Source organism: Haliotis cracherodii, unplaced genomic scaffold (genome assembly GCF_022045235.1).
Source record: "Haliotis cracherodii isolate W230 unplaced genomic scaffold, xgHalCrac1.p SCAF_6, whole genome shotgun sequence".
In the NCBI taxonomy this organism is placed as follows: Eukaryota; Metazoa; Mollusca; class Gastropoda; order Lepetellida; family Haliotidae; genus Haliotis; species Haliotis cracherodii.
The window spans coordinates 40,121,602-40,246,882 of NW_027266319.1; the positions used below are offsets into that span (position 1 = coordinate 40,121,602).

Genomic DNA, 125,281 nt, shown 5'->3' on the forward strand with positions numbered 1-125,281 from the left:
TCAAGGGCTTCTGGCCATGCAGTGAGTCCCTTTGTTCAAGGGCTTCTGTGCCACATGCTATCCAGTGAGTCACTTTGTTCAAGGGCTTCTGGCCATGCATGCAGTGAGTCCCTTTGTTCAAAGGCTTCTGGCCATGCATGCAGTGAGTCCCTGTGTTCAAGGACTTCTGGCCATGCAGTGAGTCACTGTGTTCAAGGGCTTCTGGCCATGCAGTGAGTCCCTGTGTTCAAGAGCTTCTGGCCATGCAGTGAGTCCCTGTGTTCAAGGGCTTCTGGCCACGCAGTGAGTCCCTGTGTTCAAGGGCTTCTGACCATGCAGTGAGTCACTGTGTTCAAGGCACCCGGCCATGCAGTGAGACACTGTGTTCAAGGGCTTCTGGTCATGCAGTGAGTCACTGTGTTCAAGGCACTCGGCCATGCAGTGAGTCACTGTGTTCAAGGGCTTCTGGCCATCCAGTGAGTCCTGTGTTCAAGGGCTTCTGACCATGCAGTGAGTCACTGTGTTCAAGGGCTTCTGGCCATCCAGTGAGTCCCTGTGTTCAAGGGCTTCTGACCATGCAGTGAGTCACTGTGTTCAAGGGCTTCTGGCCATCCAGTGAGTCCCTGTGTTCAAGGGCTTCTGGCCATCCAGTGAGTCACTTTGTTCAAGGGCTTCTGGCCATGCAGTGTGAGTCACTGTGTTCAAGGGCTTCTGGCCATGCAGTGAGTCCCTTTGTTCAAGGGCTTCTGTGCCACATGCTATCCAGTGAGTCACTATGTTCAAGGGCTTCTGGCCATGCATGCAGTGAGTCCCTTTGTTCAAAGGCTTCTGGCCATGCATGCAGTGAGTCCCTGTGTTCAAGGACTTCTGGCCATGCAGTGAGTCACTGTGTTCAAGGGCTTCTGGCCATGCAGTGAGTCCCTGTGTTCAAGAGCTTCTGGCCATTCAGTGAGTCACTGTGTTCAAGGGCTTCTGGCCACGCAGTGAGTCCCTGTGTTCAAGGGCTTCTGACCATGCAGTGAGTCACTGTGTTCAAGGCACCCGGCCATGCAGTGAGACACTGTGTTCAAGGGCTTCTGGTCATGCAGTGAGTCACTGTGTTCAAGGCACTCGGCCATGCAGTGAGTCACTGTGTTCAAGGGCTTCTGACCATCCAGTGAGTCCCTGTGTTCAAGGGCTTCTGACCATGCAGTGAGTCACTGTGTTCAAGGGCTTCTGGCCATCCAGTGAGTCCCTGTGTTCAAGGGCTTCTGACCATGCAGTGAGTCACTGTGTTCAAGGCACCCGGCCATGCAGTGAGACACTGTGTTCAAGGGCTTCTGGTCATGCAGTGAGTCACTGTGTTCAAGGCACTCGGCCATGCAGTGAGTCACTGTGTTCAAGGGCTTCTGGCCATCCAGTGAGTCCCTGTGTTCAAGGCACCCGGCCATGCAGTGAGGGCTTCTGGCCATGCAGTGAGTCACTGTGTTCAAGGCACCCGGCCATCCAGTGAGTCCCTGTGTTCAAGGGCTTCTGGCCATGCAGTGAGTCACTGTGTTCAAGACACCCGGCCATGCGTTGACTCACTGTGTTCAAGGGCTTCTGGCCATGCAGTGAGTCACTGTGTTCAAGGGCTTCTGGCCATCCAGTGAGTCCCTGTGTTCAAGGGTTTCTGGCCATGCAGTGAGTCACTGTGTTCAAGGCACCCTGCCATGCAGTGAGTTACTGTGTTCAAGGGCTTCTGGCCATGCAGTGAGTCCCTTTGTTCAAGCTAGGGCTTCTGGCCATGCAGTGAGTCCCTTTGTTCAAAAGCTTCTGGCCATGCAGTGAGTCCCTTTGTTCAAGGGCTTCTGGCCATGCAGTGAGTCCCTTTGTTCAAGAGCTTCTGGCCACGCAGTGAATCCCTTTGTTCAAGGGCTTCTGGCCATGCAGTGAGTCACTGTGTTCAAGACACCCGGCCATGCATTGACTCACTGTGTTCAAGGGCTTCTGGCCATGCAGTGAGTCACTGTGTTCAAGGGCTTCTGGCCATCCAGTGAGTCCCTGTGTTCAAGGGTTTCTGGCCATGCAGTGAGTCACTGTGTTCAAGGCACCCTGCCATGCAGTGAGTCCCTGTGTTCAAGGGCTTCTAGGCATCCAGTGAGTCCCTGTGTTCAAGGCACCCGGCCATGCAGTGAGTCACTGTGTTCAAGGGCTTCTGGCCATGCAGTGTGAGTCCCTGTGTTCAAGGCACCCGGCCATGCAGTGAGTCACTGTGTTCAAGGGCTTCTGGCCATGCAGTGAGTCCCTTTGTTCAAGCTAGGGCTTCTGGCCATGCAGTGAGTCCCTTTGTTCAAGAGCTTCTGGCCATGCAGTGAGTCCCTTTGTTCAAGGGCTTCTCGCCATGCAGTGAGTCCCTGTGTTCAAGGGCTTCTGGCCATGCAGTGAGTCCCTGTGTTCAAGGCACCCGGCCATGCAGTGAGTCCCTTTGTTCAAGAGCTTCTGGCCATGCAGGAGTCCCTTTGTTCAAGGGCTTCTGGCCACGCAGTGAGTCCCTTTGTTCAAGGGCTTCTGGCCATGCAGTGAGTCCCTGTGTTCAAGGGCTTCTAGGCATCCAGTGAGTCCCTGTGTTCAAGGCACCCGGCCATGCAGTGAGTCACTGTGTTCAAGGGCTTCTGGCCATGCAGTGTGAGTCCCTGTGTTCAAGGCACCCGGCCATGCAGTGAGTCACTGTGTTCAAGGGCTTCTGGCCATGCAGTGAGTCCCTTTGTTCAAGCTAGGGCTTCTGGCCATGCAGTGAGTCCCTTTGTTCAAGAGCTTCTGGCCATGCAGTGAGTCCCTTTGTTCAAGGGCTTCTGGCCATGCAGTGAGTCCCTGTGTTCAAGGGCTTCTGGCCATGCAGTGAGTCCCTGTGTTCAAGGCACCCGGCCATGCAGTGAGTCCCTTTGTTCAAGAGCTTCTGGCCATGCAGTGAGTCCCTTTGTTCAAGGGCTTCTGGCCACGCAGTGAGTCCCTTTGTTCAAGGGCTTCTGGCCATGCAGTGAGTCCCTGTGTTCAAGGGCTCCTGGGGCCCATAGAATGAGCCCCTTTGGTCAAAGCTCACGTGCCCACGCAGAGAATCCATGTCTTTAAGGGACCTTGCAGCTCTACCCCTCCAAATCCAGAGAAATGTTTGTGGACTCCACGCTGTTCGGTAAACAGGCTTTGAATCTAGGTCACCTTCGTCCCTTGAAATCACTGGCAGTTTGAATATTGATAAAGGTATGATAAAAAATGTTTTTGAACTGGTGTCACGAGTGTACAACAGACACCCAAACTCCTGAGGACTTGTCGCAACACTCACATGTTCCATCTATCATAACAGCTACATAACCTCATTAATTATGTATACAAGAGTACAAATAGTAAACTGTGATAAATATACAAATATACACATGCCATGGTTATGCAAATGATGAATCATATGACATAGATGAATATTGTGTGGGTAAGGTTGATATATTCACTCACTCTGTTGATTACCATACAGGCATAGCCAGGGTATTTCTGGTGCCTTGAAGTGTTCATGTTCCACTGGACCTGAAAGTGCCAGTCTTCAACCAAATATTCCAAATCCAACCACTCTCATTGAATGTGCAAGTCAAGAATTGCTCTGACAATTTCTTTTTTTTTATCTGTGTGTCTGGAATATTGTGACAAAGACATTAAGCTTACATTTCTAAAATTATTATAGATCACATTATACACAAAATGTCAAAATTAAGGCTGCTCTCATTGACATCTTGCTAAAACTATGCGCACATAGAATTCCACACAGAGACATTTTTTTCCCTACTGTAAGTGTTAGTTTTTGTTTTCGGAACGAAAAGACAGACACTTTTGGAGATTTGTTCCATTGAATCTAATTTTAGCTGATACATGTGCTGGAACTTTTGCCCTAAAGCCATAAATGTTGGCTCAGTTGAAGCTTTAAGAAGGTCATTTTGGATTGAGCAACATATTTTCTTTCTCATTAGCATTTCAAGTAGATGCCATTTGATGAGCAGTGGATTGGATGTGCAACATTGTGTTTCACAAGGCCCAGGAACAACTTTAAGATAGAAATACCCTGATAATTCTGTGTCCATGTTTTATTATACACGAAACACAGAGATATACCCCTAAGGCTTCTGATAGTGTACAACTAGACTGTGTGATGGTTTGTTCACATCACCTGGGCCAAATCAAACAACGCACTGTATTGGCTAGAACTGATTGCTAAGTGTGATCTATTCACCCAGATCCAGATAATTCTATCCTAATCACAGACTTGCTTATTTTACATATCAACCATTGTGCCAACAGTTTCTGTAATGCTCCATAAGTGAGTTATGCATGGATGAGTTATCAAGTATATTCCTTTTAACGAAGAGAATATATGGATGTCAACTTGATGTCAGAGAGCATATATATGTACATGTAATTACTTAGCTATGATAACTTAAGTGTTGGCTTCCACTGTCTACTGCTAATCACCTATTGGCGCCAATCATCTGTTGGCTTCCTTTGTTAGCTTGTACCCTTAGTTAGTTTCCACCATTTGTTATCTTATTAATGTTGTTGTCCTTACATGTACATATATATATGCTCTCTGCCTCATGGCATTCATTTACCTGATGAAGGAGTAAGCATATACTCCGAAATGTTGTGTTCCTCATGATAAAGAAGTTGTCGTCCATATATTCTCTTCCTTATGTGAATCACTTCTAATTGCCTTTCAAAGACCTTATATTCCTTTTGTACTGGAGCCAAATTCAACTGATATATCATATATCTATATATTGCATTAAAATAAATAATGCTGATATTGCAATAATTATCATAATTATTATATACACCTTAGACAACCAACCGTTCAATTGTAATGACAAATGAGGGAGTTCAAATGGAAGCAGCTTTTAAAAAAAAAAGGTTTCAAAAGGAAAATGAGGTCTTGGCTGATAGCTAATAGATCAACAATTTCAAACACACATTTTGTGCTGAAAAGCTGCAAGGTCTCTATGTACAGCAGTCTTTGGTAACTAATTCATGTGTATCTGGATTCAGTCCTTGTGAACTAACTACATGCATCAGCAGTTCCTAAACAATGATAACATATCTTAACATGCTTTACAATAATACTTAGCATATGCTTTTGTCATTATGCAAGGGAATCTTCATAATCTGAGAACTACTGTTAACCTCCACTGTGGTATAACATGACCTCCACTGTGGTATGACCTTGCTGCAGTGACCTCCATTGTGGTATGACCTTGCTGCAGTGACCTCCACTGTGTTATGACCTTGCTGCAGTGACTTCCATTGTGGTATGACCTTGCTGCAGTGGCCTCTATGGTGGTATGACCTTGCTGCAGTGGCTTCCATTTTGGTATGACCTTGCTGCAGTGACCTCCACTGTGGTATGACCTTGCTGCAGTGACCTCCATTGTGGAATGACCTTGCTGCAGTGACTTCCATTGTGGTATGACCTTGCTGCAGTGACTTCCACTGTGGTATGACCTTGCTGCAGTGACCTCACAGTGGTATGACCTTGCTTCAGTGGCCTGTCTGGGGTGTTTTAGCTGCCACTATTTCATGTCTTTGAGTCCTTGGTGTGTGGTGTTCTTTGTATTGTGGCCTTCCTGTAGTATATATTCCTGCACTGACCACAATGGAGACCGAGCCTCCTCTGTGATATGTCCAGTCTGCACAGGTATCTGCTGTGATATGACCTTGTGGGTAGAAAGAGCACCAGTTGATTGATGTAGGATGTCAACAAACACACGCTCCTGATATGTTTGCCATAGACTTCAGTGACTAAACTTGCAGATCTCATCATACACACACCCTGCAAAACAGTAAAATACCATGGAACAAAACTGAAGATGAAAACATGAAAAAAAGTGAAACTTGTTGGTAGCAATGAATGATGAAGAGCAAATGCAGCAGCGAGCTGATGCTACATCACACCAGACATGACGAAAGTGGTTTTAGTCAGGAGATCATGGAAATTAAATTATGTAAACATCCCTATGATAACCTGGACGCCCTAGTACAAAACAACCTTAGCGCTATGACTGTCATAAGTCTATGTTAAGGTATGGGAGTTACGATCACCTTAGCGCTAAGATCGCTTTGCACAACAGCAGGTTTTTAGCTGTTATAATTAATCACACTGATATAAAGGCATTTGGAAAAGAGAAACTTCACTTACTTCGCCATCCTTCACAATCGTGCTTCAGATCTTCAAATGAACTGTCAAAGGGCGGGGAGAGAGGTTCATCCTCGGGGTCATAAAACTGACGGAGGTAGGGGTGTGCCAGTGCCTGCTCTATGGATATACGGGAATCTGGATCAAGGTCAAGGGTCTTTTCCAGAAGGTCAACAGCTGAAAAATGATATTAAAACATGACAACCTGTAGATGGAGTTTACATAATTTCAGGTGGTGTTGTCAACACAATAACTGTGAGCTACATTGCATGAACGGAAAAAGTTTCAATGTATTTACCATGAGGATCAGCATTGTGGAAATATTCGGAAAAATTCTTCCTTTTTGACTTTGGTTGTGACCGTATGAATCTTCGTGCCTGGAGGAAGATAAACAGAGATAATGATATATGGAAGTCATACAAGGTGACTAAATGGATCGAGTGGTCGGGTTCACTGACTTAGTTGATAGCATGTCATTGTACCCCGATGGCATGGGGCATGGCTCATAATATCAATCACTGGATTGTCTGTCCCAGACTTGATTATTTACAGACTGCCGTCATGCAGCTGGAATATAGCTGAGTGCAGCATTCACGAAACACAAACAAAACAAAAAATTACATGGAATTCCCTGAAATGTTTTTTGTCCAAGGTTGGGTCAGTACCTACCTATATGTGACAGATAATGAAAGATAAGGAAGAGAATCCTGGCAACAAAAACCAAATAAAAGGTTTTTCATTTATTAGTGATAACATGGTTGTCTTGTTTTCATGGATTTTCCGGGCAGTGTTGATTTACAGTTTCTTGATCTCTTCGATATAGCTTATGACACAATTTAACATTGAAAGATGCTTAACACCCCCCTAATTTTCAATAAAAACATTGAGATTTAAGGAAAGTGAATCATCCATGCAACAAGACAAAGAATTGGCCTGACTTTGTGGTGCAATGCCACACTGTCACAGTCTCTTCCCCAGTTCTAGTCTCCATCACCCATCTTAACCAACACTTGTAGTGAGCTCTCACAACACGCAGGGCACATTGGGGACTACAAGTCTCCGATACTTACATCCCCGCTGACCATCTTCGCAATAAACTCTTCACTAGGTGTCCCGGTCAGCTGCAGTATCCTGTTCAACTGGTCAATATCTGAGACAGAAGTCACGGAGACAAACAAGGTTCCACAATACAATCTGTGCTGCAATCAGTGTCTGACACTGAATTATTCTTCTCTTGTGTCCCAGTCTAAATATGAATAGCTCATTCATAGTGTGCATGTCTGCTTGTGACCTTGTGAATGGTACATTCATAGTGTGCCTGTCTGCTTGTGACCTTGTGAATAGTTCATTCATAGAATGCCTGTCTGCTTGTGACCTGGTGAATAGTACATTCATAGTGTGCCTGTCTGCTTGTGACCTTGTGAATAGTACATTCATAGTGTGCCTGTCTGCTTGTGACCTTGTGAATAGTGCATTCTGCTTGCTTGTGACTATATCATTAGCACATGTATTATTGTACCTGTCCCCTTCATCCCTGATTAATGCATTCCTACTGTGGCTGTCTACTTGTGACCTCTTTTCCGGTCTATTAGTGTGGCTGTAAGACTTTCAACTTTGAGAACTAAATAACATTGCCTGGTCACGACAACATCCTACACGGAGGCAAGGATACGGTCTGAGCCCTTAAACAGGGGTCTCCTGGTGATCATCTCGGCCAGGATGCAGCCAACGGACCAGATGTCCACTGTCAACAGAAGAAACAAAGCCATTGTAGTGGTTGTTGGGATATAAATAATACCATTTATCATATACCTATCAATGACATGACGCATTTTGCATGGGCCATAGAGCCAACATGGAGACAGTCATGTCACACACAGGGGGTGTAATAACCACTCCCGTATCACACCCCCTACTGGGCTGATATGAATGTGATATGTATTTTGAATGAGCGAGCGGTAAGAAATTAGAGTTACATTTCCCCGTCTGCTCAGCTAGCTTTCCCATGACAATGACTTCCAAACAAGGGGAAAATATTTTGCAATCACTTGCAAATAGATACATATTACAGTTTTATGTTGTGGTTTATATAGGGCTGATATGGGGGTCTCGGGTTGACATGGGGGTCTCAGGCTGATATGGGGGTCTCTGGGGTCTTGGGCTGATATGAGGGTCTCAGGCTGATATGGGGGTCTCAGGCTAATATGGGGGTCTCGGGTTGACATGGGGGGTCTCAGCCTGATATGGGGGTCTCTGGGGTCTTGGGTTGATATGGGGGTCTCGAGCTGATATGGGGGTCTCAGGCTAATATGGGGGTCTCAGGCTGATATGGAGGTCTCAGGCTGATATGGGGGTCTCAGGCTGATATAGGGGTCTCAGGCTAATATGGGGGTCTCAGGCTGATATGGGGTTCTCAGGCTGATATAGGGGTCTCAGGCTCATATGGGGGTCTCAGGCTGATATGGGGGTCTCGAGCTGATATGGGGGTCTCAGGATAATATAGGGGTCTCAGGATGATATGGGGCTCTCGGGGGGCTGATATGGGGCTCTCGGGGGGCTGACATGGGGTATGATATGAACACTGCATATAATAACCTCTAAATAATGGCAGAAATATCTCTTATACAATGGTTATAAACTTCAGTAAGAGGTTAGTGTGTCATCTTACATTATTCATACAGCGAGGTTAGATATAGTTTCTTTGTTTGTGGATTAACACCCCACTTAGCATTAATTCAGCCATATGATGGTTGCCTGTAAATAATCATGTCTGGCCTAGACATTCCAGTGATCGAGATCATGAGCAACAATCCTCATCTTTGGGGTACGATGACACATAATCAACAAAGTCACCGGGGCTGGCCACCTGATCGGTTTGGTCGCCAGTTACAACCTGTAGAGGTTGCTGAACGCCTATTCAAACCTTGATTCCACACAGGGTGATTTTAGATATGGGGATTTTAGGATCAGCATACACCAAAACTAAAATATACTTCAAAATTTATGCCAAATACAATTTTGGGCAGGTAGAATTAAAAGTGTTTGGCACAGATTGTAAAACAATATCATGTTTTAGTTTTGGGTTTTGGCACAATGTCTGTCTGCCTGTATGGCGATATGTACAATATATATGTCTATGTGTTAAATACCTTTCTGATTGTAGTGCATCCAGTTGAGCATGATCTCTGGGGCTCGGTACCAACGGCAAACAACATAACCCGTCATCTCCTCTGCGCTAGACCGAGCTAACCCAAAATCTAAAATCTATAGACCACAAAAATACACCATCATGACCATAGACTTTATATTTGGAAAAATGATTTTACGAAAATATGTTTTCATATAAATGAAAGGGAATTATCACCCACAACAAATGAAAGTAACGAGGTAGCAATTCTTGTGACATCTCATTTAAATATCTCACTAGTATAGTTCAGGGTATGCACTAAAAAAAATTGAAAGTTTGTACATAAACAATGACAACAGACCTCTCATGGCTAAGTCTCACCTTAATGTCCGAGTTTTGATTTACGCCTATGTTGTTGGGTTTCAGATCCTGAAACAGAATGATAGTATTACAACAACTCGCTACTATATCAAGATGTAACCCTATGTTTGAACAAGGGAGTACCTTGTGAGGGGATCCAACTGCTCATTGGGCCTGTTACTTTCTAGTGAAATGATGTCACTAATCATGCTGATACAAAAGGCGGTATTTTAAAAAACGCATCATACCCAGCTGAGGTGATATTATTGTACAACCAGTGAGTAACAAGCATGTGGCTACCAGAATGTCAAATATTGACTTTGTCTTCCCGAAACACGTGATAGTGACAGTGTTCCCATTTACCGGTAATTACCAGTTTTTACAGGTAAAATTAGGCTTGGACCGGTAATTCATGTAACTGACGGTCCCTGTGGACCGGCAAATAAAGAACCTTATCAATCTTTGTTGTTAAACAAAACATCGGGGATATTCATATGAGTATATTTTTTTAACGAAGTCAACTTGTCTGTTACCATGAAGATTTTTAGTGCAAGGAAATAACATTTCACTTTGCTTCAATGTTAAATATATATTTGTAGTGACTTTATCTCGAAATATTTTTTTTAAAAAGAGGGAAAATATATTCTATTCAGAATTCCCATGGATTTACACTGACTGAAACAGAAAATTCCTTCCTAGAATTGGTATTACTATGTGTGATTCACAGTAAAATGACTTTGTACTTCCTATTAGAGGCTTAGAAGACAATATTTAATAGTTAAGTGATAAATCGCAAAGAACAATTAAGAATGAAGCGTGGCTTATTTCACAATAAAACATTGTTCTATCATGACGTCATTTCTGGAGATTCGAACATGCACTCGCAACTTCATGACGTCGTAAATTGATCAATGTTATTATTGAGAGGGAAGTATCTAGTGAGTTTTTCCCCATAGATTTAGCTTGGCAACACAGATAAACACAAAAGCAGAAAGATCGCACCCAAAAGTGGGAGAGATATGACAATCGGTATTGGGAGAAAAGTTACAGACATTCAACATGAAAATTGTGAGTATATGCAGGAAAAGACCAAATTAAACCAACCTGTTTATAAAATGGACTTGTCCGATATTACCAAGGTCGGATTCTATTCATGGAGTTATCATTATTTAAATACAGGTAAATATTTTTAAAGCATGTACATTTTAGCAACATACCTAAAGAGGCTGTACATAATATTGTTTATTCTCCCTGCAGTGTTTTATTGTACAATAAACACCTCCCACTCGATGTATATTTCTTAAATTAGCAAACTGTCCACTTACTCTGTGAATGATGCCAGCCGAGTGAATGTACTGCAAAAATAAGAAAAAGCCCACAATGTTACAAAGAAAGCCAAGGAACTGATGATAGCAACAGAATACATGGAATAGTTGGGAATCAGAAACCTTTTCATCAATTTATTAATTATCATCAATTTTCCAGTGTATTATTAATATATCTCCATTATATAACAATATATACCTTTTTTTCGAGCTAAAACATCATTTATGACAGTCTTTTGATTCCAGTAAATGTATCAAGGGATCGCCACTATGAGGATGCAATTAGATCAATCCTGGATTCATATTGAGTAGACTTATTTTGATAGTGCATTGATTTCAAGTTGAGGAGCGAGATTTGGTGATAAGAGAGATGACGATTGTGATGTCATTTCCCAAACAAAGCTATGGTGATGAATGGGTGCTGGGTGTTTATCATAATACAGTAGTGCCTCGTTTATACGGACACTTCACAATTCGTCCGTATATAAGTGAATTTCTGTATAACTGAAACCAGCTTCTTATTGGAAGAGTTACTTCCCTTCAATTATGCAACTCATGACAGATGACAGAGCAAACAGATACATCCACTCAATCTTTATTCATACACGTTTCAAAAAGTCTGTCATGGAACTTTACCACATTTTAAGGTTTGAATTTTAAACAATAATTCCAAATTTTCCAGATCGCCTGTGTTCTCGTACTAGGTAATCAAGGTCTCTATACAAGCACAAGCCTCCTTGTGAGTTGACAGGCCATACTTACACAACTTTGACCTCTGACCTCCACAGACACCATATTTATCGAAGGTGATTACATGTACAATAAACAAGCTCGTCTCAAATATAACTCAGTGTCACTTGGTTAATGACTTCTTACGAATCAAAGGATTACCATCAGCAGAAGGATAACCACCAGCGGAAGTGTATTGTCCGGATATGGGAGACAATTTTGTGTGCATTTCAGTGTTTTGTGTATGAAAATGACCATCTGGTTCAGGAAACTGAATTTCCGGATATACGGGTAAATTTATATAGTAATTATTTCGTTTTGAATGAAAATCGTCCAGGAACCGAGGTTTCCGTATATCTGAAGTCCGTATAAGCGGGGCATGACTGTAGAAGGGGGATATGGGTTTTCAAGGATGTCCATGAATATAGGGGAGGTAAATATGACAACACCATGGTGATATGAAGCAGTTAAGCCCCCTTTTCTGTCAGTTCCTTTGACACCTGATGCACATCAGGTTGATGTTCACAGTGAATTAGGTATGATAAGGGCCCTTTTTGGACATGTTTAAAAACATGTTTAAAAAAGTTAGGAAAGTTACAAAATGTGTTTATATGAAGAAGAATTACTGTAAGTGAGTAGGTGAGAATACCATTTTGTACAGTATTTCATTGAGATGACATCATGTCTATTTGTTGTGGGAGAAAAGCCCAACGTGACACAGGTCGTAGACATTTCCCGCTTCTGTGAAACCCACAACATGGGTACTTAACCAACAGAACATGGATCATAATCAGGGTGAATCTAACATACTCATCTATGATCGGCAGATCCCGGCATGACTAAGGGACATAACTCTGCAGAGCACCATACAGAGATGTGTTGAGAGTAACTCACCTTGAGTCCCCTGAGAATCTGGTACAGCATGAACTGTATGTGGTCATTAGACAGAGCCTGCAGCTTGAGGATCTCATGCAAGTCTGTGTCCATATAAGGCAACACCAGGTATCTACAGGCATAAACAATGGTTCAGGGTAACAGCTACCAGTGCATTAAACATGAATAATAATTCATCATGTAGGATTTGTTTATTTCTTTTTTTGCAATACAATATTCAGTAATATTCCAGCTATATGACAGCTGCCTGTTGACATCATGAGTCTGGACCCACCATTCCAGTGATTGATATTATGAGCAACAATCCTACACATCAATGACACACAGTTGAATAAGTTACTTAACCTGACCGACTGATCCAATAATTCAGGAGCATGTTGTATAATGGATTCAGGAAATGTAGAATAAGGGTTTTAATTCACACAGAGCACATGGCATACATGCAGGCAGACATATTGGAACTCCCCCCTTTCTTACTCCCTAAGTTATCTCCCATAGACCACTACATTGAGTGTACATAAAGACATAACAGAGCACCTTGCACGGAGAGGACATTTGTATTTGTCTCTGTGACACCCTGTGAGGAAGATTTAGCAACCCATGCTTGTCAAAAGATGGGACTAACGGGATTGGGTGGTCAGACTTGCTGACTTGGTTGATGCATGTCATTATATACTATTGTGAAGATTGACCCGCATGATATCAATTATTGGATTGTCTGGTCACAACTTGACCATTTACAGACTGCCGCCATATAGCTCCCACAATATTGCTTAGTGCGTCGTTAAACATGAAACAAACAAACAAACAAACAAACAAACATATCTCTATGACAGTTCCTGTTTGGTTGTAATAACATGACTTTAGTTTTTGCTTGTCAATTTCCAAAGGGAGATATTAAAAGTTGAGTCTTCGTTTTAGTAAACATGGCTCATCTAAATGAATAAATTGTTTCTTGTGGCATTCAGAATATTACAGCCAAATAAACAAAGCTAAATCTTGTTCATAAATGCCTGTTGCATTTGTTATACTTACACATCACCGAACCTGTCGTACGTCTGGTCTGGAGTGAACAAATCCTGCAGACATATTATCTGAAACAGGGAGTCAACACCTTCAGCAGTTGAGAACAACAGGCGTCCGGAGACGACATCCAGACACGTCCATGCACAGGGATGGTTTCAGATAACTTCTGGCAATTCACCCAATTTACATTTGATTTCATAACAATTACATGAATGTCTATGTCCCCACAGATAAGTCAATGGTCTCTTTCAATAATATTTTAACTTAAAAATCCAAGTTGAAAGATAAATTTCATGGTTTATGCTGACAGCCTGAAAAGTTTATATACGACAGACATATTTTTCCAGAATTTAATTGCCCATAATTAAGGGTGCATATAACACACATGTGCGTATTATACGCGAATAAATAAGTGTTGTGTACATTGATCAATCGGAAGGGGTACTAATTGGGATTGTTCACTAGCCAATATATTAGCAAATGTTGCCATGGGCGCTTATTAGACCGGGGTGCTTATTACGTCGAATAGAATATTGATTGTTCTGCTGGGGTAAGGTGGGGGTGGATGCGAATCGTTAAAAAACAAGCATGAAATACTCACATACCAGTTCACCACTAGACCTATCTATGTGCCAAGTATGACGAAGAAATATGGTACGGTTTTCAAGATCTGCTCCGGAAACGAGGACTACCACCATTTTCAGTCTAAATCAAAGTCGTTGCCATGGAAACTTGAAAAATAACTTTTTTTTTATCCCAAACTATTAAAAAGGCACCAGTTCACCACTAGATCTATCTATGTGCCAAGTTTGGTGAAGAAATATGGTACGGTTTTCAAGATCTAATCCGGAAACAAGGACTACCGCCATTTTCAGTCTAAATCAAAGTTGTTGCCATGGAAACGCAAAAAATAATTTTTTTTAAAATCCCAAACTATTAAAAAGGCACCAGTTCACCACTAGATCTATCTATGTGCCAAGTTTGGTGAAGAAATATGGTACGGTTTTCAAGATCTGCTCCGGAAACGAGGACTACCGCCATTTTCAGTCTAAATCAAAGTCGTTGCCATGGAAACTCGAAAAATAACTTTTTTTTAAATCCCAAACTATTAAAAAGGCACCAGTTCACCACTAGATCTATCTATGTGCCAAGTTTGGTAAAGAAATATGGTACGGTTTTCAAGATCTAATCCGGAAACGAGGACTACCGCCATTTTCAGTCTAAATCAAAGTCGTTGCCATGGAAACTCGAAAAATAACTTTTTTTTAAATCCCAAACTATTAAAAAGGCACCAGTTCACCACTAGATCTATCTATGTGCCAAGTTTGGTGAAGAAATATGGTACGGTTTTCAAGATCTAATCCGGAAACAAGGACTACCACCATTTTCAGTCTAAATCAAAGTCGTTGCCATGGAAACTCGAAAAATAACTTTTTTTTTATCCCAAACTATTAAAAAGGCACCAGTTCACCACTAGATCTATCTATGTGCCAAGTTTGGTAAAGAAATATGGTACGGTTTTCAAGATCTGCTCCGGAAACGAGGACTACCGCCATTTTCAGTCTAAATCAAAGTCGTTGCCATGGAAACTCGAAAAATAACTTTTTTTTTATCCCAAACTATTAAAAAGGCACCAGTTCACCACTAGATCTATCTATGTGCCAAGTTTGGTAAAGAAATATGGTACGGTTTTCAAGATCTGCTCCGGAAACGAGGACTACCGCCATTTTCAGTCTAAATCAAAGTCGTTGCCATGGAAACTCGAAAAATAACTTTTTTTAAAATCCCAAACTATCAAAAGGCACCAGTTCACCACTAGATCTATCTATGTGCCAAGTTTGGTGGAGAAATATGGTCCGGTTATCAAGATCTGCTCCGGAAACGAAATGTGACGGAAGGACGGACGGACGGCACCCATTCCTATATCCCCCTTCCACTTCGTTGCCGGGGATAATAATGAATTTGTTTCAAAATATACAGAAAAAACAAGTTCACAAAATAATTATTGAGTGACAAGACAAAACCAGGTTGCACCCTGGTCCCATATATTTATCAAAGTTGAAATATGTGCACATAATCCTGAATTACCTATTGTTTGACAGAAAGCATGACAGATTACATATAACACAGGGAGTATTAACATAGTGTCATAAATAAAGCTTAGAGGTAATGAGTGTGTCTAAAGATTAATGTTATGTGGGCATGTAAGTTTTAAACTCAAATTTGAAACATTTTCATATACACTTGGTACATGTAGACATAACTATTAGCTTGCATTTTTCAATAATAGGTTGCACTGGCGATGTTTCATACAGCTAAATCAAGCCCTAGCTCGACATGCTGTATATTTAAATAAATCTGTTGTGCTCATTTAAAACATTGTTTGGCACCTATTTTCAGACAAAAAGAATGTCTTCAACATGTTAAAGGAGTAACTGAAAACATATTCTCCAACTAAAATCCCAAGGCCCCCAAGAATATTCACTGTCCCTTAACTCTTATCTGTCAATCTGGTGTGGACACTCTGTTCTTGATTTACAGTTTCTTGGTCCATGTACAAATATACATTGGACCACATTAAAGTTGTCAGGGCCGATAACCAAAGAAAAACCTAGAAATAAGAGTCTAAACAAACAACAAACAACAGAAGAGCATATTTTCAATCAAACAGCATACATATCTGAATAAATTTGACAAAACTAACATGTTTAGAGGCCAAAAGAAATAGGAGAAAATGCTGCAGGCCTAACTGATCATTAGATGAAAGGAAGTCTTATTGTTACTCTTACGTTTTCATGATGAAAGTGCCTCAGCATCCGTATTTCCCTGTAAGCACGTTTAGCATGAGTCTCTGTTTGGAATGGCCGTGCTAGCTTCTTGATGGCCACCTGTTTGTTGGTTGTTGTATCAGTAGCAGAGCTGAAATAATCAACAAACAGAAGTTTAACACTAAAACACTTACAGAAAGTATCCTTAAAATCTTGGGCATGTAAGCTACGCTGTCAACGACTGAGAGAGGTGTTTTGCACTGCTGAAGGAGCCAAGGTTTGATATTTGTAAATTTGCAGGATTCAAATACTCAGTAATACCTGCTTATCTCAAACCAGCCATGTTTATCCACACTGCACAAAGGGAAAGTTATCGTAATTTACTGTTTCACTGAAAATTCAGCTAAATAATCTTTTATCTGATAAGTATTAGTCAATGCAATAAACCATGGATGGGATATTCGTGTTGCCATGACGAGTGCTGCATTTTAAAATTAGGTGATGGTACTAATAATTAAAAGGAAAAGTATTCATACCCAGTGAAGAGTCCAGAATATGTCTGGGCTCTAAATACCCTTTTAGACATTTTTAACAAAAAGATTGCTGCACATCAGACATTTAATAAAATGTTGTGTTTTTATTGAACTTCCTGATACACAGTGAAAACACAGACATCCCGTCCCATCTTCCCGAAGCAAGAGAGTTAACTGACTATAAAAGTTTCCACCCTTGCTGAACTAGGCTGGTATTATGGAGTTACATTTTGGCTGGGCGAACAAGTCTATGCATAGTCCAATCAAAATCGGGCACAAAAAATCGAAATCCGGTTCGTAAACTGTGGTGCTGAATTCGGTCAATTGCAGAATTTGCAAAGCATGTGCACCTCCAACTCATTGTCAACAGATATTTACCAAACCTTTTCATGATTTTAATCAAGGTGCTCACATGATTTGATGCACTCCGCGATGTGAGACTCGTTTTACCAAGTCAATAAGCTTGACCAACCAATCCTGTTTGTCGCCTCTTACAACAAGCATGGGTTGCTGAAGATCAATTCTAATGTTTCTAAAAAAGGTCACTTGGTACATAAGAATGAAGTTTATTCAAAGATTTGTGAGCTAAAGAAATAAAGAAATATATACTTATAAAGTCAAGATTGTTTTGATAACTGGCCTCATATTGACAGTGGCTTAAAAAATAAAAGACCCTCATTTGGTGATTTTGGACAATGTTTTTTTTTAGGTCTCTGACAATTTGTTGTACGTAGACGAGTGTTTTAACTACACAATGATGCAGGCCAGATCTTCACGGGTCCAAGGGCAAGTATTCCTCCAACACTGAAAAGCTCCTCTACAGAAGCAAAACCTCCTTGACAGCTTACACAAACTCTGGGAAGGAGATAGCTCAGCGACAATTAATGGTGGGACAATTAGGGCAACAGCGCTGTACCCAGACAGATTCATATACCTGAATGTGGTGAAGGGAGACAAGCCATACCACATACCTGGAATATTATGCAAATACACGGCAATGTCCATATTGTTGATGGAGTGTTCTGTGGGGTTCAGCAATGTTCAACACTACTTTCAAAAGTATTTCAATTCTATCACCTATTATACGTACTACTTGGCATCAATCAATAGCAAAAAACTAAGTTCCATCTCATTAAAATCTGATCTTAGTTCTTGCTACCATCACACACAGTGTACAGCATTATAAAGATCTACCCATGAAGATCCAGGCTAGAATATGTCTTCAGCAACCCATGCTTGTTGTAAGAGGGTCGGGTGGTCAGGCTCGATGACTTGGATGATGCATGTCATGGTATCCCAATTTCATAGATCGATGCTCATGATGTCAGTCACTGGATTGTCTGGTCCAGATTTGATTATTTACAGACCATATATAGCTGGAATATTGCTGAGTGTGGCATTAAACAAGAAACAAAGAAAGAATTATCTGGATGAATCTTGCATTCGAACCCACAATCACAGGATTCTGCAGTCCTGAAAAGCAAACTGAATTGGTCCGTACCAATGCCAGGGCCTTAAACAACAGGACCACCCATGTCCTTGTTATACTTGAAGGTGGTCAACACTGAGAGTACATAAGAAAACAAGGAACTTGTCCTGTTATCCTTGTTTGTTAAATGGGAATTTCTGGAATAACTTTGAACTGGTGAATCCTTTAATTTTGTTTTCCTTTCCTAAAGACAACAGCTGTCAACACATGGAGTGATTCAGTGTCATGAGAGGTTGTATTTCCTGAACATCCAGTTCCTGTGTAACCTCCTGTTGAGGACTCCAACATCAGTCATAGGGGAGAGTTCAATATAAGTTAAACATACAGTTGAACCTCGTTGTATCCAACTTGTTACCCACGAGTGGGACACAACAATTTTTTTCGAAAATCAAACATCATGTTATAAAATGTTATTGCCAGGTTCAGACACAGCAATAGATTTCAAGGCGTACATAAATTTCAGTGCCGAGGCTTCTGGTTGTGAAGGGGATGGCAACTCAGGTGTATCATTGATCTTACTGTCCCCATCTGGAGTAGCATCCTTGTTTAAGTCATATCTTAAATAATAATAATTGACTAACATAACCTTAATCCCTTAAATTCATTTGTCAATAATCACGTGTCATCGGCAGTCATGTGAGAACAATTAAGTAACTTACTGCTAATGTGTATACAGTAATCAGCTTGCACCATTGATGTTAAGTGTGCTTGTTAAGCTTGATTGGGTATATTGGCAGAGTAAAAGAATTTGATGTCATTGCGTCAAGTTCAGTGAGGTCAGTCAGTTGTGTGTGAAGTCAGTTGAAAGTTTGGTGACTGTCAGTGTGTGGACGTTATTTATTTTGAACTGTACAAGTCAACAGGGGAATTTTAGCCTTAATTTGAATACTTGGTACTCCCACATGAATTCGAGACAACAGGGAATTTGACACATCCAAGTTTAACGCATCAAGGTGCTACTGTAGTTCTATAGTTTCTATAGTTAGACTTATTTAAAACTTGTTCCCGTAGGCATGGTCAGGTGCATTTTACCATGTCTTAAGCAAGTGATAGTTGGTTCTATATCTTAGTGTAAGATATTTTTATGCCAAATCCTTGTCAGTAGGTAAGGAAAAAAATATATAATTTTTTTTACACATTTTTGTCGGGGTATTTTTGTTGATATGAGCAGTGTAAGTAAAGCTTGTCTTGTCAATTACACTTAGTGTATACACAAATTTGTTTGTGGTTACTACATACGTTTGCATTCACAGGAATATAAAATGGTACTTTTCAGATATAATGATGGAAACGAATAACGTAACAATGAAATATATAGGGAAATAAGCTTTAATGTCAGTACATTTGAAATAGCACGCATACAAATTCAACACATGTCAGAATCAAATGTTGAGATGTGTTTGTGCGTATTGTTTACAACCCGTATTTGGTAGACAAGGCTGGGAACCCTTGATAGCATATAATTTTATGTGTGTCTAAAACTAAATGTTCCCTGATGATACTCATTTTCATCAGTATATGTTTTTTGCTACTTTACATATATCTAGGGTCAGTTAAATCTGTAAGCCAAGTCTTGCCTAACTTCTTTGAGAGGCATTTAGAAGTTGCATTGGAGTACTCAGTAAGGATAAGATTTATGGATGAACTACAGTTAGGAGCGACGTTTCAGTGTAGGTTCTGACACTGTTATCAAGCAAGTGATGTACAGAGTATGGTTGACGAGAACTGAACATCACTTGTTTGATAACGGTGTTAGAACCTACACCGAAACGTTGCTCCTAATTGTAATAAAGAAGTTGTTCATCCATGTCTCTTACCCTTACTTAGCACCTAAACTTCTAAATGCCTCCCAAAGAAGAAACAAGCAGGAGGCAGTGTTTATACAGTGGAGCAGGTATCAGATGTAGTTACGCTGGAGCGGAGGAGCCTGTTATGTGCACAAAAAGGGTCTTAAATATCAGGCTTGGTTTCCATGTCACCTAAAATCTCTACTATCTCTAGTTGCAAACTTGATATTGAATAACCTGTTATCTGTGTCTATAGCCTTGATGTGTCGGGGGACACAGGTGCACAGTGATCCGACTGAATGGGTGGAGTTACGTCCCTTAGCTGGCAGGGACTGACTCAGTGGTCTAGTGGATAGAGCGTCTGACCGCAGAGTGATATTCTTGGATTCAATCCCCAGCCACATCACACCAAAACACACTAATCGATGGTACTTGTTACCCTGCCTGGCACTCAGCATAAGGGGCTAAAACAAGGACTGGTGGGCTCAGAGTCAGTATACTGTGTCTAAATGGGGTAGTTATGTTACACTGACGCATGGTATCTCAGTCGGCTAGCACTTTAAAATCGGCATAAGTCCAGACTAATACAAGCAGCCACACACACACATGCATATATACATGCACATGCTATATACATGATATAAGCGCAATAATCATGATAATGTTGAACGCAACATTAATGTTAAACCACACCTCACCTTCGCTAGCAGGATCTGATCATCATGGGTTTGCAATTGTGATAGTCCATTGATACATTATTAATTATTGAGTGATTTCCCTGTACCATTACAATGAATGATAGAGTTTCCTAGATTATCATTGGGGAAATTATTTTTCTTATCATATATCAGTCAATGATATGAGGCATTTTGCAGGTGCGATAGAGCCAACATTGAGACGATCATATCTCAGGGTTGTAATAACCTGACCCGTATTACAACCCTGCTGTGCTGATATAGGTTATCAATGCAGTTTGAAAGGGCGATATCAGTGGTGGTAAAAATTGGAGTTACATCCCTTATTGCGTTGTCTGCTCATCTGCTTGGCTAGCTTTCCCATGACAATGTCTTCCAAAGGTATTGCATTAACTTGCAAATACAAATAGATACATTTAACAGTTTGACGCTATGGCATATTATAGAAAGGTTATTATGAGGGCTGGTAAAAAATTCTGAGCCTGACTAACTTTCAACTACCGGCTTTAACAAAGTGATCTAGTCAATGTAGTACATTGTTTGAGTAGTTCATTGCAAGTATATTTGGTCCGTTGAGCCCATATGTATTTTAGTGACAGCCAGCTGACCGTGATAGGGGCCCAAATGGACACAGAAATGGAAAAGAACAAGTATCAAGCAGTCATCAATTTTTTACTTAAGAGAAAAGTACTCCGCGAGAAATTTATGACCACATATCACAAGTGACAAGTGTATGGGGATAAGTGCCCTAACTATTCCACTGTTAAACATTGGGCAGCTATGTTTAAGGCTGGGAGAACAAGCCCTGATGGTGACCCTGGGTCTGGACATCCCTCAAGGAGATAGAAAAACTTATACCGCCAAACAGACGTATTACCATTGCTGAACTTGAGGAAGAGACAGGTCTAAGCCATGGATCCTTTGAAACTATTATTCATGAACATTTACAGATGAATAAGATATCTGCTCGTTGGGTGCCACAGATTCTAAATTCTGATCTTAAGGATAAAAGAACTGACATTGCCAGAGAAAATTTAGAGCTATTTAAGGAGGAATACGTCAAATTCAAAAAGAGAATAGTAATGGGTGATGAAACATGGGTCTATCACTATGATCCGGGTCAAAACGTCAATCCATTGAATGGCACTATTCCACTTCTCTGGCACCAAAGACATTCAAGGCCAGTGAAGAAAGTTATGGTCACTGTATTCTGGGATGCAAAGTGTGTGATCCTTGTTGATTACTTAGAAAGTCAAAAGACGATTACCAGTGACTACTATGCTAATTTGCTTCATGAGACATTCTATCAGAGAAAAGCAGCGAGGAATGCTGACTGCAGGAGTTCTACTCCTTCATGATAATGCCTCTTCTCACACCTCTCAACTTGCAAATGTGCTGCTATGTGAGAATGTGGGTTCCAAGAGCTTCCTCACCCTCCATACTCGCCAAACCTGGCACCAAGTGATTTCCACCTGTTTCCTAAACTGAAAGAACACCTTTATCGAACGGGCTATGACGGCAAAGCTGCCATGATGTCTTGGAATTGAAAAGCTTCACTATCTATATGAGAAGCATATTAAAAAGTAGGAATATTATGTTGACCAAAAAATTAAAAACACTTTCACAAGTGTTTGTTTTGTTTGTTAGGCTTAGAACAAAATCATCTTGTAATATACTGAATCACAACATTCTGAACAAAAACTTGATACTTATTATGATAGTTTTTATATGGCAGTTTTCATATAACACCTGTATCAACCCTCAACCCCATATCAGCCCAAGCGCTGAAGGTGTCCAGTTGATATGGATTATGATATGAAAACTGCCATGTAATTACTTCTAAGTATCAAGTTTTGTTCAGAATGTTGTGATTCAGTATGTTACAAGATGTCACAAGCCATGCTTAGAACAGAAAACAAATGTGCGCTACAGGATGAAATGGGTGACAGCACCTTCAGCTTTAGGAGCTAGTTGTATGTTGAGCCATGTTTGCAATGAAAAGCTGCAAGATCTCTCATCAAAGGGTCTTTATTTGAGTTATTGTTGATAATGACATCACATATTCATCCCCAAAAAGTCCGCCCATCATGCTGAATAAAGTGTTTTCATTGGTGGGAGAGTCATTGCAAGGGGAGGGGTGAACAGAAATTTTCAAATAAAAAGGGAGTGATGATAACTTTTGTGCATGAACTTTGAATAATAATCATCGCGCCACCGAGTTCATCATCGTGGAACATCAAATAGCATGCATTGTTCATTGCAATACCAGTGATGCTGTCCCCACATTTTATGTAACATTTTTCAATTTCCCCTTAAAAAGAATACATGTAACATATTTTCATGACACTCCCTTCCCTATAACAAATGACCAGTCCTAAACCCTAGATAATGTTCAAAAAAATAATTTTAAATAATGTAAAACTAGAACCATGGTATTTTTTCAAACCCCCACCACCCCCATATGGTTGTGAAACCAATAGTTTATAGCCAAACTTGATCATTTAGTCTGCAACATTACTGTTGACCGTTGCTAAAAACAACTTTTCAATCAATCACCAGCCAAACAATTGCTCACCAACTGGTGACATCATGATGACCAAAGGACCTGTGAGGAGGCTGCTTATAAAGGCATAATTCACACACTGTTTATATTGTTAGGTCATGGGAAATTAATTATTAGATTTTCATCCCTTCCTTGCTTTACAAATACCCTTCTTCCCATTATTATATTTTCCTGAAGTAACTGCTGATGAAGGACATAGCTGTGTGTGTTCCCTTCCACCTTCCACGGGATGACATACACGCTGTACATAGTCCTCCCAAACACATCCATCCACAGTCAATGTACACAGATGCCTTCAACAGTTTTCTTTATAGGCAAAATAAAAATGTCTTCAGGCTCACATTTAAATTAATTATTTTCATGAAAATCTAATAATCACTTTTTCCTGAAAGGAATTGGTGTGTGTGTGTGTGGTGTAGTGTGTGTGTTGGGGTGTGTGGGGGTGGGGGTGGGTGTGTGTGTAGTGTGTAGTGTTTAAGACTATTTCATAACAAAGCCAAAGTTGTCTTCAAACAACTTTTGTGTCTTTTCTAAGTTTACTTCAACTGTCAGTGAAATAATATGAATAACAATATGAAACATATATATTACTATTACTAAAGACCGTCCCATTGCATAGATACAGATCTACCATGTCTCATTTGAAAAGTTTTCATCTTATTTTGTACCGTCCTTGAATCTCATGGTCAAGGTCTGGTCATCTGTAAACAATACACAGTGAAAATACACTTACCAAACTTGCCCATAGGCCCCTGTACCTATCGGGTTGAGCTTCTTGTATTTGTTGGGGACTTCCCAGAGGGTATTTACAAGTTCCGTGTGGTAATACCCGGGTTTTGGAGGGGAACGATCTTTCGACATTATTCTTATCGAGATCACTGCTCGAGGATTATAAAATCTTCTTCCGAACTTTGATCAGTACGATTAATCCTCTAGGATTCTTTCTTTCAACATCGAACGTATTTCCGGGTCTGGTCCATGAGTCACTCGACCTTTCCGCGATGGCACTCTTATTCACCTAAGCGTAGCGAAGTAACAGTCATTTTGACCTCGTTTCGCACAAGGCACTGACTTACGAGATGAGTGAGACTGCAAATATTCCCTTTCCCTGGATAGTGGGCGTGGCAAGAGTGTCCCCGCTTGCACGCGCCTCTTCCTGCAAAATGCTCCACTGCATACGAAAACCGCAAGTTACTCCATCAAGAGGCAGGATTACCCAACTGATTAAACAAATCTCCACTGTTAGATGGCTTGGTAATCCCAACCCCGCATGCGTAGGCAATCGACTCCGCTGATGACGTAAACACGATGGTCGGGGTCACGTGCTGTTTGTTTTCAACGGGAAATCCCCTTTCATGACGGAAATAGGTAACCAATCAGAGAGCGGTGAGAAGTGAAACGGTCGATGACGAGTCCTTACGTAATCACGAAGTTGTCATGTTGCGAATGGATCCTTCTTACGAAACAAACAGCGTTATCTCTACGTGTATGGTTATTTCCTTGACAACTATTGTCCGTACAAGTAGATTACTGTCGTTCACGGGAAGTTTCCAGATATTATATGTTGTTTCAAGCTTTGCCGCACCAGTAATAAGGCTGTCCGCGTGTGTAGATCCTTTAAAATCTATTATTAAATTACCTGGTAGTCATGTGGAGATCGTGTTTGACAGTCTCAAATATTATTGCTATTTAATCATTATTAATACACCGACGTGCAAAAAAAAAGTATTCACCTAAAATTACAATGCTGAAACACTGCAGTCTTTGGTCCAAAACACAACCATGATACCCGTATCAAATACTAGTACACCACTATCGAATAATCCTGTCTTGTTTGTTTCATTTGGTTGCTTTGGGAGATGCACGTGAAGCAGTGACAAAAATCGCTTAACACCCTGTTTCAGGTATCCCTAAAAATGCCAGAGCAGAAATGGTATAAAATGAAAAGGGCCGTTGCCAAATCATCACAGGTAGTGAAACAACATGAACGATATGCCACGTTAAAACCGCAGAGAGCAAGAGAGCCACATGAGTGAGGCAATAATGGGCGCCAACCACTGATTGCAAGAGAACTTCACCTCTTTTGATTGATCGGTTGATTGACTCTTGATTAGCACCGTACCTCAGCTATATGCGACCGCGTTCTGAAAATAACTGAGTCTGGACCAGACAATCTTGTGATCGACAGCATGAACATTGATCTACGCAATCCGGTTTCCTTTAATAATAAATGACAGCTGCGTTGACCAAAGGAAACAAAGACTGACACACAATGATATTATTCATATTAGGGATCAATCACCCGTTCGAGGCATCGCATCACCTCCATCTGAAAGATTACAAGTGTGTTATGTTAACGGGGCATACCTCATATGAAATCAAATAATACATCTTCCAATACATCTTCATTGAAGACATCTCCTTGATTTTAAGGTCGTGATTCACATTTTGCACGTGCATGTTAATTTGTATGTTTGCGTGTTTGTTTGGGGCATACAGGTGTTTTTTTTCTAATGTGAACAGCAAATAATGACTTTTTAGCTATCAGGTGTTCATAAAACACTTTTTTTTAAACCGTAAATAACGATTATGCAATGTCACGGCTTGCTGAAAATCAACGCCTTGAGTATGCTGCAAACAACAATGGCGCAAAACGAAGTTGCCAGACATTTTAATGTTCATGTTCATCGAAACACAATGGATATGTTATCTACAGCAGGGCAATGATACACCTAATTTTACTTCCAGGTCACCGCCAGCCACGCCTAGCTTGGTGTAGACGGCATCTGAGGTCCTGAAGACAGAGGACAAGGTACTGTTCACATGTTTCATCTGGACAGCTCCGATGGTCGTGCAAGGGTCTACAGGCGTGGACCCAGGAGAACGTTTTAGCGTGGCTTGCGAGACTCAACGTCGTCCGTTTTGGGGGTGGAAGAGTTATGATATGGGGTTGCATCACAGTTGATGGGAGAACACAACTCATCATTGTTAATAGTAATTTGAATGGCGTGTTGTACGTGTTGTAACAGACGTTTTGAGGCAGCATTACATAGAACATATCCCGGATGAGATAGAGAAACGCCTACGACAGGACCAGAGCCAACCGGTAACGCTAGCTCAGTTACCAATCCTTGGTTGGCTGTAGCATAACCAGAAAATTGCTGTGACATGAAACGAACATTCACTTATTCCTCTATTGAAACACTTATGTTTTGGAGGTTGAGGTTGGACTACGTGTTTGCTGGACAGGCATTGTATTCTGTAAAGCTGGGTGTGAAGTGATCTGCTTCTTTTTTGACAGCTGGTTGGGGCAAGTTCTTTTCAGCATGGAGATACTCCTTGTTGTAGGGGGCACGGGTAGGCCAGACGTCTAAGACGCCCCAATTCGGTGTGCAGAGTTGCGTCCCATGGGCACGCCAGAAACCTGCGGTTGTTGGTTCGAATCCCGATTCTCCCTGATTATGTTTCTAGGTTTGTCAGCACTCACTCACTTACTCACTCACTTACTCACTCACTCACTCCTTGTGTTGTCCCCTGGTGGCCAGACGTACTGGTACCTGGAGTTCTGGCCCTTCAGGTGAAGGTGTATGTGCTCGATTCTATCTCTCGGAAGAGGTGCAATGAGGTGTAAGGTGCATGGGTCTTTACATTACACTGAGAAAATATGCCAACAGACTACGATGGTGGCTTATGTGAATTTATTAATAACTTTAATCTTTAACATGTTAAATTATGCATAAATTATCAAATAAATCGAATAGGATCCATACCCACGATAACATTGTCCAGATTATCAGTTTTCGTTGTAAGCTGACCTAAGCAAAGTGCCCCATATGAATTATTGTGGCTAATGGCACACTAGCTCAGAATTATCTCATCAATAAATTTAGTGTTACTCCTACACTTTAACATAGGATTACATTAGTTGTACTACAAAGGTCGCCTTTTCCAAGTGGTCCCTGAATAGAGCCATATTCTTTGCTGTAAGATTAGAATGTAAGAAGAGTGTGGGTCGGATGACCACAGTGTCTGTTATGTATGAATAGTATATTTCAGATGGGAGACCACTAACGACCCCACGATACACCTGTGGCCAGAGTGGTTGTGAGTCCTTGTACTCCATCTGCACAAAGTCATGCTTGTTCCATCAGTATATATTAGTCTACTAGCCCACAAACATGGTGGTAATGTATGATAATCTACAGGACAAACTTAGGGACCCTTTATTTTTTTGAGTTGGTAGAATCATTAACTGTTGATGCAGTTCAATTCAATTCAATTCAACTTCTTTATCAACTCAAACCACCAGCCGGTGGTATAGGAGCAACATAATAACTTACATATGTACAAAAATACATACATATATACAAAAATTAATGTGATCAAATGGCAACAGTGTTTTACTTTAGTACAGAGAGTATTATTTTTACAAATTTAGATAGTTTTTTAAGATTGTAAGTTCTCATATTTGACATCAAATGCTTAAAGGAAATGTTTGACCAGTTTAGATATCTATTATCAATTCAAGTTTTTCTTTGCTGGTCAAAATATCCACATCTAAAGAGGTAATGAAACTCGTCGGCTATGGCTGGGGAGGTGCCAAGCTTATGTGCGACATTCGCGTGGGATGCCCTCCCAGCGGCCAGTCTCAATCGGCTAATCGTTATTTAGGGTTCAGAATTTTATAATAGGAGTAAAGATTTCTGGTGAAAAGAGAAGATATTCTTCAAATTTGAAATTAGTTTTGTAAATTCTATAGTTGCAAGCTTTGGAGCTTGTAGTTAAATCGATATTCTCGAGTTCACGTGTCCAACAGAACACTATGACTACAGCGGTGTTTACAAATGTGATGCAAGCTTAAAAGGGCCATGGTTGGCGGTTAGGGTGAAGTAACTCTGGCTACGTTGATGGATAGATGTAATCTTTGTACGCGAATAGCTTCCTTTAGTTTCTCGATGTTTTGTACTTGGTGTTTAGTGGTGCGAATATTGAATGTGCTTGATGAATTTTTTATCTGTGTTTTGGATGTTTCAGATTGTTTATGAGCTTTACCCCCGTACGGGAGGTACATGGTGCTGTCTCAATGTTCTGGATCTAGGATAGTCGAGTTGATGGTTCTGATGACATGTTTGATTGTTTGTCTGTTGTATGTTGTCACGATGCGTCGGAGATGGCCTTATTCCCCTTTAGTGATCCTGGTGTTAGACAGTTGTTTATGGTTCTCCTACTTAGGTGACTGTTATGGTGGTTATCACTAAAAGTTGGTTGGTTTGTTGTTTTACGCCGCACTTAGCAATATTCCATCTATATGACAGCGGTCTGTTAATAATCGGGTATGGACCGATTACTACGAAATAACATGTTGAGTGGAAATTCATAATTTTAATTACCTCACCCTAGAAAGTCCTCATGATTATCACCGATTGTTAAATGAATGTTATATTTATATATTTTTTGTTGTATCTCCCAATCTGTAAATTCTCACCCACTGTATTTATCTGAACTTGTATATGGGCCGATGGCCTTTGATACAATAAACATCTTTGACTTTGACTTGACTTTGACCAGACAATCCAGTGATGGACATCATGAGCATCGGTCCGTGCAATTGGGAAACGATGACATGCATCAACCAAGTCACCGAGCCTTATGACTAAAGGTAGACATTCACATTTATCATCCAAAACTGGCTCCCAGGGGAGATATCGCTTGGATGAGATCAAGCAATATCTACATTATAGATATCGCCGCAAAGAAATTGCATCAAAATGCTTTGTAGACCAGTGTGACGTCTGACTGAAGACACTGCTAATTACTGTCTACAAACTGAGAAAGTTGGAAGGATGATGTTGGATGATAAATAAAATCTCACCCTCGTGTCTTTTGATATCAAATACCTTGTTGATAAAAGTGGCAAAAATCCTCGGCAAGCCTCGGAATTTGTCCACTTTTATCAACTCGTGTTGATATATTTGATATCAAAGGACACTCGGGTGAAATTCTCTATATAGTAATTAGTCATCACCATTGTAACTAATGGTTATCAGGCACAGTACTTGTCGCCTTCATCCCCTGCAACTATCGGCTGTCCTGTTTGTTATTTTAGCGCAACTATCTAACAGTCACATAGAGGCGCACAACTGGGCTAATTTTAACTGTAAGCACAACTAAATTTACTGGGTCTTGCTCCCCAGAAATTTAAAAACAAATTGATGCTCTTAAACGATATTTTCTGCATTTTAGGACCGTTTATGTTATTTTATTTGTATAAAATACTGGCAATGTATTTATTATAATGTTTTATTAGTAATATATATCAGTGTGTCCATAGGTTATTAATAATATACTGTGAGGATACCTAGTATGCCGACTGTTACTTGACCTTATTCTCTTTAACAAGTGATTCACCCTTCTGATACAATCCCGAAACATTCAGATGAGGCCTAGTGGCTCTATTCCTCTTACTGTGCTAATGTCGATGATCTGATATCGTTCAACAACCATCAAATAGTCAATTCCCTTCCACTGATTACCTATCCGAACTAGAAACAAAGGAGACCAGCGAGGCCTCACCATCTCTTTCATATTTAGATCTGTGCATACAGATTCAGAGTGACAAAACACTCTCCACAAGACTATGACATCTTCCCGAGGCAAGGGAGCTAACTGACTGTAAAAGTCCAGTTTCCATTCTTTCCACACTAGGATGCAATTATGGAGTTACGCTGTGGCTGGATTAACGAGACAATGCATAGTCCAATCAAAATCGCGTAACGAACTAGATATCCTGTTCGTAAACAACATGGAATTCAACGTGCAGATTTCGGTCGCCTGCAGGATTTACCGCCAGCTGGTTGTGTACCGCCAAATGGGCGTCGATAGATGTTTTGCAAATTCTTTCATATCTTTAAGCAAGGTGGGCTAAGGCCAGTTTTATTACAACACAGATCTTGACTATCGAGCAGATCGTCTTGACTGGGCGCCGCCGTTTTGTTTGAAGCAACTGCAAGTGACGTGAGTGATCTGAGTGGTCACTATGAGGAACATAGAAGGGACATAACTCGTAATAGCCTCTGGATCGAGCCTGGAAATTCCAGCCTAGTTCGGCAACGGTGGAAACTGGACTTTGATAGTCAGTTAATGCCCTTGCCTCGGGAATATGACTGTATGAGTGATGACTTCCACATTTCCAATGGTTAACTTTCCCAATAAATATCGAGCATATTGTGTTTACATTTCACAACATTTGAGATACAATCGAGAATACTCTTTCTGCCAGGATTCCAAAGAGCGTCGTACGACACTTGCTCAGAAGTTGTCTGATCAAGGTTACAACACCCAAGGCCTCAATAAAGCTTTCAAAACATTGTGGAGGACATTTCCATATTTGACGCATCACTGACAAAAATATACCATATGTTCCCGTGTTTTTTCAGGTAAACAATTGACTTACCTTTGCATGTGTTCGTGACGGGTACCACCGGAAGGGCAGCATACGCTCACCTTTCGCGAACACCTGGTATCATCATTATTTCATAGTGCTTCATAAACACATGCTCATGAAAAAGTCGGAATCATAACTGGAATACTGTTAAACCCAACTCACTCACTCATTACAGCCCTAGGAAATGTTGAGCATTTCAGGGGTACCATATCATGTGTGTGTCGTTTACAGCCGTAGGAAATGTTGTTGAACATCTCAGGGGCACCATACCATTCGTGTGTCGTTTACAGTCCTAGGAAATGTTGTTGAACACCTCAGGGGTACCATATCATGTGTGTGTCCTTTACAGCCCCGGGCACACATTCATAGTCTTGTCCTAGGAAAGAACCTTCTCGGCATAATCTTCATGAAGCTGTTGTTTCATTGAATGCTTAGGTGGTTTGAAAGAGGTTGTGTTGTTCACAATATTCTCGAAGTCTTTGTCCAGATTTTCAAGTGCCTTCTTGATGAAAACGTCAAGTGGTAGATTAATAGTCAAGGTGTTGTCCGTCCTATGCTATGCCCGGGTAAGCGTGATAGACCGTTGCCTTGAGTTTGAGGCGCTGCCAGGCGAAGAACGAAGGGAAACAGGCCATCGCCTCACTGGCGCCTAGTAATCTTGTCCGCCACTACTTCAGAAGAGACCGTGGAATTGCCCGATATGATGGTGTAGGCGTCGCTGTCGGAGACGGGGTAGCCTTTGCCGAGGCTTTAGGCCTGGGATGGCCAATGAACCAAGCTGATTAGCCTGTTGTTTCTTCTGAGCAATCCGAAGAGAGGCAATAAAAACCCGTGCGTCGCAAGTGTCGCAGCTAAGTGGGAGGAGACAATGGGGTTGACAGCCTGGAGACGGGGTCCTTCGCCTATTACTTGCCTTTGCAGAATAACAGCACTTGGCGGCAAAATCAAATGAACTCAGACAGTTTGATTCGGACACAAAAATGCCTGATACATCCGTCGAAAACAGAAGGTAATATTCCATATCCACGTCCTGAGAAGAGAAGAGAATAATGACATTAAGGATGGGTGGGGGTTGGGGGTAGTGGTAGGTGTGTCTTCCGACACCGGATTTCACTGAGGTCACAGAGGTTATACTGGGCAAGACGAGCTACTGAAGACGCTTGTTAGATCGTCATTCGTTTCCAGTTAGGACTTCTCTAGTATTTAAAGAGCAATGTGCAATATCTATTAAAGCATAAGTATGTAAATACTCTGATGATATAATTAATTGTGTGATTACCACAAAAAAAGGTGAGCTACTGGGCCCTTTGGCACATTTCTATTATATTCCACCGCATAGTAGACGGTATTAACTAGGACTGTCCGTGCGTTCAAAATGTCGTTTCTTGGGCAGATTATGAAAAAAACCGTACACTATTTCATCACTAAACTTGGCACATAGATAGGTCTAATGGTGAACTGGTGCCTTTTGATAGTTTGGGATTTTGAAACAAGTATATTTCGAGTTTCTATGGCAACAACTTTGACTGGAAACGGGGTACTTATGCAATCAGTACAACTAGTTGACTTATTCACGACAAGTATTTACCATTGCAGGGTATATGATTACTTAGGCCTCTTGTCTGAACCATGCTATATTATGATGATTTCGCGCTATTGTTGTTGTGGTTGGTTCTGAGCCAGTATATTATTCACTGGCCATTCAGAATGTGTAAAACTGACGCTACAGGTCATTATGTAACCTCAATTATGCAAAATAGTGAAATTAAATATCAACTATAACAATGATAACATAAAGTTGGAGTCATAACTCTCGGCGTCCAAAATATTTGACAATCGCAATGTGTTTTCAGAGGTCTCTGGATGGTTTCACTAGGGTCGCTACAAGGTTTCAGATCGGTCGCAAAACCCATTCGGTCGCAACCATTCTTTGAAGATGCACAAAAAACTGGCTGCGACCGATTTGGTCGCTCGGAGGTTTCATTGGTCTCCTAGAGGTCCCCAAGTGGTGTAATTTTAATCGCAGATTGGTTTCGCAGATTGGTGCGGCGATCGGTTTTGTCCACATGAGGGTCTTGACTCTTTGCAATCAAATGATGACCTATCGGTGACTGATTAGTGATGAGGCGGTGATCGACCGGCGCTTCATCGGTGACAACTGGCAAATAAATGATGAGATTCAAGAAAGTACCTTTTTTATATGCATTATGTTTTGATCGGTGATCGATTGACAACTATAGTCACCGACCAGTCCCCGTTCAGTTGCAACAAGTCACCAAAGATTCGCTGACTAGTCACCGATCGGTCTCAACAGGTGCAAACATTTCGCCGTATCTGCTGTGAACAGTTGCCGATCAATCACTAACAAGTTGCAAAACCTATCGCTGATTGATCGGCGATCATACCCTAATTCCAAATAAGCACCGGTCTCAGCAATCGCCAGTCGGTCGCAAAGGAAATCAGTCGCCAAGAGGTTGCATTCGCGGTCGTATTGTCAGTGTGACTGTAGCTTAACCAAATAGAATTGTATCGTGAGTAACAAAGTAAAAAATGTGTCGAACGTTCAAAATCTGTAATTAAAATTAAGAAATACAAATATAGGAAAGAGAAGATATCAAAAACAACTTCTTGAAGACCCTGACATGATATATAATTTAATAATATCCCCCATTTGGTTATTAATTCTTGAGCTGCATGGACATATCATGATCTGATACAGATGAAAAGGAATCAAATTCACCAGTAACCAAACCGAGATATAATAAAATGTCTCATGCATGGGGAGGGACACTAATAATGAGTAAATATAAATCCCTGTTAAGAGATTAAAATATGTTATGTGTACTTGACATCACTTTAAAACCCGAACAAAGGTTGGCTTTTGTTATTAAGTAGTAGCTGGACAATAATTATGTGTATGATTTCGATGTGTATAAAATAAAAATGTCAATTGATTAATTTGGGCCAAGTGGGCAAGGGGGCGCAACTCCAGGAATGTTTGCCACTGAGGTGATATGATAACAAAACTTATGTTGTGAGTTTGTTTTGTTTGTTTGTTGTTTAACGACGCACTTAGCAATATTCCAGTTATATGACGGCGGTCTGTAAATAATCAATTCTGGACCAGACAATGCAGTGATAGACATCATGAGTATCGAGCCACACAATTGTGATCGATGACATGTATCAACCAAGTCAGCGAGACTGACCACACGATCCCGTTAGTCGCCTCTTACGCTAGTTGCCAAGCATGGGTTGCTGAAGACCTATTCTATCCGGGATCTTCACGGGTCTACGTTGTGAGAAATCCAGATATGGACAATTGAAAATGTTGGTTATTTTGCTTTGCTGAATGTGAGAGATCAAGATTATGTTAGATAGCTGCAACCCCGGGTTATAATTGGTCTTCAGCAACCCAGGCTTGTGAGAAAGAGGCAACTCGCGCGGTCAGACTCGCTTGATGATTGTGATCGCGCTACACTCTTACCCCGGTCAAAGGATCAGTGTGCACTCGCAGCTCCCTGGGAAGTATACAACCCAAGCTTCCTGTGAGGCATGTAAGATCATATAATGATCTATGGAAGTAATTCATTGTTAGCTCTGAAGTATTGTTTGTTTAGACCCATGAAGACCCGGGATAGAATAGGTCTTCAGCAACCCATGCTTGTGAATGAAAGAGTGTTTTTTCAGTGTAAGGAAAGTATTGAAGATGAATGTCATGTATTACTTGATTGCCCTGTGTACGATGATTTGCGTGAAAGTTTATACGAAAAGGTGAGTTTTAGCTATCCCAACTTTCTAGAGCTATGCAATACGGATAAACTTATTGTACTTTTTAAATATTATGTATATTTTACAGCCAAAACCTGCCTTTTAATTCTCCAACGAAGAAAAAATATTTTATATGGCTAGTTACGGGTAGTATATTTTCATACCACTTTTCACCAATATATTTATGCTGTACATACTGTGATACATTTTAAAATAAGTCTCTCGTAACACTTAACGGGTGGCTCACTTTTATGTCCTTTTATATGTATTTATGTAATTATTTCTGTGAGGTGAGACTCAAAAAAACAATCTGTCTGTCTGCCTGTCTGCTTGTCGTAAAAGGCGACTACCGGTATGTGTGTCTTAAGAGGCGATTAACGGGATCGCCCGGGTGTCCGCTTCACTGACTTGGTTGATGCATGTCATCGTATCCCAATTGCGTGGATCGATGTTCATGATATCAATTCACTGGCGCAGACTCAATTACTTACAGACCGCCGTCATATAGGCTAGCTGAAATATTAAAAGGTACCATTCATGGCTGCATGGTTGATTCAGTGGTACACATATACAGTACAGTATAATGAAAGTCACATACAGTGGAATCTGTCACACAGACTAATCCGGACCAATGTTAATATCTGACTTAATTAAGGTCCTGAATTAACCACGTTAATTTATCATCCAGAAAACAATATCTGACAAAGTTGCACTTCCTCCACAATAGTAAATCCAACAATCCATTGTAGGATTACATCGCACACCCGTTAATCCAGATAGTAACAGCAATCGTCCGTTAAGGCCGGGTTTTCAGATTGCCGGAGTTCCACCTTATTTCAAATTACAATTACTAACAAAATATGCTGATAATGTGTGTCACACTGATTAAAAACAAACATACAAACCTCGATCCTTTATTTTTAAGAAATGTCCACCACCCCTACCGCTCTTAATTCCTGGAGCCGACCTTCCTTTTGTATAGTGTAACAATGTTACACCTATTATTTCGACACTGTTTTAAACATTACTGTTGCAAGAACATATTTATTGACCTTATGTTAACACTGTCGCCTGTCTAAGGAAAGAAAACGCCACCTTCCTACACTGAACCAATAAAGAGTAGACATCTACGTACGTGAATATTATATTTGTGGTAGATTTCTGTCAACTTAGATCTACTGTATAATTTCGAATTTGGCGCTTCTGTTATTCGACTGCATTACGCCCCTTGTAACCAGCCTCACTTCCGTCTGTTTGTCGGAATCCGGAAGCAAGTGCCCGTTGATTCACCTCTGCACGCGCAGGTAGAGTCAAGTTTAGGTCGCTAAGACGCCTGGATTTAATATTTCCAGCTGAAATCGACAATTGCCATCATCGCACGTGCTACTTTGTATGGCCTAAATGTCTGAACCGACCAAGGAGGGGTTTTCTCAGATCGAGCTGAATAAGACGGTATGGGAGGTGCCGACCCGATATCAAATGCTGTCTCCGGTTGGGATGGGAGCGTATGGGCAAGTGTGGTAAGTGCCACCCCTTGTGACCTCTTGACCCCTATCTTAGCCCCTGTCTTCTACGATCTCTTTTCCTGGCAAAGATTTTGCACATAATATTGTTCTAGTGTATATTGACATTTTGCACATCTTTGAATGAAAAATCTAGGTCAAACACTTCGCCATAACTTAGTCCATGAGCGAGCGCCTTCTCCTCCAGGTTTAGATCCGCGAAACGGGGTGTGACTTGTGCGCAGCAAATTTTGACAAAAGATGTTTCGTAATTATATACGTAGTTATTGTTAGAATAAAACCAATATTGAAATAGCTTGTGCATTAACTTTCAACATGTATGGTGACCTGTTATAATTGTAATCAAGGTCGTTATCTTGTTTATTTACACTAGCGAAATCAGCTGTTAATTTAGACTTGCATGAGATCATACATTTTAGATAAGCTACGGCTGTAACCATTGCTACGCTTTGAATAAAGCTAGGCTGTACAGCCAGCTGGGAATGTCTGATTAAATTAACAACGGCCCGGGTGTGCGTGCAATATAAACTAGCCATACCCTGTCTGCTTTTTTTGCCCTGTTCATGTCAACAAGGGTGTAACATTTGGCTTGTGGTGTATAATATTGTGACAGAGCATCTCACCACAGTTAATCAGGGGGCACAATGCCAGTACATATTGTGATAATGTACCTGGATACACAAAGTAATTATGGTTGCTAAAATATGTTCCTATAAACTTCTGTGTATTTACTTTGAGGATGTCCTTGTCTGGTTGTCATGCTGTTGGGGCCTGTGGTGCTCTCAAAACATTCCTGCAATGTGTGGAGCTCCCTGAAATGCCGCCCAAGGCTGAAATGTTTTCCACATAATCTATAATTGTTTGTGTACATATTGTGTGAAAGTTGATCGTGAGCTTGTTACCAGTCAATTGTTGTTCATCAGTCATCACATAAGTAGATGCTAGAACTGTTCTTATCACAAGGTGATAAATGAAAACATGATTGAACTGGAATACAGTAATACTATTCCATGAATTTGATGAAAAAGATCTATGACATCATCCTTAGTAAACCCTTTTCATGTTTATGCTTTTGTTGATAAGTAGCTGTGTTTCCTCAAGATTATTGCAACTTATTACAGGGAAAAAGTGAGCCTCTTGTCTGAATCTGTCCCATGGTAAAGATATTTATGCATGTAAGAAGAGGTATATTTGAATTTGTAGTTTTTATTCTTATCAGCTTGTTCAGTCAGTGTGACCTCTTCAAACTGTGGCTTATCGTGTCAAACTACAAGTTACAATTCAAGTGCATATTTAATGTGTAAACATAGCTCACATGGAAAGTTTTTCATTTAATAATGATGGTTACATGAGAAAAGTACCTCAAAATAATGTACAAGCTCATGGGTGATCTTATCAAACCATCTGAAATTGAACAGGCAGAAAATAATCTAGCTGACATATTTGTGAATTATAGTTATATTGTTAAAACCTTGTCATGAACAGTAACATCACAAAAAATCATTGTCAACGACATATGAAATTTGATTGGTTATCTTGTTATCTTTTCTAAGCGATTATACTAGACACAAATGCACCATTGACAAGTGGCATTTCAATTAAGCCCTCAGCCCTTCCTACCGTAACTCAAACAGTTTAGAATGCATGTGAATGAAAGCAGTGATCTCTGTGTTTGTCTCCGGACTTGTTCAAACATATGCAGTCAGTCAAGTCACACACTACACTGTGTTCCCTCCCACTGTGTCGAGAGTGGAATGTAGGTAAAGCAAGGTGATCATTATGCTTATTGTAACGTGCAGCGTGTTGATGATGCATTCATTGTATCTTGTGCTGCATGGTTGTGCGCTTCAGTGGCCTGTATAATCTCTTACTATTCAGATCGTCTCCATAGTCTGGTGGTAGAGCGTCCGCCCGTAGAGCGGAAGGTCCAGGGTTCGATCCCCAGTGGCGTCATACCAAAAGACGTAAAGAGTTGGTACTTGTTGTTACCCTGTCTGGCCCTCTGCATTATGGGGTTAAAACAAAGACTGGTCGTCAGTCAGAATCAATATACTGTGTCTGAATGGGATATTGTTAAACTGCGGCGTGATATCTCAGGGGACTTGCACAATGAAATCAGTATTAGTCACACACACACACACACACACACACACACACACACACACACACACACACACACACATATGTATGCTGTCGCTATGTAAGTGCAGTAATCTTGGATGCGATGTTAAACCCCGTTTCACTTCTTCACTTCACCTCACTTCTTACAATACAATTTCCCTCATCACCTTGATGAACGTAAGGCAGTGAACATGGTGAATTAATGAAGTGTGAATGTGCCCCACTGAATGCCCTTTATTTAAGCATGACAAGTTGGTGTCACTGGTGTCACTTGACATGCTTGTGGTGCATTGGATTGTCCATCTTCCCGAGGCAAGAGAGTTAACTGACTTTAAAAGTCCAGTTTCCATCCTTGTCGAACTAGGCTGGAATTCCTGAGCTCGATCGTAGCGCCACCAGTTGCTATTACGAGTTATGTCCTTTCTATGCCTCTCCTATTGACCAATCAGATTCAACCTATCATATCACTTGCATTTGCTTCAAACAAAACGGTGGCGCCCAGTCAAGACGATCTGATTGATAATCAAGATCTATGTTGTGATAAAACGAGTCTTACATCGCGAAGTGCATCAAATCACGTGAGCGCCTTGATTAAAGCATGAAAAGATTTAGAAAATATCTGTTGACAACGAGTTAGTGGTGCACATGCTTTGCAAATCCTTAAGTCGACCGAAATCTGCATGACACTTTACGAAACGGATTTCGATTTTGGTGCGCGATTTTTATTGGACTATGCATAGACTCGTTAATCCATCCAAAATGTAACTCCATAATACCAGCCTAGTTCTGCAAGGGTGGAAACTGGACTTTTATAGTCAGTTAACTCTCTTGCCTTGGGAAGATGTAAATTGTCAGAAAGTTGTCTGTGACATTTGCTACTACTAACTTGTTTGTTTGCGTGTTGTTTAACACTCTACTCAGCAATATTCCGGCTTAATGATGGCAGTCTGCAAGTAACCAATTCTGGACCAAACAACCCAGTAATTGATATCATGAGAATTGATCTACGATACGATGACAAGCATCAATGAAACCACCCTATCTTGTTAGTTTCCTCTTAAGACAAACATAGTTATCTCTTGCAGCAAAGGGGCACGGGTGGCCCAGTCATCTAAGGTGCTGCGATTCGCTGTGCAGAGTTGCATCCCTTGGACATGCCAGAAACCTATGATTATGTTTCTAGGTTTGTCAGCACCATACACATGCTCGTGGGTTTCACTGAAGTGGTAAACATCTGATACCTGCATCACTTTGGGCTTTCCTCCCTAATTAAGCTGACACACCATAATGTAACTGGAATACTGTTAAATACGGCGTTAAACCCAACTCACTCATTCATACAGCAAGCATGGGTTGCTCAAGTCTGGGTCTTTCCCAGATCATCAGGTGTTGATTCTACTAAGCTTGTAAAAATTCATTTTGTCAAGCTTGTCTGCTAATTATTCTTGATAAAAATTTGATCAGCTAACAATAGCCAATATATTACCATATATACATACATGGCAGAGATTTATCTTGTTTTCCAAACTAAGTGCCTTTGGCATGCAAATTGGGAAATTTTTATTCAAAATTGGGATTTTATAAAGGGTCTTATTCTTTTGAATTTCAAGGGTATTTTTACATTGCATTCCATGCAATCAGTAGTATACCAGTCAACTGTCCAAAGCCACATCACTGATTGTGACTTTATTAAAATGAACTGGAAAGCTAAATCCCAATGTGTGATTTGTAACTGACATTTGCTGCAGACTTTGAGCCGAATATAAGCGTCCGAGCAGGTCTAGATTCATCCCTGCAAGGTATAGATGCTCCCACAGACCAACATTCAGCCCCAGGTCTACAGCCAAACATCCCCCAATTAACATGATTACGGTTACAGATGTTAAACATGTTATGAAGAATACTGTTCTCCGAGCTCTTTCTCTGTGTTTCGCTGATAACATGACCCATGGAGATCTGGGTAGAGAATAGGTTTTCAGCAGTCCACGTTTGCCGTAAGAGGCGACTATGCTTGTCGTAAGAGGCGACTAACGGGGTCGATTGGTCAGGCTGAAATTCTCTCTGAAATTCAGCATGTTCATAGGTAATCTAGAATTACAGTCAATGTTTTCATGATAATGGAGAGTTACAGATAAACTGCGGTTTTATCTAATATATGAAAAAACAATTACGATTACCCATTTAACGTGATTAATTCTTAGCTGCCTGTGTTCAAATGTGCATTAAACAATTTAAAAAACCAATAGTATATCCTTTCCAACTTGTCTACCTGTAAGTTTGTACAGATCTTTCTGTACTGATCAGAAGCTGGCATACATGAACTCCACTGCAGAGAGTAATACATAAGAATAGTCCTATGTCTCACCTATAGTTGGACATGCTACCTGCTGTGAGCATGTCCTATGTCTCACCTATAGTTGGACATGCTACCTGCTGTGAGCATGTCCTATGTCTCACCTATAGTTGGACATGCTACCTGCTGTGAGCATGTCCTACGTCTCACCTATAGTTGGACATGCTACCTGCTGAGAGCTTGGTTTATTCGACATGTTACACACTTGGCATGTATGGGGAGGCACACAAACAGATAAAGAGATTAGCATGGTTAGAAGTAACCCAATACAGCATTTTAACTGAATTTTGTTTGTTTTTTGGAAATGCAGACTTATTGGTGTAAAAAGAACCAGTAAACTGGTCAGGGTATAAGTATATATATTATATACCCAAAGAAACCTGTCAAATCCCAATGTGAGTCAATACTAAAAATACTGCAGATAATGATCTGCAGCCCTGGTACAAAGTTCTTTGTGTGAGAGAGAGGGCTCTATAGAGGGCTCTATACATTGAGCTCTGTATTTTTTACATGCTTCAAGGGATGACACAGTCTGTTGTTTCAATATGGAAACAAAAAACCTATTGGGTTTTGCACTATTTAAAAAAAATTTAAGTCAAGTTTGATTGGTTTAATGTTATTCATGAGTTATTGTGCCTCTTAAATATCATATTGTCTCTGAAAATATGATTTTTCCATGTTTGTTGTTGTGATCACACAATAATGGTATATTGTGTAAATACTGAGAGAAAAGGGGAAATGATGCAGTCTCTTTCATGGCAGTACATGTGTTACGTATTTATTGTTTTTAAGAAGTTCTGCACAATAATATTAACTCTCAAAACATTCAATTGTTCCTGACTTATAGAAATACTACTTACTTATTGTTAACCTGGGTAAGCAATCAAAAGCTGTAACTAGTTATTGTGTTATTCGTGACAGTCAACAACTGTCAACTAGTTGTGTTATTCGTGACAGTCAACAACTGTCAATATTTCCTTTTGATTCATAATATGATGATACAGTGATGACATGGGTAGTGTGGAATCCTCTGTTTCAAATTCCTGAATCCGCCTCTTGTGATTTCTAGATTTGTATTTCCTGTTTACCTCTTCATCAACCCAAGAGAAGTCAGACCAAGAGCTGTTATCAAATTCTCATCTACTTAAACTTGCCTTTGCTCTCTACCAGTCTTACTTAAGCACTGTAACCATGAATGTCAGCATCAGTCCTCGTGTGTAATTTTGGTATGAAGAGGGGCCTTAGCCGCCTATTATCATGATTATTCTTAAGTTCAATCATGTTAAGGGTTGGGCAGGTAGCCTAGTGGTGAAAGTGTTCGATCGTCACGCCAAAGACCCACATTTGATTGTTGACATAGGTACAATGTGTGAAGCCCATTTCTGGTGTACCCAATCGTGATATTGCTGGAATATTTCTAAAAGCAGCATAAAAATACATACTCACTCAAACATGTTACAAATGAAATTGACATGGGTAACATGACTAAGGTGTTGTCCTTAGATTTAAATATTTTAGCTTGTGATTAAAGAGTGATTGGTGTGTAGTCCAGTATATAGTGGGGTAGTGAAACCAATGAGTAATACCTAGGTAGGATAATAACTTTGTTCATGTTCTACTCATGCATTAATTTTCATTTGAAACCAAATGTGACAGTGTGAGGTTTTAATTACTGAGGCCTATTCAAACTTATCATGTGGAATCAAAACCATGTTTTTTTAGCCTAGAGGACTCCAGGTTAATCTCTCCTCCTAGGTGTCTACTTCTTAGGATTGTTTGGATTCTGGAGTTGAGCCAGCCACTGGTATCTGATGATCTATCGTATCCCATGCTTGTCACAAGAGCTGACTAGAGTGCACATCTCTGCCTTCTTCCCACCCACCCCCTTTTTTCTCAGGTGCCTTCGTCCTTCCATCTTGTTTTTTTGTTCACTCTCCTGATTTGCGTAATGTGCACCCCGATTTAAAAAGATTACCTTCACCTCTGTAATGCTTTCAGTCACTGGTTTGTCTGGTCCAGATTTGATTATGTGAAATGAATACTAACTGACTTGCTATAGCTTGAATATTGCTGACTTCAGCGTTCACTCACTCTTTATGATCAACGTAAGGTGGTCCTAGTGTCCCGCGGCATGTCTAGCAGTTCTTCCCACCATAACACCTCACCTCCCACTTTACAGTACAGATGTTGTGCTTGTTTTGCAGTTCTTCCCATGACACCATCATTATACCTCCCACTTTACAGTACAGATGTTGTGCTTGTCTTGCAGTTCTTCCCACAACGCCACCATTATACCTCCCACTTTACAGTACAGATGTTGTGCTTGTCTTGCAGTTCTTCCTATGACACCACCATAACACCTCCCACTTTACAGTACAGATGTTGTGCTTGTCTTGCAGTTCTTCCCATAACACCACCATTATACCTCCCACTTTACAGTACAGATGTTGTGCTTGTCTTGCAGTTCTTCCTATGACACCACCATTATACCTCCCACTTTACAGTACAGATGTTGTGCTTGTCTTGCAGTTCTTCCTATGACACCACCATTATACCTCCCACTTTACAGTACAGATGTTGTGCTTGTCTTGCAGTTCTTCCCGTGACACCACCATTATACCTCCCACTTTACAGTACAGATGTTGTGCTTGTCTTGCAGTTCTTCCCATGACACCACCATTATACCTCCCACTTTACAGTACAGATGTTGTGCTTGTCTTGCAGTTCTTCCCATGACACCACCATTACACCTCCCACTTTACAGTACAGATGTTGTGCTTGTCTTGCAGTTCTTCCCACAATGCCACCATTATACCTCCCACTTTACAGTACAGATGTTGTGCTTGTCTTGCAGTTCTTCCCATGACACCACCATTATACCTCCCACTTTACAGTACAGATGTTGTGCTTGTCTTGCAGTTCTTCCCATGACACCACCATTATACCTCCCACTTTACAGTACAGATGTTGTGCTTGTCTTGCAGTTCTTCCTATGACACCACCATTATACCTCCCACTTTACAGTACAGATGTTGTGCTTGTCTTGCAGTTCTTCCCGTGACACCACCATTATACCTCCCACTTTACAGTACAGATGTTGTGCTTGTCTTGCAGTTCTTCCCATGACACCACCATTATACCTCCCACTTTACAGTACAGATGTTGTGCTTGTCTTGCAGTTCTTCCCATGACACCACCATTATACCTCCCACTTTACAGTACAGATGTTGTGCTTGTCTTGCAGTTCTTCCCATGACACCACCATTATACCTCCCACTTTACAGTACAGATGTTGTGCTTGTCTTGCAGTTCTTCCCATGACACCATCATTATACCTCCCACTTTACAGTACAGATGTTGTGCTTGTCTTGCAGTTCTTCCCACAACGCCACCATTATACCTCCCACTTTACAGTACAGATGTTGTGGTTGTCTTGCAGTTCTTCCCATGACACCACCATTATACCTCCCACTTTACAGTACAGATGTTGTGCTTGTCTTGCAGTTCTTCCCGTGACACCACCATTATACCTCCCACTTTACAGTACAGATGTTGTGCTTGTCTTACAGTTCTTCCTATGACACCACCATTATACCTCCCACTTTACAGTACAGATGTTGTGCTTGCCTTGCAGTTCTTCCCATGACAGTCAGGTGGGAACGAAGGTGGCCATCAAGAAGCTTGCCCGTCCTTTCCAGACAGCCATCCATGCTAAGAGAACGTACCGAGAGATTCGCATGTTGAAACACATGCACCATGAAAATGTAGGTGGAATTGAAGTTATCAGTGTTTGAACATGTTGAATGTTTGTCTTCTGTGACAATACTTGTGCTTGTTCCCCCTGTTGCCTGAGACCACTGCTCACAATGGTGGTGTGTTCAGATCATGGAAGAATATTTCGACATTTTTTCAAGAGCTATCTCTAAGCCCAATTGTCCATCACAGAATGATGACATAAATAACATAACTTTGGCTATTACTGCCAGCTGTCCTAAGTGTGTTGATTAGATGCAGGTGTGGGTGGGCATAGTGAAATCAGAGAATACTGCATTGGGGTGCAAGGCGACGATATTACTTTGTCTACCACGAATGTGCCTGATAGTAATAAATGAATCAGAAATCCAAGCGAGTGCATAAAACAAAACTAAGCTGGAGGGCTGTAAGTAACAAAGCATAGTAAATTGTGAAAGAACAGCCACAACCCGGAGGCTAAACATGCTAAACACAACATGCTAAACGAAAACATTACGACTGATCATACTGCTATATCACTGTTTGGGGAGTGGGAATTAATCTATTGCTTCCCTAAGTAAACCATTGCATGCTTTAGCAGCTTGTAAACAAGGAAGCTGATAACCTGGTAATGTTAACACGACTTGGAACAAAAATAAGCCTAGCACCTTACACAGTTTGACACCCTTAATAACAAGACCATTTCTCTCCCTGACGTTACTGGCGGCCTGTTGGTTGTCCCATCAGGTGAAGGCCACACACCTTCTAAGCGTGCTATGGGAGCGTGTGTGAGACCTTTCAAGGAACTACAAAGTTATTTTATCAGGTGTTAATTGGAAAACATACTTCCTTCTTTATATCCAATGCATTGAGAGTTTATTTATAATCATGGAAATCACATGTCTGCAGATTGAGCATGATCCTGATGAGGAACACATGTGTATGGAAGGAAGTAGAAAATGACCTCATCTTTCTTTCATAATTTCAATTCTATATTCCTATGCATGAATGCCTTGGACAAAGATTATTTCTGTCAGTTTATTTCACTCTGACAGTTACGTATTCAATGCAATAAGCGCCAAGGGCGCTCTCAAAATTAGAAATAGGGGGGACTCTCATTAGAATTAAATTTTGGTGGAAAAAAAAAGAGTTGAAAGATGAGTTCGTATTATACAAGAATAAAGTCTTGTGTACATTGATCAATTGGAAGGGGTGCTAATTGGGATTGTTCATTAGACAATATATTAGCAAATATCGCCATGGGCGCTTATTGATAAGAGTGCTTATGACGTCGAATACAGTATTTAGATTTAGCAAATGTTGATCATGTTAGTATGTGACTCAACATTTGGGAGGGATACTGGGCTATATCCTACTGTTACGTAACTAGAGGACAGTAACTGGTGTACCTGAATCATGTACTTACGTTTATTAACTCTAAATGAAGCTGAACATGCTCCACTAGCATGGCAATATTGGATACAATTTGTATGACACCATCTGCCAGCAGCCAATCACACACATTCGGTCCTACACTCAGAATATCTCTATCAAACGTTGAGTAGTATAGTAAAAGTAGAACTATGTTTGACAGCTTGTTTAACAGCATGTCAAAACACGCCACGTGTGCACATCATATGTAAATTCAGTTGTGTTTGCGTCAGTATGTTATGGAGTATTATGAATCTTGTTTTGACATGCTCAGACTTTGCTACCATGAATGTAGCCTTAACCATGGTAATGGGCAAGTAAACTGAAAAAGATTTTTTTTTATTCTGTTGTGAATATCAATTTTCCTAGATACATTTATTTAATTTCCGAAAAAAGAAAAGGTTATGACATTCTATGAAAGTATTTAAATGTTCCAAGTGATTTTCATAACTCCGAAACAAACCTATCTGGGGGCGTGATATAAAGCTATGGGTGCTGCAGTGATAGCACATGTTTTCCTTAGTTAATATGTGGACATTTTTATCTTGTGATTCTTAGCAGCTATAAATATACTGTACACTGTTTCTGTGTTGTTTCTGTGTTGTTTCTGTGTTGTTTCTGTTAATCCTTAAAATACAGATCGTTGAAGTTGTGCATTTTGTGAACTTGTTTTAACCCCAGCTATGGGAATTACCCCAGTCGCAGATTTTTGTTCAAACATTTGTGATTAGTATGCCCCAAACTATTAATAATCTACAAAATTGCTATGTAGAGTTTAGTTGCCCTTCGAATAGTGGAAACAAATATGGAGCAAAATATTTCTAGTGTGATGAAATAATTCACATTGATGTTCATCAATCTCAACTAAACCATGTAAACATGCTGAAGTAGCTGCAGTAATCAGAACAATACACTCCTTCCATGTCTTTCTCTGTCATTATCATGCTGATGCTCCATTCATAACCCATCTTCCACTAACCAGTCAGGTATTTTACAAGATCAATCTTTTTCTTTTCTTTCAGATAATTGGTTTGTTAGATCTATTTACACCTCAGACGTCATTTGAACGCTTCCAGGATGTGTAAGTACTTGAGTCTTTCATGAATATTCTGGGGCGGTGTGGTAGACTAGTGGCTTGTCACACCGAAGACCCGGGTTCGATTCCCCACATGGGTACAATGTGTGAAGCCCATTTTCCAGTGTTCCCCGCCGTGATATTGCTGGAATATTGCTAAAAGTGGCGTAAAAACACTCTCTCGCTCTCCAATGAATATTCTTCGCAAACAGTGCTTGAGTTTAACCATGCTGTGTCACTGTGTATGTGTGACCAGCATGTTTAACATTATGCAAAGTTATGTAGAGTTGTCTTGATTGACTTGACCCCGAAAGCAAACTTTTTCTTTTAAAGAAGCGACTGCCTCCGTGGTCTAGTGAAGAGCAGAGGGTCGGGGGTTCAATCCCCAGCCATGTTAACATGAGACGTTAAGAGACGTTAACAGATGGTACTTGTTGTTACCTTGCCTGGCCCGGTAGTAGGGGCTAAAACAAAAACTGGTCGGCTTGGAGTCAGTATGCTGAGTGGTGTATTCATGTTAAACTGAGGCATGGTATCCCAGATGGCTAGCACTATAAAATCGGCGTATGTCCGGACTAGTTCAAGCAGCCACCCACACACTTGCATGCATGTCGCTATAATAATCTTGGGTGATGTTAAGCCCTATTTCACCTCACCTTTCAAGGAAGGCTTCAAGGCTTTCAAACATTAAGAGGCAGTTGCACACTTATGTGGATATTTCACCATGTCTACACATACATCACTTTGGGCTTTCCTCCCACATCAAGCTGACATGCTGTGATATTACTAGAATACTGTTAAAGCGGCATTAAACCCAACTCACTCACTCACTCCGATTGCGACATGAACTTTCATTTTGATTGGGTGGCCCAAGTTCACTCAGGATTCACCATACGTGACCTGTGGAAGATTTGTCAGATCTTGATGGAGATTGGTGTTGGAGTAGAAGATCTGATAATCATATTGCTTAAAAGCCATGGTAACACAACTGACTCTCCTATTAATGTTGTATCTTTCAGATATTTGGTAACCCCATTGATGGGTGCCGATCTGAACAATATCCTGAAAACACAGAAGCTGAGTGACGACCATGTACAATTTCTAGTCTATCAGATACTCAGAGGGCTCAAAGTAAGTGTTGGCCAGATATGTCCTTTCTGCAAACAAACATGTATGACGAGTTTATTGTCCAAAGCATAATTCTTACTCGTAGTTCTGAATTTGCAATCTTTTGCTGGTGGCTGTTGGGTAGGCTAGTGGTTGAAGTGTTCTCTAGTCACTCTGAAGACCCAGGTTTGATTCCCACATAGCCACTTACACCAGTAATACCAGAAGATAATTTGTTTCAATTGATTAAGTCTTCTGAAGTTGAGGGGCACTGTTGTCCCAGTAGTCTAAGGCGCTGCAATTCAGTGTTCACAGTTGCATCCTTTGAGTATGCAACAAACTGATGATTGCGGGTTCAAATCCCAGTTTCGCCCAAAATATGTTTCTAGGTTTCTCAGCTCCAGTGTGTTTCACCAAAGTGAGAACTGCATCAGTTTAGGCTTTCATCACACATTAAGCTGATATGCCGTGATATAACTGGAATACTGGTAAGCGGTGTTAAACCCAACTCACTCACTCCGAAGTTGAACTTACCTTAAGAATTTACTTGAAACTTTGTTGAATAATGTAGACACATTTAAGATGCTTATTGTGTTGATTCCCTGTTTTTATGTGCCGGATGTCTTTGTGTGATGTCAGGAACTATATGTCTCTGTTATTTTCTTTCAGTACATTCATTCAGCAGGCATAATACATAGGGTGAGTTGTCTTCCTGCTGCTGGTCAGTAAATCTGTATAGTGGTCAAGCACTGAAGACTCAGTCTGATTCCCTGCATGGGGTTAACTGGTGGCATAGGTGGTCCAGTCATTGAAGCGCAGAGTTGCTTCCCTTGGCATGCCAGAAACATGTGATCATGGGTGTAAACCCTTGTTTCTTGGTTTGTAAGCACCATACCGGTAATTGTGGGTTTAACCAAAGTGGTTAATATGTGAAACTGACATCAGGTTGGACTTGCTGTGATACTGAAATACTGTTGAGAACTTTCTTAAACCCAACTCACTGACACTTGGGTAGAAGTTGTATCCACAGTCCAGGCCTCCGTACTCTGTCAACGATAATGTTTAAGTGTATAATGAACTGTTACTCCCTGAGCCGAGCTCCTCGTTTGTCAACAATCTGCCTATCAAAACATCTCTATCAAAAATACGTATAACAAACGACAGATATAACAAACTAAAATTAGTGGTCCCTAACCATAGTTTACTGTACTTTCTGTGATGACAGATGTACCATCAACCATAGTTGACTTGTGTTGTTTCTTGCAGGATTTAAAGCCAAGTAATATTGCTGTAAACGAGGACTGTGAACTGAAGGTAGGTCACCCTGGTCACATTGCTAGGGATACAGTGCAGGAGTGGTTGTCATGGAGATCCATTCTTGTTGTCATGGTTATAAAATATGGTTGTCACAAATTCATTTGCTTGCTCCCAAAAGTTCATATGGAGATGCAACATATGACTGGAAAAAAATGTGATATGTGAATCAATCTTATTGGAAACTATGAAATAAAGATATCAGATATTTGTGACATATGTGCCACTTTTGTTTGACTGTCGGATGCCACTTTTTCATATATCAGGGGGTGTCGGGTAGCCTAGTGGTTAAAGCATTCGCTCATCACGCCAAAGACCCAGGTTCCATTCCCAACATGGGTACAATGTTTGAAGCCCATTTGTGGTGTCCCCTGCCATGATATTGCTGGAATATTGCTAAAAGCAGTGTAATATCATACACATTCACTTCAAATATCAGTAGCAACACAAAACATTGTAGGACAATGTCTTTATTCTTTAGCCATGTTAGCAGCACATAGTGTTGTAGTTTGTGCACAGGTTCTGGTAATTCAAATATGACCTAATTCTTTCACTTTTTGACACATTTGATGTTTTGTGGTACATGTTGTCCATGTTGAGTTTTCTTTACCTTGTGTGTGACATGAGCGTACATATATTCACCAGATTCTGGACTTCGGCCTGGCCCGCCACACAGAGGATGAGATGACGGGGTACGTGGCGACACGGTGGTACCGGGCGCCCGAGATCATGCTCAACTGGATGAGATATACACAAACAGGTGTGTATTCAGAATAAACAATGTGTTTGTTGTGTTCTTGTTTTATGGTCTCAACTGGCAGAGATTTAATTATCTTGGGTGCCAATGACAAACTGGAGAGAACATTAGTGTGAAGATTTAATTCAGTGAAATTATGTTAAACCAAATACTGAACCTTCTTCTCCTTATTACCCGCCACCCCAATGAAGTTGGCGGGGGATATAGAGATGGGTTCCGTCCGTCCGTCCGTGTGTGCATGCGTGTGTGTGTCCCGAAATCGTTTCCGGAGCGTAACTCAGAAACCATTAACAATACTCTACGAAACTTTGCATGTCTATCAGACTCATGCTGAATGGTGCCTTTTGCTATTTAGGAATTTTATAAATTTTTATTTTTTGTTTCCATGGCAACAATGTCTATATATAAAGCACATACTGAACAGAACTGGTGCTATTTGATATTACGAATTTTTAGAAATGTTTATTTTAGAATTTCCATTGCAACTATTTTGACCGGGGCTAAGAGAAATGTTGGGTTACTTACCTGGTTTGCGACCATAACATGTTAAAATGGGCGGGGGATATAGATGACTTTGTCTGCTATACGCTTGTATGTCTTGGTATCAATGGTTGTCAGAGACAGAGATATAGAGAAATTTCTTTCATCAGGCACAGGCATGGTGCCGCCAAATATTGACCTTTGAGGGAACAAAGATAATCCGTAGCTGATCAATATGACTGTTGGTGATGGAAACTTATGGTTGATGTTTGTGTTTTCAGTTGACATCTGGTCAGTGGGTTGTATTATGGCGGAGATGCTGACCAGCCGGCCCCTGTTCCCCGGAACAGATCGTATCCTTACACTTAGTCACAGTGCTGTGCAACTACAGGTGTACATGCCTCTTTGGAAAACTGTGGTCAACACTGGGAATAAAGTCCCAGGGGTCCCTGTCATGGCCCCCATGTTAAAACCTGAAGATTATAGGGGGCCTTAGCTAAGTATGCTTCAAGGACTTCAAGGACTTAACTTTATACCATGAAAATGAATCTCGGTCAGTAGAAATGGTGACATTGACTGCTGATATGAATAGTAATGGGGTGACCATCAGGGAAAACAACTTAGCCGATGCTGATACTGTCTGGTTGGACTTGATTACTTGCAAGCCATCATAAGCATTTTACTCTCTCCCACACTCCAGTAGTAAGCATAAGATTTTTCCTTAACCCAATGCAGACATCGATCAACTGAACAAAATCCTGTCGCTGGTCGGCACGCCTGGGCACGAGCTGCTAGACAGTATAGAGAGCAAAGATGTGAGTTGTCTTGACATCTTGTTTTGTTGCAGACCATCTCTGGTACACATGGGAAGTCCTGGTTGCACAGGATGTCACTCCTATCTTAGTACTCAGGAAAACATTATATTTATGAATGGTTATTATCGTCTTCTGTTTCGATTAAATGTCTCGATGAAACTCATTCGTTCATGGCCCCAATTTTGAATTGAGATCTAAGCTTAACTGTTGTTCAGAGATTCTTTTAATTGTCTTTTTGGTTTTCAAGAGAGAAATTTGCTCTGTACTATGTTGGTGATAAGACATAGGGAGATGGTGACATCACATCCGAAATGGAGCTTTTGTGGTGAATGGGTCCGGGGTATTAATCGTCCTGAATGTGATGGAGGATGGTATTGTGTTGGCATCATGGCACTGTATGTGATAAACATCTACATGTCTGATGCCATATCACACATACCCTCAAATCACTCAAACAGTGCAATTCTCTGGTGTGGAGTGTCTGATATGCCTGTAGTAGTTCCGTGCTAGTAGTTTAATCAAGGCTTGCCTTGGACAGCAGTTTGTTTTAATTTGTTCACTGGTTAATCCTTTCTCTTTCTGTTTCCAATCCAGGCCAGGAATTACATTGCATCATTACCAAAGTGGAACAAGAAAGACTTCAAGGAACTGTTCATAGGCGCCAACCAGGACGGTGAGTACTGCCCAGGATACATCATATTCCTCTATGTTTCCATACAAACACCGCTCCATGGTCTAGAGGTAGAGGGGGGGGAAGGTTGGATCCCCGGCCACGTGATACCAAAAGACATTAAAAGTTGTTACCAGTTGACACTAAACGGCTAAAACAGGGACTGGTCAGCTGAGAGTCAGTATACTGTGTTAAACTGCGGCATGGTATCTTAGTGGGCTAGCACTATAAAATCAGCATTAATCTGGACTAGTACAAGCTGTCACAGGCTATATAAGTGCAATAATCTTGGATGCAATGTTAAACCCCATTTCACCTCACCTCACCATGCAGACACCAGGGCCCACTTGCACAAAGCGATCTAAGCGCTAAGATGATCGTAACTGCCATATTTTAACATAGGCGTACAATAGTCGTTGTGCTTACAATAGTCGTTGTGTCATTGTAAGGCTTAGGACATTGCTTATTATGTAATATTGCTGACTGAGTGAACATCAAGAACAAAGAGTGAGAAGGAATTGAGGTGTATCAAAGAGAAGAACAGTGTATGTATGAAACAGTTTGTCTCAGAGCTTTTTGAATTATATTTCAACAGTGAGTGAGTGGTACATTTTTAACAGGATTACAAGGAATTATTTTTGAGCACACACAGTTTGTTCTTGTGAAGTCAGTATTTTAAGTTTGTGTTGGACACTGGAGTGAAACTGTTTTCTTATATTACTGACCCGTGAAGATCTGGGATAGAAAAGGTCTTCAGCAACCCAGGCTTGCCGTAAAAGGCAACTATGCTTGTCGTAAGAAGCGAATAACAGGATCGGATGGTCAGGCTCGCTGACTTGGTTGATGCATGTCATTGTATCCCAAATGTGTAGATCGATGCTCATGATGTCAATCACTGAATATATAACTGGAATATTGCTGAAAGTGTGGTGTTAAACAACAAAAAATAAAAACACTTATGTTACTTCTAACTGGATGTTCAAGGAACATTCTACCATGACATTTTATGATTCAGCATCCAGCAGTATAAGATGTCAGACTGATTTTTCATAACAGTGAAAGAAAATATTTATTCAGAAGCACTTCTTCGCAAACCAACCTGTTTCCCAATTTCAAATGCTGATCCTACTTCATTAATGCTGCTGAATAACATGCTGTGGTTACTATATTATTTAAATGTTTCACATTCAAAATCACACATTTACACGTTCAGTTTCAAATGAAATTTACAGGTATCAAATATGCGTTTGAATCCTCTACTTTGAAAACACATTTGGTTTATCCGCTAATTGGTCCCCTCCCATGTATTCCTTACAGCTATCAAGTTGCTGGAGATGATGTTAAACCTGGATGCCAAAAACCGCCTGACTGCGGAGGAGGCACTGGCACACAAGTATCTAGCTCAGTACGCTGACCCGACTGATGAGCCCACATCGGAACCTTTTGACTGGGGCTTTGAGGACAGTGAATACACTATACCAGAGTGGAAAAGTAAGTCCGTTTCAAGTTCACATGTATAGCTGTGACCCACCTGCAGCACCCCACTGGAAGACGCAGACTCCTGAAGTTCACTAGCTGCTACTTTATGTTGGGTTCGGTGTGTAGATTGGTAGCCTCGGAACATTCAGGTGAACTATGGAATCTCACAGCTCAACAGGAAGCCTAGTGGTTAAAGCGTTCGCTCGTCACGCCGAAGACCCGGGTTCGAATCCCGACATGGGTACAATGTTTGAAGCCCATTTCTGGTGTCCCCTGCCGTGATATTGCTGGAATATTGCTAAAAGCGGCGTAAAACAAAACTCACTCACTCACAGCTCAACAAAGTTGCAATGTTGAAATACTCATGGTAGTTTTGATAGTATCATAATTTATCATTATGGACAAAACAATGTGATATTTCTGAAAAACAAAGGAGCGGTGGGGCAGCCTAGTGGTTTAGGCGTTCGCCAGTCACTCCAAAGGCCCAGGTTCAATTTCCCACATGGGTACAATGTGTGAAGCCCATTTCTGGTGTCCCCTGCTGTGATAATGCTGGAACGTTGGTAAAAGCAGCGTAAAACCAGATCCACTCACTCACTCCAAAACAGTATCACTTGATATAATCCTTGGCTGAGGTCGCCATGCATGTGCCTGAGTTTCACCCATGGTAAATGTCGCATTACATTCACCGTCTTTGTGTTTCAGATTTAGTATATCAGGAGGTAGAAGTTGGGCATTTAAAGACAGTGGACTGGTGAGTGATTCAAGCTGAAGTTAACATAAGGCACTAGTGACTAAACCACACGTGAGCCAGTAGAACCTCATCACAGGGTGCACTGAACCCAATGACCAACCTAGGGCATTGAAGGCCATAGCCTGGTGCACAACCTGAGAAAGTGAACCTCAATACCTGAGGCATTGAACCCCATACCCTGAGGCATTCAACCCCATACCCTGAGGCATTCAACCCCATACCCTGAGGCATTGAACCCCATAACCTGAGGCATTCAACCCCATACCCTGAGGCATTCAACCCCATAACCTGAGAAAGTGAACCCCAATACCTGAGGCATTGAACCCCATAACCTGAGACATTGAACCCAATAACCTGAGGCATTGAACCCCATAGCCTGAGACATTGAACCCCATAACCTAAGGCATTGAACCCCATAACCGGAGGCATTGAACCCCATAGCCTGAGACATTGAACCCCATAACCTGAGACATCGAACCCCATAGCCTGAGGCATTGAACCCCATAGCCTGAGACATTGAACCCCATAACCTGAGGCATTGAACCCCATAGCCTGAGACACTGAACCCCAATTCCTGAGGCATTGAACCCCATAACCTGAGGCATTGAACCCCATAACCTGAGGCATTCAACCCCATAGCCTGAGGCATTCAACCCCATAGCCTGAGACATGTCAGTGCTTTGTAGGAGGGTCATGTGTTGTCAGTGCTGTGTAGGAGGGCCATGTGTTGTCAGTGCTGTGTAGGTAGGCCATATGTTGTCAGTGCTATGTAGGAGGGCCATGTGTTGTCAGTGCTGTTTAGGAGGGCCATATGTTATCAGTGCTGTGTAGGAGGGCTGTATGTTGTCAGTGCTGTGTAGGAGGGCCATGTGTTGTCAGTGCTGTGTAGGAGGGCCATATGTTGTCAGTGCTGTGTAGGAGGGCTGTATGTTGTCAGTGCTGTGTAGGAGGGCCATGTGTTGTCAGTGCTGTGTAGGAGGGCCATGTGTTGTCAGTGCTGTGTAGGAGGGCCATGTGTTGCCAGTGCTGTGTAGGAGGGCCATATGTTGTCAGTGCTGTGTAGGAGGGCTGTATGTTGTCAGTGCTGTGTAGGAGGGCCATGTGTTGTCAGTGCTGTGTAGGAGGGCCATATGTTGTCAGTGCTGTGTAGGAGGGCCATATGTTGTCAGTGCTGTGTAGGAGGGCCTTGTGTTGTCAGTGCTGTTTAGGAGGGCCATGTGTTGCCAGTGCTGTGTAGGAGGGCCATATGTTGTCAGTGCTGTGTAGGGGGGCCATATGTTGTCAGTGCTGTGTAGGAGGGCCATGTGTTGCCAGTGCTGTGTAGGAGGGCCATATGTTGTCAGTGCTGTGTAGGGGGGCCATGTGTTGTCAGTGCTGTGTAGGAGGGCCATGTGTTGTCAGTGCTGTGTAGGGGGGCCATGTGTTGTCAGTGCTGTTTAGGAGGGCCATGTGTTGCCAGTGCTGTGTAGGAGGGCCATATGTTGTCAGTGCTGTGTAGGGGGGCCATGTGTTGTCAGTGCTGTGTAGGAGGGCCATATGTTGAACTGATGTGGTTGCATGTAGGAGTTACATTTCACTTTGCGGAATTAATAGATTCTACTAGCTTTCTTATTGTCAGTATAAAATCACTAGATGTTTACATTTTATTCAGGCCTGTCCATGTAACTTCTTGTTGTGTCATGGAGGACTCAGTTATGTATTCTCCCATCTTAGATCAAACAAACAAGTTCTTGTAGTTGTATTCTTTACTTGTTGTTTAACACCAAACTCAGCAATATTCCAGCTATGTGACGGCTTTCTGTAAATAATTAAGTATGGACCAGACAATCCAGTGATTGACATCATGAGCATTGATCCACGCAATTGAGATACGATGACATGCATCAACCAAATCAGCGAGCCTGACCACACGATCCCGTTAATCGCTCTTTTATGACAAGCATAGTCGCCTTTTATGACAAGCATGGGTTACTGAAGACCTATTCTAACCTTGTAGTTGTAATCTGTGGGCTGGTACTATAGAACTTCTGAGTAAGACAATGAAACTTGATGCCGTTTGTCTGTCCAGCAACCCTCTCTATATGTTAAGTCTTTTAAAGAGGAGTGTTTGGTCGTGAAGAAAGCACACTATTTCATTGTTTAGTTAGATTCATGTGGTCCACCCCATTGGAAATTAGAGTTTCTCTCATGTCTGTTTCAGAGTCAGTCAGTGAGACTTGCCAGCAGTGGAGGAAGAGCTTCCTCCTGAGAAATCATCCCCAGTCATTACTCTTCATGTCCATCTTCATCTCTGCATGTGCTCGGACTTCATCACCTTCCTCATCACATGGCCTGCCACTAGACAGTAGACACCCCACAGTGTGACACAAGTCACAAGACAAGGGACACCTGTAGACACAGTGTGACACAAGTCACGATTGTATTGTTTGGAGGTCAGCTGCAGTTGGACAGTATTCAAGTTGAAATGGAACATGGAGGCTGGTTTAGTTTGTAGCAGGGTATTATCAACGTGGTAGTTTCTTTTTCAGATTTGTATGTAAACATGACCTACACTCTTACATCAATCATAACTGTGATACTTATCAGAGATTTTATCAAACGTTTTATTGTAAAGGGAATTATGACGCATCATGATGACATTTTGTATTTGTCCCAGGTTAACAACTTGTTTCAGACTGTCTGTTAGAAACGAAAACAACAACAATAATTTGATGTACAATTAATAGTTTTGTTGCCACTGATTTTGGGGTGTGGGATTGGAAGGTCATGGGGTTGAAAAACGCACACACACACCTTTTGGAATTACTCCTGGACCCAAGTGACATGAAGAAAAGAAAGAGGAACTTTGTGTTATTAATATACACATGCGCACACGCACAGATCTTCAAACTTCAAAATGTGAAACCCCGTCCTTTTGAAAAGGTTGTTGTTCCACCTCTGAATGTGTCAAGATGGTTCCTCATTCTCATTAAAGAGATATTATTTGGGATGTGCCTTATCTGACATGTGTGACCTTGCAGTCAATGCAACTGAAGATGTACTTAAAAGATTGGATTTACTGCCTGTCTTGATGTGCAATGTGATAGACGTGTGGTATGAGCTCAGTACTCTAAGGTTGTAGTGACACAACATCTGTACGTGTTGTTCCTTAGTGACACAACATCTTTAGTTGTTGAATCTTAGTGACACAACATCTGTACATGTTGTTCCTTAGTGACACAACATCTGTACTTGTTGTTTCTTAGTGACACAATATTTGTACATGTTGTTACTTAATGACACAACATTTGTACCTGTTGTTTCTTAGTGACACAATATTTGTACATGTTGTTACTTAGTGACACAACATTTGTACATGTTGTTACTTAGTGATACATGTTGTTGCTTAGTGATACATGTTGTTGCTTAGTGACACATCTGTACATGTTGTTCCTTAGTGACACAACATTTGTACATGTTGTTACTTAGTGACACAATATTTGTACATGTTGTTACTTAGTGACACAATATTTGTGATTCAATTTCATGATCATGGTTAGATATTTTGAAAGAGAATTCACTGAAGGTTACATAGCCAGTACTTGACTAAAGGGAAGGACTTACTGAAATTGTATGGATATTGTACATTTGGCACAACTTTGATGGAAATCAGATTTCCATATTGTGTTCTGCCTTGTATTCATTTTAGAAACTTAAAATCTTGTTGAATACAACTGGCAAGATGGTGGCATTCCCCAAGTAAATGTTATGTATATCCAAATGTTTTATACATGGCTGGAATATTGTTATGTCATTGGCATGTGCATAGACAGTTCCTTGAAGTGGAGTCGAGAGTACAGAGATTGAGAGTATTGTCATGAATGAACTGTGAAAACAGTGTTGTCAGAGCAAGGGGGAACATTGACTCGGAGTAAGATGTATGTAAGGTTATCTTGTCTGAGTGGCAGGTTAGCCCAGTGGAGAAGGTGTTTTCTACATCACTAGGTACAGGTTCAGTTCCAGATATGGTTCATTATATGTGGTTCATGGTGCCACCTTGCCCCATCCAACATTTACAAAGGTAGGGCTGTCATTGCCCTGTCTAAGCCTCACATAGAAGGAATTGCAATATTATGGAATCTTTTGATCTAGACATTACATGATGTGGTCGAGATATATCCACTGAAAGTTAAGTCAGTTGAACAAATTGTTTCACTGTGATGAGTCTGTAAAACAGGCAGGCGTCTGTGACCTGTGAAAATGGAAAAACTGGAGGAATGTATGTGCAGTGATCAAGTACTTGCAGATAGCATATTTTGAGGTGGATCAGTGCCACTTGTCACGTCCAGGTCCATTAGGGGCAGTCAGGTAGCCTAGTGATTAAAACGTCTGCTCGTCACGCCGAAGACCCGGGTTTGATTCCCGACATGGGTACAATGTGTGAAGCTCATTTCTGGTGTCCCCCGCCGTGATATTGCTGGAATATTGCTAAAAGCGGCGTAAAACCATACTCACTCACTCACTCCAGGTCCAGTAAATGACAGCCCTAGTTGTTGTATAAAAGCTGCATTCAACTGGTCAGTCTCCATATCCATATGTATATGTAACTCAATTTGTTGCTGCCTCATCTTTCTATTGTAGCTGAGTTCTGTAATGGTCTTGAATATTAAGGTTAAAAAAATACTGATTTAATATTGATGTTTAGCTAGTGATGATGTGTTTAGCAACTGGGTATAGTTGCCAGGCTGAATGCTGTACAGAGTCCTGCTGTCACAACCAATGCTCAAGGCATCAAGTATTATTGGTCGCTAGAGTGAAGCTCATCTTATTTCCAATCTGATTGTGTAGTTTGAAGGAAAGAAGATTATACCGCAACATATTAATTACTTGTCCTTCATGCACTAATCGAGAAAGGGTCTGTCCCCAAGTGAGTCAAACCCATTACATGTATATACAGTGAAACCATGTCAATTTGGCGGTACTGAACCATGTGAAACAAGTACCAATTAACAAGTTTCTGGATAAACAAATTACGAAAATGGAGTAATATTCCTATGGGTGTTCACATCTCACCAGGTCAAGACTAAAAGATTTCACTTCACGTAGGGTTCAGACGAATGAGGTTTCACTGTATGCATGGTCAAGACTAACAATGTTTCAGCATATGAAGGGTCCAGATTAATGAAGTTTCACAGTTTGCAGGGTCCAGACTAATGAGGTTTCACTGTATGCAGGATCCTGACTTGCAAGGTTTCACCATACGTGTATCATACAGGTCTGATGTAGTCAACAGCAGTGGTTAACTACAACACTTAGTTTAGAAATGAGGAGTTTTCACCCAGCCCATGTCAATTAATATGTATATTTGAAAGTATATTTTCAATGAAACCCAGATGTACATAATAAATTTTCTGCTTTTGTCCCAAAGTAAATGTGAATGGTGTTTTATGTCTTTTTAATGGACTGGTTCCTTGCAAAATGTCTGAAGATCAATTGCACAAAATGGATTATATTTCGCTCAATATTTAATTTTACACTATTGTTTGAAAAGAATAAAATATGAATCTTGAAATAGATGTAGGTTTTCCTATATAAGATAGAATGTATTAAGTTTTGCTTGAGATATTGTTTTACAATCTGAATACGTATGTTGTGTTATGTCAGGGATAGTTTGAGGAATGCAATATTTAAAACTGGCAGCTTTTGGGTGACAATTGCAGAAATTGACATTGCTGAAAGTGGTTGGTTGCTCTTGCACCATCTTGGCCAGGTTTGATACCTGTGTACAAACATCATGAAGCTGATTCTAATTACAAGTGATCTCATGAAATAAGAATAATGACACAAAGTATCTTGGGGGATGAAATGGCATCTTCTAGTTAGATTGCCTTTTGTCCCCAACCAGTGAGACTAAGGGGAGATAATCAGGGACACTATTTTCATTTTAATGATGGCTCATGTTTAAACATGGGGTACTGAGGAGCGAGCATACAGGAATGTACTCACCAGGCTGTTTTGTTAATTTATCATTTGAAATTTAAGAACCATATGTTTCTTCCTGCCAAGTGTGTTAACAAATAATAAGAAATAAGCCTACTGGTAACATAGCAACAAAATCTATTAAAATAAATACAAAGATTCAGAGAAAAGAAATAAGTAAAAGAACCAAACAAATTAATTCAATATGAATAAATGATTAGTTGTTCTGAGAAACTCTTTGACCAGTATAATTTTTTCTCCTCATTTCTTTGCTCAGTTTAAATCTACTGATAATACATTGAGAAAATATATAAATTCTTTCTGTTTTAAGAACACCAACTGTTTTGAGTTGAAGGAAAAGTGTATCTGTAAACCAAGAAACAAATAAAGGCTGTGAGAGAAAATGAAGGCGCCGGCAAACATGCAGTGGTAGGTTACTTCATTATTTATATAGCATACTGAAACATATTTGTCATCACCAAATTCCTTTCAGTGATCATAATATGGGGTATATTCATGGCGTCACCAAGCATAGATTATGTGTTCATCTTAGTAATTGTACATATGTGTAGACACTTTAATCAAGACATCACCAAATTGCTTCGTTTGTACATAGATGCCAGCACCTTTTGTTGTCAGTCTCATTAAAATTAGATATTTTTCTCCGATTTGATGCCTCTCTTGGTGTTAAGAACTATATAACTCTCCATAGGTCACGTCCACTAAACCCTAAAGTGAACATGCATGGGCTTCAGATGTCAGATGTCAACTGGCTAAAACAGTTTGGTTTCAAAGTACAACTTGTGGCATTGGAAGTTCATTACAATCAGATTTATTAACGTTTGTTAAAGTACAAATTAAATTTTAGCTGAAAGAAAGGTTGTTGCTTTAAACAGTGGAAGCAGTGAGGTTAGATAAATGCAACATACGCCAGCAAATATTTTTATTATATATAATATTTTTTTAGGTACAGTCAATTAGTGCAGCCAATGCTTGTCATAAAAGACGACTAACGAGGTAGGGCAGTCAGGCCAGCTGTTTTGGTTGATGTTTGTCATCGTATCCCAGGTGCATAGATCAATGCTCATAATGTCAATCACTGGTTTGTCCCATCATATAGCTGGAATACTCAGTACAGCATTAGACAACAAACGAGAAGTCAGTAACAAGTTGCTGTAGCAAGTAGACTCATGGAGGGTTTGTCAGATTTGGATGGAGAGGTGTTGATTCGCTTGAGAGTAAAGGATCTGATTTTAAAGAGATTCGTTTTGTCATCCTTCACTCGTGAACTTGATAAACCTACATGAATGAAAATCCCTATGGAATTTGTTTGTATCAATTACATTTGCACTTTCTTTCAGACCTAGATTAGCCTTCATATTAGACACATTATCAGATAAAGCCACACAAAGACGTACATAGATGTATATATGTCCGCGAGCCACATCATCGATGTCCATGTCTCTCATTTGAAACACAAGCCCTAAATACACAAAAATTGTCATTTCAAATTTTATTTTTAATTAAATTAGTTTGAACTTTTGGCATTTGTGCTTTTACCATTCACAATTCACCACTTAATGTGTAAGTTTGACAGATAGAAATATTTGTGTTATTTTATATTTACCACTGAATTGTATTTTGCTATTATTTGCTTTTTATTTGTCATGTCTTTTGGCTACCTATCTATCAGCCTTATGTGTAATAATTATGTGAGACAGTGACAGTGAATATGGGTTTGTAGAACTGAGGTGATTTTGTTAGAGAACAAAAAGAATATATAATATTTTCCTGGCATAGATCTATCTTGAGCTTGATAGGAAAAAGAACTAGATCAAAACAAAATCATCTCAGTTCTAGCCCCTGTGAGATGGAGTTTTAAAATGCTGTTGTAGTTTGTCAGCATACTGAGAATGGTTAGGCTTGGACTGAAAGAATGCAATACTTATAGGATTAGGAAGTCAATATTTGTGTAAATATTTATCAAATTAGCAGTGACGATATTGATTTGCATTTTCCTCACAGATCGTATGTGTTTATTTATAGTCCATCATTATAAACTGATGTCTTTTTGTTAAGTGTATGTTTGTTACTGTGTGTATATTTGCACAAACCTTTTCCGTAGATGTGCAAGTCCGTGGTCTCAGTCAGTAGACAGGAGTTGATACAGGAAGTGGTTTTGTTTCTTCAGTTTCTCTCTGTTTAGCAACCTTGATACAAGACATCTGAACTATGCAATTACAATCAGGTATCCCACTGCTTGACATTAGGTTCCTACCTTCTGTGTTGTAGTGCATGTGTATTTCATGTTCCGGTCGGGTCCCATGGCATGTCAACATTCAAAGGAAGCAGACTGACCTGATCACAACTTTGCTTGCATCAAATACAGCCATTCTTTTAAATATTTGTTGAATCATGTAGCCACCGATCTTGTTTTATAAAAATTAATAAATCAAAATCCTTTTTCTGTTGACACTCCATGCACATGGGATTCCCCAAGTATTTGTTTAAATAACCAAGAACAAGATAAGCAGGCACAAATCAGCGTCAAACAGTAGTAGCTTATTCTGTGCATAATAAATGCAGATTTTGGCCCTCATCCTTGATAAAAGCATTTTTTTCTCAGGCTTATTGAATTCAGAATTCAATGATCTTCCTACTTCTGACTTATTATTTGATAATGTAATGTAATGGCCTACAACTGTTATTTCAAAACAAATCGGCTGCTGCTGTAGCTGGTGTTGCTACTCTAGGAACCATTGCTACTATTCAGTTGCCATCAGAAGAATACATGTACAGTGTTAATGTCTGTGTGTTTTGTTCGTTCATTTTCTTAAGCACATCAGTGTCAGCGATATGACCACAAATGCTAGTATTTGAAGAATCAGTGTATTGAATTTGTGTGTATGTGTGTATTTGCAGACAAAACAAACTCTTTTTGACAATGCATAATGTCTTGTTCTTTTCACAAGTTGTTATTCAAAAGTTAAGGGTAAATTACTTGATTTTCTTTAAAATCATTTCCGTTTCAATATTCATCAGGGATATTTCTAACAAAAGACAAATCATTAATATGTCATGATTTCTACATTATTCTAATTTATCTTTAAGCTGTATGCCATTAAGATTCCTCACAAAGTTTTGACAATATTTTGAAACAAGAAGACAAAACAAATGTGAACAATCATCATTCACTTAAACCATAGGGATTATCAAATATGATGTAGTGGTTGGTTTCAAACACCGCCTATCGTTATCAATATGAAATGTGATTTTAAGGAAGGACATATATTTACGTGCTCTGTAGAATTTGTGTCAAGCAATTTGTATGAGAATTGAAACACAAGCATTTAATTATATTCCCATATCAAAACATTCACACATTTGAAATGAACTTAAATATGCCTAGTAAAATTCTCATTGTATCTATGGCTTATCTTTTGTTAAGGAGTTTCAAATATATTTTTAAAACATGGTTACTTCAACAATTTGCTACTTAAAATGGAGAGGTAAGTGAGTATTTTCATGTATATCTTGTATTGTACAGATGACTCCAATAAATATGTTCTAGAACTTTTCTTCTTCTGTGTTGTTTCATTATGTACTCTCAATCCTCAGTTAAAATTGAGTAGTGAGTGAGTTGGGTTTAACTCCGCTTATAACAGTATTCCTGTTATATCAGGGTGTGTCAGCTTAATGTGGGAGGAAAGCCCGAAGTGATGTAGGTCTCAGACCTTTGCCACTTCCATGAAACCCAGAGCAAGAGTATGGTGATAAGGTGGTCAGGTTCACTGACTTTTTTTGTTTGTTTTGTTTGTTTAATGCCGCTCTCAGCAATATTCCAGCTCTATGACGGCGGTCTGTAAATAATCGAGTCTGGAACAGACAATCCAGTGATTGACAACATGAGCATCGATCCACGCAATTGGGATCGAAGACATGCATCAAGCAAGTCAGCGAGCCTGACCACCCGATCCCGTTAGTCGCCTTTTATGGCAAGGATGGGTTGTGCTGAAGACCTATTTTACCCCAGATCTTCACGGCCGGCTCGCTGACTTGGTTGATGCATGTCATGGTATCCCAATTGCGAAATAGATGCTCAAGATGTCAATCACAAGAATGTCTGGTTCAGACTCGATTTTTTACAGGAAGCCTTCATATACCCGGAACAAACAAATCAGGATAACTGAGTGATACTCTAACTGTGGGGAAAAAGTGAAACAATTTTGAAAAGTTATCTCATTACCATGATTACTGATGGTTCAACGTCACAGACGTTTTGGGTCAACATCGCCATATGTCTGAAATAATGCCTAGAACACGTTGCATTCTATATAAACAAAATGAATTCTCAACATGTGAACGAACTTCGAAATAAAAAGTGCCTATTACAGATGTTGTTAACCTTTCTGTGTAAATTTCGGTCCCACTTGCCCCACCCCTCCAAATGAGATGTTATCTTATCAGTGGTGAAGAAATGTAACATGGAAAAGTGACACTGCACGTGCAGCACGAGGAAAGTTCGTGAAGGTCATGACCGCACGTTCATACATCTGCTGTGGCATTATCTATACTGACGTCTGCAGGTGTGGTGTCTGGTCTCGGGGCCGGGTCTGAAAGTGGGTGAAAACACTGTCTGATCTTTGGTTTACTACAATTTCAAATGCCATCGCCCCCTGAACGAAATAGGTTTATTATGTGCATTGCTATCCCGTTAACATGCATGTATGCATGTATGTATGTGTGTATGTTCTGAAAAATATACTCTTTATAATAACGATGCTAGATCAGCATTGTATACCAAATCGTTTGGTTTCCAGTAAGAGATTATAAATATATGCGAAACAATATACAAGAAGAGAGAGAGATAGATAGATAGATAGAGCGAGAGAGATAGATAGATAGACAGATAGATATAGAGGATGGGCATGTGATTGTGGCAGTATTCCAGTCATAAAATGACAGGACAGACAAAGAATATATCCACCTTGGGAATCGGACTCCGTCCTTTAGTTGGAGAGCGAAAGTTTTATCATCCAGACTAACGATTGCACGGGGACATATAAAAACAAGACTTGTACATAGTGTTATATCGTACCTTATACATGAATGTCGTATTCTGATTGCTGGGGCCTATTCTATACTGAACCAAAAAAAGTCGGGGATCATGAATATTTGTGGGGATATGTGGTCGGAGCACCCAATTCATAAAATATCCCCCAAAATATTGATAATCCCTAACGTATTTTGTTCACGTTCATCATGTAGCTAACATCAACTCATGTCCCCATCGAAACCGGTAGACTGCATATTTTGGAGCATATTAAATTGAGACTACAATCCACGGTCTGTTTTTATTAAGTTTGTGTCAAATTATGAGAAGTGCGATGTACAAAGTTGCCTCCCTTATAGGCGTGGGTTCAAACTGGGTTAAAGAACTGAGACCTGCCTTATTTCGGGTTTTCCTTCAATTTGGCAAGTTCAAAGCGGAGTAAACCAAACTGGTGCCTTTCCGGAGCACAACTCAGGCACTTGACAGATATATCAAACAGATCCTGAAGTGGTGCCTTTCCGGAGCACAACTCAAGCACTTGACAGATATATCAAACAGATCCTGAAGTGGTGCCTTTCCGGAGCACAACTCAAGCACTTGACAGATATATCAAACAGATCCTGAAGTGGTGCCTTTCCGGAGCACAACTTGAAAACTGTGAAAGTCTTTTCATCCAAACCTGGTACATGTATTAACAAAGGGCTGAAGTGGTGCCTTTTGCTATTTAGGATTTTTTTCACAATTTGATTTCCCCTGTTTCCTTGGAAACAAGTTTGACAAAGCTGAAACGGAGGTAGGTATTGTTTCCGGAGCAGAACTAAAACAATTTTCAACATTTTTCATCCTAACTTGGGACATGTATTAATGAAGGGCTGAAGTAGTGTCTTTGCTAATTAGGAATTAAAAAAAACGTTTTCCTGTTTCCATGGCAACACGCTTGACTTTGTTCATAGTGGTATGTCTGTCCGGACCATATTATCTCTAAAACTAACAGGAACTCTTCCTTGAAACTGTGCACACACAACGACAAGGGTGCCGTTGTACAAAGCGATCTTGGCGCTAAGGTGATCGTAACGCCCATACTTTAACACAGACTTATGACAAACGTGCTTAGGTTGTTTTGTACAACGGCACCCAGGTTGTCAATTTGTGCCTTTTGCTATTTAGGGATCTTTAGAATTTATATTTTTTCTGTTTCCGTGGCAACAAGTTTGATTTTTACTCTGTTCATAGTGGTGTGTACTTGACACATAAATACAAAGTTCCGAATCCTAATTCCATGGTATTGATTTTTGATAGCCAAATAAACTACTCATGTATAAAGACACACATTTGATGGACAATCTCTCATAAAGTCGGATTTAAAGTAACATCTTCTGGTGACTCTTGTTTGGTATTGATACAATCCATAGAATGCGTTCAATAGCATAGCATTTGCAAAGTACGGATATGCTACTGACACGCAAAGGATCTTAATCGGGATTCATATGGGATTCAAGTGGCAAGTGGATCCTGGCACAGCTAAGGGGGGACAGTCTGCACAGAAAATTGTAGTAGCTTAGACGAAAGGACCACCTGTTTGTTTCATCACTTGGCTGACCTTTGGTTATTTTGTCTACCATAAAATGAAAAGGACCTTGTAACTTACATTAGGGTAATTATGAATATGAAAGTACAAGCGGTTTGGCTTAGAACCAGTAAAATGTCATACTCCGGTTCTGTCGCGGAAAGTAGGTTGTCTTAAGTGGGCGATGGGATTAAACCTGGTACATGTATTAACAAAGGGCTGAAGTGGTGCCTTTTGCTATTTAGGAATTTTTCACAATTTGATTTTCCCTTGGAAACAAGTTTGACAAAGCTGAAACGGATGTAGGTATTGTTTCCGGAGCAGAACTAAAACAATTGTCAACATTTTTCATCCTAACTTGGGACATGTATTAATGAAGGGCTGAAGTAGTGCCTTTTGCTATTTAGGAATTATAAAAAGAAGAGTTTTTTCCTGTTTCCATGGAAACACGTTTGACTGTTCATCGTGGTATGTTTGTCTTAGGTTGTCTTATTATAAGTGGGTGGTGGGATTAAGGAGGGATTTGTTAGCGAAAGAAGGGGGGTCACCAAAATATATATTACAAGTGTGTGTGTATTGGTGTGTGTGTGTGTGTGTGTGTGTGTGTGTGTAAATATACAAGCATTACCAGTCCTTCAGAATATTATAGAGATTAATATAACCTGTACTAGTTCTAATATTAAGAAAAGCCATTTATAATATCTAGATTTAAAGGGGTGTCAATAATTATAGTCAAACAGCGTGGAGGAAAGTTTAGTTATCTTTGAATTTGGCGGGTTGTTCATGGTAAAACTGCTATTATATGACTAAGCCATCGCGCCTTCGACAATCAAAACAGGTGCGTGGGAGTCGGTAAAATCCGCCTTTGCTCGTTCATCTCCGTGACCTTATACGGACGAACCCGAAGACTGTGCTTTTGTCCGAACGTGCATTCAACATGGCGTCCGATACGGAGCCGATATATTGTTTATGTCGCCAACCTTACGATGAAACGCTTTTCATGATCGAATGTGACGTATGCAAGGACTGGTTTCACGGAAGGTACGTTAAAATTTATTCCAGGCAAATAACATTACATGAAAATGATACACATCTATGCTAATCGGTGCCGAAGATTGTCGGGAAATCTAGGCCACAATGTCAACACTGCTGTCGTCCGTACTTTGGGAAGCCAACATGTTTCGCCTCAAAAACTACACAAATATATCCTTTCTTATTAATATTCAGTTCTCCCGAGATTGTAGTTAAGTCCTACATGTGTTTGCCGTGTCAGTTTTATCTCATCAATCCTTTGTGAGAAAAAGTTTGTGGAAGTTGCATCGCATGGATTCCACATGATGTAAACACGACCGGGTCGGCCTCATTTTGTCTGACACCGCGAGTCCCGCCCCCACAGGTCAGTCAGCATTGTGGTCAGAGCCGGACAGCGGTCAACGGCGGGCTTAATTCATACCGTTACATAATTCTCGCTTCACATGTGTCCTTGGACCGAAGGCTGGTTTTCTTGTGTAATGTCTGCTGTCGGTTGCTAAACTCGTCCAAAATATCTAGATACCAAGGTCTTGGAACTCTCTTGTGAAAGTGTGTAACAATAGAACTGATTTACAGGATTAATAATGTTGTGTCTGAGTTAACAATACTTTAAATGAACCAAAAATAAGACTCATAGTTATAAACTAAGAATTACCTTTAATTTTACACTTTGTAGTGGGAATTATGGCGAAATATGGATTTATGTCATTATTATAATGTGACGATGATCATGATGATAAAAAAATCTCTCGTACGTTTTAAATATAATCACTGTTATATTTATTAATAATATTGATCACAAGGGTGGTTTGTTGTCATGGTAATTAATTACTTTGTCTTTTTCACAGCTCAAATTTCAGTAACAATTCATAAATTTAATGTTTAATTTAAGTTCTCATGTTTAGATCTATATAGTTATAATTAGTGTGATGGGTCCAGGTAACTTGCATGTCACTTATGACAGGACCAATAAACATGATAAAGAGACAGAATCTTTCCCTTTTTATTTTACAATTATCAGCAACCCATGCAATAGACGACAAAATGTATTGGTGGTCAGTCTAGATGACTTGGTTGATTGTGTGTCATTGTACCCGACAGCATGGATTATTGCTTACAGCATCAATCACTGGATTGTCTGTCAGGTCCCGATAGTGACCATTTGCATGTCTGTACCAGATTCGTTGTTTGCAATTACTGAAATACATGGTGTTATTCTAAGGATTTTATCACAATACCAAAAATTACAATTAACTCTAAATATATCAACTCCCTCACTTTCTCAGATTAATTTACAGGCTGCAATCATTTACCTGTGTGGAGTGAAATGAAAATTGAAATCTCTAAAAGGGGTTACCGTATTCGACGCAATAAGCGCCCAGGGCACTCTCAAAATTAGAAATAGGAGGCTCTTATTACAATATTATTTTGGTGGAAAAACAGAGTTGAAAGATAAATTTTGTGGTTTATGCTGACAGCCTGAAATGTTTATGTACAACAGATATATGTTTCCAGAATTTCATTGCCCATAATTAAGGGTGCATATAACACACAAGTGCGTATTATACGCGAATAAATAAGTCTTGTGTACATTGATCAATCGGAAGGAGTGCTAATTGGGATTGTTCACTACAGTCCGTTTGACTCCAAATGAGAACGATGAATTGCAAAATAACTCGAAATCCAGAAAACTGTATGAAACATCAATACGGTACTTGACCTTGAATACCCTGTACCCAACAAAATCTGAATTTTGTTTATTTTAAGACCCATGACGGATGAAGTTCTTTAAGAAACTATCATGTAATTTTGTATAGAAATGTGTACATGACACGTAGGGGGACAAACCGTGGAAGGCACAGTGCAAGCACGCATGCTCTGCACATTCTGTGGTAGGGCAAATGACAGAGCGTTAGAGGGGCCGTCTCATGATAATTTCAGTCGCAATCTGACTCGCTCATGCCACAGATCTCGTCTTCGGAACTGCTGGTGCCTGAACCGATTGCCACTATTATAGGTTGGACTGTTGCTGGCCATAGTCCATAACGTGACCAATATTGAATAACGTGGCTTTATCTTGTCAACGACTGTGGTCACACAACGACTCCATGTTTCTACATTTACCCGACCAAGGGATTCCTTTAAGTTGTGTTCGATCGTCCAACGTCACCCTTGACGATGCCCCATACCAACTCGATTGGATTCAGGTCGCAGTGATAAGGTGGCAGTCGTAAGACAGCGTGACCCTGACCCTTGATGTAACTGTCAACTTTATACACATGGTCAGGTTTAATAGTTTTGATGATTTTCATAGAGCTGTGGTTTCGTCGCTCGAGAAGGAAAGGTAATGTTCCTCCGTTGCAGCCAAGTAACCATGTCTCCTTTACGGTTATTAGAGGATGGAGTCTTGCTTTCTGGATCCTGCACACTATGAAACGGTGCATTGTCCATGACAATGAGAGACTTGGTAGGCAAAGCAGGGACTAATTTATCTTTCAACCACTCCAGAAATACATTGCCGTTCATTTCTGTGTGGTAGTCCCTGTTGTCTTTGGCCTTGGCTCTAAAGGACGAGGTCACAGTCTGGGAGAAAACCCTGACTAGCAGAACCAGCATGGAGAACTATGAGTCTTTCACCCTTTCCCATTGGCAACTTCCTACCAGACTCCTTACAGTCACCACTGGGTACCCACTGACTGCTGGCTGTATGTGACGCATTTACCCATGTCTCATCTAAGAAGACGGGATCATATCCTTCTTCACGTTTCTGCTTGAAGGTACGAAGGTAATGATTTCGGAGACGAACAATGTCAGACCGTTCACACAACACAGCCCTATTTTCTCCAGTTATCTTTTTGTATTTGTAACCAAATGTATGCAACAGCTGCCATAGTTTGTACTTTGTAACACGTAAATCATGGTCAGTTTCAAGGTGTTTCTTCAAAATTCTTAGGGACAGGTACTTATTTTTTGAGTGCAGTTTAACAATTGCATGTCTGACTTGATCCCACTGAAAACTGTCTAATTTATCAACCTTGCGTGGTTTTGACATGTTCCTTACCTCCTTGGCCTGACTATTTGTATCTCGTCGACTAACAACATTATTAAGTTTCTGAGGGGACATACCAAGAGCTTTTAAAGCTCGTTTCAAGAATGTATTAATTACATAAAAAGGTTTTGCTCTTTCTGCTTCACTTCTAAAGAAATCATACACATTCAACGTCAACTGTTTAACATCTGCTGAGTAACGCATCTTGTCATTGAATGAACACGGTCACTGTGTAGCATGTGCAGACCGCGCTTGCGCTGTTCCTTCCACGGTTTGTCCCCCTACGTGTCATGTACTCATTTCTATACAAAATTACATGATAGTTTCTTAAAGAACTTCATCTGTCATGGGTCTTAAAATAAACAAAATTCAGATTTTGTTGGGTACAGGGTATTCATGGTCAAGTTCCTTATTGATGTTTCATACAGTTTTCTGGATTTCGAGTTATTTTGCAATTCATCGTTCTCATTTGGAGTCAAACGGACTGTAGTCAATATGATAGCAGTTATCGCCGTGGGCCCTTATTATACTGGGCGCTTATTATGTCGAATACGGTAATAGGTAACTATCTTGAAAATACTGTTCTAAATTTGTCATCAACAGATCAAGACCTTCTCATACAATATTCACTGTCTCATCCATGTATTCATAGTATAGTTTTTATGGTAATCTGACATTTACCATTAGTTATTAACATTTCAGCTTGGCTGGTGTTTCTAGATATCATTCAGTCCTATTTTTGTATTACTTGTTTTTATATTTTTGATTTCTAAAACATTTGACCACAATAAAAATGAGAAACGTGATAAAAACATATGATTTGTCATAAATAATTTCTGGCTAGACAAAGAAACAGAGAATTGAAAGAGATACTGATTTGGACATGTTGCAAGGTTAAAGCTTTTGTTTATCGTATGTATTACTTAGATTGGGTGATTTATTTTGAAGGAAGAATATTTTTTGTTCCAGTGTTCTTTTTTCACATGTGTAAAGTTTTGTGTAGACATGGCAGGTGGACCTTTAAACTCATCCTCCATCATTCAGTGAATTATATCTCCACTGTGTTATCAGTGTTTATTCAGTGGGTCCCTGGGTTCCTTTAGCATTTGCTCCTATAGTATTTGAATCTTGGGTCTCCGTCAATCTTATAATAAGCATTTAACATTAGGCTTAAAGCAAGGACCCTGTGACTTTCATGATTAATTTTGAACACTTATTATGCTAAATACCCTGAACGCATTTGCCACCATAGCTTCATTCGGAAGTGATGTCGTGATTCACCAGTACACCAGCGCAATTGCCGTCAAACTTAGCACTATCTGATTATTTCGGCATGAATTCACATCTAACCCCATATTGATTGTCCTTGTTGATCTCGCTTCGATGTCAATCAGCAAGTACAAACTATTTTACCCGTGAAGATCCGGGGTAGAATAGGTCTTCAGCATCCCATTTTTGTCGTAAGAGGCACCTAATGGGATTGGGTGGTCAGGTTCACAGACTTAGTTGAAGCATGTCATCGATCCCAATTGCGTGGATCGATTCTCATGATATCAATCACTGATAGCCGGAATATTGCTGAGTGCGGCGTAAAAAAAAAACCCAAACCAAACTATTATTTTTATATTCCTCATAACTTTCTCGGTTGTCTTTTGGTTTTGAAACCGACCCGATAAAAAGACCAGCTTTTCCTTGTCATAATACATCTTTGTGATGCTGATGTATCCCATAATTATTATTGTTCGTGCTCACTAATAAATGGAGCTGTTGATGACATCTGAACATGATTTCAGAATGAACATATATTTGGTGGGACTAAATATTTCATTATTTCTTCCGTTGACTTTCATTTCTAACATCCTCAAATAAATGATCTAAACGATATGCCTTAACTGTTCCATGACGTGGATGAAATAACTAATCAGCTGCTACCGTATTTTCTTGAGTATAGTGCGCAATTTTTGTCCAAAAAACACAGCTGTGTAGAAGAGGGTGCGCATTATACACGAAATAATGAGTTTTGATGATTTTTTTCCCCATGGAAAGATATTACCGTGAGCACGTAACATCGGAAATACCATGTCAACAAATCCATACTGAAGTGTGCAAATTAATCATGTAATTACACTGTCTGGCTATAAAAAGTGTGTGTTTTTCTGTATATCTGGACTTATGTATGTAACTTATTTCATTAATTTTATTCAAAATTCCTTTTAATACGGTTTTAATTAATTTCGGTGAAATCGCAACTCACCTTTATTAACAGCAACCACGGTCAGATTACCGCTATTGTCGCCTTGAAACGAACATTAATTGACAGAGAATGGATACATATATCATAAATGCCATACTTTGACTCGTTAAAAGTCATATTTGTTATAGTTTGACGATTCTATGTCAACACGTAGTTCTCGCGATCATGTGCGCGAGAGCCCTGACGGTGACTGGTCAGACTGGTTCAATGTGAAAAATTATTAACCGGCAATAGCGATCAGCTGCTTCGCTTAGGGTTATTATTATTTAGATCATTTTTAGTAAAAGCTGCAACTAAAATAACAAGATATTGGGATATTATTCCTGATAAAAAATAGTTTCAGAAACAATTTTTGCCGATCCTTGCATTAAAATCCTGTAAAGTTATATCATTGGGTGTGTCTTGACCGAATCACCGGCAGATTCCAAGAAAACGTGTGTACAGCTGAGTTTACGAAAAAATACACAAGGTAATCTTAATCCCCGAATGTAAAACAATGCCTGGCAGAACAAAAACTAAAATTTAAACGGTAAATATACATGTCTGGTGGGTTTTTTTATCTCAAATTTCAAGATACTGACTGATACTGGTACTGACCAAGTTTCTCATCACCCATTCGTTTACCGGAATTCGCTGAAGGGGTAGACCTACTGTGTATTTTTTTTCTGCACTTGACATTCGAAATTTATTCCCAAGAAATACTGAATCCGCTAGGGGGGGGGGGGGGGGGGCATTATACATGGGTGCGCACTATACTCAAGAAAATACGGGTAATTGATATAGGAAATGCCCACACACATTATGTTAACTCTCAACATCTACTGAATGTCGTATTAAATCGTAGACCATTCATTGTGTGCTATGATGAATAGATAAACAACTAAACTCGTGAAGTTCCCGTAATAATTTTCAAACAATCCTGACTGTTCACCCGCTAACCGCACAGGCCGCGGACACCTAAATGAGCTTCCTGGTGGTGATGAAGGCCGTGAATCAACCAAGCGCTAACAGTGAAGTGACACCAATACACAGGATACTCAAAGTCCTTTTACAAGCGCCTCAGTGACTTTGCCCACGCACGCAAAAAAACAGGTCCTGCAGTAGGAATTGAAAATCCACATCCCAAAGAGGTCACCCTGACTGGTACATAAACTTATTTGTTTCTTGTCATTTTCTCATGCTGAATAGTTGACTTGACTCAGTGTCATGTTGGTGGGTATCAGTCAGTTGTCCTCCTTTACCTTTATGAGTGAGTCTTTGTACTCTATCTATTCTCATTGTAATGACTCTGTTTTCCACATAAAATGTTGTCTTTGCATTATCGAGATACATATCATATCGTGGCTACTGTATCGCAGTATGTATTGTATCGTGACATGTGACACCCATATTGTGACACCCGTATTGTGACGTCCCTAGACGTTACCATCTCTATTTTACTTTTCACAAAATTGACACAAAATTTCTCTTATTAAGGAAGAGAATATATGGATGTCAATTTCAGAATCACCATACCCTACCAAGGCCCTGTCACTCATCAGATTTTCCGCCTCATCAAGAACAAAGCCAACATAGATGTAACCTTCTCTAGTGGCAAGTCCATCAAGACCCATCTACAAGCCAATGGCAGAGGATCAATCAGCGCAAGTCCCAACCCCTGAGGATGTATATACCAGATCCCCTGCAACTGTGGCCACCAGTACATTGGAGAAAACCCTTAGACCCCTTAACACCAGACTCAAAGAAATCCTCATAATGAAGAAATTGACATCCATATATTCTCTTCCTTATTTGTGTCACTTCTTAAATGCCCTTCAAAGACAAGAATTTCCTTTGCTTATGACAATGAACTCAGAATGAGTCAGAATGAGAGTTTGGCAAGGATCGACATGTTCTGTTACGAGCAAGCCCTCAATATATTTACTCCAATCAGAAAAACTGATTGAACTTGAATAGTTTTTTTTAAGTCAGGAAGGCAGCATTAGAAATTGGCACTAGTCTTACAGTCCTTGCCAAACTGTCCAATAGTTGGGTATCCTGAGGAGTAGTAGAAATTTGTCCTTTTAAGGGTTTTGCTATATGTTATCATTTCTAAGGATATAAGTGGGCTAATGCTGGAAGGCAAGTCCATAAAATGAAAGACCTTCCCAGTCATATATGAGATGGCTCGACACAAGTAAAGGTGTGCAGTATTATCGGTAAATTAAGGTTAATTCTTAACACTATATGTATCACAATATCATTTTTACATGCTCGATTGGGTGATGTCAAATTGTGATTTTTTAAATGTTTTTTTTTTTGCCAAACATGCCAAATGCCTTCGCTGTCCTGCAGCATGTATCCGGGGCCACAAGATGACTGCGTATTTATTGACTGAGTCAACACCAGCTTCTTGTTTTGTTCCATTTATGAACTTCACTTCATACCTTAATGTATCAGATTGCTGCAGAATTCACAATTTATTATACACTATATCGTGATACATATCACAATACACGGCGAAGACACGGTATCGATTCCCGACATGGGTACAATGTGTGAAGCCCATTTCTGGTGTCCCCCGCAGTGATGTTGCTGGAATATTGCTAAAAGTGGCGTAAAACCCCACTCACCAGTGTCCAACCCAGAATTGAAAATCAAGGGGGGACTTGTCCCCCCATCATGTAGAAAATAGGAGGGATTTTGAAAAAGTAGGGGGGATAATTGCTTTCTTAAAAAATGTCTTCTTTTGTATTATGTACTGGAACATCATCATATAAAAGTGCAACAGATCAGAATAAAGAACTGAAATGAATAACAATGCTTTGTGATTTTTTCTATTTTTATTAAAAAAGTCGGTAATTCTTTTGTTTTGCGTGACATGGTCATTCACTATTCAAAAGATCGTCTGCTATGACAGTCGGCGATTCATATTGTGTGAAACTAAAACGAACTAAAATGCTAAAAAATATTTTCAGAACTATTCAAGATAGAATATTTATTGTCTTTAAACATCTTGTCAAAGGTTTTTGATTACTAAACAACAAAATACAAAATAATTTAGATCAAAGTTTTGATACGTTTTCTACTAAAGTAAATCAAATTAGGTTTCCTATGCCAATCCTATCGATAATTTATTCAGCAACCTATGGGACGTCACTCGTGTTCGAACTTCCGGTTGTTATTGATCAGTCTTCGACAGTTGTTTACAATATTTGCTGTGAACTGTCTTTCTTCGTTAATTGATTAAAGATTTAGTGAGTATTGAATCTAAAGGTAGGGATAAACAGCTGATAAAGTAAGTGACTGTACAAGAAATTACTGTGCTCAACAGATCACGCTTTGATTTTTTTATGAGGGGTGATTTGATATTTTCTAGCGCCTGGGTTGGACACTGACTCACTCACTAACATATCGCAATGTGGCCTTGTGCATCACAAAATTTTGATACACTTTAAACCTCCAATACCCATCCCCAGGAACCAGTAAATTCTAAGTCCCAATGTTAGAAAATGAAACCTAATGGACATTGGTGCAGCACTAAACAGATTACAGTGATAAAAATTGGCACTAGTCCTGTATAGGGCTGTGTATTGACCTAGATTTTGTATTGCAATATATTGCCATACTTTAACCTGTATTGCGATACATATTACAATATATTGCCATTTTACACTTTCATGGTTTGGTTTGGTTTGTTGTTTAATGCCGCACTCAGCAAAATTCCAGCTATATGACGGCGGTCTGTAAATAATCAATTCTGGACCAGACAATCCAGTGATTAATATCAAGAGCATCGATCCACACAATTGGGATCGATGACATGCATCAAGCAAGTCAGCGAGTCTGACCACCCGATCCCGTTAGTCGCCTTCTACGACAAGCATAATCACCTTTTACGGCAAGCATGGGTTTTTGAAGACCTGTTCTACACCGGAATCTTCACAGGTCTACACTTTCATGAGTTAATCAGAGTTATACCCTGTATTATTACTATTAATGTCAGATACCATCAAGCTCCTTCCCAGCACTTGATACCTTTGTTATACACTTCAGTATAGAGAGCTCTGTGGACGGGCTATCCGCTGTAAGGAGCTTGATAGTCGCAATGTATAGACGCTAATTGATAAGAAGATCGTCAGCAGAAAGTTGTATCAGAAAGATACTATTTTCCATTTCCATATCGATAAGCATGATAAGGAACACACAAATATACTTATTTATATTTGCACCAATATATTGATACATTTACAAACGTATCACAATATGTATTGCTGAAGATTTGCACCACAATATACATGATATACTGGTGTGTCGGTATTACTGCACACCCTTAGTCCTGTACATACTGTAGTCTTTGCCAAACTGGGCAGTAGTAAAGTTATCATAAGGACATGTAGAAATTTGCCATTTTAAGGGTTTATCTATGTGTTGTTATTATAAGGACTAGTGGACTGAAAATGTTAGTTTCTATCTCTGAAAAATCTGTTGTACTTTACTGACTTGATAAAAAATATTGCAAACTGACACAAACAATGCTCATTCAGGGTCACCTTCTAGAATACCCATATTTCATGATATATATTGATTACTGTCAATATTATTTCCTCTACATGCTTAACCATGTTCACAATGCAACTGCATATTGGTAGAGCTGTCCAGCACATCATATGTAATGTGGACGTGTAAAATATATTTCATGTATTGCCATGTGCTTACCAGTAGTGCCAGTTAAATATTTATATCGATAATCAGGGCTCTCAAATCAATTATTAGTTGATTATTCTTGTATCCCCATGTTTTAGAAATTATGCCACATAATGCATCTGAAGGGGTGAAGTGGTCTCCAAGGCCAGTGTTCAAAACCATTTGGGCAGTGGGGATAGCCTACTGGTTAAAGCAAAAGCTCATCGTGTGGTAGACCTAGGTACGATTCTCCACATGGGAAAACTGTGCAAAGCCCATTTCTGGTGTCTTCCGCTATGATGTTGTTGGAATTTGCTAAAAGTAGCTAGTTTCAAACTGGCCACTACGCTTCGAAACATATTTTGACGTATTCTTGATTAAAAAAATTAAAACTGATAAGAAGAACATTCTGAAATGGCATATAGATGGCCTAGATTGTATGGATATAATCATAAAACCTGTAACTGTCTTTCGGAATACTCCGTGTTAAATATATCGTGGTTGAATGATTAGAAAACACATTCCGACTGTCACTTTCATCATCTGGTAAGCGACACTCTGATTGGTTGTATGAAAGGTCATTCTGACGTGACCCCTAATGTGATGTCCTCAGATCTTTGTTTAGCGATAGCAGTAGACCTAGGTTTGTTTCCCCACATGGGTAAATTGTGCTAAGCCCATTTCTTTTGTCTTCCGCTGTGATATTGCTGGAATTTGCTAAAAGTAGCATAATAACCATACTCACTCACTCACAGTTATAGGGGCAGTGGGTAGCCTACTGTTTAAAGCATTAGCTTCAGGTTTGATTCCCCACATGAATTAATTGTGTGAAGCCCATTTATAGAGGAGATATACTGGTAATTATTTTGAATGTCTGGATTGATTGTTTAACCGATATTCAATCGATTGCTTACCACTAATTATTAGAGATTGACATTTTACATGTTTTATTACATCATTTATGTATAAATTCTGTCGATTATTTTTCCTGTGGTCATGTTAATGGCATCAGTTCAAATATTAATATCAGTGTTGTGGATAACTAGTGTCTCTCTGTATTTACATTAAGATGGTTAACTGTGTTTATTCCTATTACTGCATGACAACTTATCTCCCACTCATCATGTGTGTCTATTTCAGCTGTGTTGGGGTACTGGAACATCAAGCATCAGACATTGAAATATACCACTGTCCCAACTGTCAACTTTTGAAGGGACCTCTTGTGTGTATGTATATTCTCATTCACCATGTTCACATGCCAGAAAATAGTTTGAAAGTGTTTTGTATCATAATAGTACTGGTATTGCTAGGTTTCTTGAATAAATCCTGTAAGTCCAGTATTATATATTGTATGCCTAATTGTAGATATGGGGGCTGGGATGAGTTCAAATTTACTTCCTGTTTACCAGACCCCTATTATCCTAACCCTACCCAGTACCTACTGTAGCTTTCAAGAGTTGGGTACAAAATGTTTGATTGGGAATTTTTTTTACGGGAGCCCATGCAAAAATATGTAGACACATGTATAAAACAATCAGATCATGCATACACTGAAGTTGACTGAAGCTCTACCTTTATTCAGACATAGAAAAGTCAGAAGGAATGCATGCTTAGTCAGAAAGAAATGCGAACATTAGTGACTTGTATTGTAACCATGGACTTATAGCAATTTGTTATCATTAACCAATTAGCATGTGACTAACAACAGGTCAAGGTAGTCCTGTTGGTATTACTGCTGGTATTAACCCGAGTTACCCATCCCAACTCTAGTTGGTTGCTTTAGTAAGTCGTGTAATTCCTGTAGTTTGTATGACATGGCTATTTGTTAGATAGTTGAAGGCTGTATTGTGTTTGTTACAGTGAAGAGAAGGAAGAACTGGCACAGACATGACTACTCAGAGGAAGAAACGGGAAAGGTGGGGACAGTCGGCACACTAAAAGTCTTAATAAATGGAGATTATAACTACATTAGATGAGTGTGTTTCTGTCATGTACATTCATATGTTTCAAAGAAAATTGTATTGTCACGGTCACATGATGTGATGTTTATGGCATAGAAGCAGACACTTTTCATCACATAATGTCATTCTTTAAATAATCAATGTTTCAGACATAACTTCACCATGTTCTGATATTAAAAATCGTGGTTTTCTCATTTATTCCATTCTTTAATTAACATGATTAATATGATTAAGTTCTTCAGTAAGACCTGGTATCATGTCGATCACTTATTATGCTAATTGATGTATGATGATAGATATCTTTTTATTGTCTTGATCCGTTGAGCTTTATCATGTTTTTATTGTTATTTTTCAATTCCAGGCAGTTCAGACAGGCACAGTTGTCTTCATCAAGGAACTCAAGAACAGGATGTTTCCAAGGTAGAATAAAATACAACTTTACAAGGTTGAACAAATGCCTGATTTGCTTTTCTGAACATGCTGAATAGATACACCAAATAGCTTTCAGTGTGGTCCAAATGAGTTAGTGAGGTGAAGTGAAATTGGGTTTAATGTCACATTCAAGAGTATTGCACTTATGATTCTGAATACCCCATTCAGACATAGTATACTAACTTTGAGCTGATCAGTCCTTGTTTTAGCTCCTTAATGCCAAGTGCCAGCCAGGGTAATAAAAAGTACCATCTTTTGACATCTTTTGGTATGATGAAGCCGGGGTTTGAACCCCAGATCATTCACTGGACTGGGGCTCTACCACTAGACCACGGAGGCGGTCTTTTCCAAATAAGTATTTGCTGTCGGTAATATCACTGAGTTGTCCCCCTTTTCTTCTTGAGTGTTAGTGGTCAGCCAATCCTGCTGTTGGGAGCAACTTTTGTGACTTTAGTTAATTGATCTAAGTGATCTACAGGATGTTTTGCCAGCTAGTGTGGCGGGATGTGTTTATGGAGTCAATCAAGAATTCTGATTAGACTTGGAGCACCAAAAACAAATTAATCATGTTATTTTGTGGGTTTTTATTCAGTTAATTGTTACTTAACCAAGAAATGCCAGATACCTAACATTGGCGTAGACATATATCTGTATTGCACTGTTTTTATGGTAAAAGGAAACATCTTGAGATTGATCTATATGTCCAACATCAGCACATTACACACACTACTAAACATTATCATGATCATGGTATGTCTGTTCCAGCGCTGATGAGATACCGATCCTCCGTCTCCATGGCAGTCAGCTGACAAAGGATTACCTCGACAAGAATGGCTTCGACACACCTATACTGATTGAGAAGAAAGACGGCCTGTCATTGACAGTGCCACCATCCAACTTCACAATACAAGATGTAGAAAACCATGTTGGTGAGTTCATGTGTAGTCTTCCCATTACTTGTGTCACGTCACATTGCTCATGATATCAATCACTGGATTGTCTGGTACAGACTTGATTTCTTACTGGCCAACTCATTATAGCTGCAATATTGCTAAACAAGAAGCAAAGAAACAATCATCATGTACAAGCGTGGGGTCTTTACCATGTTTTCTAAGCTTATTAAAGATGAAGTTTGTCTTGTCCAATTGGCTTTGTTTTATTGATTCATGTTTACTAACTTTAGCTTTGGTGGACTCTAGGCTATCTATTGGAAGATGGATGATCGCTTCTTATCCTTGTTGAAATGACAGGTGGTTGAGTATTTGTGTATCAAGCTGTGTCTTGTTTTTGAATACTTCTTGTCCGGTAAAACACTGTTGTTCATTTGGCAGGTTCTATGCGTGAAATCGATGTGATAGATGTTGCCCGACAGGAGGACTACAAGATGCTGATGAGGGAGTGGACAGAATACTACAATAGCCCTAATAGACAGAAGATCTTCAATGTCATCAGCCTGGAGTTCTCAAATACAAAGTATGTCGTGATTAGCATATTAGCATCTGTCTATAAGCCATAATTATTCTGTTGATGAAAACTGTTGCAACAATACCTGCAGTTTACTGGGTGCAGTTTTGCCTGCTTCCAACAGCACAATTACCAAGCTATAGCGCTACCGCTGTCTCACTATGCCACTCATGGTCAAATGCACGCAGGGAGCTGACACGCCTTGGCGATCCAACACCACCTTTCAATCTCAGAGAGCTGACATGTCTTGGCGATCCTTTACAATCTTAAGGAGCAAAATTCCAATCCAACACTCTTTTTTTATATTAGGGAGCAGACAAGCCTTTCTGATCTAACACCCCTTTTATGATCCTTAGGGTTAACCTGGTTAGGGCTAGGGCTAGGGTTAGACATAAATTCTTACCTTTTCACAGTATGTCCAATAATCATGTGAGGGTAACCCTATTAGAGTAGTCCGTTTAACATTTTTCGTCACTCGATTGGATGCTCATTTTGCTGAAAATGAATGAAGAGGGTGTGACACCAGTAACACACATGCGCAATTCAATGTTATACTTAATTGTGCATGAGTGTTATGAGGTGTTAATGACCCGTTAAATGAGCACTATTTACATGTGATGGCACTCTTGGTCCAGTGGTAGAGGGTCAGTTAATTAATGCACTAATTAGCCAACCGGTAAGAAGGGGAAACATATTTGAGCCCCCACAGCATTAATTGGATCTGAAAAAATGCCAGGTAAAATGCACTACTCCCAAAACCATGGTTTATAGTTGGCTGGGGCTCATTCACAGCTCCAAACTGTGAGATAGCCAACCTTTCTGAATATAATATAATATGTACCCAGACCATAATTTCACCACATTACTTGAACAATGAGCCACAATAAAATCACATTGGCAGAGATCCTAGAAGTAATATTAAAACTCTAGAGGAGATGAAACGACCACTGTACTATTTTGTTCGAAACTTGATGTTACTTCATTTTACAAACTACAATAAACTATGGTTATAACAAACTCAAAGGGACCACTAATTTCAGTTTGTTATAACCGTAGTTCGTTATATGCATATATACAGCAAATAAATGGAACCAAAACAACATATTGTTATATCCATCAGTTCTTTATAAGTGTCTTCGTAATAAACGTAGTTTACTGTACACCCAAAGTATTTGTTTGTCAAGTTTTCTACCTGAACGATATTGCCACACATGTAACTGATGTAGGAACTGCAGCACATTATTTAGCAACTTTGACGAAGTAACATCAGTGTTTAAAATTGCACAACAGGCGGGTTTGTGAAAGAATTGCTCATGAATAAATTCATCTTTTCTTTCCTGGTAAAGCATCTTTCAGCAAGATCATGGTTTAACGTAGATTCGATACTGAATGTGGAGCAATCACAAAGCATGATTCTAAAACATCATGGTGGAATTGTAAATCATGATGAGGTAAAAACGAAGGCAGTATAAATTAACTATCCAAATAATTTGACATTCCCTTGTTTTCAGATTGTCTGAGTTTGTAGTCCCCCCTGCCATAGTCCGTGAATTGAGCTGGGTGCAGAATGTGTGGCCAGACCAGCTGCCTGATGACAGCCCCTACAACCGTCCAGAAGTACAGAAATACTGTCTCATGGGAGTGCGGGACAGCTTCACAGACTTTCACATAGACTTTGGTGGAACCTCAGTGTGGTACCACGTTCTCAGGGTGGGTACACTCAGCATTAGGTTTTGCAGAAATCTAGAATTTTAAATAATTTATATTTGATTAAGAATTGGAAATTTTACACTTGTTCAGTCTTTCTGATTGCAAGATAAAACAAGTCGAATGTAAACATGATCGAGATATAGGGTTTGATTTTAAGATATGGTCTTCATTTGAGAATTCAGTCCTGGCCTAGGATGTGTAGGGGCACTGGTGGTGTTGTCTCCAGGATGCACTAGTTGTGGGTTTCTACATTCATCCTCGTTATGGAGTGATTGTCTGCATCATACTAAGCTGTACTTGTTGTTTAAAGAAAGTGTTAGGTCATTAATATTTGTGTCACTTTGGGCTTGCCTCCTACCTTCAGCTGACATGCTGCAACTCAACTGAAATATCCAGTTGTGATCACTTGCAACTTTGGATGTGAAGCTTGATATGTTATATTTCTTAGATTTTGAAATGTGTTCATAGAATCCTGGGTTTAAATTGATCTTCAGCAGCCCATGTTTTTCGTAAGAGGCAACTAATGGAATCAGGTGGTCAGACTTGGTTGATGCATGTCATCTTATCCCAACTGCATAGTTCAATGCTTATGATGTCAATTACTTGATTGTCTGGTCCAGATTCGATTATATACTGACTGCCTTTATTTGGCTGGAGTGCAGCGTATTAAACAAATAATTCTTTGAAAACACACATTTCTTTCTTTTCTCTTAACAATTAGAATATTATATTACGCATGCTAAACAGTGTTCATATTGAAGGGGATCCAATGTCCTTGAAGTTTCTTAAGTGATATTTAAATGTAGGGACACTTTTTGTTAATGACAAGGACGCCTTTGCTTTCATGCTTAATTTTGATCACTGTTAAACATGATAAACATGTTGAAATGATCCAGTAAGTCACAACATGCCTTTCACAATGCTTATGATAATCTGTGACAGAACATATGTTATTGATGGACATATACAGGGAGAGAAAGTGTTCTACCTGATCCGACCAACAAGTGCCAATGTGTCATTGTATGAGAACTGGCTCTCGTCCAGCAACCAGAGTGAGACCTTCTTCGGTGACCAAGTGGACAGTTGCTACAAGTGTGTCATCAAGACGGGGCAGACTTTCTTTGTCCCCACTGGCTGGATTCACGCTGTCTTCACCCCCATCGACTCCCTGGTGTTTGGAGGCAACTTCCTGCACAGCTACAATGCTTCTCTACAGCTGCAGTAAGTTCAAACTAGTCATCATCTGATGTGCAGTGACGTAAAACAAGTCATCTTCTATTGTGAGTCGCCAACTTTTAAGTGGACACAATGTATTCCACTGAACAGTATTGATATGGATCACTCAGACTTGGAAACTTACAAACTGAAGTACTTTCTATTTCTGTAAACAGATAAATACTCGCTGAGTTAATGCTAAGCATTATCCTAAAGTATCTACTTACTCAGAATGTTTCAGAATGAGTTTGAAACTGTTAGTGTGACTGCTTAAACTAGGCTGTATTTGATGTGTCTTACATAGGTTGATTCAAACCCTAATGTGAAGTAGCAAGTGTTGATATTTTTGTTGTTTTGCACATGTGTGTATTGAACATGTTGAAGGTCATGTTCTCATCTCTTTTGTCTTTTGTTTCCAGAGTTTATGAGATTGAGCGACGGGTTAAAACACCAGAAAAATACCTATTCCCTTTTTATGAAACAATTTGCTGGTATGCAGCTAAACACTTCTTAGATATACTTAAAGGTAAGAAATTGTTGTGTGTGTATTTGTCATAGTGTGGAAATTAAAATACGAAAGTAAATAGAGTGTGTTAACATGTTTCTCGCTCATGTTATCTCCCTTACTCAATATTTTCTGTTAACAGTCAAGCAAGTTGTATGATTTGAAATTTTTGTGTGCTTGTTCATCAGTTTTATATGTTTTAGGACAGAAAAAGTACTTTCCACTTCAAACCCATGAAGATCCGGGTGTGAATAGGTCTTCAGCAACACATGCTTACTGTAAAAGGCAACTATGCTTGTCTTAAGAGGCAACTAACAGTATCTGGTAAAGGCTTCCTGACTTGCTTGGATCATTAATCATGATGACAATCACTGGATTATCTGGTCCAGACTATATTATTGACGGACTGCCATCATATAGCTGGAATATTACTGAGTGCGCCAAACTACAAACAAACAAACTTTCCTCTTCAACAAACTATCAAGGCATGCATGTTTGACTAAAGATGTTTATGTTGCAGATTGTGCTGAAGATCAGAAGATCCCGAGGAAATACTTCTTGGATGGAGCCAAAGCCCTTGCACAACATCTCAAGTCCTGGACACAGAGGAAAGATGTATGTTTTTTCCCATTTTGATTGTATTCCAACTATTGTAGGGGGTATGTTTGGTAGTGTTAACATGATAAGGAGCTATTTATTCTTTCAGTTGAAGCATTCAAGTGTTCTTGAGATTACAACAGATTTATACTTGAAGATGTGTGTCTAGGAGTTGAACCTGATAGTGATTGATTGTCATGAACATTACTAAATAATGCAATAATACATGATGAGTTGTGTTAAACAGATTTAAAAAATGATATGTTTTTTTGTGTAGTAAGGGCTTGCTTAGCATTAGGAATGCTTAGCTTTGGTTATTAAACATGTTCAGTGCTCCAGATAGGTGTCCTATCGGTGTATTGTATGAATGAAAACTAGTCAAATACGGATATATTGCAAATTATATAAGCATCAAATATGTGGGCCAACAATCCTATATGCCCTAATGATGAATGGTTACTGTACCTTGTCTAAATATTCTCCAAAATGTTTTTCAAAACATTGTTAAATGTCTGTTTACTGTATCAGTCATTATCTTCTGCTTAAATGGGAAATATATCATTTCGTGTCAACAGCAAATGTATTTCCTCCAACTCATGCATTGTGATTGGCTAATAATCACACCTCGAATTCTCTTGTCTTGGTTATGTTTATGTTAGTTTGGAACCCAAATTCAAATTTTACGGCACTACGTCTTAGAATGATGGTGGCGCAATATCATACTAGTACTTGTCAAGTTGACAAACTTGCGATACAGTACTTATTGGTTTGGTAAAATATGTCTGGTACTTGTCTGATAATGTCCAGTACTGTTGTACTCATATGGTTGAAAAATTATCTGGAGCACTGATGTTAAAGTAATTGAAAAACATGTGTATGTTTCCTTCAATGAACAAAATATGAAGAACTGGATATTGTTGTATTGATCATGTTAGCAACAACAGGTACAGGCACAGATATGTTTGCAGCCCTCATGCAAAGGATATTTTAGCAATATTTTAGATTTTTCAATGCCTTCGTGAAGCCTTTCTGTATTGAAAAAGTCTTGACCTTTACTTGGTAACAGTTGAAGTTGTGTGTCATTTGAGAGAGACGAGAAGCCTTTAGTTATGACTTCTGTTTTCACTCTTGCAGTTGAACAACACCTTCCTCGTGAGTGGCTTGTTTACGTCTGCCTCTGATGGCAAGGTCTCCGAATGTATCGCTACTCGTTCACACAAGCTTTATTTTCAGCTATTTTCTGAGTGGTGGATTGTCTCCCATTCCATATTTACCATCATCACTATCATCATCCTCATCATCATCTCATGTAGCATGCCTGACTTGCATAGGCTACAGTGTTGTATCGTGGTCAGTGCACTAGTGTCATGTAGCCAGCTTTTAGCTCACCACCCTAAGACACAGGCAGCACACACATGCAGACACTCCATCTACACAGACACTTTGTCTACTAATACTGATGCCGTCCCTATTCACTGAGTGGTAATGAATGACATGCTTAGTTTAGCCTCATGAATGATCTGGTGACAATAGACAGTGAAGTTACAGTATTTCAACCTTGTTTCAGTGAACATGATTCTGTAACATGCTCATCATAGTCGTTTTCCTGAAACTGACTTTTGTTTTTGATGTAAGTTACGCATGTTAAAATTATAAGATCATTAAAAATAATAAAATATGTTCAGTCCAGTAGAAAATTAAATTGTCCGAACTTGCCGCATCTATCATGTGCATCATGTTTATATATAAATTAGTAACTAGCAACAACAGGTACCGACCATGTTGACAATGAACACTCTACTTAAATTGCACACAGCCTATTTACTTGGTTGTATTCGGTTATGGAACTGTGTGTGGTTTTCTGTAAGACTAAAAAAAAGGTATAAATCATGTACTTTGAAATGATTGCTGACAAATAGGTGCAGACAGCAAGCTCCCCGGATGTCTGTGTGTTTAGGTTTCATTGATTGCTACAAATGTGTTTCTGATAATGCTGGAGTATTGTGCACCATGCCTTTTCAGCTAAAGGGTTACTGTTGAATATGCAACTTAAGTTTGCTAAGTGAACAGACAGTGACAATACCTGGCTGGTGTATCAGCACATAATCAGTTATTTTGCTAATTCTAGCAGATTTACATCATGTTCGATTGTAGAAGTACATTTAGTATTGTTTCTGAATCAGCTATTCGGGGCTTGTTTTCAGATGCTTGATTCATAGTTAAACAGTGATTAAAGAACAAAGAATTCCACAGTATTTTTTTTGACAACTTAGATCTCACAATGCTGATGTGGGCACTCAGTGTATTGTTGATAGGTTAGTGTACTGTATACCCAGGGTAGGCAGATCAGAATAGGAAATCATGTACATTGCTTAGCTGTGTCATTATCAGCCATGCTTGGTAATTTACACAATTTGAACTCATTGCTGCATGTTGAAAATGTACATTACTAAACTTGCCACAGACAATGCTGCAATGACTTTATTGCACTGAAATGAATGGCGCACAACCATGTTATTTACAATTGATCTATTTGTTCTGATCAATGCATGTCAAAGCGTAATGATTTAACAAAGCAAAGCATTGTGGTTAAGATGAGCATGCTGTAGGTTGGAGAGATGTACCAGGTATATTTACCTGGGTTTTCCCGTACGTTATGGCAAGATTAACATATTGTACAAATCTTCAAATGCCTTCAATACTACAAACTTGATGCAACAAATATAACTGCACAATTTTTGTATGTGACAACTTCAAGGATTTGCAATGTTTAACGTTGAAGTGATACTATGTCTGCATGTTAACATTCTGACAAGCTTTTCACATGCGTCTGGTATGTAACTATGCACATTACATTATGTCCATAACTGTAGGTCAGGTTTTGATTGCACATAATGCATGAATTATTCTTGTGAGATAAAAAAAACATTCAAGAAAATATACAAAACTTTAGAAAAGAATATTAATGCCAACTCAGAATGAGATGTTCAAGGACGGTGTTAGCGATATTATTCATAGCTGTTTTAAGGACGAAACCACTTTCATTTACAAAGTGAGTGATATCTCCTGACACAGCTTCTTTGGGGTTCTTGAAACCCTGATTGTGGGGTGTGTACAAAGATGCAACTGCTGAACAAGTGTAGTGTCAAACCATTGACTACCAACACTGAGCTCAATAACCTCTCATTCTGGCTTTGTCTCCAGCAACCTATTCTTGCCTGAGGTGACTGTAAATGGATTTGGTTGTCATTTCTTGGTAACCTGGTGACATGATGAAAATTAAAAACAGTAACTTAACTTGCAGAAACTGTTGGAAGCTGTAATTGTGTTGTATTTTTGACCGCCTCCATTGAATGTTTTGCCAAAACTTTTGTAAACCAGCTTATAGATAATGAAAGGCCTTATAAGAACATGTAAGGATAAGAATTCATGGATGAACAACTTCTTTATTACAATTAAGAGCTAATTCATGGATGAACAACTTCTTTATTACAATTAAGAACCAATTTATGGATGAACAACTTCTTTATTACAATCAAGAGCGAATTGTTCATCCATAAATTCTTAGTACTCCAACTTCTAAATGCCTACCAAAGAAACTTATGATAACAGTTTTGACAAAAAGGAATTGAGCAATCAGAGCACTACCCATCACAGTTAACATTTTGAAGAACTCCTAGCACTTCAAAAAAAGAAATATAGGAAATATGAAATGTTAATTAATGATGAACAGACTACCATGATAGAACTGACTACCATTAACACTGACACCATGTCAGCCATTGATTGACTAAAGTGACATCTGTGCTGCTCCATTTTGCTTTCTTGCCACTAACACTCAAGTCTGCCTGCTGGGTGGCTGCCTAACTCCGTGTGGGATCACCCTGGTAGAGTAGATCCATGTGTATCGTGACCACTAGCCATATAACACAGTTCATGTTCCTGTATGTGTATCATGCTCATTGAAAAGTACACTAGTGTGTAGATCATGTAGATCATTTGTAAATATTTCTATGAAAAATCAGGAATATTTAACAGTGACTAAATGTTTGATTTTTCTTTTGTAGACAAATATTTGAACGTTTTTTTTAATATTTAATTTTTAAGAGTATAATTCTATTGTTTATTTCTTTCAGCCAGGTTTTCATATATACATAGTACAAATTGATTTACTTTTTAATTCCTGCATTGGAAATTTTGCTATTAATGATGTTAATTGTTTCTGCTAAATCATTTATGAAAGTACAAGTTAATTTACAAATATCTTTAGACCCGTGAAGATCCGGGGTAGAATAGGTCTGAAGCAACCTATGCTTGCTGTAATAGGTGACTATGCTTGTCGTAAGAGGCGACAAACGAGATCGGGTGTTTAGGATCGCTGACTTGGTTGATGCATGTCACCGATCCCAATTGCATGGATCGATGCTCATGATGTCAATCACTGTATTGTCTGGTCCAGAATTGATTATTTACAGACCGCCGTCATATAGCTGGAATATTGCTGAGTGCGGTGTTAAACAACAAACAAGCAAACAAACAAATATCTTTTTATTGTTTATGCATATGAAAGTATTTTCAAATTAAGACCAATCAAATGATGTTCAATTATAAGCATGGTATGGTGATATTCCATTGTTGCATCATTTCTGTTTGAGGTTTTACCTGGACTTTCTTTTACTTTTATTTTACCTTTCTAATCATATTTACACTCATGTGGGCATTGTCTCTATCAGTGCATTGTATCTGTGTCATGTGTTATAGTACATTGTATTTGAGTTCAATGTCTGCCCTAGCATTTCTAAGGTACTTGAAACAGTAAATAATGTGTGTTTATTATGATGGTAGTTTTGTTTCTGTTGTACATCAGCTATGATCATAATCATGATATTGGGCAACAGGCAGTGGTCATAAATGTAACTTGGGTTCACCAGCAATACATATATATTTCTTATTTCAATAAAATGGATGGATGTTTGATATTTTGAAAATCAATTGATGAAAGCAGGGGAATTTGATCATGTGCAAGAAAAACCAAGTATCATGCAGTATTGGTATAGGTTGATGTCAAGTTAACAAATACAAGTGTTTATGGCTTAACCCTGGTATTTTGACCAAGCATGCCAAGCATTTTTGCAATATGCAGGAAACACAATCACTGATATTTTAAGTATTTATGTCCAAATTTTCAATTGACTTATTTTTATTCCGAGAAAGCACTTATTGTGCAGAAGGTTACTGATATGTTCTGCCTTTGAGTTTTCATATGGTTCAGGAGGTTTCTTTGCTGAAGAACTAAAAATGGCCATATCCAAACGTTTATCTGAGACATCGACAGAGAAAGAAGGCAATAGCAGACATTTTGATAACCATATTTCCATGTACAATTGTTTCTATCCAAATTTGCTAACCTGTTGATCCTGATGCACAACATATTGAATTGGTAGCCATCAAAATTACTTCTTTTGGGGAATTATGTTTCTGTCTGTGAACATTTTCTGCAGTGGAATTGCTTCCCCACACAATACAATGCCAGAAGTATTTGTTTACTATATTCTAACCTTCATTGATGTGACAATTTCCAGTTTGTGAAGACAGCCAAGCACGAAGTACCAGAGTATATACAGTATGGAAAGATTCTGAAGGATATTGCCAAAGAATTGAAACAGTTTGAAAACCAGGTAAGCTTGTGAACATATGAGGGGGTGCTGGTGGGAGGGGGGTGGGGGGGTAGGGGTGGTAGGTGCACACTAAGAGCACTGACTTCCCTAGTCGGGAGTGAGTGAGTGAGTGAACGTTGAATTTGACACTGCTTTTAGCAAGATTCAAGCAGTATGATAGTGGGGCACACTGGAAATTAGCTTCACACATTGTACCCATGTGGGGAATCGAAGCCGGGTGTTCAGACCTCCTATATGTTCCCCAATAGTTTGGGGTGAACAATAACACACTGGTTTGCCTTCTCCTGGTTTGATGTTGTTGATTTAGTAATAAAACATAATATCCTTTTTTGTAGAAGCCGAGCCCTAAGAAGCCTGAACGCAAGCGTCGGAAGAAGGACATGCCAACCCCCAAACAGATGGTGAACATCAACCTGCTGCATCAGCACACGCAGGAGAAGCTGAGGGAGGTGCAGGCCCAGCACAGCAAGAATATCTACAACTTTGATGTGAGTAGGGCACTCTTTACTGCTTGTGGGGGATTCTTAGAGCCCGTTGTCAGTACCCTGCCCATGGCGATAGGAGGATCTGGTGGTTACAATGTCACCTGGCTCATTGTTTGTGTTATCCTATCAGACCTGTTTACTACTATGGTTTCTCAGTAGTTCCAAGTCATTTTGAAAAAAAAAGAAATGGACTTCAAATCCAGGTAAAAAAAATATACAGATTTAACTGATGAATTAAAATTACTTCTAATTTGGAACGAAAGATGTTATTATCTGTGCACAAATGGATAGAGAAAATATCTACCGGTATATCAATTTCAAGATTGGTAAAGATCAATGTCTGTTTTACCATGGGTGCCCCCATCTTTGAACCAAATGCACATGACGAAAAAAAATAAACCCGTTGCATTAGGGATAATATATTCCGAGCATACGCTTTGAATGGCCAAATGAAATGGCCTTGGTCTGTCAATATCAACTAAGGCTAAGCTGTGAAAATGCATGTTAAATCAACACAGGTTTCACAGGCTGTGTCTTAAGGCTGAAAGAGGGGGTAGTCATTAAATTTTGTTCATGTGAAATGTATAAGAGGTCGACTCCATCACTACCCCGGTACTTGTGTAGCAGGTCATGGGTAAACAGGTCTGTACTGTACCAAAACATCCCTCAGTCATCCACAGCTTCATGACCAAGCATTGCTCATGGCTGGTTGTCTGAACTCTCTGTGGTTTGATGCACTAATGTACTGATAAAATTTGACATTTACCTAATGCTTGTCACAATTTGGAATGAGTCTCCCCATGTCATGTCCATCTTTTCATGACCCTCCTCAAATATGCATATAATTGTTTTTTATCCTTCAGTAGAGACTGTTATTATTTCTTTGGGTGACCCACCCCTATAATAAATGACCGGTCCCTTAACATGCTGAAGGCATACTAAAATACTTTGACAACACATAGTGGATTTTGATAAGTAACAAGTGACTGGAAGCTTATGTCTAGGTATTAGAATGAGGATTCAAACTCAGACACCATTACTGCAATGTTGCATACCTTCAGGCTACACTCACTACCACGTACCAATTTCTTCACCTGTTCTTTGTCTCCTGGCAGTCTGCTGATTTTTCCCCCACAATTCTGCAATGCATTTTCATAGTGTGTTAGTATATGATGTGAAAAATTTAAGTTGGAGATGAGAAACAAGAATGTTTTTATTATATGTCTACCGATAGTCTTTTCTCTCACCAAGATATTTGCTTTTGGTATAACATAAAGGACAAAATGTACAGCCAGCATTATCTTACTAGAAAATCAGAAGCTAGTTTCTATTGATAGATAAAACACATCTATTATTATCAGGTTTGTGTTGGGGAGGGAGGGGGTACTTGTAGATGTCTAATTCTATGTTGGACGTCTACAGGAAGAGGATGAGCCAGCGCCACCCACCCTGAAGGTGAGGATCCCCAAGGCAGGGGCCTACTTCGACAGCACACTGAAGGCAGCAGAGGGCAAGGAGACTGATGGGAAGAAGGGAAAAACAAAAGGCAGCAAAAACAAAGAGAAAGGCAAGGAGAAACAAAAGGAGAAAGAAGAGGAGAAACAAAAGGACCAGGAGAAAGACGAAGAAAAACTTCTTTTACCAGTAGCTGGAGATATTAAGCCCTCATCATTGTTAGGGGATATTGGTCTGCTTACAATGGATAAGAGTGGGTCGTTAGATGACAAGAAGGAACCCTTGACAGCATTGAAGTTGAAAGTTTCTAATGGAAAAATAGTCAGGTAACGAGTCTGCTTCTTTCCAAGATTTTAATATGATAAAGTGTTGTCAAAATAAATTTCAGAATAGACCAACACTGTTTTAGAACTTCAGAAGTAAGATGTTCATTTTGTCAGCCTATGACTGTTCAAAGTCCAAAGCCCAAGTCTGATAAACTGCTGTTTGGCCTGGTATGCTCAGCTAACAATAGTCCATATTATGAAATCAATAAATACTGAAGATGATACTTAGCGTCAAGGGGCACAAAAAAATGTTTTAATCACTTGAGGTATTCAAATGAAATGTTTGGATATGATACAGCTATTTTTGTTTGTTTCTTAACGTTTGTATTACTGCGTCTAACTTCAGTGAGAAGGGGGATGCTCAAGGAGCTAGTACACCAGGGAAGTTCCAGCGACTGTCAGCCAGTATTGCAGCAAGGAATGAGAAGTCGGAGAAGAAGCCGAAGGTGGAGAAGAAGGTGAAACTGGAGGTGACGGAGAGGAAGGAGAACGATGGTGTGATGGACAGTGATGAAGACCAGTTGGTGGTGGATGAAAACCCCAAACCCAAACGACAGCCTGGACTCTCAACCTCCACCACCAAACCAGGGTCACTGAAACTCAAACTGTCAAGTGAGTTGGTTTCTCGCTCAAGATCCCGTGTAGGATTCTGTTGGTCACAATGGCTGCTGAGAGTGAATAGTGCGATGAAGAGCAACTCTTTCCTGTACGTCATCATCTCTCTTACTTTAGCTCAGTGTAACCATTATTACAGGGGAAAGGTTATTTAAACAGTAAACATAATGTTGTCTTTTGTAAACTAGTCTTTGATCATGTGCATGGGGATGTTTATTTTCTAGACTTGTGTATACAGTGAAATATGCTACGTTAAAGCATATGGAATGACTGCTATTACAAAACGACCAGGGCCCACTTGCACAAAGTGATCTGAGAGCTAAGATGATAATAACTCCCATACTCTCACGTGGGGCTTACAATAATCTTAGCGCTAAGATCACTTTGTGCAAGTGGCCTTGATCATGATAGTCATTTCTTTCGGCTGACTTCACAATGGTGTGATTTTCATGAGCTATACTCTTTGTCAGTTTTAGGCAAGACATCAGCAGACTCTGATGAGAAGCCATCAGAAGAAGTGAAGCTAGATAAGAATGCCAGCCTGAAGTCTGTACTAGCCAAGGGCCTAATACCCGAGACTGAGACAGAGGAACAGCAGGCGTTGAGGCTGAACTTGCCGACCATACGAGGCGGACTGAATGGCAGCATAGCAGATATTCTGGAGGCTAGTGGGTACGGCACAGAGACAGAGTTCAAGGTTGATGATGAGATAGGGTGAGGAGAAGAAATTTTAATCTGAAAGAGCTTGAAAAATCCTCTTGCCTGCGGCCCGACACTAATTCATTTTGTGCTTGGGTGACAAGATTTGTGGCAGTCTGTTTGTTTTGTAAGATCGTTATAAGATCATTGAAGCTGCTCTTTACAATGGATATTGTGCATTGTGGTTACAGTGTTTGTTGACATCCACAAGCTCAATTCATTACTTGGGACTAACACGTATAGTTTCAGACTGTTGGCTTCGGCCAGGTGAATTCATACAGTTTCCTACTGTTGATGCAACAGTGTGCAGTAGGTAAACCAGTCATCTTGTGCTGTATTTTTATACTGCTATGTATATGTTGTTCCTGTTAGTGGAGCCCCTTCTCCCAGCATGAGGGATGCAATCCAGGGCATGCTGTCCATGAGTCGGATGGGAGGAGTAGACTCACTGTTCCCGGGGCGGCAGGGGGCGGGATCAGTCCGGCGGCAGCAGCATGGACGGGGGTCAGTAGACAGCGATGAGGAGGAGAAAATGATGTCCGAATACTACAGGGATGATGAATATGGTGAGGAGAGTGCAAGTTGGAGTCTTACAGTTGTGTACTAACTATACATGTGTGGTACATTTGTGTTCATGTATAACGTATTGACATGTTATGCCTCTTATACATGTATACTGCAATACTTTGAAAACGTATTATCAACTTAAAACCAAAATCAGGAAGTATTCATGCGCAAGTCCATCTCCAAACACATGAAATAAGATTCAAACCTGAACGACTGACTACATTGCTGTTTTTGATTGTCTTGGCGAAATTCCCAGAACAACATAATTTGAATTTTGTATCCAATTTGCCAAATATTACCTAAAAATCAAACATGCATTTTCATTGTGTTTAAGTATCTTTGGATCATATGTTTTTGGACACCATACGTTTTTGGATGGCCATGTTTATTGTGATTACTCGCTCTACAGCGAGGGATGTGGCATCACACAGACATTGTAATTACTCAGATGATGGCTTGTTTATAAGATAAAGTTGTCTTATGAAAGTGAGTTATGTTTTACAGTTGTTCTTGTGATTAGTGAGAAAACTATGAATGTTTCTTAAGCATCCGAAAACCCATAACAGGGATATACTAAATCATTTGTAGATATCCACTTTCTTCTAATTTTTGTGTTCAGTATTAATTAAGTGTGTCACTGTGGGCATGTTAAGTAGTAAATAGTGATGTTGGTGATAAGTTATTCAAACTCTGTCTGTTTTCAGTGTATCCAACATTAGATTTATCAGATGAAGAAGATATCACAGCTCCTAACAGGTTGAAAAAACAAGAAAGAGATGACACATGGAATCCTAAAGGTTTGTTCATCAGGCAGTTATCAACTTCTCATTAAGTGTAAGTAGGGTAAGTTATCGTGCTGTAAACTACTGAACCATTACAAGGTCTGTCGGAGATCCACCGGTACTCATCGTATTTGTGTTTCTTACTACTAGGTAATAACTAATTGATTATTCATATGTGGAGATCTATTATTGAACATAATGATGTCATGTGTGTGTTTCAGCACGGGTAAATGTAGGCACACCAAAGATTGAGCGGCCACATCGGATAGATGTCATGAAGAAATCTGTAGAGTCAGGGTTAGCACAGACAGCAGCAAAGCTCTCGGAGTCCCCAGTTGTCGTGAGTTGACAGTTTTAGCTCGCCTTACTCACCTTACTGCTAGTCATGTGAGCTTATTTCATGGCCTGCTTGTCTCTTGTTGTTGCTGTTGCTATTGTTTGTAAACATCTTCTCTGAAGCCACTGGACCAATGAAGCTGAAACTTCTCATTCTTGTTCCCACCAATGTTGAAACCTGAATTTCTTCAAGAGAAATGAACCTAATTTTCACTGTTATGTTCAAATCATTGTTTATTTGTGGAACAATTTGTGAAACTTTGTGTTCAGTAAAGTGAACTGTTCTGTATTGCAACAATGTACTAGAACTACTACAACAGTACATTCATTCTTGCAGATTTAGAAACATTGTGGAAATGTGATTAGTTGTTCCATATTTGGTAATACCTTTGTCTGCAGTATAGTTATACAGAAAATATTTGAAATAACTGAATCTAAACGTGTGGGTGTCTGGGTGGGTGAGTTTGTTGCCACTCTCTGTACTGTATATGAGCAATAGGATATTGTATTTAAAGATTTCAGGAATGTAATACACATCTCTTTCATAACTGTATGTCATATGCTTCACAGCCACAGAAGAAGGTGAAGCAAAAGACAAAACCCAAGGTTGAGAAGAGAGAGCCTAGTTGGATTGTCCCACAAGCTGGTTCCTCAACAGAGCAGACAGGTACAACATTTTGTTACTAATGTTATTTAGGTATCTCTTATGTACTTGAATGAAAACCATTTCACACATTTTGATAGGTTTTGTATAAACAATAACATAACGCATAAATTGTGTGGATTTTCGGAAGGAATATGTCAGACATTTGTCTTCTTTAAGGAAGAATTAGACATACATAAACCAAGATGTCTCAGTCTCTTTGTTATAGTATGAACCTATCTGGTAAATGTGTTCACTTGAAAGTCACAAGGCTTCAGGTGTATTCCCAACAACATGTGATGCCCAGTATCTGCAGTGATTGTCTTTCTGTCTAAGAAGGGTTTACCACATCTTGAACTCTATATGGGCATAGTGGTTGAAGTGATCCATTGTAACGTTGAAGGCTTGGGTTTGATTTTCCACATGGCTACAAATGTTTGAAACCCATTCCACGTGGGTAAAAATGTTTGAACCCATTCCACGTGGGTACAAATGTTTGAAACCCATTACTGGTGTCCCCTCCCGTGATATTACTGGAATATTGCTAAAAGCAGTTTGAAACCATACTCACTCACTAAAGTCTGCACACAGACATTTTATTCATGAATGCTTTCTGTTTGTCAGGAAATGCTTTCTGTTTGTCAGGAAATGCTTTCCGACCAGGTATTAGACGGCCTTCAACTGAAACAGCCAACCCACCAGACAGTCCAACAAAAGGTAGATCACACAATGAGGGTAGATATTTTGCTTGATGGCATCTGTCATTATAACTGGAAACTTCAGTATTGAATAAATGTGTTGAAAATAAGCATTCTTTGAATCCAGATGTTTGTATGCTTTTGAACTCACCTCATTAATAGTTAGTTTGACCCAAGATGTTGTCATAATGTTATTGACTGGTCTAATTTTTGAAATTGTTTAATACTGCACAAAAATACTTTGTAACATAATCTTGCAGCAGTTTATGGAGTAAAGGCGATAGTGTTATTTTCTAAGTGTTTTGTTGTGGTGATGTAAAGTGAAATGGGTTTTAACGTCGCTTTCAAGATTATTGCACTTATATAGTGAAGTGCGTGTGCGCGTGCATGCGTGCGTGTACTGGTCCAGACTAAATTCAGTTGTATAGTGCTAGCCCATTGAATTACCATTCTGCAGTTCAACATAAATACCCCCTTTAGACACAGTGTACTCCGAGGTGACCAGTCCTTGTTTCATCCCTGAGTGCCAGGCAGGGACAAACAAGTGCTCTTTTCACGTCTTTTGGTATTTTGCGACCATAGGATCGAACCAGTGACCTTTCACTCTTCAGGCAGATGCTCTATCCACTAGACCATGGAGGCACTACCACAAGGACATAATAATGATGAACACCCTGATTGTCTAACAATGCTTGAAATGTCCTCGAAACTGATAAAATCTTCTATCCTTTCAGCCAAAAAGCCCAAGAAAGGTCAAGCTACAGCAAAACAGCGACTGGGGAAAATCTTAAAAATCCACAAGATGATATTCTAGCCTTGTGCTGCTATAGTCATGCCAGTACCTCATATTTGATATCCTGCCAGTGCTCAACTCTACATCATTTTCTCCATTTGTACAGAGAAATAAGTTCATAATTACTGTAAATATGTACAGTGAGAACACAAGTCAACTTGGTGTTACTGTTATGTGTCAAGATCTGGTTATATATTCTTTCCATACTCATGATTCCTATAGAAACGTATGTAACTGTATACTCCTCTGTCTGTGTGAAGTCTGGTCATAGATAGCAAGAGAGAAAACAGTGTCATAGATAGCAAGAGAGAAAACAGTATGGCTTGGCCAGTTCGGAATAATTGGTGGTTTCTGGTAACTTGTGTAATTTTCCCATATCCTGATACCTCTAACCACGATGGGACATTAAGGAATGCCAGCAACTGTTACCTGTGGTTGACTGTTTCTAAAAGAGGTTTTTGTACTCAGAGATGAAATAGTAAGATAGGGACATCATTGAGTCACACAGTCATAGTTGTTGCCAGAAACAACCGGTAGCACACTAATGGCAATAACCCAGGATGCCAAGACTTTATTTGTATCTAATTTCTTCAGATCAAAGTGAAGATTATTGTTGTCATCTTGAACTATGATATTAGGCTAGGATGTAAGATACATATGGGATCTCATGATGAAATATTTTAAGTTTGATTGGTATAGATGACATATATTATGTATGTACAAAGGTATATCATTTCAGAAACAATTTAAACAAATTCTGACCAAAATTGTTCGCAAGAACTATTTGAGCTCTGTGTGTTATTAAATTGACAAGTTTCAGAATCATCTAGTCATTATCATTCCTGATGAGAGTATGAAAATGATTTTTGACTTTATAAAGTTGCATAGTGAGTGTTTAGGAGGCTTGAGGATGTCCTGCCACCCAGGGGTTGTCAAGCAACATAGGACATCCACACGGTGACTGACTTGCCTAAATCCTTCACTGTCTCTGGGTTGTGTCCAGGTTAATCAACACTCATCTGACCACATTTCATCAATTGTCATTTTTTGGAATATTTAGGACAGTTAAAATGCAAGTCATCATAAGTGTCAGTAGTTTTGTTTTTCTTGGAAACTATGTTACTCTTCAACTCTACATTTTTATGAATATTTTCATTATTTTTTTAAGCATTATAATATATTTCCTGTAGTTCATTTCATACAAGTGTGTGCTCTTGTAACTTTATTTTTCCTTTTAGAAACTTAGCATCAACTTTATATAATACCTCTTGCCTTCCAAAGCCTTGCCAACGTTGGACTGATTGCCTTTTAATAACGAGGTACAAAGGTTGAAACTAAACATATTCAAAATATTTTGATATCTAATATTACAATCTAGACATCAATAAGAGAGGCAAGAATTAGTTTTGTACAAATTTCCAGTGTTATAGCTGTCATGAACATTGAATCAGTTTCCAATCATATCAGAATTGACACATAGGTGAGCATGAAGATTAAAAAAAAGAAGACCAGTGTTAGGAACTTATTTATTTATTTTGGAAATAATAGACCTTCTCCCACCTTTAACAGAATCCAATTTACCAAGACTTGATAGAGTAGAGACGAGGATATACACTTAAACCATCCATTGCTGGCCAGCATGGTTCATTCATTGTACATCACAAAGGACTACCAACCAGTCTTTGTATGTGGCAGACAAGCTCTGCATTGCAATTCCACCATGCAAATTTCATAAGCAGCAATATTTTGTTAATCAAATACAGTATTTACCCTGAAAGATATTAGTTCTTTCGCAGCTGTTGATGATCTCATGTCCATGTTCTCTGATTGATTTCAAAGAGTGGCGAGTTTCGAGAGAGTACTCTGTTATTGAGGATGTGTTACAATCTTTGAGTGGGAATGCTCATTATGGCGGAGCCCACACTAAGAATAGGAAATATATAGAAAAGTTTATGATGTGCTCCTTGTATACATGCTTATTTCTTTTAGCTTTAATTCTGCATTTGTTTCTTCCATTATTTGTACTGAGACATTGATTTTATTCTTGTTCGGTTTGAAATGTTGCTAGTTACTACTTTACAGGTTTTGTACATATTTGTGTTTTTCTACAGATGTAAATACTTAGGTGTATACAATTTTGTTTCTTGGTAATGAAGATTTGTTTTTTAATTATTTTCATAATTTTGAGTGAAGTCAGACGCAATATGGAAAGATGTGCTACTCCAGTGTGTATTGTTTTCATCATTGACTGATCTGTTTCTAACAAGTACAGCAAGGGCATACAGTTCTCTTGTGACCCAGGGGGATGACGTTACTTCACCATTTCACCTAGATTCCCCAGCAGTGACATTTATTTATTCAATTACATTGATATGAAGACTTTTCAATGCAGTGTCAGATATATTTTGATTATTGTTGAGAATATGTGGATAAAGTTGCCAAGTGTGTTCTTAATTATGGAATTATGAACATGTTTTTTTAACAAAACAAATTTGAAATTAACTTTGACATGAAGTAAGAGATTTCATATTTTCTAGTTGATAAAGGATTGCCATTTACCTCAATCTGCTTGTTTTAGTAAAGCAGTAGAACTCAACACTGCTATGTAAGAATGTTTATGGTGATATGAAATTTACCTATGTGTTGTGGAGATGTTTCATTCTCACTCCTTTGGCTGTACCTGTATCTAACTGAGATACTTATCCAGTTATGCTGGCTCCATGGTTATATTTTACATCAGATAATTTGCAAACCAAGAAACTGTAGAAACTGTTATCAGAGGAACAGATAGTGTGAGCACAAACATGTACATGCCCTGTCAGTGCAATATATAGCCTAAGGTGGCATAGATATACGTAATGTAAGGTTGTACTGGTTCAAGATGTTTCATCATACAAATGTATCCTACTTGTGCTGATTATGAAAAACCATCTCTTCAACAAGCACTAATATTTAATGTTAGCAAACATGGTATGCACTTTACTGTTGTATTCTTTGGGTAGATGCGTCCCTGGCATTTTGACAATGGTACAAGTGGTATGACGATTGTAACTCATAGATGAAATATGGGAGTTCAGATGTCTTACTGCTTGGATCACTTTGTGGAATAAGGACTGACAGCCTTACTGATTCTATTCCCTAGTAATTTGCCCTAGTTCTCTGGTAAAGGAAATGGTGCAGGTGCTTGTAACTCTGTTGGAACTCTTTGTTAGGTTGCTGTACATTGCTGTCAACATGTATTTATTATTGGTTCATCTCTGCTGAGCTCATCTTTACTACTAAGCCTGTAGTTGCAGACTTGACGTACACTGTTACTCTGGTGTTGACTTCAATGGAAAGGGTGGGCTGCACAGGTCTTTTCTCCTTGTGTCAGCCTGGACTATTTCAGGGAGCGTGGCTGGTTGCCCTCTATGATGTGTATATTGGTGACTTGTTGACCCATATTACACACATGTACAGGTTTACAGTGTAGTGTTACAATTCGTATTTACTCAACAGGTGGTTGTTACCAGGAGTCTTTAGTTTAGAAGAAAGAGTACCAGCAATTGGTTTTTGAGAGGCCACATACAATAACAAGTGAGAATATAGCCGCAACGTGGTTACTTGGTCTCACAGAACCTGTCGGGAGGTTTGTGAAGGGAGTATATTTAAGCTTTGTTACTATTCCTATCTTTCAATCTTAAAGCTTTTTCAGTTTGTGCATCATGATGTGTGAGCTTTCTGTCAGGTCAAAGACAAAACTATAACAATACCATGCAAGTTCTATTATTATACCCCTGACCTAAAAGGGTGGGGATATAGAGTTATACCAAGGAATTCTGTCTGTCTGTTCGTCTGTCCATCCATCCTTCTTAGGACATAATTTTTTGTGTGCATCCTATAACTTGAAAACTACCAAATAGATTCTTTTCAAATTTGGTAAACAATTTCTTTACCTATGGGAGAGAGTTGATTTAGTATTTGAATTTTCTAAAGAAAATAAATACAGCATTTTGTCATTGTTTGGCAGTAGTTTTGTTGACCAATAACTTGAACACGACTTCTTTGATTCTCGTCAAATTTAGAGAACAGTTTCCATACTAATCAAAGTGGTGCAGTGCAAAGTTTGATTTTGATATGTGTATTTTCTGAAAGAATGTGATGTTTTTCATATTGTGAAATTTGAAAAAGAATTTACGCCAACATTTGTGCGACCGATAACTTAAAAAGTCCTTTATGGATCCTTTCCAATTAGGGTATAGTTTCTGTACCAAGAGAAGAGGTGCAGTGTGAAGTTGTTTTTAATATTTGGATTTTCTGATAAAATACAGCTATATTTCTTTTCTTTTTTTAACTAAGAATTTTTTTTACTGAAACATTTGTGCGACCTATAACTAGAAAACTACTAAATAGATTCTTTACAAATTTAGGGAACAGTTTCCATTATAATAAAAGAGGTGCAGTGCAAAGTCTTTTTTTTTTATATGTGTGTTTTCTGAAAAAATGTTATTTTATTAATGCTTTGACCTTAGAAAGTTGTCGGGGGTATTAGTAAGCCCTGCTCACCTTTAGTCTTGTTACACATGGAATAACATGCTGATTCCATCAACTATAAAACATATGATGATAGTATTGTAAAAGCTCCAAGGATTGCTGGAACCTAGAAGCTGTTGAACTGAAATCTAGTCTGCAAACAGGTTACAGAATATTTGCTTGTTTGGAGACAAAGATATGTTTAATTGTATTGCGTGGTCCTAGTGTAATATGAATGTTTGAGTTGTACATGCACACAAGTAAGAAGTGTAGTGGCTTCTCTGTTCTCCAGGACAGTGGTGAAGGTTTCTGTGGTTGAGGGTGAGGGAAGGATGGAAGAGTGTTCCAGGGACATGGTGACATAAAGTGCCTGAGAATCATGACTCTGCTTTACAAGGCAGGTCATTAATCAAATACCTTAACACATGTGCACAGCAGCATTGTAAATCTGTGGTGTTATTTATTATTACTCTTCTGTTGTCATAGAATTGGAATCCCATTTATTGGTAGTGTAGTGTTCATTTCTACATGCTTCCCAGCCAGAATGGTGTCTTTTCAGTCGCTAATCGTGTCCAACCCCATTGCAGAGATCCACGCACTGTCAAATAGAAATGTTATGTATACATGTAGAAATCATTGATCAAATGCAAGACCATCCTATGTGATTGTGACCAATTCAGACAACCCTGGTCTGTTACTGAAACTTTGAAAAGTGCCAATATAAAACTTCTCAAGGACTTTTTGTTGCAGGTGTATTGTTTGCAGTTTTGATACTTGGTTATTACTACTTATAGCTAAAATGAATAGTATTATGATAAAAATGCCCGCATGTTATTGGAAATTTGTGGGCTATTGTAACTTGATAGCAGCCCACAATCCCCCAATGACTCGCTTCTATCTGTGCTACTATTATGTGACGTAATTGGTGCCACGTTTCTTGTCTGTAACATCATCAAATATTATGTTCTAAGACGTTGCTATATGTAAATCAATTACCTCCGTTGCGAGGTTTTTATACTGCCACTAAACTTATGCTGCAGTTTGTTGTCTTACTGGTACTCATTTTTGGATAAGGTACCAATTCTATCCATTTTAGCTATAATTACAGTAACATCAGTCTGTTCAACTGCCCTCCTTCATCGGGCAGTTAATGGCAGACTTCGTGCTTCTCCAAATGACAATGCCCTAAAGGATAATGCTACCCTAATATTATTTCTTCCCCGTATGATGTATCAACTGGTGATCAAATTTTATGATTGCCAAACAGTATCATCTCATTCAGAATTTCATGCCTTTGGAAGCAATGTTTGTCCTCAGTCCCTAACGTGTGGCAAACATGGAACAGGCTATGAGTATCAGCATATACTGAATCAGTCACCTAAAATGAAATAACATTTCAGTAATAACATAATATTAACACTATTGATTTTTAGGAATGTATGTTCTTTAAGGGAGACAACTGTGATTGGACCATTGCCACTCCTCATATACCTCTCATGTTGACTTGTACAGACATCACCCTTGCGGCAGCATGTCATCGCCAGTTGTACACTGTATATAGTTTTGTAAGGCACTGGGATGGGTTGTTACAGATTGTGCATGTATGTGCCATTACATTTAAAAGATGGGGTATTTTGTTAGATTTCATATATTTTCTGTAAATAAAGCGCCACCTTGAAATAACTAATTTGGTTTGTTTTCTTTGAGTACTTGCATAGCTTTAACTCGGAAATATGTGGAACCGACATTGAATGATGATCTGGTAATGCTGCTTGGAAGGATGGTGTAGGCCAGGTGTGTAAAGTGTCGCATTGTGCTTTGCAGAGTTACGTCCCTTATGCCTGTCAGAATCCTGGGTTTGAATATCAGATTATAATTCCTTGGTTGTTCCTGAACACATAGGCATATTTTATATAATCTTTTATAAAGTGCATCCTGCATTGTTCTTTTAACTCAGATAATATACACTATTCAAAAAGCTATGATAGCTCTATATTATGCTGAGCATGTCCAATGATAAATTTGTCCTGAAACCAGGGTTAGATTTTACAACAGAGCAGCCAGCGGGATGAATCTGCTAAATGGGCGAAAATAGAAATATGGTGAAGAACTTTACAGCCGTTTTTGACCCTTAAAATAAACTTTTCTTGCTTGGAAACGTCTTTAGCCGTATTGTCTGTATCATAATCTGATCAATAAGCTAAAAAACATAACCATACATGAGCACAAGCGGCATAACTTGGGGCTCTCTCTCTCTCAATGATGGTTCCAAAACTTAACGCCATTCATCTAATACACTTTCTAAAAATGTCATAACTTAATCCTGTAATTCAAGAAGCCGTCATCTACTTAAGACGTTAGAATATTCTAGTCGATTAGTACATTTTGAGAAATTAAGATTTAGCCCTACACTGTACATTCAATGTGATGCGGAAGCAGCCAGCCAAGCACCAGCTAAAGCAGGAAAATTGAGATTTTCAGAAAATGTAAAAGCCATTTTTTACCCTTAAACTATACGTGTGTGTCTTGGCGATTTTGTTGTTGGTAAAGTTCACTAAATGGCCTATTCAATGAAAGATGTGAAAATACAAATGCCCATGCACACGCACGACGTATTCAAAGTGGCCATTTTAAGTTTTTCAGCATTTATTCACTGACATCTTACATCTTTTGCATAGTGTATCCTGCATTGTTCTTTCAGCTAAGAACATATACACGATTCAAAGAGCTTTATGTATAGATTATGCTACGCTCGTCCAGTGATACATTTGTCCCGAAATCAGGGTTAAATTGTACACCAGAAGAAGTGCTGACACTATCGACCACTGGTAGTAAGATCGGCTCTATGAATACCAAATAGTGCGAGATGAAGAGCAACGCTCAGTTTTCATATGGGAGAAGTGCTGACACTAGCGACCACTGGTAGTAAGATCGGCACTTTGAATACCAAATAGTGAGAGATGAAGAGCAACGCTCAGTTGTCATATGGGAGAAGTGCTCACACTATCGACCACTGGTTGTAAGATCGGCACTATGAATACTAAATAGTGAGAGATGAAGAGCAACGCTCAGTTGTCATATGGGAGAAGTGCTCACACTGTCGACCACTGGTAGTAAGATCGGCACTATGAATACTAAATGGTGAGATATGAGGAGCATTCGACCACTAGTTTGTCTGTACCACGTGATATTACAAAGCATCCACTATAAAGTTGGTTACTATACGCCGGGCACAACACTCACTCACTCACTCACTCTATCGACCACTAGTTTGTCTGTACCATGTGATATTACAGAGCGTCCACTATAAAGTTGGTTACTATACGTCGGACACAACACTCACACTATCGACCACTAGTTTGTCTGTACCATGTGATATTACAGAGCATCTCCTATAAAGTTGGTTACTATACGTCGGACACAGCACTCACTCACACTATCGATCACTAGTTTGTCTGTACCATGTGATATCAGAGCATCCACTATTAAGTTGGTTACTAAACGCCAGGGACACAACACTCACTCACACTATCGACCACTAGTTTGTCTGTATCATGTGATATTACAGAGCATCCACTATAAAGTTGGTTACTATACGTCGGACACAACACTCACTCACACTATCGACCACTAGTTTGTCTGTACCATGTGGAATATGTAAGGTGTACTCAGTCGCTCACATCACCTGACATAGTCCACATATGGTCTACTGAGCTGTATACCAGGGTCAGGTTATTATACTCAGTCACTCACATCACCTGACATAGTCCACATATGGTCTACTGAGCTGTATACCAGGGTCAGGTTATTATACTCAGTCACTCACATCACCTGACATAGTCCACATATGGTCTACTGAGCTGTATACCAGGGTCAGGTTATTATACTCAGTCACTCACATCACCTGACATAGTCCACATATTGTCTACTGAGCTGTATACCAGGGTCAGGTTATTACACTCAGTCGCTCACGTCACCTGACATAGTCCACATATGGTCTACTGAGCTGTATACCAGGGTCAGGTTATTATACTCAGTCACTCACATCACCTGACATAGTCCACATATTGTCTACTGAGCTGTATACCAGGGTCAGGTTATTACACTCAGTCGCTCACGTCACCTGACATAGTCCACATATGGTCTACTGAGCTGTATACCAGGGTCAGGTTATTATACTCAGTCACTCACATCACCTGACATAGTCCACATATGGTCTACTGAGCTGTATACCAGGGTCAGGTTATTATACTCAGTCACTCACATCACCTGACATAGTCCACATATGGTCTACTGAGCTGTATACCAGGGTCAGGTTATTATACTCAGTCACTCACATCACCTGACATAGTCCACATATTGTCTACTGAGCTGTATACCAGGGTCAGGTTATTACACTCAGTCGCTCACGTCACCTGACATAGTCCACATATGGTCTACTGAGCTGTATACCAGGGTCAGGTTAGTATACTCAGTCACTCACGTCACCTGACATAGTCCACATATTGTCTACTGAGCTGTATACCAGGGTCAGGTTAGTATACTCAGTCGCTCACATCACCTGACATAGTCCACATATTGTCTACTGAGCTGTATACCAGGGTCAGGTTAGTATACTCAGTCGCTCACATCACCTGACATAGTCCACATATGGTCTACTGAGCTGTATACCAGGGTCAGGTTAGTATACTCAGTCGCTCACATCACCTGACATAGTCCACATATGGTCTACTGAGCTGTATACAAGGGTCAGGTTATTACACTCAGTCGCTCACATCACCTGACATAGTCCACATATGGTCTACTGAGCTGTATACAAGGGTCAGGTTAGTATACTCAGTCGCTCACATCACCTGACATAGTCCACATATGGTCTACTGAGCTGTATACCAGGGTCAGGTTATTACACTCAGTCGCTCACATCACCTGACATAGTCCACATATGGTCTACTGAGCTGTATACAAGGGTCTGATAAGTAATCTTTGTGATTTTCTCAAGATATTTAACAGCGCAGTATGTTCAGAATAATCAGTTCATTGTGGCCAAAACAACGCACTGTGCATGTATACTGGGTACAACTCTCCAGCGGAAATAAAGTTAAATGTGTGAGCAAATACTGTTAGTTTATCATAATTAAATAACCAGGTTTGATTGTTCTGAACTTTGCGTGGATCGATGGTCATGATATTAATCACTGGATTGTCTAGTCCAGACTCGATTATTAACAGACCGCCGTCATACAGCTTGAATATTGCTGAGTGCGGCATTTAACTACAAACCAAACTGACCTTTGGTATTTACGTAATGTGCATACAAGATATGTATGTAGTTATTACACTCTAGTGACAAATGTAACATTCGCAATCTCCCAATTTATAGTCCGAGTTGGGATAAGCCATTGAACTTGTTCTGTGATTCAGTTATCATCACCTCCCTTCTATGACCACTTGATTTCCATTCATGTTCATTGTGCTGGAGAAGCTGTGCACTTATCACTGACACAGGTGATTACAAACTCCATCAATATTACACTGGGGTTTTGAGGAGTTTTGAAATGTAGAACCCTAAATTGAATGTATATACCATGTATATGTTTGGGTGCGGCCTTGCTGGTTGGTTGAATTGTTGTTTAACGCCGCATTCAGCAATATTCCAGCTATATGACGCGGTCTGTAAATAATCGAGTATGGATCAGACAATCCAGTGATTAATATCATAAGCAATTGGGATCGATTACATGCATCAACCAAGTCAGCGAGCCTGACCACCCAATCTTCCAAACATAGTTGCCTGTTACGGCAAGCATGGGTTGCTGAAGACCTCTTCTACCCCAGTACAAATGTATGTATGAGTCGTGGTGTGTGTATGTATCCTGTTTAGTGTCTGTCTGTATATGAGGTGAGATGAAATGGGGTTTAACGTCGCGTCCAAGAGTATAGCACTGATATAGTGACGTACATGCACGTGTGTGTGTGGCCGCTTGTACTAGTCTGACTCTCACACACAGAGTATACGGACTCCGAGTCGACCAGTGAGCCCATTAATGTCGAGGGTAACAACCAGTACCATCTTTTAACGTCTTTTGGTATGACGCGGTTGGGGATCGAACCCCGGACCTTCCGCTCTACCACTAGACCGAGGAGACGGTCTGTCTGTATATTAATAAATATATTTATTTATTCATCTTGGTTTTATGTGTGTGTGTGTTTGCGTGCGTGCGTGCGTGCATGCATGCATGCATGAATGTATGTATGTAGAAACTAACACTATCGACCACTGGTTTGTCTGAACCAGATTCTATTACAGAGCACGACCTCGCGACTCAAACTAGGGACCACTATTTGACTACAGGCAACACAGGTATAGTTTTAAATACTGCATCACCCAAATAGTCGGTCTTCTTGTCATGCGACCACCAAAAGAGTGAAAGCACGTAGGTTTCTGTCTTTCTTTACTGCTTCGCCCAAACGCAATCTTGTCTCTGATCGTGCGACACCACAAGAAGCATGGCATGGGTTTACTGCATCGCCCAAACCCACGTGCACCATGTGACAGGATGACAAGCACGTGTTTCACCCTTCGCTTGCTATGCATGCGTCGACCAGCTTTGCAGATGGAGGGAGGGGGGGTTTCCAAATATTCAAGTTTCACAACAGTCACAATTAACTTTTCATTTTGTTCACACTTCAAATCAATAAATAACAGCGCTTTTCTTTGTCTTGAAAGTGAACACCATCACCATGTAACCGAACTGAATTACAAGACACACTGTACAACTTTAAAACTTAAAAAGTGCACGTCACAGAACATAAGGAATTAAAATTTAAACTGAACAAATACAGTTCATGAACATACGTGTATGGCTATTAATGAATAAACCCTCTATTCCGATAATCGAAAACAGTACATTACACAATGTATATTTAGTTGTACGTATAACACGTAAAGTTTATCATCCCATATTGAATAGTTCTCATCCGGCCAGGGACGCGTGAAGATCCAGGGTCACAAAAGGTCTTCAGCAACCCATGCTGGTCGAAACACGCAACTATGCTTGTCGGAAGAGGCGACTATCGGGATTAGGTGGTCAGGCTCGCTGACTTTGTCTCCACTTTACGTTGGTCGATGCGCATCATGGGCGGATACAGCTTTTTAGAAAAGGGGGGTGCACAATTAAGATCTATTTATTGTCTTTGGTGGTAATTTATACAGAAATAAAGATTTTTTTCAAAAATAAAAATTGGGGGTGAAGAATAGGTCTTCAGCAACCCATGCTTGCCCTACAAGGCGACTATGCTTGTCGTAAAAGGCGACTAACGTGATCGGGTGGTCAGGCTCGCTGACTTGGTTGATGCATGTCATCTATCCCTATTGTAGGGATCGATGCTCATGATGTCAATCACTGGATTGGTTTGTCCAGACTTGATTATTTACAGACCGCCGTCATATAGCTGGAATATTGCTGAGTGCGACGTAAAACAGCAAACAAACAAACGAACATTATGCCGGGAGGTTATACGTATACTCTTCAAAAAAAGGAAACGCACAGGTAGTATGCAGTTAATTGAACCTGATTACACAAAAAATCCGGTATATAACTTGGATATATTTTATTGGAAAATGTTGGTGGCCTGATATTCGATAAACGTCAAAACGCAGCCATTGTCAATTTGCAATGTCTTAAACGGCATTGTTTTCACACTTGTTAAAAAATGTCATGGAGGAAAACAGTAAAGCGAAATGCACATGCAACTTATGGCATTCGTAACTCGTGGTAGTGGCTATAAACAGGCAAGCATAAGCCATTAATTTGTCATTCAGTTATCAACACTTTTCAAGTTCGACAATGCCGATACTCAGCGCTGCCGATCGGAACATCGCCATAGGACGTTTCCAAAGAGGGGAATCGCAGTCTTCTGTTGCAAGCCATGTCAACGTCCACCACAGCACCATTTGCCGCCTTTTGGACCGATACACACAGTTCAATTCCACTGCAGACCGTCCGAGAACCGGCCGACCAAGAGTTATCACCCCTGCACAGGATCGCTACATTCGACTGTTCCACCTACGTCATCGCAATGCCACAGCTACGGAGACTGCAGGACGCATCCCTGGTTTGAGGAGGATATCGGACCAGGCTGTAAGGAACCATCACCAAGAGGCTGGAATCCAAACCAGAAGACCAGTTATCGTCCCTGTCTTGCAACAGAGCTATCGACAGCGACGCTTGCGTTGGTGCCATACCTTACAGCCTTGGTATTTGAGAAAATGGAGACGATTTCCTCGCGATGAATCACGATTTACTTTTCACCGACGAGATTGAAGACAACGTGTTTATCGTTTTGCGTTTTGCCCTACATTGTGTACTGAAATTCGACAATTTCGATGGCGGTAGTAGCCTCACCTTCTTCCAATCATTGACCGCCAGAGGGAGCTGTTTCAACAGGATAACGCTCCACTGCACACAGCTCGTGTCACGGTAGACTACCTTCATTCCAACATCAACGTCTTGCCCTTGCCGTCGAGATCTCCAGATCTCAACCCAATCGAACACCACTGGGATGAACTCGATCGACGTGCACGTCAACGTCAGAACACGCCGCAGACACTCCAACAACTGGCCAGCACGTTGCAATGAGGATGGCGCATAATTCCGCAGGACAGAATTCGTACACTTATCCAGTCAGTACCGAGGTGATGCAGAGCCGTGATTGCTGCCCAGGGCGGTCACACGAGATACGAGTTCAGCGCAACCTTGTGGCCTTATGTTACATGACAATGAACATTTTTCAATGCCTTTGTACAAACAACATGTGACTATCAAGCTCCAAAGTTTCATATTTGTATCTATGATACTAAATTATATATATCGACTTTATTAGGTACAATTCATTTACTAAAAATCTACCTGTGCGGATTTTGTTTTGTTTTTAAGAGTGTATTCTCAGTGTACAGTACACCATTCGCCGTGATGAAGCTGGAATATTGCTGGGTGCGGCGTTAAACAACAAACAAACAAAATAACAGTGTTTCATTCGGGGACGCTATACTTTGTGTACGGTTCATCATTCAGGAAATGTATACCTATATTAGTACAACTGTGATATGTTCTTATTTAACGTATTGTGAATTTTCTTTACTGATGTTGAACTGATGAAACCTGTTAGACTAACATCTAGGCTCTGAAATGAACATATTTTACAGAAAAAAAACAGTTGTTAAATATTATAAAAGATTATAGTTATAAAATATAATAAAAGGAGCCCAGAGACTCTCTTCGCAATATATTATAGACTTGCATGGTCTGTATTGGATATATTTGTTTCAGGGTCTGTACTAGGAACCCATGACAATTCTATTTTTACATAGGAAACTTTGTGTTCTTTATCTCAAGTCAGGGGAAATGTCTTGTTATTTTTGTTCGTTATAAGAGATTCACAACATTTTGAATCGGGGCATACAGTATACTTTTTCTCCTTTTTTACCCCTAAGCCCTAAAAGCAATGATGGCTGAGTCATCTGTAAATCGGTATAGCCCATATCATGGTTATTATTATTATGTTGCAATTATTTATAACTTCAGTGACATTTTATATTGAGCATGTATATCTTTAGATGTTAATCATATTTGTACAGAATGTAGCTTACATTCAGTTTGATATATTGCGGTATCTGTGTCCCTGAGATTAAGTTAAAATAAATTAAACATTGAAAGAAAATATGAATTTTCCAGCACTTCTCGAAACATTGTTTCTGGAATCAAGAGCGTGGCGCTGAAACTGTATTCTTCTTAACTTTCGCTGTTTCGGCCAATCGGAAAACACCAAGTCCTGTGTACCTGGCACATATAGCTGTCACTCATTTCAGTCTGCGCGTGACTATATATGATTGAGACAGGACTCAGTGATTCATTCTGCTCTGTCACTTCACTGCGAAAACATCCATAATGCTATATTCATGGGGACTTCGTCGGGGTCTCTCAGTCCAGCCAAAAGAAAGCGCCTGCTTCTGTCCATTTTTGTTGAGATTTGCAAGTCTGTATACCAGCAACCATGACAACGTCATTACTTCGAAAGATCTCTACGAAGAATACAAAGCGAAGGTCAACGCTTGGACAACGGACAAGAACTTGCAGAAGCTCGCCGCCAGGTTCCAAGCCTTCACCAGCCAGTTCAAGGTGGTCGCCATCAACGCCAGCTTCGCCTACGTTGGAGGTCCACGCCGTGGGTATCGTATCTCTAAGGTTAGGTTAGGTCGAAATTTGGGGGGAGATCGGGATGTTTTGGCGGAGCCTTTGGGTTATTCGTTAAGGGGATATAGGACACGTAGGTCAGTGCAGGAGCGGGAAAGGAGGGGGGTGACAGACTCGGGGCCGTTTATAGCACCTGTCAGTACCGAAATTGGGAAAGGGCTTTTTGCTTCTCGTAATTACAGGGCGGGGGAGGATGTGTGCGAGTGTATTGGCCAGCTCATACCTAGGGGGGAGGTAGAGGACAGGCTGGAGGAGTATGACAGGCAGAATTTGAGTTTTCGGTTCCTTTACTTTGCTGGGGCTCATGGTGATGAGGAACTGGTTTTGGACGGCCATCGGAATTCTCAGGGTGATGTTATTCACCCTGATCAAAATTTGGGGGGGACCATGAACCACAGTAGGGAAAGTCCAAATTGTAAGATTAGGCGGGATATAGTTGGGGGGCCGAGGGCTAGGTTACAGAGGGTGGGGGCACGGCGCTGGAGATTCATGATGTGCACCATCACGGACGTCAGTGCTGGTGCGGAGCTGACATGCGACTATGCAGACTACCGCCGTGGACTGGAACCATTTATGAGAGACTCCTGACATGTTCCCACAACGGCCCTTTTCAGGGCCACACATATATCCAAACAGAAAACTTTGAGACATGACAATTTATCTTGAATTGCACCAAGATTACTGAAGACCCAGTTGCACTTAACATACTACAGGGTTGTGAAAGAAAACAATAGCTTGTCAAGTGTAAATTTAATTGTCATGAATGAAAACCAATCCTTTCTGGTGTTAAAACCAGAGACCACGTTATGGTCTATTATATGGTCTCTGTTTAAACCAAATGTTTTTATTAAGTGAGAAAACTTTCTGAAGGCAAGGGAAACCATTTAATATTCTGGGTTGGGGAAGGCATTGGACGTTTTAGTAAGAAACGAAATTTGTCACAAATTGGATCACCGGTTTGTCAGATCCATTATTTGCAACACGTCATATTGCCGAGGTTCTCGTAGAACAAAAACACTCTAAGATATATCCCTCTTCTGATTGCCTACAAATTTAAATATTTATAATGACATTGTAAAGAAATAACCAGGGGTCGTTAGTGTGTATTTACTTGTTTACTATGAGAGAGGAAACATGATCTCTTAAACAGAATGGAGGTGTTATTTCGTCAAATCAAAAACAATTGAAACTATCCGTCAGTTTTTTAGAGCTCTTTCATCCCGTCTGACACTGAATAATGTAGAAGGCTGTGTATGCTTATATAAATATAATACATTTCACACTAATACCAACAATATGTTTCTGACAGAAGGGGGTAATTTCCGAGGTGATCGTTCGTTTTTACTGACGGATCCCAAGCATTGGTATTTTAAAATGAATCATATAATTATAATGATGTATACGAAACCTACAACCTATATACATTTGGGATAGGTTATGGTCACTCAAAAGGTGATGCGATTGAGACCCCGCCCCTGATCAATTTAATGTCCTTATACACACATGCGGTATTGCACACTTAATGCTATTGTAAGTTTGCGTATATAGTAAAACCCTGTTAATCGGGACTTCCGCTAAATAAGCTGTTGTTTACATATAGGTTTTGTACGGAGCATGTAGTGTATCTTGGCTTAATCTGTGAGACAAGAGTCTTCTGTGATAGTACATGATAAGTAGAAGAAGACTACGGCTAAAGCCAGAAGCAATGAAAGAATACAGCATGTCTACACACACTGTCCACAAAATCTCTGTATTTGTTTGTTGTTTAACGTCACACACACACAGAGTATTATTCCAGCTATATGACGGCGGTCTGTAAATGATCGAGTCTGGATCGGACAATCCAGTGACTGACATTATGAGCATCGATCCACACAATTATGATACGATGACATGCATCAATCAAGTCAGCGAGCCTTGACCACTTAAACCCGTTAGTCGCCTCTTACGTCAAGCATGGCTTGCTGAAGACCTATTATAACCGGGATCTCCACGGGTTCTCTGTAATTAAGTTAGACATATGTGCTATTTTGAGAAACTCATTTACAGTACAAGTCGTAAATGAAATTATTTCTTTGATAGTCAATAAATTGAACACTTTGGCTGTCAGTAATGTTGACACACGGGCGCAGCGACTTGGCCGCGATTGTCGCTGCTCGCTCTCATTTTGTGACATTTGATATCCCTGAAATAGACAAGCACGATTTGCACGTGCGTATTTTGAAGCCTTGCGACTTCCAGTCGGCTGTGAGGTGTTGCTGTTTGCGAGGTTCGACCAGCCAGTCTATGAATAGAAAACAGCTTGGCAGACGGCATTGATACGTACAGCAAGTGTTTTTAATACCAATTTGAAGGCCTACCACAAGTCATAGTATTAAATCACATTAGGCACCATACCATTTTCTGTTCATGGTGTATCTGGACGGATTCCGTTCAAAACAAAGCAATGACTGTTTTGTCTAGAAATCATTGTGTGTTGTTGTTGTTTTCTTAAATCAATGCCTAAACATGTTCATTTGTTACCGGTGAACTAACTCAAGAACTATTGTATTTTTATTTTGAAGTCTGTTGTAGTTCTGTCACCTGTTTAGTGAGTGACTGGAATGCGCGTTGATTGTGTATATTTCCTCAAAATTTAAAACATGTATTCAGACTGTCAATTAAAAATATAGAGAAAAATAACTCTACAAGCTATACTATCAAAACAATATCGTAATTTTTAATGATTCAGGACGATATATTTCAAGGGTTCAATTCAGGTGGATGTTAGTTCTGTTAGAAAGGACCGCCTCCGTTGACTAGTGGTAGAGCGTCCGCCCGGAGAGCGGAAGGTCCGGGGTTAGATCCCCGTCCGCGTCATACCATATACCTGGCGCTCGGAATTAAAGACAATTAGGTAATCATTTTTGCCAACCTGAAAGCCATCAGCTTCACCTGAACTTACATCTTTCCTTGGTCACACGTGATTTCTACAGGGAGTCTGTAAGAACAAGAATAACAATTGTTTTGATAATACTGGGAAAAAATGATTTGGTCAGAGAACAAATTGCAGGCGTCAAAAAGGATTCTGTCTCTTAACTCCCACCCTCTTCGGCCACCAGAATACAAGATGCTGATCTCGTGGAGCCAGTCGAGGTATCCCATAGACAGGAGCACTCACCACTTGATTATAATAAATTACCAATAATGTCTTTGATAATCTCAAACAAAAAATGAAAACGTACGGACATTTTTCGATGCATTCGAAACACACGGGTGACTAGGAAAACAATAGCTCAGACACTTATACTACGTTTTAAGTTTATTTGGTAAATAGGGGCTGCTTCCAGTGTCGGTGAATACAAGCTTATAACATTCTATGATTTTGAAGGGTAAATGCACATTTTAAAACTTAAGAATATCACGTGTATAGATACATAGAGATTCTATATACATTGTACTATATTAAATGGGCCTATAATAAATGGGGTACTACAAATCAGTTATGTTAGATACTCCCAAAGTTTGCGCCAGTTTCAACTTTGAACTTACAGTCTCATTTCCTTACACCTATCTATCTTTGTAGGTATATTTGGATGGCGTTCATGTTTCATCTGTGGGACAGTCATAGCGAACCGTTAAGTGAGCTTTTCAGCGAGCTCAATGACAACAGTGAACAATTGTGTACCAGCACGAACGGGAGTTGTCTGAGTCAAACTAGACTGGAATTTCTAGGCTTGATCGCAGCTGATGAAAGAGTAAGAAGTAGCTCTGAAACGTCGTGACAAAGAATAAAAGAAGTTGTTGTCCATAAAAAGTGTCGTATGTCGTATATTTTCAGCATTATCACCATTAATATCATTTCAAGTGTCTGTTTCTTTTATTGATTTTTAACGTGTTCAACTACTCCTTAATGCCAACGCGATCAACTGCTCAGGTAAAATAACAAAACTAAGAAGGGATTTACCCCGAACAATATCAATGCGTCACAGAGTATGACGTCATAAACGAATACGTCACAGACTCTTTAAAAGCGCGGGCATGGCGAAATATGCGTCACTATCAGCATCACTCAGCTGAGACAGCAGTACGTACATGGTTTCCTGGTGCGTGTATTTCAGATCATACACTGAGATCTCCAAAGTACTTCCAATGTGAAACGGATACCATGAAGCTTTTTGTAACAGAGACTTCGTCACCACAGTTGTGTGTTGATACTCTTCAATATCTGAATCTGTGTGAGGCCGTTTGATGGAGCCTTCATCGCCACTGTTGTGTGTTGATACTCTTCAATATCTAGATCTGCGTGAGACCGTTTGATGGAGCCTTCATCGCCACTGTTGTGTGTTGATACTCTTCAATATCTGAATCTATGTAAGCCCGTTTGATAGAGCCTTCATCGCCACTGTTGTGTGTTGATACTCTCTTCAATATCTGAATCTGAGTGAGGCCGTTTGATAGAGCCTTCGTCGCCACAGTTGTGTGTTGATACTCTTCAATATCTGAACTATGTGAAGCCGTTTGATGGAGCCTTCGTCGCCACAGTTGTGTGTTGATACTCTTCAATATCTGAATCTGTGTGAGGCCTGTTTGATGGAGCCTTCGTCGCCACTGTTTTGTGTTGATACACTTCAATATCTGAATCTGTATGAGCCTGTTTGATGGGGCCTTCGTCGCCACTGTTGTGTATTGATACTCTTCAACATCTGAATCTGTGTGAGTCCGTTTGATAGACCCTTCGTCGCCATTGTTGTGTGTTGATACTCTTCAATATCTGAATCTGTGTGAGGCCGTTTGATGGAGCCTTCGTCGCCACAGTTGTGTGTTGATACTCTTCAATATCTGAATCTATGTGAGGCCGTTTGATGGAGCCTTCGTCGCCAATGATGTGTGTTGATACTCTTCAATATCTGAATCTGTGAGGCCGTTTGATGGAGCCTTCGTCGCCATTGTTATGTGTTGATACTCTTCAATATCTGAATCTGTGTGAGGCCGTTTGATGGACCCTTCGTCGCCATTGTTGTGTGTTGATACTGTTCAATATCTGAATCTGTGTGAGGCCGTTTGATGGAGCCTTCGTCGCCACAGTTGTGTGTTGATACTCTTCAATATCTGAATCTATGTGAGGCCGTTTGATGGAGCCTTCGTCGCCAATGATGTGTGTTGATACTCTTCAATATCTGAATCTGTGAGGCCGTTTGATGGAGCCTTCGTCGCCATTGTTATGTGTTGATACTCTTCAATATCTGAATCTGTGTGAGGCCGTTTGATGGAGCCTTCGTCGTCACTGTTGTGTGTTGATACTCTTCAATATCTGAATCTGCGTGAGGCCGTTTGATGGAGCCTTCGTCGTCACTGTTGTGTGTTGATACTCTTCAATATCTGAATCTGTGTGAGGCCGTTTGATGGAGCCTTCGTCGCCATTGTTTTGTGTTAATACTCTTCAATATCTGAATCTGTGTGAGGCCGTTTGATGGAGCCTTCGTCGCCATTGTTTTGTGTTGATACTCTCTTCAATATCTGAATCTGTGTGAGCCTGTTTGATGGGGCCTTCGTCGCCACTGTTTTGTGTTGATACTCTCTTCAATATCTGAATCTGTGTGAGGCATTTTGATTGAGCCTTCGTCGCCATTGTTTTGTGTTGATACTCTTCAATATATGAATCTGTGTGAGCCTGTTTGATGGAGCCTTCGTCGCCACAGTTGTGTGTTGATACTCTTCAATATCTGAATCTGTGTGAGGCCGTTTGATAGAGCCTTCGTCGCCACAGTTGTGTGTTGATACTCTTCAATATCTGAATCTGTGTGATGCCGTTTGATGGAGCTTTCGTCGCCACTGTTGTGTGTTGATACTCTTCAATATCTGAATCTGTGTGAGCCTGTTTGATGGAGCCTTCGTCGCCACAGTTGTGTGTTGATACTCTTCAATATCTGAATCTGTCTGAGGCCGTTTGATAGAGCCTTCGTCGCCACTGTTGTGTGTTGATACTCTCTTCAATATCTGAATCTGTGTGAGGCCGTTTGATAGAGCCTTCGCCGCCACAGTTGTGTGTTGATAGTCTCTTCAATATCTGAATCTGTGTGAGGCCGTTTCATGGAGCTTTCGTCGCCAGTGTTGTGTGTTGATACTCTTCAATATCTGAATCTGTGTGAGCCTGTTTGATGGGGTCTTCGTCGCCACTGTTGTGTGTTGATACTCTCTTCAATATCTGAATCTGTGTGAGGCAGTTTGATGGAGCCTTCGTCGCCACAGTTGTGTGTTGATACTCTTCAATATCTGAATCTGTGTGAGGCCGTTTGATGGAGCCTTCATCGCCACTGTTGTGTGTTGATACTCTTCAATATCTGAATCTGTCTGAGGCCGTTTGATGGAGCCTTCGTCGCCACTGTTGTGTGTTGATACTCTTCAATATCTGAATCTGCGTGAGGCCGTTTGATGGAGCCTTCGTCGCCACTGTTGTGTGTTGATACTCTTCAATATCTGAATCTGCGTGAGGCCGTTTGATGGAGCCTTCGTCGTCACTGTTGTGTTTTGATACTCTTCAATATCTGAATCTGTGTGAGGCCGTTTGATGGAGCCTTCGTCGCCATTGTTTTATGTTGATACTCTTCAATATCTGAATCTGTGTGAGGCCGTTTGATGGAGCCTTCGTCGCCACAGTTTTGTGTTGATACTCTTCAATATCTGAATCTGTGTGAGGCCGTTTGATGGAGCCTTCGTCGTCACTGTTGTGTGTTGATACTCTTCAATATCTGAATCTGTGTGAGGCTGTTTGATGGAGCATTCGTCGCCACTGTTGTGTGTTGATACTCTTCAATATCTGAATCTGTGTGAGGCCGTTTGATGGAGCCTTCGTCGCCATTGTTTTGTGTTTATACTCTTCAATATCTGAATCTGTGTGAGGCCGTTTGATGGAGCCTTCGTCGCCATTGTTTTGTGTTGATACTCTTCAATATCTGAATCTGTGTGAGCCTGTTTGATGGAGCCTTCGTCGCCACAGTTGTGTGTTGATACTCTTCAATATCTGAATCTGTCTGAGGCCGTTTGATAGAGCCTTCGTCGCCATTGTTTTGTGTTGATACTCTTCAATATCTGAATCTGTGTGAGCCTGTTTGATGGGGCCTTCGTCGCCACTGTTTTGTGTTGATACTCTCTTCAATATCTGAATCTGTGTGAGCCTGTTTGATGGGGCCTTCGTCGCCACTGTTTTGTGTTGATACTCTCTTCAATATCTGAATCTGTGTGAGGCATTTTGATGGAGCCTTCGTCGCCACAGTTTTGTGTTGATACTCTTCAATATATGAATCTGTGTGAGCCTGTTTGATGGAGCCTTCGTCGCCACAGTTGTGTGTTGATACTCTTCAATATCTGAATCTGTCTGAGGCCGTTTGATAGAGCCTTCGTCTCCACTGTTGTGTGTTGATACTCTTCAATATCTGAATCTGTGTGAGGCCGTTTGATAGAGCCTTCGTCGCCACAGTTGTGTGTTGATAGTCTCTTCAATATCTGAATCTGTGTGAGGCCGTTTGATGGAGCTTTCGTCGCCAGTGTTGTGTGTTGATACTCTTCAATATCTGAATCTGTGTGAGCCTGTTTGATTGGGCCTTCGTCGCCACTGTTGTGTGTTGATACTCTCTTCAATATCTGAATCTGCGTGAGGCCGTTTGATGGAGCCTTCGTCGCCACTGTTTTGTGTTGATACTCTTCAATATCTGAATCTGTGTGAGGCCGTTTGATGGAGCCTTCGTCGCCACTGTTGTGTGTTGATACTCTTCAATATCTGAATCTGTGTGAGGCCGTTTGATGGAGCCTTCGTCGCCACAGTTGTGTGTTGATACTCTTCAATATCTGAATCTGTCTGAGGCCGTTTGATAGAGCCTTCGTCGCCACTGTTGTGTGTTGATACTCTTCAATATCTGAATCTGTGTGAGGCCGTTTGATGGAGCCTTCGTCGCCACAGTTGTGTGTTGATACTCTTCAATATCTGAATCTGTCTGAGGCCGTTTGATAGAGCCTTCGTCGCCACTGTTGTGTGTTGATACTCTTCAATATCTGAATCTGCGTGAGGCCGTTTGATGGAGCCTTCGCCGCCACAGTTGCGTGTTGATAGTCTCTTCAATATCTGAATCTGTGTGAGGCCGTTTCATGGAGCTTTCGTCGCCTGTGTTGTGTGTTGATACTCTTCAATATCTGAATCTGTGTGATGCCGTTTGATGGAGCTTTCGTCGCCACTGTTGTGTGTTGATACTCTTCAATATCTGAATCTGTGTGAGCCTGTTTGATAGAGCCTTCGTCGCCACAGTTGTGTGTTCATAGTCTCTTCAATATCTGAATCTGTGTGAGGCCGTTTCATGGAGCTTTCGTCGCCAGTGTTGTGTGTTGATACTCTTCAATATCTGAATCTGTGTGAGCCTGTTTGATGGGGCCTTCGTCGCCACTGTTGTGTGTTGATACTCTCTTCAATATCTGAATCTGTGTGAGGCCGTTTGATGGAGCCTTCGTCGCCACTGTTTTGTGTTGATACTCTTCAATATCTGAATCTGTGTGAGGCCGTTTGATGGAGCCTTCGTCGCCACTGTTGTGTGTTGATACTCTTCAATATCTGAATCTGTGTGAGGCCGTTTGATGGAGCCTTCGTCGCCACAGTTGTGTGTTGATACTCTTCAATATCTGAATCTGTCTGAGGCCGTTTGATAGAGCCTTCGTCGCCATTGTTTTGTGTTGATACTCTTCAATATCTGAATCTGTGTGAGCCTGTTTGATGGGGCCTTCGTCGCCACTGTTTTGTGTTGATACTCTCTTCAATATCTGAATCTGTGTGAGCCTGTTTGATGGGGCCTTCGTCGCCACTGTTTTGTGTTGATACTCTCTTCAATATCTGAATCTGTGTGAGGCATTTTGATGGAGCCTTCGTCGCCACAGTTTTGTGTTGATACTCTTCAATATATGAATCTGTGTGAGCCTGTTTGATGGAGCCTTCGTCGCCACAGTTGTGTGTTGATACTCTTCAATATCTGAATCTGTCTGAGGCCGTTTGATAGAGCCTTCGTCTCCACTGTTGTGTGTTGATACTCTTCAATATCTGAATCTGTGTGAGGCCGTTTGATAGAGCCTTCGTCGCCACAGTTGTGTGTTGATAGTCTCTTCAATATCTGAATCTGTGTGAGGCCGTTTGATGGAGCTTTCGTCGCCAGTGTTGTGTGTTGATACTCTTCAATATCTGAATCTGTGTGAGCCTGTTTGATTGGGCCTTCGTCGCCACTGTTGTGTGTTGATACTCTCTTCAATATCTGAATCTGCGTGAGGCCGTTTGATGGAGCCTTCGTCGCCACTGTTTTGTGTTGATACTCTTCAATATCTGAATCTGTGTGAGGCCGTTTGATGGAGCCTTCGTCGCCACTGTTGTGTGTTGATACTCTTCAATATCTGAATCTGTGTGAGGCCGTTTGATGGAGCCTTCGTCGCCACAGTTGTGTGTTGATACTCTTCAATATCTGAATCTGTCTGAGGCCGTTTGATAGAGCCTTCGTCGCCACTGTTGTGTGTTGATACTCTTCAATATCTGAATCTGTGTGAGGCCGTTTGATGGAGCCTTCGTCGCCACAGTTGTGTGTTGATACTCTTCAATATCTGAATCTGTCTGAGGCCGTTTGATAGAGCCTTCGTCGCCACTGTTGTGTGTTGATACTCTTCAATATCTGAATCTGCGTGAGGCCGTTTGATGGAGCCTTCGCCGCCACAGTTGCGTGTTGATAGTCTCTTCAATATCTGAATCTGTGTGAGGCCGTTTCATGGAGCTTTCGTCGCCTGTGTTGTGTGTTGATACTCTTCAATATCTGAATCTGTGTGATGCCGTTTGATGGAGCTTTCGTCGCCACTGTTGTGTGTTGATACTCTTCAATATCTGAATCTGTGTGAGCCTGTTTGATAGAGCCTTCGTCGCCACAGTTGTGTGTTCATAGTCTCTTCAATATCTGAATCTGTGTGAGGCCGTTTCATGGAGCTTTCGTCGCCAGTGTTGTGTGTTGATACTCTTCAATATCTGAATCTGTGTGAGCCTGTTTGATGGGGCCTTCGTCGCCACTGTTGTGTGTTGATACTCTCTTCAATATCTGAATCTGTGTGAGGCCGTTTGATGGAGCCTTCGTCGCCACTGTTTTGTGTTGATACTCTTCAATATCTGAATCTGTGTGAGGCCGTTTGATGGAGCCTTCGTCGCCACTGTTGTGTGTTGATACTCTTCAATATCTGAATCTGTGTGAGGCCGTTTGATGGAGCCTTCGTCGCCACAGTTGTGTGTTGATACTCTTCAATATCTGAATCTGTCTGAGGCCGTTTGATGGAGCCTTCGTCGCCACTGTTGTGTGTTGATACTCTTCAATATCTGAATCTGTGTGAGGCCGTTTGATGGAGCCTTCGTCGCCACAGTTGTGTGTTGATACTCTTCAATATCTGAATCTGTCTGAGGCCGTTTGATAGAGCCTTCGTCGCCACTGTTGTGTGTTGATACTCTTCAATATCTGAATCTATGGATAGGAATTAGTAACAAATTCTATGGTTACAAATTCACCCTCAGCCCTTCAGTATATGAAACCGCTATGTACCTTATGCTGTAGTGGAACCGTCATAATTGCCAATACCCGACACTATATGAACCCGTGCTGATACTCAAAAACAATACCAATGCTTTGTCCTGCATAAGGGAGCAACCATTTGATTTTCCTCCGTAGGGGACAGGACTTTTTAGATCAGCCATTTGTCGTAACAAACATTATTTTTTTTCAATGTAAACAGGTGTTCAATTTTCTTTTTAGTGAATAAACAAATCAAACTGTAATTTTTTGGTATTTCTGGCGTTTATCATTCTTTGGCGCTCACCTCCTTCATGGACGATTTCTCGTCCTCCTTCTCCATTGCTGGCAGGTGCTACATGGGTTCCAGTGCAGAGTCAGAGATGTTGTTTTCACTTAAGCAGAGTGGAGCAGTGCTCAACCTATCTCTCCATCTGCTTGCCTCGATCACTGATCGTTTTGCCCGTTGCAGATATCATGAGCACTGTCTTGTTTTGAGTTGGACTCATGTCTTTCTTGATGCTGTTGTCCACACCTTGGATGATCGATAACTGAATGCTCTCATCAGACAGGCAGGAAGTTGTTATTCACGAATGTTTTTGCTATTTTCGGTAAATTGTGTCTCTCAGATGACCCCATCTTTGCTTGTCATGGATCTGTAACCAGATAACCAAACAGGGCATTAGTAAAGGAGTCCAATCTCTGCGGGTGTGAGGTCTTGCTCACACGGATACGAGTCTTTCCCTCCAGCTTAGTGTGGTGCATCCCTTTGAGTGACTGAGTATGGTTTTACGCCGCTTTTAGCAATATTCCAGCAATATCACGGCGGGGGACACCAGAAATGGGCTTCACACATTGTGCCCATGTCGGGAATCGAACTTGGGTCTTCGGCGTGACGAACTAACGCTTTAACCACTAGGCTACCCGACCGCCCCGCATCCTCTTTGACTTGAATCTGATCCTAATAGTCGGCACTGAGGTACGAAAATTAGATAAGCACTTTTTTGTGATGATCAGGTACAGTTGGTGCCAGAGCTTGGACTAAGGTGTCTCCAGGACACCTTGTATCGAGGCTTAGACTGTGATAAAGAATTGGTGCTGCCGATATCAATAGTTATCGTAATAGTTTCTTTCAATAT

At 40.1% G+C, this 125,281-nt stretch overlaps 3 protein-coding genes across 6 annotated transcripts; 2 read left to right on the forward strand and 1 right to left on the reverse strand.

Annotated features, from left to right (window-relative positions):
• Positions 1-244: 244 nt before the first annotated feature.
• On the reverse strand, positions 245-24,724 carry LOC139445665 (mitogen-activated protein kinase 14-like). Its single transcript, XM_071226855.1, has 12 exons — positions 24,196-24,724; positions 16,417-16,546; positions 13,637-13,695; positions 12,602-12,713; positions 10,979-11,008; positions 9,675-9,722; positions 9,316-9,430; positions 7,839-7,910; positions 7,237-7,316; positions 6,465-6,543; positions 6,170-6,343; positions 245-5,803 (listed from the first exon to the last, which is right to left on the reverse strand). The coding sequence occupies exons 1-12, from the start codon at positions 24,321-24,323 to the stop codon at positions 5,766-5,768; spliced, it is 1,065 nt and encodes a 354-aa protein (XP_071082956.1). The 5' UTR covers positions 24,324-24,724; the 3' UTR covers positions 245-5,765.
• Positions 24,725-35,935: 11,211 nt separating this feature from the next.
• On the forward strand, positions 35,936-60,002 carry LOC139445893 (mitogen-activated protein kinase 14-like). The gene is made up of 13 exons (XM_071227133.1): positions 35,936-36,197; positions 44,309-44,438; positions 46,860-46,918; positions 47,932-48,043; positions 48,689-48,718; positions 49,286-49,333; positions 49,979-50,093; positions 50,852-50,923; positions 51,306-51,385; positions 51,980-52,058; positions 53,373-53,546; positions 54,240-54,288; positions 56,489-60,002. Coding segments are annotated over exons 1-13 (1,068 nt in total). The 5' UTR covers positions 35,936-36,078; the 3' UTR covers positions 56,490-60,002.
• Positions 60,003-67,802: 7,800 nt separating this feature from the next.
• Positions 67,803-105,008, forward strand: LOC139444599 (histone lysine demethylase PHF8-like). 4 transcript variants are annotated; one of them, XM_071225498.1, is made up of 22 exons: positions 67,803-67,907; positions 79,007-79,092; positions 79,727-79,782; positions 80,189-80,247; positions 81,025-81,188; positions 81,591-81,732; positions 83,235-83,433; positions 84,404-84,654; positions 85,068-85,174; positions 85,674-85,768; positions 86,885-86,902; positions 91,333-91,428; positions 91,764-91,916; positions 93,336-93,694; positions 94,041-94,306; positions 94,780-95,023; positions 95,381-95,574; positions 96,280-96,372; positions 96,579-96,697; positions 97,264-97,360; positions 97,982-98,071; positions 98,769-105,008. In XM_071225498.1, the coding sequence occupies exons 1-22, from the start codon at positions 67,804-67,806 to the stop codon at positions 98,846-98,848; spliced, it is 3,072 nt and encodes a 1,023-aa protein (XP_071081599.1). In that variant the 5' UTR covers position 67,803; the 3' UTR covers positions 98,849-105,008. The 4 variants fall into 4 exon arrangements, with proteins under 4 accessions (XP_071081599.1, XP_071081600.1, XP_071081602.1 ...); XM_071225499.1 differs by having other exon boundaries at positions 97,982-98,053; XM_071225501.1 differs by having other exon boundaries at positions 94,780-94,981.
• Positions 105,009-125,281: the final 20,273 nt, after the last annotated feature.

Bases quoted from the DNA above. Each gene is read 5' to 3' on its own strand.
- LOC139445665 (XM_071226855.1), bottom strand. From the start codon at position 24,323: ATGTCGAAAGATCGTTCCCCTCCAAAACCCGGGTATTACCACACGGAA. The intron at 13,696-16,416 runs GTAAGAGTAACA...TCCCTGTTTCAG, and splicing joins GGCACTTTCATCATGAAAAC to ATAATATGTCTGCAGGATTT. The intron at 6,344-6,464 runs GTAAATACATTG...ATCATTTTTCAG, and splicing joins CCACAATGCTGATCCTCATG to CTGTTGACCTTCTGGAAAAG.
- LOC139445893 (XM_071227133.1), top strand. From the start codon at position 36,079: ATGTCTGAACCGACCAAGGAGGGGTTTTCTCAGATCGAGCTGAATAAG. The intron at 46,919-47,931 runs GTAAGTACTTGA...TGTATCTTTCAG, and splicing joins TTTGAACGCTTCCAGGATGT to ATATTTGGTAACCCCATTGA. The intron at 50,094-50,851 runs GTGTGTATTCAG...TTGTGTTTTCAG, and splicing joins GATGAGATATACACAAACAG to TTGACATCTGGTCAGTGGGT.
- LOC139444599 (XM_071225498.1), top strand. From the start codon at position 67,804: ATGGCGTCCGATACGGAGCCGATATATTGTTTATGTCGCCAACCTTAC. The intron at 80,248-81,024 runs GTAGAATAAAAT...TGTCTGTTCCAG, and splicing joins AAGAACAGGATGTTTCCAAG to CGCTGATGAGATACCGATCC. The intron at 84,655-85,067 runs GTAAGTTCAAAC...TTTTGTTTCCAG, and splicing joins AATGCTTCTCTACAGCTGCA to AGTTTATGAGATTGAGCGAC.